At 31.3% G+C, this 121,896-nt stretch overlaps 15 protein-coding genes across 22 annotated transcripts; 6 read left to right on the top strand and 9 right to left on the bottom strand.

The window, feature by feature from the left end:
* Nucleotides 1-2,533: 2,533 nt before the first annotated feature.
* On the top strand, nt 2,534-6,296 carry LOC126846629 (protein numb homolog). The gene is made up of 5 exons (XM_050586320.1): nt 2,534-2,696; nt 5,095-5,258; nt 5,326-5,493; nt 5,906-6,049; nt 6,131-6,296. Exons 2-5 carry the CDS (start codon nt 5,109-5,111, stop codon nt 6,239-6,241), a joined length of 573 nt encoding a protein of 190 aa, XP_050442277.1. The 5' UTR covers nt 2,534-2,696; nt 5,095-5,108; the 3' UTR covers nt 6,242-6,296.
* Nucleotides 6,297-7,806: 1,510 nt separating this feature from the next.
* On the bottom strand, nt 7,807-13,951 carry LOC126846656 (ABC transporter G family member 23-like). The gene is made up of 15 exons (XM_050586361.1): nt 13,767-13,951; nt 13,385-13,517; nt 13,140-13,294; nt 12,598-12,705; nt 12,426-12,519; nt 11,668-11,793; nt 11,449-11,597; nt 11,143-11,365; nt 10,887-11,052; nt 10,343-10,452; nt 9,681-9,751; nt 9,098-9,186; nt 8,823-9,002; nt 8,253-8,339; nt 7,807-8,163 (listed from the first exon to the last, which is right to left on the bottom strand). The coding sequence occupies exons 1-15, from the start codon at nt 13,880-13,882 to the stop codon at nt 7,934-7,936; spliced, it is 2,037 nt and encodes a 678-aa protein (XP_050442318.1). The 5' UTR covers nt 13,883-13,951; the 3' UTR covers nt 7,807-7,933.
* A 2,924-nt stretch (nt 13,952-16,875) lies between these two features.
* LOC126846620 (serine/threonine-protein kinase Nek7-like) lies at nt 16,876-21,993 on the top strand. Its single transcript, XM_050586312.1, has 5 exons — nt 16,876-17,387; nt 18,459-18,696; nt 18,803-19,155; nt 20,321-20,437; nt 20,776-21,993. The coding sequence occupies exons 1-5, from the start codon at nt 17,082-17,084 to the stop codon at nt 21,235-21,237; spliced, it is 1,476 nt and encodes a 491-aa protein (XP_050442269.1). The 5' UTR covers nt 16,876-17,081; the 3' UTR covers nt 21,238-21,993.
* Nucleotides 21,994-22,187: 194 nt separating this feature from the next.
* On the bottom strand, nt 22,188-29,602 carry LOC126846619 (proton-coupled amino acid transporter-like protein CG1139). 3 transcript variants are annotated; one of them, XM_050586309.1, is made up of 11 exons: nt 29,315-29,602; nt 29,090-29,147; nt 28,955-29,029; nt 27,561-27,652; nt 26,465-26,617; nt 25,708-25,858; nt 25,278-25,484; nt 24,939-25,211; nt 24,686-24,867; nt 23,352-23,524; nt 22,188-23,287 (listed from the first exon to the last, which is right to left on the bottom strand). In XM_050586309.1, exons 2-11 carry the CDS (start codon nt 29,093-29,095, stop codon nt 23,040-23,042), a joined length of 1,560 nt encoding a protein of 519 aa, XP_050442266.1. In that variant the 5' UTR covers nt 29,096-29,147; nt 29,315-29,602; the 3' UTR covers nt 22,188-23,039. The 3 variants fall into 3 exon arrangements, with proteins under 3 accessions (XP_050442266.1, XP_050442267.1, XP_050442268.1); XM_050586310.1 differs by lacking the exons at nt 28,955-29,029; nt 29,090-29,147; nt 29,315-29,602 and adding an exon at nt 28,005-28,151; XM_050586311.1 differs by lacking the exons at nt 28,955-29,029; nt 29,090-29,147; nt 29,315-29,602 and adding an exon at nt 28,009-28,151.
* Nucleotides 29,603-35,600: 5,998 nt separating this feature from the next.
* LOC126847060 (T-complex protein 1 subunit delta) lies at nt 35,601-49,146 on the top strand. Its single transcript, XM_050587042.1, has 11 exons — nt 35,601-35,852; nt 36,385-36,437; nt 36,509-36,598; nt 36,667-37,014; nt 37,104-37,265; nt 47,681-47,917; nt 48,000-48,238; nt 48,303-48,537; nt 48,601-48,714; nt 48,853-48,905; nt 48,975-49,146. Exons 1-10 carry the CDS (start codon nt 35,747-35,749, stop codon nt 48,871-48,873), a joined length of 1,605 nt encoding a protein of 534 aa, XP_050442999.1. The 5' UTR covers nt 35,601-35,746; the 3' UTR covers nt 48,874-48,905; nt 48,975-49,146.
* Nucleotides 44,118-46,566, top strand: LOC126847059 (scavenger receptor class B member 1-like). The gene has a single exon (XM_050587041.1). It carries the CDS (start codon nt 44,584-44,586, stop codon nt 46,231-46,233), a length of 1,650 nt encoding a protein of 549 aa, XP_050442998.1. The 5' UTR covers nt 44,118-44,583; the 3' UTR covers nt 46,234-46,566.
* A 789-nt stretch (nt 49,147-49,935) lies between the features above and the next one.
* On the bottom strand, nt 49,936-52,969 carry LOC126847061 (uncharacterized). Its single transcript, XM_050587043.1, has 2 exons — nt 52,610-52,969; nt 49,936-51,640 (listed from the first exon to the last, which is right to left on the bottom strand). Exons 1-2 carry the CDS (start codon nt 52,655-52,657, stop codon nt 50,639-50,641), a joined length of 1,050 nt encoding a protein of 349 aa, XP_050443000.1. The 5' UTR covers nt 52,658-52,969; the 3' UTR covers nt 49,936-50,638.
* Nucleotides 52,970-54,603: 1,634 nt separating this feature from the next.
* LOC126846625 (rRNA-processing protein FCF1 homolog) lies at nt 54,604-56,453 on the bottom strand. The gene is made up of 7 exons (XM_050586317.1): nt 56,300-56,453; nt 56,110-56,192; nt 55,977-56,045; nt 55,753-55,901; nt 55,379-55,539; nt 54,842-54,936; nt 54,604-54,780 (listed from the first exon to the last, which is right to left on the bottom strand). The coding sequence occupies exons 1-7, from the start codon at nt 56,300-56,302 to the stop codon at nt 54,732-54,734; spliced, it is 609 nt and encodes a 202-aa protein (XP_050442274.1). The 5' UTR covers nt 56,303-56,453; the 3' UTR covers nt 54,604-54,731.
* A 1,147-nt stretch (nt 56,454-57,600) lies between these two features.
* Nucleotides 57,601-70,308, top strand: LOC126846439 (uncharacterized). Its single transcript, XM_050585830.1, has 4 exons — nt 57,601-57,971; nt 60,524-60,626; nt 61,861-62,453; nt 69,187-70,308. Exons 1-4 carry the CDS (start codon nt 57,900-57,902, stop codon nt 69,262-69,264), a joined length of 846 nt encoding a protein of 281 aa, XP_050441787.1. The 5' UTR covers nt 57,601-57,899; the 3' UTR covers nt 69,265-70,308.
* Nucleotides 70,309-73,254: 2,946 nt separating this feature from the next.
* Nucleotides 73,255-77,122, bottom strand: LOC126846591 (uncharacterized). Of its 2 annotated transcripts, XM_050586201.1 has the most exons (5): nt 76,994-77,062; nt 76,818-76,919; nt 74,472-74,725; nt 74,279-74,383; nt 73,255-73,726 (listed from the first exon to the last, which is right to left on the bottom strand). In XM_050586201.1, exons 3-5 carry the CDS (start codon nt 74,694-74,696, stop codon nt 73,412-73,414), a joined length of 645 nt encoding a protein of 214 aa, XP_050442158.1. In that variant the 5' UTR covers nt 74,697-74,725; nt 76,818-76,919; nt 76,994-77,062; the 3' UTR covers nt 73,255-73,411. The 2 variants fall into 2 exon arrangements, with proteins under 2 accessions (XP_050442158.1, XP_050442157.1); XM_050586200.1 differs by lacking the exon at nt 76,818-76,919 and having other exon boundaries at nt 76,994-77,122.
* Nucleotides 77,123-78,445: 1,323 nt separating this feature from the next.
* Nucleotides 78,446-81,796, bottom strand: LOC126846511 (coiled-coil domain-containing protein 97). The gene is made up of 5 exons (XM_050585985.1): nt 81,540-81,796; nt 80,656-80,981; nt 80,414-80,586; nt 79,283-79,630; nt 78,446-79,053 (listed from the first exon to the last, which is right to left on the bottom strand). Exons 2-5 carry the CDS (start codon nt 80,977-80,979, stop codon nt 78,849-78,851), a joined length of 1,050 nt encoding a protein of 349 aa, XP_050441942.1. The 5' UTR covers nt 80,980-80,981; nt 81,540-81,796; the 3' UTR covers nt 78,446-78,848.
* Nucleotides 81,797-84,664: 2,868 nt separating this feature from the next.
* Nucleotides 84,665-119,063, top strand: LOC126847237 (cilia- and flagella-associated protein 298-like). Of its 2 annotated transcripts, XM_050587396.1 has the most exons (6): nt 84,665-84,852; nt 85,327-85,472; nt 85,552-85,787; nt 85,869-86,039; nt 87,274-87,495; nt 118,263-119,030. In XM_050587396.1, exons 2-6 carry the CDS (start codon nt 85,334-85,336, stop codon nt 118,371-118,373), a joined length of 879 nt encoding a protein of 292 aa, XP_050443353.1. In that variant the 5' UTR covers nt 84,665-84,852; nt 85,327-85,333; the 3' UTR covers nt 118,374-119,030. The 2 variants fall into 2 exon arrangements, with proteins under 2 accessions (XP_050443353.1, XP_050443352.1); XM_050587395.1 differs by lacking the exons at nt 84,665-84,852; nt 85,327-85,472; nt 85,552-85,787; nt 85,869-86,039; nt 87,274-87,495 and adding exons at nt 111,976-112,063; nt 113,296-114,759 and having other exon boundaries at nt 118,263-119,063.
* Nucleotides 91,339-96,657, bottom strand: LOC126847234 (uncharacterized). 3 transcript variants are annotated; one of them, XM_050587391.1, is made up of 7 exons: nt 96,341-96,657; nt 94,314-94,403; nt 93,669-94,079; nt 92,936-93,138; nt 92,550-92,816; nt 92,159-92,453; nt 91,339-92,058 (listed from the first exon to the last, which is right to left on the bottom strand). In XM_050587391.1, the coding sequence occupies exons 3-7, from the start codon at nt 94,053-94,055 to the stop codon at nt 91,690-91,692; spliced, it is 1,521 nt and encodes a 506-aa protein (XP_050443348.1). In that variant the 5' UTR covers nt 94,056-94,079; nt 94,314-94,403; nt 96,341-96,657; the 3' UTR covers nt 91,339-91,689. The 3 variants fall into 3 exon arrangements, with proteins under 3 accessions (XP_050443348.1, XP_050443349.1, XP_050443347.1); XM_050587392.1 differs by lacking the exon at nt 94,314-94,403 and having other exon boundaries at nt 93,669-94,096; XM_050587390.1 differs by lacking the exon at nt 94,314-94,403.
* On the bottom strand, nt 98,446-104,393 carry LOC126847238 (uncharacterized). Of its 2 annotated transcripts, none has more exons than XM_050587398.1 (4): nt 104,303-104,393; nt 99,776-100,181; nt 99,029-99,501; nt 98,446-98,959 (listed from the first exon to the last, which is right to left on the bottom strand). In XM_050587398.1, exons 2-4 carry the CDS (start codon nt 100,169-100,171, stop codon nt 98,905-98,907), a joined length of 924 nt encoding a protein of 307 aa, XP_050443355.1. In that variant the 5' UTR covers nt 100,172-100,181; nt 104,303-104,393; the 3' UTR covers nt 98,446-98,904. The 2 variants fall into 2 exon arrangements, with proteins under 2 accessions (XP_050443355.1, XP_050443354.1); XM_050587397.1 differs by having other exon boundaries at nt 104,307-104,391.
* On the bottom strand, nt 101,326-103,858 carry LOC126847236 (uncharacterized). The gene is made up of 2 exons (XM_050587393.1): nt 102,199-103,858; nt 101,326-102,124 (listed from the first exon to the last, which is right to left on the bottom strand). The coding sequence occupies exon 1, from the start codon at nt 103,619-103,621 to the stop codon at nt 102,209-102,211; it is 1,413 nt and encodes a 470-aa protein (XP_050443350.1). The 5' UTR covers nt 103,622-103,858; the 3' UTR covers nt 101,326-102,124; nt 102,199-102,208.
* Nucleotides 119,064-121,896: the final 2,833 nt, after the last annotated feature.

Genomic DNA, 121,896 nt, shown 5'->3' with positions numbered 1-121,896 from the left:
AACTATAGAGTAAATTGTCTGTTTTTAGATTACTTGCGCAACAAATAGATTTTAGAGATCCGTATGAAAAAAATCGATGCTATACAAAAATCGTTTGATAACAATAAATCAATTTTATTGGAAATGCGCTTAATTTCGTTGAAAGATCTAAGCAAAATATTCCACAGAAGGCTGTGGAAACCACGACAAGAGATCATGTAAATCTCAACGGTATAATAAATTCCAAGTAAGTTGAAACGTTACTGAACAGTGTACATTGCAAATTAAATGCATAATATTGTTGTACAAAATTTGTGTACATATTTAAACAGTTTTACAAATAGTGTGTTGTAAAAAAATAGACTAAAGAGCATATTCAATTTTATCACTTTTTTTATAATAATTCCTCTAGACCTGTGACCTCTCCGTCCCCTCGTTGCTTTGATTCCATTATACCTATACTCTACTGTACTAGTCCTCTTGTATAAAATCACTTTCAAATAAACGCTTTGATGCTTATTTGTAAATACAGAACGTCAATTTAATACTTTCTAACTTTGCTGGTTTATACTGTGCTTGGTTTGGACTGTACTGGCTTGAAAATACTAACTATCGATTTGCATCGAAGCGTTTTTTCGAAAGTGATTTTATCACTTTCAGATTTAAAAATTCCTGTAAACCTGTGACCTCCCCGTCTCTACTATGCCCCGACCCCACTGTACTGTTTTTTTTGGGTCGGTGATTACGAATTTCATATCAGTTCTCAATTTAAATCATCATCCGGAAAGAACTTAAGTAAAAAAAAAAAAAGTTGAATTTGTGTAAACTTAAAGTCAAAAGTGGTAATTGGGCACAAAACTTAATAGTATCATTCTGCATAGATATACATAAAAGTGTTTTAATGATTTGATAAATTTTTTTTAAAGATTTTAGGTGTTTTTGTTAAAATATACGCAATCTGCGAAAACGCAGTTTCCCGGCAATTAAAAAAAAACTGTAGTGCCGAATTTTTCACCCGTTTAATATGTTATGGATACATATAAGTTCCAACTACTGGCAAATATTCAACCCAAAAGTTTTAAAATTACGGCTAAAAACCCCAAAAAACAAAAAAACTTGTACCCCCCCTAGGGGGGCGGGAAATGGGTATAGTTTAAATTTGACACAACTGTCGTGTGCAGGCATACCAAATAATTATTTCTTATACGTTTCAACTCGATCCGACTCTTTTTCTCGAAATTATAACCAATAAAAGTTCTAACTTAAAAACTCGTACGGTTTTTTTTTTGTTTTTTCAAATTTCGTCTGTGAAGACTTAAACTTTTTCAACTTTTACCCCCCCCCCCTCAAAGTACAAACTAGATAAAATTTGTGATTAATAGAATTGCTATTCGAAGGAATTGGTCTAGTATTAAAAAAGTTACAGTGTATACAGCGAAAAAAAAAGCCCACATCAGAGTAAAACCAATACCTTCTCGCTTTGCATCGAAGCTAAAATATGGCCTGATTAATTAGTATGTTAAATACAAGGGAGCAAAAATCTAAGGACTTGATTACTTTGGTGAAATTAAATTAAATTTTATTTAGAGTATCATCATTTTTCATTAGTTTTCAATCATATAAAACCATTGCTGTTAAGTCTTAATTAATATTTTTAATTATTACTCTTTTTTTTTTAAGTATTTTGAACCTCCCTTATTTTTATAAAAAGATGATAGCTTTTTTATTTTTATTTATTCAAAAGTATAATTTTAACAAAGTTCTTGTTTTTTTTTTTAGTTTTAAAAAGCAATATTGTTGGGCGGTCGCATTGATGAGTATAAGGATTTGTATTTTTTTTTATCTATTGTACTAAAATTAAAAATTACTATGTGCCAACAACGACGTGACATTTGATATCCCATTTATTTTTAAAGACTCGACAAATAATATAATAATTACACAAGGTAATGTATTACTACTAAAATTCCTTTGGAAAAATTGTGTTTCATTCATCTTAAACTATTTTTGCGTACCTTTTTTATGTATAACTTAATTGTTTTATAAAAACTAACAATCCCCTCTTACGACATATCTGGAAATCTTCTATTATATTTATTATTAACAAGATAAATAATTACATTTTTTTCCTATAGACAATATATGTTTATTAAAAAGTAAACGTAATTTTTTTTAGGTACTTTAATATATTGGATGTCGCGGTTGTCGTGCCATAATAGGTATTATTGATTCAAGCGATTTATTTATGACCCATTTTAAAAAATAAGTGGTCAAAAGAAAACGGCGGGTTCGCATTCGAAATATAGTTGGCGTTAATAATTATCGAGTTGTTATTATGAATTTGCCCGTCAGCGCAATGGTTAAGTAATCGCTTTCCATGCGAAGGTACACATAGTACATGCGGCATACCTACGGTTGAGAAACATTTACCTACCATAGCACACGAATCACGATGGTAAGTGGCCAGTTTGCATTATACTTAAGTGGGAGAAACCGGTTTTAGCGGATTTCACTCGAGAGTTTCAGCGTCCAGCACGCACAGACCACAGTTGGGATACGTTGTACCTAAGTGTTTGTACGTTTCTTAGTGTCTGTGTCCGAGGTCATCTAAGATCATCACGTGTATTCTATTCTGTTAAGTTGATGAATGTTCGAAATTACGTTTGTTGAAGTTTAAATTCGTCATTTCCGGTTTGTTTTTCAGATCATTTCTTTTGGTAATTACATTATGCTATTATTATCTTAAAAATATGTTTGGTTTTAAACTACACAACGATAACAATTAGAAAATAGATGCGTTCATTTTCATTATGTAAAGTGTTTATTTTCCACGACTCGATCATTTCGTTCAAAAGTAATAATAATGTAATTTAGGAGGTACGAATTTTATGGATGGAACGTATCAAATTGTATACTTGGTTTTATTCGCTTAAATATGATCAATTTCATTTAATTATACAAAATGAAAATCTATTTTCTCGTTAATACCTATTGTTAGAAAACAAATTCGATAATTTGTTTTAGCTCGCAAAAAAATAAATTATTTGAGGGCGTTATACCCGCTACTTATTAAGTAATTCGGTGAAGGCAATGTTTTGTACAATTTTAATTCAAAATGTTTGATCTATAATGTATAATTAGAACTGTTTGTTGACTGTTTTTGTCCGACTACCACAGCATCATCGACAGCGATTTAAAATATTTTTTTTGTCTAAACATTGTGGAAGATGACATTTTGGAGGACAATTCATGTCTTTTTTTCATTAAGTTAAGCATTGAACTTTATATTTAAAGTTGAGAAAAGTAAATTAAAACAGTAGGACATGCAATTTTCTAGGGCATATTTAAAAATAAAAGTTACCTTTGTTTTTGCTCTAAAACCATCATGGAACATGTAAAACGCATTCTGTGTAGACATGTTTTTACGATTTTAGCTAAGGGGTAGATATAACGTCCTACTGTCCATTTATTGGATTTAAATTTCATGTTTGATGTGAAAACTATTTGTCTCCCTTGTTTACAATTCTGGATTACCCCCTCATTTATACTTGCTCATTCAAAAAATACCAAAATTAAAACCTTGCCTAACATATACATACTTACCTACATGTCACTTCATTATAATATTATAATGAAATATACAAACATTAATCATTATGAATATTATGTCGAATAACTAAATACATTAACGAAAATATTGGGCTCAGAAAAATGTAACCGTCTAAATTTTCACTAGCTCAAATGGCCTACAAAAACATAATTTCAAAATTTGGTATTGAGAAATTTACCACGAACTTAAATATTTTTGCTATAATAAGTTTTTTTCTATTGTAAAAGATAGGTATTTAAGAGAAACTACCATATAAATATCGTAGACCTCATAATATTGTATTCAAATATTTAATGTCTTGACTATGCCTAACAATAATAATAATAGCTAAGAATTGACGAGGTCACATTGCGAGCACCAGGTCTTTAGCGGGTTGCCTTTGGGGTAACTTGGGGTCGGAGGTATTTTGTTACAAAACATGTACTTAGCTGTTAATGGTTGTAGCACGGGATATCTATTAGAGAACTTAAATTCTAACTAAATGGAACCGTTCTCGACCCTCTATTTTCTTATTTGTGACAGCCAGGTAATGCGGTCAGAATAGGTCATAGGGACAAGAGAATATAAAAATGTTTTATAATACCTTTGATGCGAAGCCTTCAAAGTAATGGTGTTAGCTACAAAATGTTTTTATTTTTTTTTTTTTTACGTCTAGCTTACAAAAAGGTTTTGTGTCCGTAGGGCGTAGACTGAAAATAATTGATGTTTTGATATTGGGTCAAGTGGAGTAAAAATAAGGCTGGCCTAAAAACAAAAAATAACACCGTATAATCCTAAAATTGTAATAAATACATACATATATTTTATAAAATACAAGCTGAATTATCCGGCGTTGCCCGGAAAAATAATTGCGATTGTTCAACTCTTTTTGGGTGTAACTCGCTGTGGAAGCAATGTCTTTTTAAGTGTAAATCACCCAATCAGCGTTTATCTAACATATAAAAACTCTTGAAAAATATCTATATCTATCTTCGATTTTTTTCTTCGAGCCCTTACAGGTCTGTTGTGTTTCTTAAAATGTAACAACACTAAATTAAAAATAATAGTGATTGACTACAGAGCTATAGAGCCACACGTCACGCGACATAGAGCCGTTTATATAAACACTTATTTTTATAAGCACTTATGTTAAACTTAAAACTACAATTTACAGTGCGTTATGATTTTATGATTTAAAAATAAATCTCTAGTTTTAAGTTTATCGAGGATAAATAAAACAAACCAGAAACTATCAACACTATTGTAATAGCAATGTTATTGCTTTTATAGTTATTTTACCGCTAAAGTTAAACATTTTTGATTCAATAGACAATTATCCGAGCGTTTTTTTAGAGTGGTGCTTTAACTTACACAATCAATTGTCGTAACAACTAATAATATACTTACATCCCAGAATGACCGCCCTGACTTCCTTATGTTTTGTCCCCCATTGTGGTGCTGCCACTTTAGTTTTTATTAACCATGGAAATCTTCCAATAAAACTTTTTTGTATCTTTTGAATTTAGGGACAGACGGATAAATGCAGACTACCATCGTCGTCCGTAAGAAGAGGACTCATCGAGATAGCGGACAAGCGTCAAATAATAATTATTTTCCCGACCATCCACAAGACTGTTGGCCTAGTGACGAAGAAGACATAAGATCAGGAAATTGTTCCTTCCACGTCGATGTACGGCATATTAGCGTTAAATTAATTTTGTGATACTTAAATGTTATTGTTATTTTCCTCTTGACAGTATTTGGGACGCGTTGAGCTAGATGCCTCCGAGACGAGGAATCCGAAAGCTTGTCGTGATTCTTTTGAAAAACTACACGAGGAATACACCAGAGGAGAATTGCACCCCCCCTCAGCTGTTTTATGGATAACCGGATACGAACTGAGGGTTGTCGAGAAGGAATCTAAGGTAAAATAAAAAGACTTTTCTCAGATCACGATATAGTATACTTAATGGGCAACCTAACGGTGCTTGAGCGCTCCCTCCGACCATGGCAACTTTTTTTTTTTCTAATTACATTATTTACATATGATAAATTACCTAACATATTATAAATGTCCTTTTATATATAATACAATTTAAAAAAAAAAAAATTAATTTTAACAAAAACTATAATAAAAAAAAAATAACCAATTTTATTTGAACAATGAAATCCAAATTATAATTTAAAATAAACTGTCACTATTGAACTCAAATATCTGTTTATGTAAATATACACATTGAAACCATACAAATTTAAAAATAGGAATTGGAAGTTTTAAGACTACTCTACACTACGTATGCCAAATATATATTAAGTTATTAATACAATTTTTTTTAGGACTTGATATTGGCCCAAATCATTGAAAACGTATATTTTTGCTCGTCGACAGTCGAACGTTCAAAGCAGTTTTTTTACACATCAAAAGATGTACATTGCGATAGGTGGTGGTGTCATTTATTTATCGCCAAAAACGATTGTTCGGTAGGTGTTGTTTAAGACATTACAGGTGTATAAAAAATATTCTTCTTTTTGATGTGTGCTAATCATTTACACGATTTTCAGGGTGATCGTTTGTGTCGTGCGGTAGGAATCGCGTTCAGAGAATGTCTCAGAAGGAAAATTTTGCGTCAAGGGCGATCTGCCGTTAGCCACATGAACAGATGTATAGGTTAAATGTGTTATTGTTGTTTATACGATTTCAAATATAAATAAAAAGTTGACTTTGGAAAAAAAAATGTTTGTTGTGTACATGATAACAATTTGTATTCTTCTTAACAAAGTTTTTCTTGTTATAGAAAACCCTGAAAGCGGTTTAAAGAGAGCCGAGAGGCAATATTGAGCTTTTCTCACTCGCACCGCAAAATATAAATTGAAAACAGTAGGTACTTAATGATGTTCAATAGGACGTTACAGTTACGTTTTAAACATATTTCAGATGAATACAACTATATATATATATATATATATATAATCAATCTGGAAATGGCCGTTAAAATACATAACAGCCGAATTCCAGTTTTTGATGTTTTCGCAAACCCCTTAATATATTAAAATACCCAACAAAAACCTAACAGTGAAAAAAAGGCCTAGTTCCAGACCCCCTCCCAAAAAAGTCAGCCTATCAGAGTAGTGATATCTATCTACATTGTAGCCAAGTCTGATATTTCTTCAGTTCATAACCTCACTTCACTCCTACTTTATGAGCAACACTGCTCATTTATTTGTATTGCTTAACACTTGGCCAGTTTCTGAACGAAACATGAATGAGGCATAAAACAGACATGGCCGCAACGTAGTTACCACTACTTTGATAGACTGACTTTATTGGAAGGAGGTCTGGAACTTGACCCTTTTTCACTGTTAGGTTTTTGTTGGAGATATCATTCCTTTTTGCCGGCTTCAGCATCGTGGCCGCCTCGAAGATTTTGCTCTAATACAATTTTGTTAGAAGAACGGCACTTGCTATTATTTTTTATACTTAGAACGAACGTAGATAGACTGAATTAAATAGTGTTATTATAATATTCTGTATTTGATGACCGATAAATGCAATAAAATACAACAAAATTACGAAAAGATTATGATTGATAAGTATTTACTGTCAATTACAAACAAATTGCCATATTGTAACACGGAAAGAGAACGTTTGTTTCGACGGCGTGGGAATCTGTGATTAAATTAATAAAAATCCGTGCTAATCTAATCAAGCAATATTCATGCGCGTCACATCATACATTTAGAACTACACGCCCTAAAGCGGCATTCATTTTAAGAAAATTGCAACTTTCAGAATTTTCCCTATAGTTACACCTACCTTTGTGTCATATTTCACGTTTCTACCTGAATACGGGAAGTGTTTTATAATTTTGATGATGTCAGTAACAAAAATGAAAACTTTGAAATTCTCCCCTTTTGAAAAGGCTTACTATTAAGGCCTCAATTCCTTACAGTAACCTAAGCTACTCGAGCTTAATCTACACTTAAAATTTCAAAAGCTTATCATAAGAGGAACCAGAGATATGTGGGTTAGAAAAACTGGATGAATCGGTTCGTGTAAAAATACACTGGCATTGGTGAAAATTGGCCTGGAGCATCTTACCTACATAGTATTGAATTATTAACTGAAAATATATATATATAACCTTATAAAATAAATGTGAACAAAATAATCGATTATTATACGATAAAAATAATAATTTATTTGAATGTAGGTTTCAGTTTTTTTTTAAATAATACATTTAGTTATTTTAACAGGAGCATGTGTACACTGTAACTCATAAACTTAAAATAAATAATAAACTGAATTGACATGTAACAATAATCAATATTTATACTACATTTATATAATATCATTTTAACATAAGTTCAATTGTGAATCCATGGATTTTTTTTAAAAAGCTTTAAACCCAAGAACCACAGTGTAATCAATAAAAAATTTGCCATGATTTTTATGAGAACGTTTATATGTGTTGGATTAATTAAAGACCAGCCTCTTAGAATTGCATTTGAAAGTACTGTCCCTAATAAGCTCATGGGTAGGTTTCTAGAAATGTTTTGCATAACTTCGGATTGAGCTTCAACTGGCCAGATAAGTCCTAAAAATACACAATTTAAAGTATGTTTTAGTATTAAAAGTACGATGAACAATTATTAAATTTAATAATAATAAAAAATTATGTAGTACCGCCCACAAACATCTGCACTGATCCCATTGCAAGTGTCATCTGCATAACTTCATTGCTGTTATTCGCTAAGGCAGCAACGAACACACCTATGTTATAATACAACAATAGTATAATAAAACAATGACAGGGAATAAAGTAGGTCGGTATACATTAATCATTTTCAATATAATCATATTCAATTTATACGCTTATGGTTATGTGTGTCTTTCTTGTATACTTCAGTGAAATGTTCTACCATAAAAAAAAACGCTTTTTCTACACTTACAGGAAATACGCTTAATGAATTAAAACTAAGCATGTGTACAAATTTCTTACAAATTATTATAACTTAAAATCACTACTATTTCGCATTTGTCTAAGTAGTATAAGCAAAATACGGCGGGGTTGAGGGTTGTAGCCTGTAGGAATCTTAGTGTGTACACGATAAAAACTGAATTTATACATCGTTGTCTTATTTAAACTTGCATTATAAAAATAAAAAATAAAATTTAGCTACTATAAGTTTTAAGAGTTAAATGATTATAAACATTCAGTAGTTATAAAATAGTTTTGCATAATTTAATTATTACCAAAAAAGAATCCAAGCCAACCTCCTAGGGTTTGGACAACAAATATTTCAAAATAGACGTCAGTTACCAACGGATATTGTAGAATGTAGAACGCGAGAAATGCCAACATAGCAGTCTGAACAATACCTGCCAATGTATGCAGCATTAAATATGCAGTGATAACTTCAAACATTGTAACGCCTGAGATAAATCATAATAAATAACGAAATTAAATAGTGGAATTATGTTTATACTTAAATTAATTATTTTAAAAATATTAATTAAATATTTGTCACCTGCTGTCATAGTTCTACTAAGCAGGCCATCCAGTTTTTCCTCGAGCATAAAACTTGCAGAACACACGCTTGTATAGTAAAATATACATCTAAAGATAATTCCATAGGCATGTTAGTATAGGTATAGGTAAATATAGTATAGGTTCTTTGTATAGGTAAATACATATTAGTAGTTAAAAAATTGAAATTGTACAGTTAAATGTATTTGTGAATAATTGTATACGGTATAAAGTATATTTGCCGTTTAAATGATTTAATATGAATTGTGTATTTGGTAAAAAAAAAAAGAAATATATTGCTGTGGACATTGACTGCACAATATCTTATGAGCAACTATTACTCACACAAAATTATTCCGCAATATTTTCTTCAAAATCTTTTTACAAATTGATACGTCATTTAACAATTTTAAAATTAAATCTTTTTGAAAAAATCTAAATTTTTTTTAAATCTAACCAGTTACTATGCATGATAGTATGTATTAAAACAAATGATAATAATTATTATTAAAAAAAAAAAATTACTAATTAATGAAATTTTAAATAATGGAATATTCATGTTGTATTTTTAATTCGTTACTCACATAACTAAAATCACTCCTAAGGCGGTATGCTTTTGAGAAGTAACGTTTGCTCCATACACGAACTTTGGTTCCTGTAATTATTTATGTAAATATGTATAACTTTTGAAATTAGGGGAAATATAATACATAGGTACTTGTAATTTAACTAATAGTTTGACGAACAATAATTGTGAGCATAATTATTCTAAACCATAACAAATTTTGCAAAAATATAACCTTTTCTTTGCGATAAATTGACTATATTTTCTCAACAAAATATATGCGCGTAGCGTCTTCTTAACGCTTTATACCACTGCGCCATACAATGGACAATATATTATCTTCATAAATTACTAGTGATGTTTTGAAAATAAAATCTAGCAAACAACTGCTGAGTGCTGGTAGACAATAAGGAGAGTAAAGTCTTCAAAACATAAAATAGTGTACCGAGGACCGGAGTATCCTACATAAGTATATACATTTGAATTTAACTTTGTTTTTGTTTAAAAGTCCAGTGTTCAAGTATTATTATAATACTATTAAGTATTTAAACAAAATAATTTTACAAGTTGAAAGTGATCCGTCTCTTAAATAGGATCAGATAATTGGTTAATAAAAAAAAAAACGTTGTAGCACAAACTCAATAGGTGCCTAATGAAAAAATACTGCTATACATCACTTACCCAGGGTGTCATAAATTTCGTACCGAACGAGCATCGAGCTATTTCATTTTTTATTGCGTTTATTGATGCATTAGTAATATGACCCTCAATTTGAGATTTTATTAACATATCTGTAACATTTGTATTGAAATGTATGTTAATATTGTATGTTAAAATTACATGCAACCGTCTAAATGCAAAAAAAAACTTCAAGTCTTATTTTTTAAATGTTTTCTAAGTCGTATCAGCTGGTACTTATATTATGCAATTTGTTTAACAGGTAACATACTTTTTTTCTAACACACTTTTACTTAACAAACTTTTTTTTTGCGAAGGACACCGGCTAACTAATATTACAACTCAATACATTAAAAACAATCAATATTTTAACTATATAGGTAAGGTAGGGTGGCAAAAAAGTAAGTAATTTTGAATTAAATGATTGTCCTATTCCCCTTTTAAGTTTTCTTTGTGGTATACAAAGCCTTTTGTAAACATTTAAGACAATTTTTAATTATTTACCCCAATAAACATATTTGTAAATTATAGTAAATATTTTACTCACTTGCTTTATCAATATACGAAAATAACTGAGAATTAACTGATATTTTATTATCACCATTGATAAATTGTTGAATCCCTTGTGTAAAATTTTTGGGAAAACTTATAAATGCATATATCTGTGCCTTATTGACAGCTTTTAGAGCAGTTTCTGTATCATTGAACTGTATCTAAATTTATAAATTATAATATTTAACACAATAGAAACGTTTTTTTTTTTACCTTTAAGTTCTTTCAGTGTAGCTTTAAATTTTACTCACAAAATCGTAATCGTGCGAATACAGGTAGTTAATCACCCTGCAACTCAATGTACTATTATAGTTGTCGTCAAAAATGCATCCACTGCTATTCATAGTTTTACAGCTAGACATATCGGTTTCCTTATTTTGCACTCCTAAAGTAATGTATTTAAAATTATTACCAACAGTTAAGTTCAGCAACAAACACAAAGACACCGGCAACGCAAACATAAAAAAGAAAAATCTAAAACAATTGAAATAAAAACATATTTTTTAATCATTATCCTAAATATCTACAAAGATCTGTAGAAAACAACCGTTACGTACATAAAATCTCTACTAATTGTAAGACAGTGTTTCTTGAATAACGTCAAGATTCTATGTTTGGAAATAGCAACATCTTTATTTTGAATTACATCGAATAATGTTGTACTTCTTCTTTCGGGACATAAGCTCGGTGATGGTTCTTCAATCACCTAATCACAGAATGATAAAACAAACAAAAACTTGTCATGACAAACATATTTAGTAGTAATTTTTTTTTACCAATGGTTTAGAAGATTCTGTTATAATTTGTAAAAACGCATCTTCCAACGAATCAGTATTATAATGAGACAGTATATTCTGAGGAGAACTTTCTTTTATTATCTTTCCTTGTCTCATAAAAGCTATCTGGAAACACATTAAGGTACAAAATATAAACAAATTAATATCATGTAATTATTATGATATTATATTTAATATTAATACTAGCAAAAGCTTAAGTATATAGTTATATTTTTAACAAAACGATTTTTTAATAACTAAAGATGAAACTTTGGTTTTATAAAAAACCAATCCGTGCTTTTATTTTTAAATATCTAAATAAAAATAATTTTTTTTAACTTAATATTTTTTTTTATTCGGTTTAGACTTTAAAAACTTTTTTAGGAAATATTTCAAATTGAGATACATAGACATGGTATGTTAAGATCTTATTTTTTATTTCTTTGAATTTTTGTGGTCCCACGCCTAACGAAAACTTTCTATGTTATTGTTACATGTAAACCTTGATTTTATGGTTTCCAGAGTTTCAGCATAGTTCTAGCCAGTTAAATGTTTTTTCAGGCCAAATCGGATCAGGCTGGATAGAACTGGGCTAAAACATTTGTTATAACTGTCCAGATTATTCAGATAATTCGGATATCCATTTATCTAGTTCTAATACACTTAAGTCTCGGTTCCTATTAAAATATAGATACGCTACTTTTTGGTAAACCGTTGAATAAGATGTGTTTAATGTTTTTTTATGTCAAAATACGTACAATGTTTGCTTTATTGGCTTCTTGGATGTAGTGAGTGGTAATTATTACAGTTTTATTTTCTCTTTTTACCAAACTTGCCAGATAATCCCAAATGCTAAATAACAAAAATAAGTAATTTTTCAATAGATTATAAAAATGTACACATTGTTTTGATAATTATATAATTTTTTACTTGGAACATAAAATAGGATCGAGACCTACTGTCGGTTCATCTAATATTAAGATTTTTGGATTGTGTAATAAACTAACTGCAAGGGACACTCTTCTACATTGTCCTCCACTGAAATAAAAATTGCTTTTTCATTGCTAATGTCTAATGAGTATAATTTGATATTATAACACTGTACAACGAAAGTTTTTTTTTTTTTTTGGAACGAGGACTAATACATTATTTCTAGCACAACTAGTTATTTTTTAAATTGCCCCTAAAGTTGTAAAACAATTACAGTTTTGTTTGATATTTTTAAAGCGTTCTGTCCATTTATATAATTGTTACACAAATAAATAAAAGAAAATTCAGTTTTTTGTTTTGTAAATTATTTAAAACTCTGGAACTGATTTAAAAATAACTAGACGTGCTAAAGAAAATCCAAGTTCAACCGTTTGACCCGACGATAAACGATAGATGTATTTTAATTTTTGTTCCAAGATCACATTGTACAGAGTGATTAAACATCGTAATTATTTTAACTTTCTTTCTACTATTTTATTTACCTTAGATCTTTGATAAGTGAATTAAAAAAATGAATGTCCAAACTCTCACCAAGTTCAGCCGTTTTTTGTAGTATCTTTTCTTCGGGCATATTATATAATGAACCATAATACATAAGTGTTTCGCGTACCGTGAGATATTTACTTAAGCAAATTCCCTGAAACATATGACAATTAAAAAATATCGATATTAATTATTATAAGATATGATTAAAATATGTATTGTAAAATAAATTGTATTTTTTTACCTGAGGCATATAGCCAATATCCATTTTAGATTCTATTTGTACATTTACAACACCTGAATTCAAAGTTTCTGTACCAATTATTAGATTTAATAATGTAGTTTTGCCACAACCACTTGGACCCAGGAGACCATAACTATTTAAAATTGAAAATTGTATTAAATTTTAAAAATTACACACATATGTATTATTTTGAGTTTTGTTTGTAGTTACTTATAAATTTAAAATTATTTTGAATTATTTTATATAACAACTATAAGTATAACTTTTTTTAACAATAATTGGCATTTTGATAATTTAAATAAGAAAGTGTTTTTTGAATCGCTAAAACGAAAAAAAAACTCATTTTATTTAATTTCAAAAATATACCATCTAAAATACATACATAGCTCCCGTTGGTACATCCATGTAAAGACCATTAAGTACATTTGAACCTTTGCCATAAGATTTAACCGCATTGATTATTCTTATCGCTGAATCATTTGATGAATATGTTTCCATTTTACTTAAATTTGCTTATGTTATTCCTCGTAGGCGAACCTCAGCTGTATCGTAGATAGACTACATACGGTTACACATAACAAATAAATGTAATATATTATTCTAAAGCAAGGTCAAAATCAAATTTCATTATAAAAACAAAAGAATTATAAATATAAATATTCATGACGAATAGGTAGTGTATTAATTTTCCGTAAATTAAAAAACTTAATTAAATATAAAATCTATTTTTTCTTTTTAATGCAATATAATATTACTGTAGGAATATCCATTGAAGTTAATTTGCACGTTATATTTAATGTACTAAATTCAATGTGATTTTTGTAGATTTTGGTAAATATTTCCGTTTACTGATAACTGATGACTGTCAGCAGGTAGGCCGAAACATTTATATTAAAAAACTGACGGCTTTAATATTTTGTAAAATATTTTAGATATTTTGAGACAACTAAAAACGGAAGCAACTCATAACAAGCTATTAAAGTTATTTCTTTGATGCTTAGTATGTATGTAGTGAAATTGTTTACAAAAAAATAGATTAGATATTTAAAACACAAATCAAACCAGTGAACAATTTTTTCCTACAAAAATTGTTTAAGAGTTCAATTTTGTTTTAAGGCCTTAAAGGCACTCTACATCTGCGTATTTTTGCCTTTTAGTTGAAAACAACTTATTCCAATTTTAACCGTACTCGCTGAAATTCGTAATCTTATCAGGAGACAAAAGAAAAGTTAAAAAATAAGAATAATTAATGTTAAATTGGGACTTAAGTTCAGTTCTAGTAAGACGTAGTAGATAATAAACGTAGGTATCTGTGTACTCCTACACTATTTAAAACCAAAGTGTCTTGGAATTATTTAAACATCACCAAATTTTCACAGGAACTAGAGGAAAACATTAACCGTGCTTGGGCGTTTTTTAATTTTTGAAAACTCAATCCACTAATTTTTAATAATTTATTAAAAAATACTAAAAACTATAAACTTTAGCATTAAAAAAAAAATCAATCTATAAAGAATTTCCACTCTTAAGCACATACAATATTTTCCTTTATTTTTCTATGAAAATTTGCTGTTTCTAGTATTATGACAGTCCCTACAGTATAGATTCGAGCAAACTGTTTTACATCACAAATTAAAGGTGGGTAGTGTCTTCTGAGGCGGTGAAAAACATAAATTGTATCTAGAAAAATTAGTTTGGAACATTTCATTTAAAAAAAAAACATGAAAACTTCTATTCTGCGCGATTTTCTTTTGTTTATCTTGTAAGCCTTTAGATATTGTGATCTAAATTTTGCACTTTTTCTCGTACATTTTGTTTAAATGTAACATTTGTATGTTATAAGTTATAACTAATCATATTATAATGTAGTAAATTTTAATTTATAAGTACAATAATGTTGATTTTTTATTTTGTGTGTAGTTTATTTATTTTAATTGAGTCATGAAAAGTATTATAGTTATAATATTAAAAGGTTTCTATATTTTTTTTAAACATATAGAATAGTTTTGTTTTCGTTAGTATAAAAAAAGAAATAAAGAGTTTTATAAAAAACCAGCCCTTGCCCTCCTCCTTGCATCATTTTAGTTAGAGTTTCCACTCAGACCACTCTTAGTAATATTCTAAACCAGGGATTGAACTTTTCCGATTTTCCTAGTCAAAATATACATTGTTATTCAAATTTAATTATTGTAAAATTGATAAACAAATATTAAAACTTCTAATTTTTGTAATAGGAATGCTATAAAAAATTCGAATGTTTTTCCAAAATTAAATCGAAATATTTTACGAACGTAGGTTAAAGGTAAAAACATATGATTTTGCGCATACTACATACTAGGGCCTGTATGCGTTACTACTTATTATGGTTAAAAAAATGTTTAATATAAATAAATTTAGAAAGCTCTCTGTTTTGCTAATCCTTAATAATATAAAGTTTACAATTGTTAGGGCAATATTAAGTTTTATTGAAAAATTGTCAATAAAATACGCCTTAAAAATGCTAGTGTAGAGGCGCCTTAAGTCGAAAACGTCAATGAAATATAATAATAGTACTTAAAAGAAGTACGATTTACTCGACCTTCTTATTCAACCGCATTTGACCTCAAGAAAAAATATTTGAATAAGTTAAAAAAAGCCTTCATAAAACAAGACAATACTACAATAATAATTTATAAATTAGATATTTTAATTAGGTTTATTGTGCAATTCAAACCTAATATGTTTTTACTCTCCGGACTCCGTGTATTGTATTATATTCCTTTTATACATATATTATAATATATAACGATAAAAAAATAGGTTTCAAGGCAAAAACTCAAAATACTTTTTACGACAATAGCCAAAATAACAAAAAAAAAATATTCAAACAAATTTAAGAACATTTTTTTCATTGTAACAGACATGCAGTGCAATTTTTAAAAAAAATCGGCGGGGGTCGCGTCGGTTCAAACGTTCGTATGGATATCAGCGTTTTGATCTATGTATGAGCCGGTGAGAATGAAAGTGACTTAAAATTTCGTTAGTTAATACAAAATTAGGGGCCTGTAAAAGCCAAGAAGAATACAAAATTATAGAAATACAAAACGCAAACCTTCTATTACACAAAACAACTTGGGACTTACGCCACTTTCATTTTCGCCGGCTTATATATACGCTTCAGTCTATACCTAATGGTGGTCATAATATTTAAAGGTGACACATTCAATTACAGATACCTATTTATTTTACTTAGAATAGTAACGACAAACTATAGACACAATTATTATAGTACAATAAAACGGCCCCGTTATCTAAAACAAAAGTGGCCTTTTGGGCGTTGGTTCAGCAACTGCCTCCAGCTCAGTCCGCGGTACGGCCGCGGTGGACTTTGTGATACCTGTCTTATTATTCGACGGCGCGCTTATCAGCGTGTATTAAATTTTGTATTATAATTTATAGCGTCGTAGTGTTACCGGCGATAAGCAGACGGGGCATGCTATGTATTCTGTGATATTAACACCAAACATTACAATATAAACACTAGGTATAGATTATAACATTATATTTGATAACACGATTCGTTTGACCGTTGCCACTTGTCGGTGAACGACATAGCACACTGTAGCGTGACAGCGGCGGTGAAGTTACCTTGTTCGGGCGACTGTGTAATAATATTACTGTCGTTGGTGAGTACGACCACTGTAAACGGTACCTAGCCATGGACAGCCGTGATCAGCGGGAAAGCGGTAAGTCAGCATCGAAAATCGACGGCAAGCAACCAGTGACGGTACGGGTCGATCGCGTGCTCGGTCGCGGCACGTTCAGTACAGTTTACCGGGCGCAGGTGGCACGGCGCGCGGATAACGGCCAAAGTCATTCGGAGTACGTGGCGCTCAAGGTGTTAAGGCTGAGACGAAGCGACCGCAACGATGAGAAAGCCAAATGTAACCAAGAGACGGCAAAATTCGGAGGCCGAGTCGACGCCGAGCACCGAGACTGCGTCAACGAGATCGTCAACCTCAAGGTATAGTGAAAATACTATGTTATCTTAGATTCGCCAAAGTGCACAATCCGAAGTTTGTAAACGTGTCACGTCAATAGTTCTTAAGTTCTAAACGCACTGCGCTGTATAAATACTGTATACTGACATACTTGCCGAAACTCGCAAAACTACTAGGCCGTAGTTTGTTAAATGATATTATTGTAATCATTCGACTTTGGCAAATAAAATGTAGTTTGTAGTAACTAGTAGAGCCGCGGCACGGTACAGTTGGCCACGGACGTATTGTAACCCGTGAAATGGGCTTTCCCGAATCCGCCAACAGTAAAATGTGTTAATAGCTTTAAAAAATAATCAGCTTTAGACAGCGCGCTGACCTAGTAGACCGGAACCCTCCCGGTCCAAGTCTGGTTTTTAAGGGTACCGAATTAGAGCTCAATCACATTAATAAACGTGTAAACATGTTTCTCTATAAAGGGTTTTATTTTCGGGGTGTGTTCGCTATTGTACCGACATTACCCGAAGTCGACCGTTACAAAATGCTTAAATACGATTGTTAATGTTGTTTTTTTACCGTAATTTATTTGCGTCAGAGCCTAGCCAGCTGCCCTACGAACTATACCTTTCCGTCGGCCATGATCACAAGAAAATTAATTTCAACCAAAACGACTATTTGTTGAAGTTCGAAACTTTTCACCGTTTTGAAAAGTCTCACGTAAAAATAACTATTTAGTAATATTTAGTAATTTAGTATTATTTATGTAATTTTCAAAAAACATTTGAATTTTTACTAAAAACGAGCACAGAGAATAGGGGACCGCATAACAGTCGTTCCGAGACATTCAGTGTTCCATTCGTGGACGTTAATATAGCTAATATAAATCATTAATTTTATTTTAAAAAAAAACTGTAGAACTCTTTTAAACAACTGCCATTTTTCCTTAGCACGTTGTTTATTGCCAAATTTTATAGGCTGTTTAATTTTTTTTTAACGCTTTCCACGTTTCACACAGGCATTCCACGTGCTATTTCGGTGTCGAATGTCGCTTTTTTGTTCAGTACACGCGGGTACAGTTATATATTTTGTTTGTGCAGAAACTTGACCATCCAAACATAGTAAGACTACTGTGGTGGGACTACGTGCCAGCCGAAGACGACGGGGCGGCCCTGTTGAAGATCGCCACCGAGTTGGCCACGGGCGGTGATCTCAGACGCATGGTGAGGGAACACTACGCGGCCGGTGCTCTTATCGCCGAGGCCACCGTGTGGTCGTGCACTGTCCAGTTATGCGCCGCTTTGAAACACATGCACGACGCAGGCATAATGCACCGAGGTAACTTTTTAATAATTATTATCCTATTTTTTTTTTTTTATATATTGTCGTTTACCGACGGCCTCAGAATCGTGTTTCTTATTTACTTTTCTTTACTCGCCAAAAGACATCAAGCCGGCCAATATATTCGTGTACAACGTATACGATTGTTGTGATGATGATGACGATGGAGATATCGATTGTCACGGCGAGCAAGACAATAGGTCGTTGCACCTCCGTTGGGCCCGGGCGACACTTAAGCTGGGCGATTTTGGTTTCAGCAAAGGATTCCGGTCGTGCAACGGTGCCGTCGACGGCCCAAACGGATTCGGCCTGCGTTCCGTCTTGGGCTCTCCGCTTTACATGAGCCCCGAACGGCTGCTGCTGGTGGACGGATGCAGTGGCGAAATCGACCACGAACACCTTGGCACTTACTACGCCGACAGTGACATATGGTCGGCCGCGTGTTGCGTGTACGAGGTGAGTGCTCCCCGTGAAAATCCACTCTGTTTTATTACTATTTCTGTTAATGTTTTAATCGAATTATTCCACCAATTTTGTCCACATGAACCATCCCGGTGACCGAGGTGTGGGGGGCAAAGAGTACATCGAAAGATCAAAATAATTTGATCCAACAAAATGTGTGATTGTTTTTGTAGTAAAAATATACCAGTACATAGTGGATAGAACATACTGAAAGTGATTAAATCGCTTAAAATACAAGTGTTTAGCCCAATAAAGTGTCTTTCGTGTATGATTTCTGATCTATAGACTTTTATATAAATAAATCGGTTTAAAAATAACCGTGGGTCCAGATAGAAAAATAAAATCACATAATTGTAAAAACAACAGCTCCGCATTGAAGCTAAAATCAAACGATTGAGAACGATTTTTTGTTCGAAGCTGACAAATTGTGTAACAATTTAAGAACATGATTACAAAAAGAAAAATAAGTTTTTAAACAAAACATATATTACATAATATTTACATTAAAATTTGTAAAAAATATTTGTTATTTAATGAAAACTTAAAGCAGGTAGACATCGTCTCATTATTATTGTCTCCCATGACGTTTCGTCGCTAACATGGAAAACTTGCAAATTTGTACTTCTAAACGCGGAAACAATTAATTTTATTAAATAGCAGAGGCGGATTTATACGATGGTCGAAAACAATTTTGCAGGCGATTACAATTGTACTTTCGTTATTTTATCGATACGGCAACTTTACATGAAAGTTAGGAGGTAATAACGTTTGCAACCGTGTTCAATCTACTTTCTAAAATATGAAATTGAAAGAGACATTTCTTCCATGTTTTCTTCATCTTTTAATTTGCAACAGTCATGGTCTCATAATATTGGAGGTTGTTAATCGGAATTGGGTGAAGTAAAACGACCGTTTCACGTAATAATAGGAGTGGGTAAAAAAAAAAACAGAGAAATAATGATATCATAGTCTAATAGGCATTGAAAGTTTGCCGGTTAATATTTAGATTTTGCTTTGTACAATAGTATGAGATTCGGAGCACTGAAGCACTCGGTATTATAAGTGTTGTAAATGAAACGGTTACAAAACTTTTAAAACAAACTCTACATACTACTGGGTTTATGTTTTTTTTTTTTAATTTGAAACTTTTGAACAACAGCTGGCCGCTCTACAGGCGCCGTTCCATTTAAAAGGCTCGCTCGATATGAACCTCATGATGAACCGAGTGACCAACGGGTTTTATCCGCCCATCCCATGTGACATGTACTCGCCACAGGTACACCTACTTTCATATATGACGACTTTATATTATAGTAATAAATATTTGAAGAGTGAAAGTGTCAAACGTTCCAAGTGCCAAAGTATAAAAATTTAACTTTATAATTTGATTTCTATTTCATTCATTACCGGTAACACTTTAATATATTTTTGAGTTTTAAATATGATTGTTTTTTTTTATAAATAACTATTCTTTACTTGAAAAATTTACAAAATTGTTTCCGGTAATGAATAAAATACAAATCAAATTATAAAGTACAACTTTTATACTTTGGCACTTGGAACGTTTGACACTTTCACTCTTTATTTGCACTCGCATCCATTTGTTTGACGTAGATGGCAGAGTTTATCGACGCTTGTATGGCCGTCAATCGACGGCTCCGGCCCACCGGTTCTTCAGCGCTACGCCGGGCCCGTGCTGGCCTGGTCGAATCGCTACGTCGCCGGCAGCGGCCCGCACGGTCCCGATCTCCGCGTGTTAAAGGATCGTCGCCGCGAACAGGACAGCTGGCCGTACCATCGCGATCAACTACTCTGTCGTCGCCACAAAAGGGAGGATTATTAGCTGTACCGTCGCGAACAACCACTCGGACGTCCGTGAGAACAGTTTTGCAAGATGTCCCACCGCGAACAATTTCAATACAGGTCCCCTCAATTCAACAGATCAACAAAAGTGGCCCCTGTCAAAGGCCTGCTGTTGAGCGCTTAACAGTTCCACAATGGTCACGCCGTCAAGCAACCACCGCTGTCGTCGGAGAAAATGGGAACCCCTCAACGCTGCCCGTGGTACTTAAGTAGTCTATAAAAAGTTTTGCCGCTTTCAAGATACTACTAGTGATTTACGGAAAATAACTTTTACAACATAACATTTTATAAGATATTTAATTGTTGTTTTGAAAAAACCCCTATGGTAATGGGGAAAAAAAATTAACGTCGATCATCAAAAAAAAAATACACAATGCCGCGGCAGTTTTTTAACCGATTGAGATATAATACATAGTCGTTTTTATTATATAACTTCTACTACGTTCTATTGAATTTAAAATTTTTATATGATATTTATTTAGTAACATTTTGTACACTTTTATACATTTTTTTATTATTGTTCATTTTTCTTAAATATTATAGAATAAAATATAATCAAAATATGCAAATTCTTCAAATTATTAACCTATCTTTATAGATAGAGTAATCGTGTATGTTTAGCAGTAGAATAAACTTTGTAATTCAAGAATATTTGAGGCTGTAATGCGAGGACAAAAATAAAATTAAAAAAAATAAACATTTTGGTTAATTGTATAATACATTAAGTACTAACATGAACAAAACAAGATTTTAACATTTTAATGAGCCATTTCATTTATGACCTTTTTGTTGTAGTCACTTTTTTTAAAAAGGGGTCCTATACAAAATTGTATCCACTCTATGCATTTTGTTTTGCTCATAATTTTCTTCCATATAGACGTTCTGCTTATGTTAATTAAATTGGTATGATCATTAACATGTTATAATCATTTTATTGTAATTGTCCCATAAAACCGGGGGACGCTAAACATTTCAAAATGTTTTACTATAATATGTGAAAAAAACCAATTATTGTCTTAATTCAAATTTTATTGTCATGGTTTTGAGTTATCTACAATAACACAATATAAAGATTAAAACAAACAAAATAGTATTAAAAAATAAACAAAAAACCAATTTGCTAGATTTAAATTAAATGTACAGCTTTAACAGTATAGGTATGAACATTAACGTAATTTTAATTTGTATTAAATTGTACAACAATTACTATTATAATAATACGCTAAAAGATATTTTAAAGAACAGATAAGATGTACTGTAACAGCATTTTGACATCGCGATTAAAGAAATATAACATAATGTTAATTTAATTTAATTGTGCTAATATTAAAACTTATTGTAAGTGCTTAGTAGGCCTTGTTATAAGTTTGTATAAACTATGCATTAAGGTAAAACTTATTTGTTTGCTTATTTTTTTTATTGCCTTTCTATACTTAATTTGGTTAACATGGTAATAATTACTAGGGTTTTCACTCATAATATTAGGAATGTATTTTTCCACGTCAATTGTATATATAGCCTACTTATATAATTCACAATAATGTCAATTAATAATAAAAACTACTAACATCTATTTGGTAATAATCACAATATTCATGGTTTATAAAACGATAATAATGTTATGGTATTTTTAGACGAAAAGAAAAATTACAATTATAAATTGAGTTAAATTAATATTTGATAAAAAAATTAAAAAAATTAAAATATGGAAGTTATTAAAGTCGGTAATATTATAATGTTTAGTACGTAAAAATAAATGACAATATTCTATTGATTTTTTTCCTTACAAATCTTTAGAAAATAAATAAGTAATTCTCAAAAAAAAAAAATAAAAATTAGCAGCTATAGTATCATTACAAATTAATTAAGCAAATAATTAACATAATTGTTACTAAATAGTTAAGGAAGAATATAATCATAATTAAAATAACTGATATAGGAAGACAAATCAATATTAAAGATCAATAGTTAAAATACTGGTGAGAATCGTTGTGCTATTCTGACCAACGTCAAAATTAAGCATTTAAGGGTTGGAAAATATTCCAAAAACTCGTGTAGGACCCAAATCCGAAGCCTAGCAAACCGATTATAATAATACTAACATCTTTAATAAACATAAGTGTAAACTCTTTGCCAGAGGTTTGTTCCCAAAATGTCATGAGTTCTATAATCGGAGGGAATATTAATGCTAGAGCTGAACTACTGAATGATCCAACTAGTGATATAATAGCTGACAAATTTGGAATGGCTGCTGCTAAAGCAACTGTAAAAAAAAAATGTATAATTAACTTCAGTATTAATGAACAAAAAGTAAATATTTTATTTACATGTAACAGTGACAAGAAAAACGCGGACACATAATTCTGCATTTTTTTGGCTAGCCTGAGAGTGAAAATATCCTTTAATAGCTGGCCAAATAACACCCATTGGAACATAGAACTGGAGACTGTAAGATAAAAAGATTGCAAGCGCCATTGCTAACCGTACACTTTGAGCCAATCTGAAAAGTATTATAATAATTAACAAAATGTATTTTAACCACAATGTACAAAAAATATTGTTTTTAATTTTGTACTTAGAAGTAGTATATAATAATTTGTCATCGACTAAAATTGTTATACAAAACTGTATTTACTTTTAATCATAAATGGGTATAAAATTATTATTCAATTATTTTAAGGGATTTCTAATGCTCGAAAAAACTTTGATGTACAATTTTATCAACACAGTTAAGTATCAAAGAATTAGACAAGAAAAAATGTATTGAAATTTTATCTAACGATTGTTATCGAGACATACATGTGAAATCTCAATAGAAATTATCAATTTCTTTATAAAATATCCATATACTGTTCTTAATAATTAAAAAAATAATAGCAGTCAATACAATAAATATTTATTATTCCTTATCTCTGTTTCAATATAATTGAAATATTCAGCTATACTAAAAAGCATTACTCCGCTAAATAGTAAATAGAAACAAAATAATTAAAATATAAATTGTTTTTTAGTTAGTCACATCTCAATTGTTTTATAGTAAAATTTGTATAAACTAAATAAAATCATACAAAGACTTGTTTTAAGTTTACTTACACAGTTTATTATTTATTTAGTTTAATATTATCACGTGATATTATATAAAAAAACTGTTAAAAATGAGTCGTGCGTCATCAAAAGATAACAAAAATGCAAACATCTACGTAATATTTTAATTAAACAAAATATATGAGAATATTTTAATTAATCAATGACCCGAGTTAGTAGTAATCAGGGTTTTTTCAAAAATCCCAAGCCAGTTAAGTTTTGGTGGGCCTAACAAAACCCTTATTTATAGGTAAATACCAAACATTTGTTGTGCCTAAGCCCCCCGTCACCCCGTGAGCTCTTTTGGGTTTAGATTTTCATTTTACATGCCAACTCTGCCATAAACATTACTTTAATAATTATGAAAAATATATATATCATTAAAAAAAAAAAGAATTAGTGTTGAGGTTTTTTTATATTAAATATATCATCAATGATCTAAACTTCATAAAATAAAAAAAAAAAAAGCCTTTTTGGCCCAAAAAAGTTATTTTTTGATAGCATAAACTACTTGTCTTATTAACAGAACTAAATAGAACTATATTTTTTAAAAATTTTAAATTAAGGTAATACTTACATATCTTGTGCGGGTAGATTTAAAGTAATACTTCCACATTTAACTTCGTCACCATATCTTAAATAACCAAAAAATCCAATGGAAGTATAGAGACAGGTTACTATAACCATACCTGTGTTTAACACACCTGTCCAACCTCCAAAAGCTTCTGGGTTTTTCATATTATTTTCTAATGGCAAAACCTATAGTGAAAATAAATCATTATATTATGTTTAATATTAATACTATTTGATAATAATAAAAACTATAATACCATTCCGATTCCTTCGAAAGCATACACTGCAGTACCAAAAAATAGAGGTAATTGATGCCAAGACGAGAATATTTTAACGGTTGTTGTTTTTGGGAGACCTTGGAGTAAGTAGAAAAACGTGATTCCTAATCCAACTGTTGTGAGGATCGTAGCAAGGAGAGATGCAGGAGTCAAGTATTTGAGACTTTTTACACAATTTAAAAGAATCATAGGCCCCAAGAGTAAAACTAAATAAGTATGCACTGGCATATAAAAGAAGTAGTGTGCAATAACCTGTAAAGAACAAATAACAACTCGGTTATTAATTTGTAAAATGTTATATCAAACTTGGTGTTTAACCTCCTGAAGGTTTGTGGCTACAAACAAGAAATACACGCAACAAAATCCCAATTGTGTTAATACTAAAAACGTATTAACTATTTTATTAGCAATTTTTGAATACTTCTGTAATTTAGAGGGTCCATATTCAAAAGCCATTTCTGCAGCATCAGGAAACGAAAGTGACGGAGTTTGTGTTCTAATGCATAACTCGTGGGAGCATCGTACCTAAAATTAAAAAAAAAAACAAATAAAATAAAATAGTGCTATAGCCAGGTGCAACAGAGGCACTATCCCTCCCCGGAATTTTGTTTTTATAATACATGGGGTGGGCATGAAAACTGTTCACTATTGTAAAGTATATACTATCCCTTAGGGTTTAAGAACCAGTGACCCTCCCTCAAAATAAATTTCTGGCTACAGTACTGCAATGAAATGTATGTATCCTTACCAACATGTGCATACAGTGTGTACAAATAGCTCCTAAAAGTGCAGTACAAACCAAACCCACGAGCCAACCAGAGTTCCTAAATGCATCAGGCATAGCTAAGATTCCTGTTCCAATATTGCCTTTTAATAAATGTATCATTGTATCTAAATTCCTAAAAAACAAAAGAAATTTAAATGTATACATAGCACATATTTACAGTAGGCATTACTTTTTGAAAAAAAAAATATTAAAATTAAGTAAGTCATTAATAATAATTAACAATAATTCTACTGATTTTTAAACAAATTACCATAGGTTATTAACCATCAATCATTTTTGCTATAAAAACTAATATATATAGTGGTACATATTATGCAACCTTTGAACCCGAAATATTATTCAATTGTTATCAAACCGTTAACAAACAATTTTAAATAATAAGTAGTTATGAATGATAATAAAAAGTATGAGAAATTAACAATATCACGTGAATAAAACGAGTCATTTTTAGAGATATAGAATATAAAACAATAAAGCTTAAACAATTGCCACATCTCTAAACATTAAACTGCATATCATAATAAGTGATAAAGAATTAATAACATAATAAACAATTATTAAAAACAAAATATTATGATCAATAAAAAGCAATTCCTTATTAAATTGTTTTTCGTTATTGAATTGTTTTTTAATGTATAGTAATTTAGAAATAGTTATTTATTTAGCATAAAATATTAGAAAAAAATGGTTAATAGTTATAATGAAAAATCTAACTTACGATGTTGGATTTTCTAACTGTCGATTTAACAATGGATTGTTATCTGATGTTATACCATTAAAACCTCCATCTTTTTCCGCGAACTCATTTTTTGAGTTACCAGGAAAATCCACCCCTGTAGTTGTTTTGGATGATGGAGAAAGAGAATTGTTTCTAAAAATATATAATTATATTACGCTATTGTATAAATATTTTTAGTAGTATTTTTTTTACATTATCAATAACACATATAGAATTAATTCCTAACTAAAAAATATTTTAAGTTATATTTTCTGTAATATTTATAATAATAAATGAAACATAATTTTAAATTCAAGTAATTAGTATTAAAACGTGTTTACTCCTTTTTTATTCTTGTTGTTGATAGAAAGGGTTGTATACAAGTTGAGAAAGAAAACAATATTATAAAATTATAAAATAGTATAATTATTTTATTTTTTAAATATTATAAAATCAATAAATCACTCGTACATCTAATGTTTAATAATTAGATTATACATTTATAATATTAGATTATTTTATGGTAACAACTGTTCTTTTATAAATCTAGATTTTTAAATATCCACCACTAATAACAAGTACTATTTTCTTAATTAAGATTTAACTCAAGAAAATCTTGTTTAGCACATATTGATCTTAAAAGCCCTTATTTTGATAGATCACATAAATTATCAAACAATAAACAAACCTAAAATTTGCAGCACAAGTTTAATTTTATGTAAGTGTGTTTTTAGGTTAATAAAACTTATATTAATATGTAAGAGTGTTGCATTTGAAATTTTGTAATAAACCTTAATTTAAGTTTTCTATTTATCAAGAAAGCTTTTACAAGTTCCCTTATCTAAAAATTCATATGAGTATTTTGAATAATATTATATATAAATAATAATTTATATATGTAAATTATTTTATAAGCTTTAACTTATATTATTAACTAGGTAAACACATTTGCAAGTTAACCTTTACCGTTATAAATAAAATTTGTTTTAGAAGCTTAAGTCACACTTGAATTGTACTAGGTATTTATTCGACATTTTACATTTAGGGTTAAAAAAAATTAGGAACACAGAAAATATTTAAAAAAGAATCAACTTACCCATTTTCATTATACATAATAGTCGAGCCTGTCAAAAGTGGTTTATCTTCATTTTTTCTTGGTGTTTGAACAGTCATTGTACTACATCCAGTCTAAAATATTAGAAAATACAAATCCATTAATAAATACAATAATGTATAAGTATAAATAAATACTATATATATAAATAAACAAATTACAAACTAATTAGTTATGAAATAGAAACATGTGTCAACATGTGGTAGGTGGTATAAGGTGTCAAACTTAGTAGTAAATAAATCAAACCCAATACAATTCCTACGACACTGCAAAACAAACATGTCTGCCTCACATAAGATCCACTTATTTAGGGGAGGGGGAGCTTTATAAACTAGAAGTAAATTATTTATAAATAAATAATAATTTGAGGGTATCTTTACTCCTTAAGCCCTCTAAAAAGGTATAAATCTAATTTAAAATACTTACTTACTTAAGTAATTCTGAAAGATATAATAAATAATTATATTAAAAAGATACCACCAATCATAAAAATGATAATTAGTTGTAAAAAATTTGAAAAGTACATTCACTTATAAATTACGTGTTCACAGTTTAAGCGTTGTAATGTGAATAAGGAATTCCATCAAATGTATGTTAGCTTTTATCTCTAACTTGTCAGATATAACATATATTTTTTTTATATATACCATCTCTCCTACTCATTTACATAATATGATAAAATATGACGCACAATATTATTACAAAAATAAATAAATAAAATCCTAATTTAAGTTCAGGGGCGTCTTATGCAAGAATAATGGTGGGCACCCTCAACTGATAAAACATTATTGTATACTTTTCAAGGAATCATTACAAACATGTAGAATGGAATTTATTTTTCTGTTATTTACACACATTTAATGCAATCAATACCTAGTACATACAAATACCATTGATTCAATTAATTGTTTGAATAATTATTTACCTCTTTTAGTAAAAAAAAAGCATTTAATGTTTATTTGATAGTTTTATCAATATTTGTGTAGGTGTGTAGATAAGATAATTATTAACTAAATCCAATACTCACTCAATACTATTGTACAAAAAATAAAATGAGTACACACAATATGTTTTATTACAAAATTGAAATTTCAAAAAGTCCTTACAATTTTGAAACCTTCATTGATAGCTTATTTACGAATTTAGTTATAATATTATATTATGTACTATTAAGAAAACCTATTACTCCTGATTAGATATAGGTAAACAAAATGTTTTTACCTATTTTAATTTTCTAAAACTAGGTAGGTTACTGACTACCAAAAACATAAATGAATTATACATTTTAAAGACCCCCCAATAGTATTGATTTCATCAGTAAATAATGTAATTTCCATTATTAGCCGAGCAATATTATAATCTTTAATTGAACTTACATTTATAACCGGTTCTCCGATTGTCTGGATTTTTGACTGACCATTGCTAATAGCGAATTCACCATTTATTTTGGCCTGTAATTTATAAATAAATTAAACAGTAATACAACATATTGTACTAACGAATATACTTACAGCCATGTTTGCAGTTCGTGCAAAATTTTCAAATGACAACAATTGAACAATCTAAAACCTTTTAATGATCAATGCTTGTTAAAATAAAAATCGTGTTTAGAAATCTTGCCTCTGACGACATTTTAATGGCGGGTTTAAAAAAGTTAACAATTAACGATGTGACAAAGGATTTATTCAGCTCAGCTTAGTATCTATAACCAAAACAATAACAATGTTACTACTTACTAGACCAGGACCATTTTTCCTCTCCAGTATTCAGTGTCGGTCCTCCACCGTACAGTTTTGAGTCATTGTCCTTATCATCTGTGATTGAACAGCTGTTTACAACCACTGCTAGATCCTTACGATAAAACAGCCTCCGTTTGCCGCCTGCGCTTTCCACAATCGTACTTATACTTTATACACAATAAATGTATTTTCCAAGTTGTAACGTTTGTGGGTTTAGTTAACAATCATATAGTTTACAATGACAGAACGGTACTCAACGCGGACACGTACTCAAATCACTTTATGACCTAGTAATATATTAGTCTGTACTTGTGAATTGTGACTATCTACATGATTCATCTCATCATAATGCCCACTTTCCAAGATCCGTTTCGGCCAATATAGAATTTGCGACGACATTCACGTTGATTAATAGTCTTTTCGTGATAAAAACAAAATATAAAGGTTCAACAATAGCTATTACTATGTATCATAATGTACCTAATCTTAGCCCTATAGAAAGTACTAATATTCTAATAGAACTTATGACATGTGTACAACAATTCTACATCAAATAATATCATTGAAACATTTCATGTATATAAATAATATAATACAATTGGTATTATACAAATATTGTATACATTTATAATATTAAATGTAGTTTTAGCATCAGTGCGTACCGCGCAGCTGAAAAGGTATTCTTCATACAATGAAGTGTTTTATTTTCTATTTCAGTGGCTAGACCACTCGACACTCATGTTGTAAACAGCTGGACCGTTTTCTTCATGTAGCAAATCTTTTTTTTTTTTTTTTCCACATGCACCCATAGAACACTGGGGGGGGACGCGCCCTGTGAGGAATTACTTCCCCCCAGTCTCCGATGCCATTTATTGGGTATACTAAACAATAAATACAATCATAAACTTAAAAACTAACACACCCACTTCGGGTGGTGGCCTAATAACAATATTCACATTAGGCCACAACGAAATTTAGTTACAAGTTTATTAGTCTATACAGGTTTATGTACAGTCGGTGGAATGTTTCCGGACCAGTGACTCGCGCACACGCCACCCTTGCACGCCGGGGCTCTCAATTGGCCGGCCGCTGTCTAGCCCTCTCTGCTTCCTCCTTCTCTTTGAGGACCAACTCGGCAAAGCGGGCGACCGCGTTCCACGCATCAGAACTTGCAATCATGTTGGCGACCAGTGTCTCCGGGACAACTTCGCCGACGACGTCCTGGAGGTCCCGCCTTTGGGACTCCCAGGCCGAACACTCCACTAGTGTGTGATAGGCACTGTCCACCATGCCTTCACAGTGTGAGCATGCTGGACTGGGTGCTTTGCCGATCCTGTGGATGAATTCGTTGAAGCACCCATGCCCAGACAGCAACTGGGTTAGGCGGTAGCCCATCATCCCGTGCTTCCGTCCAACCCATTTCCGGAGGTCAGTGACGAGAGTTCTCGTCCACTCACCTCCTGTTGCTGTTCGAAGTCTGTCCTCCCACTTGCCGAGGGTAGCAGTCCTTCATGTAGCAAATCTAGAGAACACAAATCTTCCTCAAACGGTACTTTAATAAGACAAAAAAAAAATAATATTCACTCTAAAATTGCCAAAAAACACCCAAAAATTTGTACATTTGAATTTAAAATTAGGATACCCTATAGCTTTTTTTAAAAAAAGTCGAATTACTTCAAAAGTCATAACTGGTGTATCCTATATATGAAGTACTACTAATATGCAGTGAACACTGAAAACCCAAGAAAATATAATTAACCCTTTCCTCTAAAAGAAGTAGAAACTGTAAATTTATTTCGAATTTGTAGGTGTAGTTTTAGGACTTGACTTAAAAATTAGACTGCATGTAGATCTAATATGGCCTAATAAATACAAACATTTTTCAACAAAATTTTGTTTTATGAACCAACAATTTTAACTAAAAAGAGTGCTATTCCAATAGGCGTAACTCGATCTCTGGCCTAGGCTACAGTCCCAGCTGTTTTTTACACTCAAATAATATGGACAATTATTGTGCATAAGGGGCTTTGCACCCCCCCTCCCTTTGTGCAACCTAGTATCAGACAATAACAATTTAAACATAATGTTAGATTGATTTATTAAATCTTTCATTTTTAAACCTTTAAATTAAAAAAAGATTAACCTATTATAAAACTAATATGGATCAATAGTCAAAACAATGAATAATGAAACACAAAAAATAATTGTATTATAGTTTAAACTATCGATCATTCTGTTTTAAACAAAACTGACTGTTACCTGTTTAATTGTGTTGTAATAATTGGTAATCGACAACCGTAAATCACTAATAATGGTTTTACAGAAAACCACAATACTTAACAATAAAAACAAAACAATTTTTGCACTTTTAATTTATTATATTAATTTGTACAGCCTTCGAACATTTGGGGGTTAAAATGGAGACTGAGGGGGAGGCTAAATCCCTATGCCTGTAGTTACGAGGTTATTTTAATAAAGTTTTACTATTAATTTTCAAACTCAAATATAATTTTTAAATAATTTGTTAGCTCCAGTTTTCCTTAAGGTACTTAGATATTAAATAATAATAATTAAGTATTGTGCGTGATAATATAAAAACATTAAATAATTTTAAACTTAAAATAAGTGATAACTATAGAACTTAAATTTGTTGTTACATTCGCCTATAAATTATTAATGATCATTAGTCATTGCGATTTTGGAGCAGCAATAGAACACCTTGTACCTCCGACGAAAAACATACTTTACCTACTGAATTGGACAGGTAGATAATATTGCAATTATATTAAATTATAATATACCATATTACCTACAAGGTCTATTGATCTTTGACTTATTATACATAAATGGTTATATAACTACAGTATTCCAATAATTTACTCAGAAAATAATGGCAAATTTATTGTTTTTTTTTTAAAACAATTTTTTGTTTATTATAATTACAGGATAGGTTAGTTTAGTCTTTAAGGCAAGCTATTTTTAATTTTTTCTTCTAGGAGTTGGGGGACGTTAGCCCCATCCAACGAAAAGTTTCAAAGGGAATCGAGTCGATCCTCAAATCCGGTAGGCGTTGGCAGTTGTTTTATTAGTTAAAGATTTACTAATTAAAAGCTTTAATGATTAAGAAAATGATATTGTTATTCAATACAATATTGATATTGCATAATTTATAATAATCAATAATAACGATAATAATAAAAATAATAAATTAACTAATAATACTGTAGCAGCGTACACTCGCGTTACCGACAAATGTATGGTGCGGCGGTGGGCGACTATTGTTTTACACGCGGAAGTATGCAAATTTCAAGAAGCTGTAACTTTGGAACTAGAAGACTTCAGTTTCGTAATTAAAGTAAAAAATACAACAAGATGGTAAAAAAAAAATCGCAAAAAAAAGGTGCCTGGTAAAGTGCATTTGTTCCTAATTATTAATAGGTAATTTTTACTAAACTTTTTCATGTTTTCACTTCCAGACAGGATTAGAGGGCAGTAATGTGTTATTTTTATTTGCACGTATGAATAAAAGCACACCTCGCTTAGAGTTTTGAACACAAATAACTCCCAAGACCCGATTTAGCGACGGGTTTAAACACTAACCAGCCAATTTTGGGTGGCTAATCACAATTAAATTCGGGCCTAATAGTAATTAAAAAACGAAAGAATGCTAATAAAAAGAATGTTTACCGATCAATCGAAATACTTACATCAAAAGCGTGATCTCGTGAATCAAGTTCAATTAACCGACTATAATTGATCAACAAAAGTTAAATGAGATCTGTAGTAAGAACCTTTGTTTCAATATAAGTTAGAACTTAAAACTGACCAATTTTTAAGGAACCACTCAAACTTAAGGACCCAGTCAAACTTCATCATTCAAGTCAATATAAGTCAATAGATCAAATTAAATCGATCAACTAAACTCGATTCAACGCGCTTTAATTTGTTCTCAATTAAAAAAAGTTCATTGAAAATATTTATGTTACTTTTTAAGTTTTAAAAATCGACAAAGCTCTGGAAATTACTAAAAAAAGAGAAATATTTGGAATTTGTTTTCAATATAGAAAATTAACACAATCAAAATAGTTCTAAAAGAAAATCTACAAAATTTTAATTATTTTCTAGGAAATGAACGGGTCCACTACATTGATTATCCTTTTTTGAGTGAAATTCTTTGTATTTTTATATTTTGATGGTGTAAGTGATTGGTCCTCATAATTATTAAATAATTTAGGCAGCTTCATTCTATTTTATGTAACGTTGTGCAAAATAAAAGATTACTATTGCCCAGGAATTTTGAAAATGGACGCCTTTTACTAAACACGTGTTTTTTAGGTTACATACTATTCATTATTATTTATACATATATTTATAACCTAATATATGAATGGTCCAAGTAGTTAAGTTATAATTGAACTAGATAGTTCGAAAACTTTTAATGAGCTAACTAATTAATTTTGTTGTTAAAACATTTAGATCAATGTGATAGCCTTCAGAGTTTATGACTTTAAATAGATAACATATAGTGTGCTATCATATTTTATTTAAAATAATTTATACAGGTAGAACAAATAAAATGTATACCTGTTATTATGTTATCATGATCCCGATCATGATTTAATAGTTATAAAAAAACGTTTTAATGATATCTTTATTACAACGGCATTTCTAGATAGACTAAAACGCTAAAACACTAAAACAAATGTTGCAGTGTATTGTTGACTAAAAAGAATAGATAATTATATAAGTCTCTTTAAAGAATATAAAAATTAAATTACCTTTTATTAAGAAATCTATTATGGGCTGAATAAAAAGTCGAAACCGTGATAATAATTATTAAAGTTGCTATTTTTAACGTTTTTATATTGTTACTTATAACATTAATTAAAAAAAACATCTATTGAGTAAAACATACTATCGACATGAGTAATATTTTCTATAGTTACCCTTAAAGTCATACGCATCTTTTGATATTTGAGAAATAAATAAACCATAACGTAAAATTCTTTACATTGATCATCGATAGGTGCAACTTAAGAGGTCAAGTCAATTTAATAATATCATTAGGCATTATTATAATATGCACAATAGAAAAACACACAAACACCATTTTTTTTATTATAAGAACAGTAACAAATTTATTTTTATTATATATTTAGATCATAATATAGTATGATACAGAAAAGGATTATGATTTACAATTTTATTTGATAACTACTCCTGTTAAAATATTTATAAATTCTTTAGGTGTTTCATGTATGGGCTACATTTTAATTATTTAAATAAAAATTCACACAAACAATTATCTAATTCAATCTATATTTACATTATCGATAAAGACGTTACAAATCGTGTTAAACAAAATTTATCACATTCCAAATAAAATGTTGTCATTACCTACATATTGTTGTCACTTCATATTGTTTTCTCTAAAATGCTAAGGTATTAGAAGATAACCTTTCAACCACGAACTTTTAATATTTTTGATAAAACACCGCACAGGAAATAAAGGTACAGATCTTTTTTCAAATTATAAAAGACTAGGAGTGCTGAAGCAGTAAGCACCCACTCCCAAATGTATTGTATTCCCTCAAGAATCTTCCTACCTAGGGGTAGCAGCAATGGCTCTACATAGACTGCTGAAGCTGTTTCCGACGTTTATTTCTACATTCACATAATATAATACTATAATACAATGGCTATCAGCATACAACTAAAATTCTATATCGAATTATAAGCACACTCTAGAATTTAAGGTTCATTCTTAATAACGTGTTAACACTAAGAACTAATTCGAAAATATTACAGTATCAAAGAAAAACAATTGTACTAATGGGTTTGATAGGTTTTTACGCAAATGCACGATGACCTATGTGTGAAGTCAATTCTGGCAATTAGGCATTACGCATGACGGCAGACGAGCAGATATTCTATACTTTTTAATTTTTAAATTATAATTTAAAAAGTATTATAATATTATGTTAATCTACTTCAGTTAGAGTACCGTAAATTGTAATAATTAGAGAGACTAGATAGACTAGACTTTACCTAGTATTTCTAGTCAAAACTATAGTATATAATAATGATACCTATATTAGTCTTGTGACTGTCTTGAGCAAGGTGGATTGATCAATCCACCTCGGTCTTAGGGTTTTATATTTAGCCTACTATCTAGTGGATAATTATCGAACTAACAATTGCAATTTCGTTGCTAGCTTCATAATTCATGTTTATTTTGATAAGCTTAGCCCGTTAAACGGCTTCTTACTTCAGACTGATCGTCAATCGTAGTTTTGCTATTGTTATTGCCAGTTGCTGATTCCAACCATCCTATAATTTATAATATCTATTTGTTTAAATTTTCAACGTTTTCGCGTATAAGATTTTTATCCATTTCGATCCGTTGAAGTAGATCACTAATATATCGTCATGGTTGTGTTTTCGGGATCAGGTGATTCCAAACAAGCAACAAATGCCTACAAAGATAAAAGCAAACCGGCCGAAGTCCGGAAAAGTAACATCGCCGCTGCTAAAGGTTCGAGATTTATTAAAACTAGTAATTAAAGTTCTAAGGTTGTGGTGATTCGATTAGACGATACTACTTATGTTGTATTGTGCCTATACTTAAAAACTCGGAACTTGTTTCTTTTTTTATTTTAAAATTATTCAGAATAAGTCAATATTTTCATGATTCAATAATTATTATACCTACATACAATTTTTACATCTTAAACGCTTTTCCAAAGTCTAGTCAGTAATAATAAACTAACAGTTTTATTATACTCTTTGACTAACAACGCCTTGAATACAATTCAATTTTAAAATTGTACTTTATTTAATGTATTGAATGCACAGATGGTCCACCAATCGTCAACTTGTTAACTACCTAATTTACTGATACAATTTTTTTTTATGAAAATGTAATTTATTCTTAGTCTATAAAATAAATAGATGGAGATTTATATGTGGTTGTGTATTTTTTCGAGATCAATTTACCTTAATTTTACATAACTAGATTATAATATGTTTTACAGCCTTAAATAAATCAAATCATTTACATTTTTCAGCTGTCGCTGATGCTATCCGAACAAGTTTGGGTCCAAAGGGAATGGATAAAATGGTAAGGGTTGAATAATTTTCTTTAAAAATAACGAGTTTGATGTTTTTTAAATGTTTGTATTTTATTTTTAGATTCAATCAGCTAATGGTGAGGTTGCAATTACTAATGATGGTGCTACAATTTTGAAACAAATGAATGTTATACATCCTGCAGCTAAAATGGTATGTAATGAAATTAATCATTAGGTATATAATAAAAATTGAATTTTTTGTGTAATCATTTTTTTCAGTTGGTTGAATTGTCAAATGCCCAAGACGTAGAAGCTGGTGATGGTACTACAAGTGTAGTGGTTGTAGCTGGTGCTCTTTTGGAAGCCTCAGAAAAACTTCTTCAAAAAGGTATTCATCCTACTGCTATATCAGATGGCTTTCAAAAAGCAGCTACAAAAGCAATTGAAATAATCAAAGATATGGCTACACCAATACAGCTAACCGATCGTGAAAGCTTGGTTAAGAGTGCTTCTACAGCATTAAATTCTAAGGTTGTATCTCAACAATCATCATTGTTAGCTCCTTTAGCTGTTGATGCTGTTCTTAAAGTTGTGGATCCTGCTAAAGACACAAATGTTGATCTTAAGGTATGAACCATTATTTTATCTTGATATTAAATTAGTTATTAGTCATTGAATAAAACCAAATAAATAACAAAATGTTAAATTTTGTATAGGATATTAAGGTTATTAAAAAGCTTGGTGGAACAGTTGAAGACACAAAACTTGTTGATGGTTTAGTTTTCACGCAGAAATCTTCAAATGTTAATGGCCCCAAGAAAATAGAAAAAGCTAAAATAGGACTCATTCAATTCTGTATATCACCTCCTAAAACAGATGTAAGTATTTGTTTATTAAAGTTATTATTATGAAAAATGGAAATTCAATTTTCGTTTTGTCCCCACAAAATATCAAAATGTTTACCAATAACTAGTACAGCTACCATTAAGTTTGGGTAAACCTTGTTAATTATCCAATTATTGGTTGCTTAGCCATATTTTGATGTACATTTTGTACTTAAAATACATAATAACTGTTTTACACTATTATTTATTAATTGAAAAGTAGTACTTGAATTTATTTTATAAAATTAATATTTTGCTTAGAACTTTTTTTCAAAAAAAAATACTTTTACAGGAAAAATACAAAAAGTAGTTTTCTTTTTACCACGCAATACAATATTTTTATTAAAATATTTGCTTTGACGTGATAGCTAAGAAGGTATTGGTTTGTGCAACATCAATAATTGCTATTATATTTTTTTGATCAATAAATAAAGAGAAAGACTTAGATAAAATTGCTGTACCCAAATTTAGTTATGATACATTTGAGTTATAGTAGGTACCAACTATATAATATTATGTGTAGGATCTCCACAAGTATAGATTCAGTAACTTGTAATAAGGACTTATGTTTTTTTTCATTTTAGTAGCGATCTGAAAAAATTAAAGCTAAATCGTTCAAAAGTTAGATTAGATAGGTTTTTGTTCAGGTTGTTTTTGAACCCATCACTTGTTGTCAAGTAGAATCAAGTTAAACTGGATGGATTATAATATTAATAATAATGTCTATCTTCAGTAATCAACAATTGTTTAATTAGATAGTAAAATTGTTGGTATTCAAGTCTAAATTTTGAAATAATGACATATTTTATTTAAGAATTTATGATGAACTAATATTAATTTAAAATCTATGATGAATTAAACTTAGGACACCTGTACGACACCGATACTTGGTGGTTGAGTTGATCAAAGTTTTTGAAACTACTTATATAATTTATATAATAAAACCCTCTAAGGAAATTAAAAAAACAACTATATATCATTTCTAAGATAAACATTTTATAGTGATGACAACAAGCCTTAGGACACCTAATTACGACTTAAGTGTCGAATGATTTGACTTGTGTTTCTGAATATTTTACACTTATATTAGTTAAGAGTCAAAGATGAATTAAACTTAGGACACCTGTACGATACCGATACTTGGTGGTTGAGTTGATCAAAGTTTCTGAAAAAAATAAATAAATTACTCTTTCCAAAATTGGTTTTCTTGTGAGAAAACCAATTTTGATGATGATTTAATAGCTAGATAGGGACATATGATTTTAAATTGATTAAAATAATTGTTATATTTATCTGATGTGATTTGAATTTATAGAATGTTATATCTTTATATACTTGAATGTAGATATTGCCTATTCTTAAGTATATACTATTTTACAATGATGACAATAAGCCTTAGGACACCTAATTACGACTTAAGTGTCGAATGATTTGACTTGTGTTTCTGAATATTTTGCACTTATATTAGTTAAGAATCAATGATGAATTAAACTTAGGACACCTGTACGACACCGATACTTGGTGGTTGAGTTGATCAAAGTTTCTGAAACTACTTATATAATTTATATAATAAAACCCTCTAAGGAAATTAAAAAAACAACTATATATCATTTTTAAGATAAACATTTTATAGTGATGACAATAAGCCTTAGGACACCTAATTACGACTTAAGTGTCGAATGATTTGACTTGTGTTTCTGAATATTTTGCACTTATATTAGTTAAGAGTCAATGATGAATTAAACTTAGGACACCTGTACGACACCGATACTTGGTGGTTGAGTTGATCAAAGTTTCTGAAATAATAAATTACTTTTTCCAAAATTGGTTTTATCACACATGATGATTTAATAGCTAGATAGGGACATATGATTTTGAATTGATTAAAACAATTGTTATATTGATCTGATGTGATTTGAATTTATAGAATGTTATATCTTTATATACTTGAATGTAGATATTGCCTATTCTTAAGTATATACTATTTTACGATGATGACAATAAGCCTTAGGACACCTAATTACGACTTAAGTGTCGAATGATTTGACTTGTGTTTCTGAATTTTTTGCACTTATATTAGTTAAGAGTCAATGATGAATTAAACTTAGGACACCTGTACGACACCGATACTTGGTGGTTGAGTTGATCAAAGTTTCTGAAACTACTTATATAATTTATATAATAAAACCCTCTAAGGAAATTAAAAAAACAACTATATATCATTTTTAAGATAAACATTTTATAGTGATGACAATAAGCCTTAGGACACCTAATTACGACTTAAGTGTCGAATGATTTGACTTGTGTTTCTGAATATTTTGCACTTATATTAGTTAAGAATCAATGATGAATTAAACTTAGGACACCTGTACGACACCGATACTTGGTGGTTGAGTTGATCAAAGTTTCTGAAATAATAAATTACTTTTTCCAAAATTGGTTTTATCACACATGATGATTTAATAGCTAGATAGGGACATATGATTTTGAATTGATTAAAACAATTGTTATATTGATCTGATGTGATTTGAATTTATAGAATGTTATATCTTTATATACTTGAATGTAGATATTGCCTATTCTTAAGTATATACTATTTTACGATGATGACAATAAGCCTTAGGACACCTAATTACGACTTAAGTGTCGAATGATTTGACTTGTGTTTCTGAATATTTTGCACTTATATTAGTTAAGAGTCAATGATGAATTAAACTTAGGACACCTGTACGACACCGATACTTGGTGGTTGAGTTGATCAAAGTTTCTGAAACTACTTATATAATTTATATAATAAAACCCTCTAAGGAAATTTAAAAAACAACTATATATCATTTCTTAAGATAAACATTTTATAGTGATGACAATAAGCCTTAGGACACCTAATTACGACTTAAGTGTCGAATGATTTGACTTGTGTTTCTGAATTTTTTGCACTTATATTAGTTAAGAGTCAATGATGAATTAAACTTAGGACACCTGTACGACACCGATACTTGGTGGTTGAGTTGATCAAAGTTTCTGAAACTACTTATATAATTTATATAATAAAACCCTCTAAGGAAATTAAAAAAACAACTATATATCATTTTTAAGATAAACATTTTATAGTGATGACAATAAGCCTTAGGACACCTAATTACGACTTAAGTGTCGAATGATTTGACTTGTGTTTCTGAATATTTTGCACTTATATTAGTTAAGAATCAATGATGAATTAAACTTAGGACACCTGTACGACACCGATACTTGGTGGTTGAGTTGATCAAAGTTTCTGAAATAATAAATTACTTTTTCCAAAATTGGTTTTATCACACATGATGATTTAATAGCTAGATAGGGACATATGATTTTGAATTGATTAAAACAATTGTTATATTTATCTGATGTGATTTGAATTTATAGAATGTTATATCTTTATATACTTGAATGTAGATATTGCCTATTCTTAAGTATATACTATTTTACAATGATGACAATAAGCCTTAGGACACCTAATTACGACTTAAGTGTCGAATGATTTGACTTGTGTTTCTGAATATTTTGCACTTATATTAGTTAAGAGTCAATGATGAATTAAACTTAGGACACCTGTACGACACCGATACTTGGTGGTTGAGTTGATCAAAGTTTCTGAAATCATAAATTACTTTTTTCAAAATTGGTTTTATCACACATGATGATTTAATAGCTAGATAGGGACATATGATTTTGAATTGATTAAAACAATTGTTATATTGATCTGATGTGATTTGAATTTATAGAATGTTATATCTTTATATACTTGAATGTAGATATTGCCTATTCTTAAGTATATACTATTTTACGATGATGACAATAAGCCTTAGGACACCTAATTACGACTTAAGTGTCGAATGATTTGACTTGTGTTTTTGAATTTTTTGCACTTATATTAGTTAAGAGTCAATGATGAATTAAACTTAGGACACCTGTACGACACCGATACTTGGTGGTTGAGTTGATCAAAGTTTCTGAAACTACTTATATAATTTATATAATAAAACCCTCTAAGGAAATTAAAAAAACAACTATATATCATTTTTAAGATAAACATTTTATAGTGATGACAATAAGCCTTAGGACACCTAATTACGACTTAAGTGTCGAATGATTTGACTTGTGTTTCTGAATATTTTGCACTTATATTAGTTAAGAATCAATGATGAATTAAACTTAGGACACCTGTACGACACCGATACTTGGTGGTTGAGTTGATCAAAGTTTCTGAAATAATAAATTACTTTTTCCAAAATTGGTTTTATCACACATGATGATTTAATAGCTAGATAGGGACATATGATTTTGAATTGATTAAAACAATTGTTATATTGATCTGATGTGATTTGAATTTATAGAATGTTATATCTTTATATACTTGAATGTAGATATTGCCTATTCTTAAGTATATACTATTTTACGATGATGACAATAAGCCTTAGGACACCTAATTACGACTTAAGTGTCGAATGATTTGACTTGTGTTTCTGAATTTTTTGCACTTATATTAGTTAAGAGTCAATGATGAATTAAACTTAGGACACCTGTACGACACCGATACTTGGTGGTTGAGTTGATCAAAGTTTTTGAAACTACTTATATAATTTATATAATAAAACCCTCTAAGGAAATTAAAAAAACAACTATATATCATTTCTAAGATAAACATTTTATAGTGATGACAACAAGCCTTAGGACACCTAATTACGACTTAAGTGTCGAATGATTTGACTTGTGTTTCTGAATATTTTACACTTATATTAGTTAAGAGTCAAAGATGAATTAAACTTAGGACACCTGTACGATACCGATACTTGGTGGTTGAGTTGATCAAAGTTTCTGAAAAAAATAAATAAATTACTCTTTCCAAAATTGGTTTTATCACACTTGATGATTTAATAGCTAGATAGGGACATATGATTTTGAATTGATTAAAATAATTGTTATATTGATCTGATGTGATTATTACTAAAAATAATAGTATTTATTATTTTAGACACTTCAATGTAGTACTGCATGTAACTTAGATAGAAATATTTTACAATTATGTGAAGAAACCTTAGGACACCTAAACGCGACTTAAGTGCTCAACTATTTAACTTTTATTTCTGAATATTTAATACACTAATTAAATTTAAGAATATTAATGGTATCTTTAATAACATTGTCCTAACATACATTTCATTTTTGGTTAGTTAGTAATGTTTATAACAGTACTATAGTATCCATTATAAATAACTTTTGTCATTAGTCGTTACCTTATTTTATTTTACTGTTATTATCGTAAAATAACGCGTGATGCTTCTTCATTATGAAGAAGCATCACGAGCTCTGAGTCACTTTTTGTGACATTTGCCCCTCCTTTTGTGAGATCAGTAGTATATTAATTTCAAATTATTTAAAAAACTGATAAAATTGTACTTATAGTACATTATCAAATTTATATTTACTCAAAAATATTCTTCCATTTATTCATTGTCCACAGCATGTGGTTATGGTTAATACGATTTCAATGTCATTTTTGTTTTGTTTTTTCGTTTGAAGTCAATCTCTTATGCTTCATTGTTATTCCAACACCTTGAATACATTAAATTAATAGTCTACAGTTAACTCGGTCGATTTATTGTTAACCACAATGCCTTGTGTATACTAATTGATCAACGTTTAAAACTACATTTACAAAATTACTTAATTATCGGTTAGTGCTATGTCGGCATAATGCCTCCCAATAAGAACACACCTGTATTGTTTTAATCTTGCTCCTTTGATCTAAATAAACCCTTAAACAACTATTCAGGCGACTGAGCCGGATTGGGCTTAATTTTGATGTGTAGTATATATTAGCCAGTAAATTTGTGTTTCATCCCGTCACCTTGGCGGTCATTGTGTAAAATATAATAATATTTGGCATATCTTGAACATGACTTATGTTTCGTTTTAAGCGATTGTTATTTATTGATTTTAAGAGAATCGGACGACGCTAGACGGAACTCTATGATCCTTGAGCACAGAGTTTTAGGGGCCTTTTAAGAAAACAAAAAAAAAAACGTAAATATGTAAATTGTATTATTCGGGGCACCATCAAGCTGGGGGCTCAAGGCTCGTGCCCCACGTGCCCTTAGGGTAAAGACGTCACTGGGTTTGGACTGAATTTGTAATAGAGGAATTAATAAGCTATGCGTTTGTTGGTACGATAATTAAAAAGTTGCCTTAATAACGTTTATTAAAGCCATTCGGCCTTCGTTGATTATTCTACGATAAAACCAGGTGATTCAAAGAAAAGTAATTGCAAGTAAAAAACAATATTCTTGTTCCTTAACCGGTAACAGTTCAATATTGAATTATTATTACATATTAATATTATTATGATGCTTGCTTATCGTTCAACGTCACGTGAACGTTCTATATTTGTTGAACACTGATTTTTGCTCTTATAGTTATGTGTATTGAGAAGGTAATCTAAAACTGTAATGGCGCTTTGTATTTTCATATACGCAATGATTATTAATAACCTCTAGTTATATACTCAAACAAACCGGTGACCAATCGGCCATTCGACCGAGTCAACTTGAAAACAATACGGACATAGTAGTGTTTAATTTTATTTGTATCATTATTCGTTTTCATAATATTCAAGTATTAATGATTTTCGTATATTGTAAAACAGTATGTTGCCGTATATGACATTAATTAATAACAATTTATTATTGTTCGACACAGACTGTTTTTTTGTTTGTTTAAAAACGGGTCAAATCCATCGAGATCTTTTTTTCGCGAAATTTAATTATATGCTGTATTTGTGTGAACGTTTACTGTGTAATAAATTATTATTTATTAACATACGGCTGATAACCTTTGACCCCGATGCAAAGATCTGTAACACAACACTCAATCTTTTGTTTCGTGCTCGACTGAATATTGTTATTTTCGTATGAAACGCTCTCGTTCGGGCAGAGACTATTAAGCCCAGCGGTCGTCATCTAGCCGATTAGTAAACGTTTTATCAAGTCCAATGTTCAACGTTCGGTTAGCGAAAACTCTATACGTGTGTGTAATGTGCTACAATCAGTATTTAATGAGCTGCGACGGGAAACGGTAACGATCGTAGGCGTGCTTTATCCTTTTGTGTAAAACCACGCAAAATAATAATGTCTACCGTGGTGTAAAACCCTCGTCGAGTGTTAAAGTTTAAGTTCGTCTATATCGCCTCGTGTTTATGTAAAACCATTTTTGAAATATTGTATTTTATTTCAAATTTCGGGTCGACGAAAGTGTGTTACGCATCGCGTCCGCCATGTTGCCAGGGACTTGCGACACGGAACTTACGTTGAGCGTGACCGGCGGTTGGTCGACTGTAAAGGTTCTGGAAAAGCTCAAGTTCTGCAATAGTGGTATATTGAAAATCAGCAGCTTGGAACGGAACGAGACGCTAACTAAAGGAAAGGAACTGCATGGCGAAACTACGGCAGCGGCGTCGGCGACTCTACCACCTGGATTTGTCTTGCTGGTGATACTGATCGGCATCAGCGGTATATTTACGATAATCATGTGGTTCACCGAGTTCTACATGTTCCACATACTGCAATTCGTCACCATCACGCAGGGAAGCGCATCCTACGACATGTGGATAAATCCGCCCGTCAAGCCGTACGTGTCCATATATCCGTTTAACTACACCAATATAGACGATGTGCTCAATAACGGAGCTACACCCGTTGTTCAAGAGTTAGGTCCGTTCGTTTACCGTGAGACGGTGGAACGCATAAACGTGGAGTTCAATAAGAACGGAACGGTCACTTACCAAGAACAACGGAGCAACGAGTTCATGCCGGACATGTCGCGAGGAAATCCTAAGCACATGACCATCATGGCACCCAACCTACCGTTGATAGGGGGCCTAGCCAAGGGTGCTAACGCATACCTCCCTAGACTAACCCAGCCTTTTATGCCGTTCATTCTTGACGGGCTCCAACAGAAGCCGTTCCTCGAGCTCAAAATTGACGATTATTTTTGGGGCTATGAAGACGACTTGTACACGCTGGCCCAGAATTTTGCGTCGATAGTGCACAAGGAAGCTCGCCGGTCCAAGTTCGGTATAGTGACCGGGCGAAGAGGCCTAAGCACCGATCGGATCACAGTACACAGCGGTGTGGGCAACTTGGACGAGCTAGGCATCATCACTCGGTACAACGGACAAAATTCGTTAAACGTTTGGAAAACGGATGAATGCAACAGACTGGACGGTAGTGACGGATCGCAATTTCCACCGACCACGCTTAATCGTAATTCCAAGCTGTACGTGTTCCACAAAGACCTCTGTCGGCGATTTCCGCTTGTCTACAAGGAGGAAGTGGAAGTGGTGCCCGGCGTCACCGCGCTCCGGTTCCAGGCACCGCGCAACGTGTTCGACACGCCGCTCACGAATCCAGAAAACGCTTGTTTCTACTCGGATGATGCGTGCCCGCCGTCGGGGGTGTTTAACTCGTCACCGTGTTCCGGGGTCCCGGTTATGATGTCGTTTCCGCACTTTTACTTGGGTGATCCCGAGTTGCGCAAAGACGTGTTGGGTTTATCGCCAGACCCGGAAAAGCATGAGACATTTGTAGACGTGCACGCTAAACTAGGCGTGTCACTAGCTGGTCGATCGCGGTTCCAGATAAACGTGATTCTCGGCTCGACTTCGGATGGCATGTCGTACTTCAAGAATCTTAAACCTGGTTTGATACTTCCCGTGGCCTGGATTGAGCTGAAGGTGGACAAATTGCCTGACGACATTAAACGCAACCTGCAGCAGATGTCCATCAGTATCAGTCTGGGCGAAATTCTGCTCAAATGGATATCTCTATTAACGCTCACCCTATCCATGATATTTTTAGTTAAGAAAATAATTTTGAAAGATTGTTTTATGGCTAACGAAAAACTAGTTTTACCTTTCAATAAATGATACTCCGTTTTTTGACACTACGTCTTAACGTATTTTATTGTTGTACAGTCAAACAATTATTACTTTTTATACATATAACTTAACTAATTACCTATTTATTATTTGCATTCTTTGTAGTTTTTTATTATTATGATTATAGCTGATTGTTTTTATGAACGATTTTTTTTACGTAGTACTTAGGCACAGCTACTGTTGTGATGTTTGTGATAATTACTACGTTTTGCTATTTGTAAATTTCTTTGTTATTAATATTGTAATTTATTTAAATGTTTCCTTTTTTTTTCGTTTTGTTTCTTGTTATTATATTAGCAAATATAGTTTTAATCAAACTGCTATTAGTTATCATTTCTTGTTTGTGGTCAAAATTCAAATATATATGTATGACAAAACGCCAAATATGAACGAACGTTTGAAGCACCCCCCGCGAATTATTTTGAAAATTACACTGCATGTCTGTTACGACGAAAAGAATATTCTCAAATTTTTTTTTCGATTATTTTGGCCATGGTCGTAAAAAGTATTTTTTAATTTTTTCTTGACGCTTCTTTTTATAGTATTTTCGGCCACAAAAAAAATTATTGAAAAATAGTTTCTTATGTAAAATAATCTCGGCTTTCTGAAAAAAATATTGATTTTTTTTCGTGTAACAGAAAGTTATTATTAAAAAATAGAGTATAATTTACTATACAAGTTGGTTTTTCTAATAGTTTTTTTAGAAAGCTGAGAAAATTTGACACAAAATGTGTAAATTTAAAACTGGGTTCTCTATAAAAAAAGCTTTGGAAAACAAAAAAAAAAGAAGTTAAAGTTCTTAGAAAAATAAAAAAAACGGGTGTTTATATTAAAAAAAAAAAAATTTGTAGTACAAAAAATATTTTTAAAAGTCACCAGGGATTCTTATCATGGATATTACAGAGTAATGTTAAGAGTTAGGACTGAGAGGAGTAGTATTAAATATTGTCATGTTTATGTTGACTGTGATATTTTTTTTTTTTTGTAATTAAGAGGAAGACTTAAATTCGAGTTCTCTAATAATTATTATTCCTTCAGTAAAAACGCATAAAAAACTATGATTATTTTAAAAATAGTTATTTATAAATACTCATTACTGATTTAAAACAAGTCACTTGGCTTAAATTTTTTTTACTAATAGGTACTTATCTAAATACCTTAATATTCATCTTCTCCAAAAAGTTAAGAAAATATTCTAATTATCAAATTAATAAATAATACAATTTTTATTCTGTGTATACTAGTCTGATGGCTGTATTTGAGTATCCCGATATTGTCCTCTATTAAAAAGATTTAGTTTTAGAGGCAATAAATTAACGAAATTTAAAAATGTATAAATATTTGATCTTTTTTAATTATGTTAAATAATGTATTTTTTGTTGTATCATTTAAAGTTTTATTTATTTTTATTAATTTGTGGCCATTTTTAATTTAGATGGATTACAATGTTGTTGTGTCAGATTATACAGCAATGGATCGCGTGTTGAGAGAAGAACGTGCCTACATTTTGAACATTGTTAAACAAATAAAAAAAGCTGGTTGTAACGTTTTGTTGATTCAAAAATCCATACTACGTGATGCTCTATCAGAACTAGCTATACATTTTTTGGACAAAATCAAGTGTATGGTCATCAACAATATTGAACGAGAAGATATTGATTACGTGTGCAAAGTAGGTTAAATAATTACTTGATAACAAAGATGCTAAGATGCTAAAAAAATATTTGTTTTATTTTGTTTATTGTTTACTACAGACACTGAATTGTAGACCCATTGCTAGTCTGGATCATTTTGTTGCCGAAAATCTTGTATCGGCTGACTTGGTAGAAGATGTTATGACTGGAAATAGTCATTTTGTGCAAATCACCGGTATTCAAAACCCAGGCAGAACAGTGAGCATTATTGTACGAGGTTCCAACAAATTAGTATTAGAAGAAGCGGAACGATCCATTCATGACGCTTTGTGCGTCATCCGCTGTTTGGTCAAACATAGGTATGTACATTTATTGGTAATAATTATTTACAGCATATAAAATTTTTTGGTTTGACTTGTTTAGAGCGTTATTGGCCGGTGGCGGAGCGCCTGAAATCGAAATAAGTATAAAACTTGCAGAATTAGCCAGGCTAGCATTAGGAGTTGATGCATACTGTTACAGAGCATTCGCACAAGCTCTTGAAGTGATACCCTTAACGTTATCGGAGAACGCTGGTCTTAATCCTATTACCACAGTGACAGAGTTGCGCAACCGTCATGCTCAAGGTGAAATCACAGCGGGAATCAATGTCAGAAAGGTAGTTTTTAACTTTTTACTTTTCCAAATTAATCGTTTGTTAACTACACGTTATATGTTTTAGGGAGCTATTACCAATATCCTCGAAGAAAATGTTGTACAGCCATTGCTAGTTTCCATTAGTGCTATAACATTAGCTTCAGAAACCGTACGCAGCATTTTGAAAATCGATGACATTGTAAGGATTTGTTTTGACGTTATTTATTATTTTTTACACATTTTCTCAATATAAAAAGAAGAAAAACTTTGAAAAACCTTTTTTTACCACCTGCATATTAACCTAAAAAAGTAAATTAATTTGTAATAATTTTTTTAGGTAAATACTAGAGGATACTAAGTAAACAAAAAAAAAAAACTGTATTTTCTCAGGTGAGTTAATTTGTATAATTTCTTTTAACTATTAGTTTTAACAAAAAAATTGTATGATTTCATTTTCAGGTCCAGTGGAAAGACTGCATACTTAAATTAATACAACTAACATCCAAATGGATCAAACAAATATTTTGGCTACATAGCCTTACTAATTTGCTTAAGCAATTTTTTTTTTTTTGTTAAACATATTTTTATACTTCTTTAATAACAATCTACACACTAAATGAAATTTGTTTAACATTTTGTGTTTATATCTTGTTTACCTTTTACCATTATTACTGTAGGCACGTATAAATGATTTATTTTACATATTATTTGGAAATTATTGATGCAATAATTTCATTTTTAAAAAAGTTTTATATAAAAAGAACAATTTTTTCAATAACTTTTATAAGTTGTAATATATTAATATATAATATAAATCTTTCAATTGCAACAAATTTAAAATTAAGAAGAGGTATACTTTAAACAAGTTGATTCTAACCAACATGAAATTAGGAAGCTACAATTACCCAACAGTTAGATTAAACTTATACTATAATTAAAATATTATATTTAAACACAATTTCCAAATGTTAACACTACATACACACAAAAAGTCAAGGAAGAAACATACACGAGATCAATGTGATGTATACTATGGTAAAACAAATTAAATAACAATATTTAGTTATTAGTAAAACCAAGTAACAAAAAATAAAACTAGTGTTAAAAATATTATAACTAATCGATCGGTTTATAAACTATTCGAGCTATTTTGTATTGTCACTATAACAGTTTAAAACTAATTACAATAATACCGTAGAGAAAAACAATTAACGAATATAAAATAATTTTAGGTATGTTGTGTACTATATTAAAACTTAATATTTTTTTTTTGTATAAGATACAATATGATAAAACACCTATAACACATTATCGTGTTAGAATTTAAAAGTAATAAGTATAAAACTTAATAGGATTTAAACTTTAAATTTTAACTTAATAGGAGTAAAAGAACGCATTGTCATTTATAGTTATATTTATATACAAAAGACCTGAACAATTTTAATTAAAATAACTTTTTTTTAGTACATCAATAATTGTGAATTAAAGTCAAATTTTTTTTTTTTTGAAACATCAAATGTTTTTATTGCTATAAATTATTTGAATTTTGCAAATAACTTATTTTCTACAATTCCACTTAATTAAAAATTCAATATTATTTGACAGATGAGTTTTATACACACAATTTTGTTTTTAATAAACAATTATTCATGTAATACTCAGGTCTGTCATGCAGTTGTTAATTATCATTTCGCGTCAACTTAGTTAAATTATATCACCGACTAGGATTACAACTGCATATAAACTTGAAGGCTACAGTACTTGACGTAAATTAATGGCTGCATGTAAAAACAGTATTTATATAAAAAGTATTCGTTTATCTTACCCACTAGGTAATTTCCTAATTTAGGTTTTTCATATTTATAAATATAGTATTAAAACGATGTTAAAAAAAAATTGAATAATTCTTAATGGTGGACCTTATTTACATATTATAAGTATTTAATGAGGGACATGAACTGTTATGACTATTATGTTGTTTGTTACACTTAAATTTACCCGTTTAAAATTAAAACACTTACATCATTACCATATTAAAGTAGCTTTGAAGGCCCTAGGCTGCTTAATCTAACCTACATTGCCATCATATGATGTTTTTTTCATGGATTATAAACATTTACAAATTAATAAAATTCTTTGTAACCACTATTGGCACCCAGATAAACATTTTTTAACTTGGTCAGAGCTCTAAACGATTGTGCTATTCCGTCGTCAGTGAAGTCCACTATAGAAGATTCACTTGAAAGAGATAGATTCCTTACATTCTTAAATTTTTCTGATATTTTAATGAAATGTTCATCCAACAGGCAATCGGCTCTTAATGTTAGGCTAATTAACGGCCAATCAGTTTCAAATATTGGGTCGAAAATAGACGGTTCATGATCGTAATGGATGGGATCGGCAAGAGTTAATCTAAATGCTGACAACTTCATATCCATAGTCGAAATTGAATGCATTAATTCAGGAGATGCATCGATATTCATAAGATCAAGAGTTTTCAGATGAGGTGCACAAAACTCAAATATGGTTATTAAATCACCGATAATGCTTTGGCTGCCCCACATGGACTTGAGTGAAAGGACTTGTAATTGTTTAGGTATAACCCCTAATAGTTTACCATTATTAATGTTATCTGTTAGAAAACAATCCAGCTTCAGTTCTCTAAGAGAATCTATTCTTTTCATTTTATAAAATTCCTCTGTATGACAATATTGAAGATTATGTATTTTTAACGTTCTTAACTGTTGTGTTACATTTAACATGGCAGGCAAAATATTATCAACAAATTCTACAGTATCGAAAAATTCTAATGATACAACTTTATTGGCTAATAGTGGCCAAACCGTATTTACCCAATGTTCATTACTGATAAAATGTGCATAATTCATGGCATCATCACTATATGAAATACCTAATCCACATATTTTAAATCTAAAAATTGACCGTTTACTCTTAGTAAAAATACTTAAAACATCTAAAATTTTATGATTTTTTAAATCTTTTAAGTATATATCTTCTTTATTCAAGAACATAGGGTGAATTGAAGCTTCGTACCATTTCCAGCATACCAATGATGCATTTTTTTTATCTGCCAGATTTAAAAATTGTAATATATGAGATATGACCTAAAACAAAAAAATTACAATAATTATGACAAATTATTCATGAATTATATTTTACTGAAGTTTATACAGACAGAGTTATTTAAAATCATATTAACTGTATAGTACATATATATGGTACGACAAAAAACAAATATAATTCAAATTTTTACTTCAAAATTATGTGATTGCATCTCTCATTTGAATACAAGTCAGAATTTCATGCACTAGTGATTTTATCTATAAACAATTTTTTTAGCTACAAAAATTTAGATTAAAAACTAAATAACAATACCTACGTAGTTTTAATAGTATTTAACAGTGAAATATTTCACAAAGCCGTGAAATATTGATTTGTTTTTTCGTTACTGGCTACGCTAACTGAGAACTAAAACTTACTACAAGGTATGTCACCAATTTATAAAAAAATTAAAATTTTTTCATTTTGTGAATTTGCGATTTACTGTTTTATACACCAACAGAAAACATCATAGAGAACTTCAGTAAACAAACAAAAAATTGTGTTGTTAGAATCAGTATAAAAATATAATGAAAGCACCCGAATGTCGACAGGAATGGACACCATTTCCTAGACAATTCTATCTAAATCAATTAAATTGTGCCTCAGAATTTTCAAGTCAACGTTCCCAATTTTTATGTTCTGTAGTTTTAATGGACATAAACACTTCATTCAAGTTTACTAAAAATTATAATTTAGTAAAATCAACTTTTTGCATAATAGATAGATTTAAATTTTTGAAAACAGAACCAACAAAGTACCTTGTACAACTAACTATTAACAAATTACACTAAGAATTAAGAAATTTAAAAGTTCAGACCAAGATTTCATGTCTAAGGGATCAATTACATGCAGTATAACTATACTAAGGCGCACTAGGCAAGGCATTTTTTTGCGCCCTAAATACATGTTAATGTGGGGCAGGTGCCCTAGCTTTATAATTTGTATATAAGCAAACTATAATACAGTCTTACCTCTGTCGGTAAGTAATTTATATCATCACTTTTTATATCACCGTCCATTTTATGATTAAACTCAGTATGAATAATGAAATAATTCAACTTTATACAAATTAATATATAATTTTATTAGGGATAATCCAATTAATAGCCACGGTTATAAATTTCACCCATTACATTTCGGCTTTTGCCAAATGGTGAACAATAACAACGTATCCTGAAACGATTGAACAAAAATAAAGACAAACTACTCAGTATCCACTACAGACTGCAGAGAGCCGACTACTGCTATTATCATTATAGATACTACAAATTTAATAATATAAACAACTCTCCTCGCAGTAATCAGTACACACTAGTCACTACTCACTACATAGTGCGCGGGCGTGAATCAATAACTTTGGTCTTTGATAAGCAAAATACAATTTACCATTTCACGAAATTAGAAAACTCATTAGTCATTAATAGGATGAAAAGGTTTTAGAATGACCCAACTCTAATGTTTCATGTTCATGACAAATTAGCAACACCAATTAGTACTAACTAATTAAATTATATATATGTATATAGAAATATACATTATATTATATATATGTAAATAGTTTGGTTAGCGATCGCCAATGTTTAGTTTTATGTATTTTGTTTTTTTTTTTTGACGATTTAAAATTTAAAACAATATTTTTTATTATACACCACGTTTTTAGAGTACAGGTAGATAAAAATATAGGGATGGACATCTCTGAATTTTTGAATATAGACCGATATAAATGTACATTTCTAAGACAACCCAGAAACCTCTCTGGCCTCCCTCCACAAGAGCTACTACTAACATAAATTACAATATCCGAATTTCATCAAATTCAACTTCTAGTTCTATTCCTAAAAGCTGTATTTTAACTTAGATCTAATAAAATGTGTAGGATTAGTTATACATATGTACTGTTTTTCGACGTAATCAGCTTTTGTATCCTCTCCTTGAAGGTCTTTTTCACAAACTCCCTTACTCAATTCCAAACAGCTTCTTTGATGTCTTCGTAAGTTGGGAAACATTTTCTAGTTAGAGCATTTTTGAATTTGGAGAAAAGGTGAAAATCACTTGGTCCATACCAAGTCATGACTGCAAGGTGGATGGTTCAGATGTTGAGAAGATCAGTTGCATGTTAGAATAAAAGAAGATGAATGTTGACCAGTTAACGGAAGTTGTTTTCTTTCATATGCCTGTTTTCACATCACTCACAGCTTACTCGTGAACAAATTATTTTCACATTTTCTCCAAATTGAATACAGAAGTCTCTCAGTAACCAGAGGACTGCCGAATTAACGAAAACGCCGGATTAGTGACGGATCATTATAAAACAAATTTTAAAATCTATGTATATGTTTATTTATATGTATTTATTATACAAAATATTACAAACTTTATTAACTTTTAAACATACTTTATTGGTCAGGTTTAAAAAAAATGTCATTTTTCTTTTTTTTTTTTGCTTGAAATAACAATTTCATTGCTTTTTCTTGAAGTTCTTGATGTATTTATTCTCTTTTTGGGGCCGGATTATTATATAGCTGGATTACTGAATCTACTGTATTGGCTATTGCTATAGTTGGGGAATGTTTTACATGAGATGAAAAGATTAAAGAAGCTGTTTGGAATAGGGAAAGGGAGTTGGTGGAAGAGACATTCTAGGAAGGGGATAGAAAAGAGGATCTCTAGGTATCAGAAATATACCTAGATATATCTAACGCTTTGGAGACTAGGTCAAAAAATTATTGTATGCATTTTATACAATAATCCTATATATTTTGTAGAAAATATTAACTCGATTTTTTAAAAAATAAACGCATTATTTTCCAAACGACCCTATATTTAAATATGAAATATATAATTAACTATTTATTTTTTATTTAAGTTATTTCAAATAAAAATGTATCTATTATTTTAGGTTTTGTTAAAATAATATCCAGGTTTTATTAACACCTATTATGAATACATTAACCATTAAAATCAGTTTTGTTTTTTATTTTCACAATATGTTACTTTTTATTTAATTAAATACATACAATATTTAAACGTTCAGAGCTTATACAAATAAGCAGTATCTACAGAAGGTAAGTCCGTTAAATTTTAACAAGTGTATTATGTTTTTGGAGCACCATAGGCATCTGGCATTCTTTCAATTGTATACCTATAAAAAAAAAGGTGTAGTTTAATAATAATAAAAGTAGTAATTTGAAAAATGTTAGTACCTTCTTTGCATAATATACATTATTGGTACTCCTGGAATTTTTCTTATCCGTCTTTTTAAATCTCTGTCACACGTAGCAACTATATAACATTTATGCTGAAAATAAAATGGTTCTATAAAAAACAAAATTTACCGACAAACGTACTTTTATGTTAAAATGTAATACCTATAAACAAGGTGTTAAGAATTTATTATGCATTTATTTGGTAAAAATATTTTATTACAGTATTAAATTTATACGATAATTACTTATTAAATTGTTTAATAGAAAAAAGCACTTGACAATTTTTGAAATAATAAATTCTGATTAAGGCATTTTCAGACATTATTAATTATATTTTTGACTATCTTAATTTTAGTATAGAAATTTTTTAAGGGGAATAGAAAGCGCCAAAAAGAGTTTAATCCTATCCTATCCTTATATTATGCAAAAAAAAGTAAAATGTGATACGCAGTGGCAATTAGTAGCGTGCACTTAATGGTCAAGTTAAAACTTAAAATTACCTCAAAAATTATTTATTTAAGAAATACTTGATACCTGTGTTACTCTTTGAACTATACAATCATCAGCATATGTTCCAGTATGCATGCATTGTATTCGTTGGAAACGAGGATCTTTAACAATTTTTAATGCTATCTTATATTTTTGGCCTAATTTCTCTAATTCGCCAACTACACAGTCAGTTACATATGGTATACCTGTAAAATAAAAACTCATTTTAAAGACTGAATAATAATGAAAGGTAGATAATTATGTTTTCAATAGTATTGTTGAATAATAAGCAGGACTTGAAAACATTATTTTGTAATGTTTTCTTTTGAAATGAATATTCTTTTTATATAATAAAATATGTTTAAGCTATGGAAAGAATAAATAAAGGATACAATCAACTTTAATTAAATAATACTTACATTTAGCATACAAACAATCCATCATATTTTGTACCACATCCATTTTATACTTAATGGAAAAGTTAACAAAGTTAGTATCAACTAAAATATGATATGGTGGTCCTAGTTGTGTATTAAATTGAAAGAATAGTGCTGAACTTGTTTGAGGCCTAAAAAATAACAATTGTAAGTAGTACATTAAAATATTAACTTATTAATTATAAATTGTTGTTCCAAAGTATTACACATGACGAACAGCAACAGTTTTATCATCGTTTTTCTTCTTTTTAATAATCGTTCGCTTTTCCTCTTTTCTGAAAAGCATAATTATAATTGTATATTTAGAATTTATAAATAAAACAGGAGATATCCATTTACATTCTTGAATCGGTAGGTTTTATCATCTTTTTCATACTAGCAAAGCGCTTATTGAGAATTTTTTTACTTTTCTTGGTCTTGGTCTATAAAAAATGTCAAAAATAACATTGTAAAAAAAATTATATACTAGATATATATATATATATATATATATATATATATATATGTATACAGATGTATAAATACAAACCATATTCACAATTTATAATTACACAATTATTAGCAATAATATTATAGTAATTAAAGTACAAGTAATTTTTACGTCGAATACTAAGTTGCTCTTACGAGACCTAAGTGTACACGAGTGCCAGACGCGAGTAGCGACTAGTACCAACAATATGCTATCAATAATAAGTTATAACACGTGCGATTTATCATTTCAACAAAATTACAGTACTACCAACGTTACAACGCTGATATTCCGAGTTTTTCATGAATGAATCCAAAAAAAGACATCAATGATCTTATGATAACGACTAGGGTAACGTTACTATAATACAGTATTTACTACACAAGCATTACAGCTGCTCACTAACTCATACGCTCTATTATAATGAAAATGAACACCGTTTTTTTATGTTTTTGAATATGGAATACTTGTATACCATTTTAAATTACACATTAGTTTCTTAAAATTAAAAACAATAAAACAAATAATGTCTGCAGTAATAAACGAGTCACAACGTACCAAATAAAACACAATTTATGACTGTTAACGAGTAACTGAGTAACATAATATGAAAACTCAAAACGATTAATCATAAATCCTAACTAACATGGGTTTAAAGTAAATTTAAAATTTCTTCTAATACGTGGAACATAAAGATTTAAATGTTTTATACAAAACAACATTAGATAAAACTTTCTCAAAAAACAATATTGGAATAATTATTTCAAATGTTTCATTTGGGTTTTACTTCATTTTTTGTGATGCATTATTATCTTAATTAGCCATAAGCGTCCATGCACGTGTATTTTTATAGAAACCTTTCGGCCTCCCCCATCAATTGTCTATTTCTACCATCCTACGCGTATCATTTGGTCGCAGTGATGGCACTTAAGCGACGAGATTATCAATGGGCCATGCGCCACCATCGCCGCCAGCTCGTTTAAGGACGGCAGGGCAATGGTACGTTCAAATGTATTGGGTTATAATGCGATGGCGGCGGCATTTCGACACTGCTATAGTCGTCGGACCCGTAACCGGGAAATTCGTGAAGACATCGTCAAGGTAGCACTCGTTCGATGGATTGTTCCATGCAAGCGTAGGTGGTCAGCTGGCCTTACGCGCGCGCACAGTACGCGGCCTGCGGTGTGGGGTAATCCCCGGGCGTAGTAAAATTTACACGACAACGGGATTTACTATAATTTCCTATGGGCCGCCGGAGGCATATTATACGCACCGGGCGTGCGCGAGTCCTTTGTGCGCACCATAGGCGGGCGGGTGGCTTGCCGTCTCACCGCGCACGATCCGCTGGTTTACTACACATCTCCGCGGCTGGCGGCAGTACGAGCACAGCGTTCGAATAGTTTGGGCCCACCTGACGTGCACCCGATACGTAACCGTAGCGAGGAATCGACGGCACGACAAGTGGTTTTTCGACTTGTTATTGTTACCGCATTCGTGTACTCTGTTCCATCGCCACGACTTGCTCGGCAACGAAACGATTGTTGTCAGCGATACATTGTTGGAAAAAGTCGCCACGGACGGAGCTATGCGGCGGTGAAGCGTTCACGACCGGAAGTGACCCTCCGAGGGTTGGTGGTGACTCGCGGTCGACCGGAGGCGAATGATGCTCAAATTTGTCACGCACAAACTAAAGACGCACAGCCTTGACGACCATCGGAGACCCTATTTAAAGGTACTGGTGAGCGACCGGGTAGTAGATACTTTTTAAAAAAGCGACAGTTTCTACCATGTAATGGAATTATCGTTATTTACGATAACACGACGACGAAAACGACCACCCCTTGCGGCACGCCACCTTATACCCCTCGTTGTTTGCCTTGCCTGTGTTCCGCGCTCCCCCCCCCCTGTGAGAACAAAGGAACGCGCGTCGCTACATTGTATGCGTGACATTTTCTCCTCCGTTAGCATGTGTACCTAATATGTGTGTGAGCGCGCGTTCGTCAGCTGATTATTCTAAGCGCGTTGTATCCGTACAGCTCGATCACAGACATCGCGCGTCTATTTTTAATCAAATACTACTACTACTACTACTACTATTATTGTACTACTACTGATGGTCGCGGACCGGTGTTGATAACGACCACCTCGACCATTACAGCTTTGGCGTTTTATCATTGTATTTGTGTACGGAGCACGGCTAGTTGTGATCGTGTCTCGATTTGCAGGCGGAATTCGATAATCAAATCACGTTTATTTTCCGAATACAATTTTTCCCTTTAACCGACCATCCATATTTTTGTCACCAAATATATTTCTCGCCGTCGTCGTTCGTCATTCCGTTCTCACCGGCGATCGAATTATCTATCATCATTATATCACTGCGTTCGAGTTAATCGTTGGCTATGTTATCTATCACTGTGGTTCAGCAGTTTTGCCGTCATGTGTAATATTGTTCTCACCTAATCTTTGACGGGACATCAGGTGAATATTGCTCGCTTTTACATTCCACCAAATAAATTTAAATGATAATATTTTTTTTTTTTAATTTTGTATATTGCTGTATAGGTTGCAAATATTGTACCATATACACTATACACATTAACTCATGTTTTTATGTATTTACAATTACCGTAAAAATTGACTGATAATAAATAGGTACAGTAAAACTAGTCGCTGTAAAACTGAATGTTATGCGATTAAAAACAAATGTGTCCATAATTAATCGATATCCGTTTTACAGAGCATCCGTATTATATAAATAGTTATCGGTGTCCGGTAAATTAAAGAGCTTACATTTTTTAATAAATAAATTATTATAATTATCATATTGGTTTTAAATAATTTATATAACATTTTATGGGGTTTGAGATAAATTTAAAGAATATAGGTTATTAAGACATAATAGATGCGGAATTCGGACTATAGGTACTGTGATTAAACACTGTTGTAGACTACGATTACACTATTTTTTTTTTTAATGTTGATATACACTATGCAAACCTTAATTTTTTTTTTAAATACTTATTAGAAACCAAAACTTGTATTATGTAAAGTGCCGTTAATTTTTTTTATTTAGAACAAATAAAATTATTTATTCTTGGAAACTATATTTACAGTATGTTTTGTCTTTTTTTATAACTAAATTATTTAGTTTATATTATTATTCTTAAAACCTAATTATAATTAAGCTATAGTGATGCATTTGTTTCAACAATGAATTTCATATTTTTTATGTTCAAATACACAAAAAAAAAAAGATACATTCCCTCTAATTATTTGTAGGTAACTATTAAACTTTTAAGGCTTAATTATTATTTAAAGATAATTGTTTGGATGGCTATTGTTATAAAAAATTCTGTATTTATTACAGTTGGTATTAGTTTTAGATATAATGTAATAACTAGACAGGTAGTACTTCTTAATTTTTTTCTTGCGGTTTATTTAGGTATTCTTTATTATAGATATCTATTACCTACCTAATGATAAATTCTTGCTTTAAATAAATAATCTGTTAAACATAAAATGTGTTGAACACTTTTTTTGTCTCTTGTTCTTTTTTAAAATAAATGCAAACAAATTTTTATTCCAATATTTTTGGGACAATGAATGTTTTAACGAGTAAATAAAAAAAAAACATTATAAATAGGTACCATAACCTTAAGTTAAAAATAATTTTACTAAGTTGTGTATTGGAGCTATGATGCATTAATGATTTACTTTTTTGATAACAATAATATGATTTTTAAACTTACATGAAATTAAAATTTGTGTTCAAATTAGGCAAGTACTGTATGTACATAGTATGTATTTTAATATTCAATTTTATTTTAAACTGTAGATTGTTTAGCCTAATACCGCTAAGCATTTTCATACTCTAAATTCAAGATTTAAGATCGTTGGTCTCTAAAACATTTAGTTTTCTTTTTACTGAAGTATACTGTACAGGATCTATGTATATACATGTGTGTAGTATTAATATTTTATAGTCGATTATACTTGGTCATTTAAATATTGATTGTCATTTCGACGTGTACAATAAAATCTGAAATCAATTTATATCTACCACTTTGACCTTTAATATATAAATATGTGTAGGTAACAATGCAATTAGAACAATATATATACTTGTAGGTGATTTAATGTAGTTTTATATTTTGTTAATGTTATGAAGTTTCTAATAAAATGTAAATAATATCAATAAAAAATAAGGATCTATTTATTTACCTGAAATAATTAAATTATTTACAACTATTTGTATTTTAATTTATTTTTAAAAAATTTCAGTCTAAATCTATTGATTGCGATTCTGGCACAGAGTCGGACGACGAACAAAGTCCGGATAGAAAATACAAAGTTTCAAAAGATAGTGTACCTGATTCTACCCCATGTAAGTTTTTATAGTTTATAATCACTACATTTGTTTTTAGTATGAGTTATGCAATAAATATCAATTTGATAAATACTTTACTTAAAAGACCATTTGGTGTAAATTATATTGTTCATAGTTTTCAGGAAAGTGAAAAATGTTTATCTCGTATTTTTATAATTTATTAATTTTTATGTTAGGGATACAAGAAAAATATTTTCTTTTTTTTGTATTTTTCTAATCCTAATAATTACACATTGTATTTCTATTTCTGTAGTTATTTTAATTTATTTTTGTTTACCCAAAATTACCTTTTAACTAAAATCTTAAGCTGTTAGGTTGGTAATTACACAATATTACTTAGAAAACATAGGTGTTCATAATTAAGGTTTTAAAAATATGTTATTAAGAGGATTGGATGTCCATTATTCCTGTCTCTGTCATCTCACGTGCAGCATAGTTATTAAGACACTTATTTTGTCCATTATACCGATCTACTGGTGCGATAAGGAATCTGAAAACAGATTTGAGTTCATTAAAAAGATTACTTAAAATCTGTTTCTTTTTATTTTTTTCAAAAAAAAAAAAAAATTTAACTCTAAATTGAATTTACTTTACTAAGTTATATTTCTGAACGCTATATTATGAGTTTGTATGTGACCAACTTCACAAGGTTTTTACTTATTTTTTTCTCTGTTTTTAGTAACTTACTTAAAAATCAAAGTCTAATGCACCCTCTTTCCAACAAAGAAAATTGTCGTCTTAATCAGAAATCTTATGGTCATGAGAGATTTTCCTGTAAATATTTTTATGACAAAAATATTTATTTTTTTCTTAAATAATGTCTATATTTTGCTTATATTAAATAGTTGCAAGCTGGTCCCTTAATTTACAATTAAAACTGGAGTTTAAATATATGTTATTTAATAAAATTTTCACCTATTAATAACTCATCATATTATTAAAATTTTATTCACACATTTGTCAGTTTTCACTGAGTCTGTATGCTGTAGACAACATCTTGATTTATTTGATTCAATGTGCTTGATAATAAACTGTATAAAATATGAAATAAGTAAATTAAAAAATTAGTAGTTGCTTGTGAGTGGCCATTCATTTATGATTCGTCAAATATATTTAGAGAGTAATGAATTGTCAAATCTTTGTAATGATTATCTCATTTCTTAAGTTTTATATTTACTAAAATTTGTATATACAGTTAGCTAGAACTAATTATTTTTATTACTATGAATAGTAATGGAGAACGTCGAAACTGAAGACATGGTCGGTGATATGGAACCAACTAGGTCTTCAAGTAGTGGCCGCAGTAGTGTTGCTACACCTGGGCCATCTCCTTATTTTCTTGATTCTGCTCTACCCAGCGATTGTGATCAACACAGTTCTGAAGAAGAGTTGGAAGTGATAAATAGCAATCCTGAAGCATTAATACAAGTGGAAGTACCTACCCCTGATCCAGACGAGGCAAATTCTTGTGGTGTGCCTGACAACTCCGCTGTTTCCATAGCTCGTAAACGTTGTCGGTCTGCCAGCGAAGCCGGCTGTGGTAATACTATTGCCGTAAGCTGGTCGGGTTCATCTGATGATGAAGTGCAGGGACTCATGTCGACAAGACCGACTCCATTAAAATTTTGTGCCTCGCCTCCATCTCATGTACACAAACCAGGACAATGTACCGTTTCCGCTTCCCCACCTTTAAAATTAGTACATCTGTCACCTAGGCACTCTGTGTCACTTCCTAACACATCACCACGCAAACGCCACAGGCAAAGGCACCATCCTACTCGCAACGTACAGAGGCCTTGCTTAGATTTCGAAAAAATGCAACAGGTAAGAGTACTAGTATTTAAAAAAAAAATACTTAATACTATTATGGATTTTTGTCTGCTGTTACTTGTCTATAATATTTATTTTTAAAGCGTTGGAGTCTATTATAGCAGTAAACAATATCAGGTTATGCCTACTCATATTTACTCGGGCGGGTCTAGTGATTAATTAGGGTGACTAAACAAATCTGACGACTGATATCGTGTTCCATCGGGACAGCAGGCTTTAGCTTATACAAATATATAATACATATATATATATATATATACTCGAGCACTTAAAATTTCACGGTTTAACTCACCTACGTGTTATACGTTATCAAGTAAAAATATGAAATATGTAGCCTATGTAGGTTATCGTCAAGATGACGTTGGAGATAAGATACATATCGTACCTGGTAAAATTATTAATTGACGCCTACCACCGCCGCGCCGTTGCATTAAAATATTTTCGTAAATACTCGCAATTAATAATTATATATTAAGTATGTATTTATAATAACAGATATTGTTGCGCTAACGCTTAAAAATACTCGCGCTAGATTGTGTTCACGAGCAGCAGCAGCACAGTATTTTATATTGTTGTTTGTCCATTTATAATTATTACGCCTCCTCTAGCCGACACTTGACTCTCGTCCCGGATCTACGGCAAACAGCTATTCTAATCTTATCTATGACAGTTGTAAAGTGGGCTGTGGGGAGATATTTTCTTCGTTTAAACCAAGGCTGTGAACCCAAATTATTTATTTGGGTACGGGTTTTGATAAAAAAATTGTATTCAAGTTAAGCGGTTTCGGTTTTTGGAGTTTATATGAGTTAATTCGGGTTCAAAGCCGCTCTGTGCCCTGATTAAAATCATAACGTATCTCAACAATAATCGCTTTCGTTTAGCTATGTATGACGCTGTTTTCGTAAATGATTACTGCCTACGCTCAAATTTTGTTTATTATTTACTGAAAAGTACGATTTGCGCCTATCCTATTTCAGTAACTTTTAATTTTTATTTTTGGCCAAGTACACGTTGCCCTTGAGACTAATCTAATTGTGTTTGTTTTGTGTGCGTACGGGAGGGGGGTTGGAAGTTCATTTCTTTACAGCTGATTTGTGTTTTATTATGTTTAGTCTGCGATCCTTCGGTAGTATATATAATAAATAAATAAGTAATAACGCTGTATGAACACGTTCCACATGGCTGCCACTGATTCTTTTTACCACGCGAATGGAATGCACATCGAGCAACTACAATAATCATACTACAGAACAGAGTACAGTGAAATGTGAATATGAGAACCTTGTAAAGACACGGCTGGTTCTCTACACAGACAAATGAGTATAGAAATAACATATCTCCGCATACGAGAAATCGATTAACACATTTGATTAAACTATTATTGGCCTCTACCTTTTATGGCCGTAAAATCTAATATTCAAACATCAATCTTGGCAACATTTATTATACTTCTTTTTTCAATTTGTTTTAACTAATTATTTTTAATATTGCAATAGATATAATAAATAATTAGTTTTTATTACACGGCTATCGCAAACATAATTATAATATACAGTATTGTTTTCTGTATTCGGCTAATTATTGCAAGCCTCTATCATATAATAAAAGTGCTCATAATATTTGATACAGCTATTACGAAAAACACTATTTTTAAGTTTCAATATTTAACAAAAATAACTTTTAGTAGAAATGAAAAAAACTTCAAATAAGTTACCTGATATTAAGAAGACTTTTAAAACATGATAGAATGTAGGCAACTAACGATTGTGAACATGGGTCATAAACGGAAATTGAAAAGAAAGAACTGTAAGCATATTTGATGTGGTACTGGAGGCGTATGGCGAAGATAAATTAGAGGAAAAAAAATAGAGGTACTAAAGTTGCTACAGAAAAACGTGTTACCATTAATGCGATTATACAATGGACGTTTAAAAATGGCCCCACATGCACTGAGAAATCCAGAAAAGTTACATAATCATATAATAGTTAAAGACATTGTGGAAGGAAATAGAAGAATAGCGGACGATCTCGTGTTCTTGTAAAGGGAAAATTAAAAAAGATGCCGAAAAAATGTTTAAGAAAATGTATTGGATTATGGGGGATGATAGTTGTGGTGGTAGTGGCCACGGCGACCGGCTGGTGATAAAGAGAAACCTAGCCTCTCGTTAATACCTGTTAAACGCACATCATACAATTGGAAAAAGTAAACATTTCTTAAAATTAAAAAAGTGTGATTACCATCGAGTGATTCTAAAAACCTAATTAAACTGGCGGTGTTTTATTTAGAATAAGACATTCCTCGACAAATGAGTCATCCTTGTTTTTATTAAACGCAAAAGGCAGGCAATAATGTTCTGTCTCGTGGATTTAACGTAAATGTTGTACGTCGTAGTGAAAAATGAGATATAATGGGATGAAAAAATGTGTTTTAGGTATGTGACCCACTACTAGAAGTCATTACCGCCGGGGTTGTTTGTATTGTCTTTTTAGGAATAATCGATAGTTGCCGCCATTGTAAGCACGACGCTTTTAGTCGTGTACGTTGTACGTTTTAACCATTGTTCTTTTTACAATTTTACCTCCTACGTTTTATCTAGTGTGAATCGTTAAATGCGCCCATACGTTTTGAATACTTGTACTAACACGATATGTATAATAACAAAACAGGTATATTCCTAAATGCAGTGTTTTGTCTGCCCATCTACTCTATTCACGGTTTGTTCTCACCGCGCCCTTCCCGGGACACATTTTATGGGTAGTACACTGTTGACTGTTTGTCTATGTGTAGAGTGAATCAGGCTGTGTGCTGAACGTATTTATATTATATGATTATAGTGATACTATGTTGGAAGTAAACAAGTCTCTATTTGAAGGTCACCTTTCCCGCTATTTTTACATACGATATTGTATATTATGTATAATTTTATGATGTTTGTTATTACTAAAAAAAAACCTCTGCTGCCGCCAATGCCGTGATACTCATATTATGCGTGTGGTCTGGGTCGTGGAATTTTCAGAGTTCGCCTCTGTAATACCGGACCGTACGACTCGGCGTCTTACGTCTTGTGCTCCTCCTTCCCACCCATTGCCGATATCTTGTATTTTGTTGCTTCTCCTCTCCCCGCGTGCCGTCTGCCCAGTGCCCACTTACACCCGCCGTCACCTTCATCGCATACATACACACACACTCGAACACATTCCTTTACTATTTTACTACCGCCCGCGGCCCGAGTCCCCGGGTACGATGACGGCGGCAACGACTACTACAACTACCCATTGCATTATTTGTAACACCACCGCCGTCATGGTTACCAACCGTTCATTCAATAATATTCCAAACTACGGCGCTTGTGTAATGTTTTTTTTCCACGCCACCAACACCGTCTACTACGCAGCAGAAAGTAAAAGCATTGTTTGGACCTCCTTCGTGTGTAGCGTTATTTGTTGCCGGTTGGCCATTAACTTAATCGAATCTTTGCGAAGAAAATATTATGAAGTTGTACGAAAGCATCTCCGGTCTCTCAAATTCGCACATAACAAAAAAAATAGAACCCATTCGTTAATTCGTACGAATTATAGTTGCAAAGCAGTCATCAGTCATACATTTCAAGTGGGCGAATTCGCGTTGAATATCACCAAGATTATGCCTGGTTGCAATTTTATTTCTATGTATATATATTTTATATGTATATTATTTTATTTGACATTTTTTTGCGCGCTTTCAAGGACAAACACTTAGGTCTACATAACTTATCACCGTTAGATTACATTGCATAGTGAACATACATCTATTATCTATTAGTTCATTTGATAAATATATAATATATATATTCTTGTTCGATAATGAATAAGACGACAATAGGCGAAAAAATATATTATCGTTATTGCAAAAGTTTTTTTAAATTAGACGCATTGATTAAACAATCATATTAGGATAAATCTATGGTACATGAAGTAATATTTTGTAAATCATCGGGACATGATTTCTCTTGTGAAAGATATAATGAGTGTTTTTTCTAGTATTAAGTATATTTGTGCAGCTTAAGCTAAAAGTAAGCCATCGTAAGTCATTGTAAGGTATAATGTTTACGTATTTATTTTTTATTTTTAATGGCGGATAGTATGTTTTTGCAATAACAAAATCATGAGACTGAAATAGTGAGATTGTTGTTAGTTTTCATTTGTATATTATATAGTTTTAATTAACGTTTTAGCTTTGATGAAAAACTGAGAAGGTATTCATTTTTGTTTATTATTGATGTAAGTATGTTGATTGGGACGGTCGTGAAAAGATAATAAACGTGGACGGTGGAAATATCCATGACAACCATTACCTCGCTTTCAGTTTAGTACTTTTTTAATTCAAAATGTTTTAATTAATAAATCATGTCATTAATTATACGTACTATGTTTTATGATTAATGCACCTTGGTTATTAAGACTACTGACGAGTGGAAAGATACACAAATATTGGAAAATGTGTGAAATATTTTGAATTTTATTTAAGTTGACAACCTAATAAAAATGTCGCATTCATCTAACATCTTGTAAAATTATTTCATGATGATATTATCAACGTATTATAGTAATACGTGTAAATTTAAAAACTGTAAGGGAGAGGGTATCGTGGTGAACAAGTTGAAAAGATATACCCGCTTCTATACAGACATAACTTAACTTAATTTACCAAACGGCATAACGCAAGTGTAATGATACTTAATTTTCGTGGAATAGCGTTAGACAATAACAGTTTGTATACGCATACTATAATAGTATACGAACTAAGTTCTATATTTTGTAGAAATATAGAACTCAAGTTTACTACGACCGTGTGCAATCATTATTGCATAGATTGATAGAATATGCACACATGTGGTGTGACCTCTTGACTAACAAACAAAATAATATCGGCATAAATGTACATCCGGCCAATGGCATAGATGTATATATTTGTATATAGGGTGAAGGAAGATATTTTCGTGGCATAAGCAATTTCGTGATATAATTTGTTAATCGTATCGCGTAATTTCCTATTAGAAAATTGTCTTGAAAATCACACTGATTGTTAAAACAACTGTGTTTTAAGAAGCAGTGTGATTTTCAAAACAATTTTCTAATAGGGAATTACGCGATACGATCAACAAATTATATCACGAAATTGCTTATGCCACGAAAATACCTTCCTTCACCCTACTTCGAAACTTAACACGATATTCGTTTATGAATTCTAAATATCTTTTTAGCGCCTCGTTTTGCACTGATGACTAAATAGATTACTAAAAAAAACAGTCGATTACAAACAAATTAAACATTATACAGTTATTATATAATTGGACTAATAAAAGATTCTCAGTATTTTAGTCATACGGCGTTTAGTATGAATGTAGGTATTTATATATCTTTTTGTTTTTATAATAAAAACTATTCTGCTATACTATAAATGTTGTTTGCAGCTAGATGTACAGTTATATGTATAATCATATTTGATGTAGGTTTAAGGTTCATAAATGTATTCTAAAAAACAAATAATTAGTAAACCGTTTTGGCTAACCAAAAGGTGAACGATCGTTAAGTTATTGCCAAGAGCTTGTCTTTTATGGTTGTCTCGTTTAAAAGTATTGATAAATAATATTCAAAATAAACAAATAATTTTGTTATTTTGTTTTAACTTTCTTAGACGTCATAGAGCATAATATTTTCAACCAGTCTAACCTGTTTCTATAATAATTAGTAAGGTTTCATTTTGTACAGATATATTATAGATTTAATATTTTAATTTAAAAACTTGCGGTATCATGTAACAATACGATCTTCAGCTTAGATTTATACTCTGGAATAAACTTGAGCAACACTTCAGGTTATAAATAGTAAAGAATAAAATACCACTAACAACGCAAGCATAGTATGTTGTGCGCTTTGATGATAGCATTGCTACCAAAGTACGATTATATAGTATAGGTATACGTATACGTATATACAGTGCTAAAGTATATAATTTTTTGTGATTGAGGATTTTTAAATATTTTACTATTTTATTCTGGGACATGTAATTTTTTATTTAGTGTACATACTCCCATGGATTACGCTTCAAATTCATTGCATGCTTTATATTAATATTTTATTATTAATTATCATTAATATAGGTAGACTAATTCCAATTGAAAACTATAAAATTATTTTTCATTTAAATTTTAAAATACAGAGTCGGTAAATTATAAATTATACGTCGTCAATTAAATGGTCATTATTACCATAATTATACCATGTAAACATAATAGATTATTTACATCACTAAGACTCGAAATTTATAGTTATGACCTTGCCACGACAGATGGACTCTCATACTACTAATTTTTAACAAAAACAACGATTTTTTGTAAAGTAATATAATATTACCAAAGTTCTGTTCGTAACTGTCATTTGTTCCTTAGAGCTTACAGCTAGAAGTATTTTATGTTTAAGCTTAAACATAAAATACGATATAAAAAATGTATGTGTCTATTTATTTGTATTTTTTCAAAAAACCTTTTAATTTTACTTTTTTAAATAAAAAAAAAACTTAAAAGTAAGACTCCAATAATTTGTACGGTAGGCTACAGCATTACGCGCCAAGTGTTAAAGGCCAGATGTTCATTGTTTGATGATTAGTCATAAAAAATAATTATATATCTAAGTAATCTTTGATTTTTCAATTTATTTCTAACAGAAAACTTATATTGTGTTACAGCTCAAAGCATTATCTGCGACGACGTGGAGGCACACTAGTAAAGACCACAGTGGAGAACTTTCAGTGTTTTGTTGGTGATTCCATTAAAAATGTTTCATTTGTGTATTTTTCTTCTTATTAATTTTTATTATTTGTATCTAGAAAGGCTGTATCAAAAACTCTTAGATCCGTTAGTTTGAAAAAACTTACTGTTCTTGGCCAATTTTTGTTTTGAATATATTTTTTTATCTTGTTTGTTTTTTTGGTCTTGTGCCACATGTTTACAATATTATTATACTGCACTCGTAATGTGGTAGAGCGGGTCTTACAGGCCTTGTACAACACGATGAATGTAAATAATAACTGAGCCAGTTTATGATGATATTTTATTAATGTTTTTATTATTATTATTATTATTTATATCATTATTATTATTTATATTATTATTATCATGAACTATGATTATGTTTATTAATGTTTTAGCTTCGCGCTTTGCTAGTCTGTAACATTCACATAAAAAAGGAAATTAATTCTTACGTGTTTGTATTTATATTCCTCAAACAATTTTTTGTCTCATTAAATTAAATAAAACTATTTTTTAATGTATTTAGTCATTTAGTACCTAAAACTCATGTGTTATTAAATTTATATGTATGGTTATATTTAATTTAGGCAATGCCTTATTTAGATTTTTAAGTAACAATTATTCGAGTGTCATGTCATACATATTTTTAAGTTCTAATTCGTATTGTTAGAAATATTTAAAAACAAATTATATCAATTTTATTGTTTTTTTTTTAATACAGCTTGGGTCTCATAATATTATAACGTAAGGTTATTATTTATTTACTAATATGTTATTTAGCAGAAGTTGTATAGTAGTTTCCTTGTACTATCTATGTATCTTATATTTGTTTTTATTAACATTATAGTTGTGTTTAACACGAATTGGACGGATATCGACATCAAAATGAGGGAAAGAGAGATAATATGTTATAATAAACATAATTTTATTTTCAGTAAAATGGTATCAAAATATGTATTATATTGATGGTTAATATAAAACTGAATAATTTAAAGATTATTATATTTGTGTATGAATTTCGCGTATTTTTATGAAAATATAGAAACAAGTGTTCTTGATGTTTTAATTTATTAAGCGTGTGAAATCAAACATCAAAATGAGTGTACAACTTGATAATTATAACTATTTACATTTGGTGGAAGTGTGGTAAATAATAAAATAGTAGAAATTGAATCAATTTTATCAATACAAACAATATTTATGCATAGTTATAATAATATAACGATTTATACAAATGTTATTTGTACAGTATTCCTATTACATATGCGTATAAATTGTAGTATGAGGCTTCGTATATTATGTTATTAGGCTAATGACTAATGAGCTATATGATAATACATTTATTTATTTCTTACTACGGATATAACATCCATTTACGTTTTAGAATGTTTATTTAAATTTTTACACACTAAATGTTCTATAGATCACATCTATAAGTAGGTATAGATTAGGTAATAGTTTCGACTTTTGACTCCAATCGGACCTCGATCCAGAAAAAATACAGCCCATTGTGGTTTCCGTTTTTGTAGTAGACCACCGACCAAAATATATTCATCAGCCTCAGGTCAAGGTTGGATAACTTTATATTGAAAAATTAATTTAAATAAACAACCGAAATTGCATATCAAACAGAAGTAGAAATTGACATTGTACACATATCAGTTTCAAAAAGGTCGGGTTAGATATTATTTCTAGATTTTTAAGATTTGAGAAGAGTATTGTTTTGCATCAGTAGACGACTTATTTTGTTTGTAATGACTAATGGGCTTGCACTCGGTACAATGTATAATCAATTTATTGATTCTCCTACCTATACATTAACGAAATTTTCCAAGCATAAAATTGCTAAGAAACGTTCATAGCATTACATGTATTATAGTTTTGGTTAAACAGAGCGTTAATCATTATCATATGATAGTTGATACGTTTACTCTGACGGTTGAAATTGAGTCGCTAATAAAATGATAAAAAACATTTTCTGACTAGATAATTTTTTTTAGAAGTGTTTAGTCATATCATATAAACTGTTAAAACTATGATCTTTAGCATAAAGGACATGCGAAGTACTCGATGATTTTTAAAAAAATAGATGCACAATGTCTCAAAGATGAAACAAACATAATATTTATTCCCAATTTTAGAACGACCTCGCATACTTATTTTTTTAAATTTATGTGTTTTTAGTTTGATTGTTGTTAAAATACAATTATTATTTTTAGATCTCCTGGCAAAAATTCACAATATGCTGCTAGGTGCAGTATTGAGCTTTGGTCTTTGGCCAAACGTATACTATATTAATTTAATCTTAGCTACATCGTGGATTTTAAATTTTGGTGTTTAATCTAAAGCACATAATTTAAGAGATTTAAAAATAAATCCTAAGCGTGTTTATTTATGTAATAGCAGCTGTGCTCAATATTAAAATATACCTACTTATACTATTTTATTTAGTTTAAAATCAAAATGCCATATAATTCTGGGCACATTTAAGCTTTATTGTGTAAAGTAAGTTTTGTTTTGCACTTGGCTATTTCAAAAAGAACAACGTTATATCTAAGTCCAATCTAAAATATAGCCGTCGCGATATATTGATAAACATTAGCATGTTTCTATGGTAAAATAATTTCGCTCCAGTTTAATAATTCATATTTATTTCCTATTTTACATTTTCGTTATCTGATTTAAAATAACATAGGTAACATAGTATAACCTTAGTTTACCAAGGCAACGGGCTACCTACTTGAAATTCCTTTTTTGTGTTATTTCTCGAATAACCAATACAACGTTTTGCTATCGTACAATTTTTTTTCAACAATGCAATAATTTCACATTTGGACGAGAGAAATGCGATTGAACGCATTTGTTCATGATCGTTGACCCTTTTTTATAGATACAATAATAATAAACGAAAACATAAATTACAATAAATTTTCTTAGGGCGTCGTCGAGAGTTGGAACAAGTCAAAGATTTCTGAAATAATATACAGAGATCGAGGAATCAGCAATACATTAATACCTACGACCAGTAGGCAGTATAGACATGTACCTAACGCAGTCCACAGAACAGATTACATAAAATTCAGTTATCCTGTACCCATGCGTTAACTGTGTGCCTACATATTACACCGCAAATGAAAATTAAAACAGATCAAACACATTGAATAATATAGTCTTTTCACGTAGTAATATTGACCAAAATATAGATTTTACATGATAATAACATTAATAGATGGAACCGTCTATTTTCGCGACTAAGGTATAAACACAGTTTACATAGGAAAATCTACCTTTTTTATTAACTACAAAATTGTTATCGTTCTTTCGTAGTAATTAATGAATTCACTTCTGTTAGTTATTTTTAATGAAATGTATTAATACTTTTAGGACGACCGATGTACATACTCTTTAGGCAAGAGTCGTACCATCCAACCGTCTAAAGTTATTTTCGTTTTAGGCGTGACCCAACATTTCGTTAACTAATTCTCCTTTCAAGTTTTGAATTTGAATCACATCACGTAATTAATTTTATCCTAAATATACATTAAAATAAGGTGTCTTCTTGCAGAGGATCCGTATCATTCAAATCCAATTGTTTCATTTCAAGTACAAGTTACAACCAAGATAATCACATTTTTTATAGAAACTCTGACATCTCCCAGCCCTCATTGCCCTGGAATTGAACTTATGGGTTATTGGATAAATTAAAAACAAAACGTTCCTATCACGACTTTTTTTTTGTATATTGTTCTTTAAAGTGATAAAGAACAGAATATTTAAAAACATTTGTTTAAAAAAGTTCAAATTTGTTCGTAAAAATACAATACCTACTGAGTGACCACTTTTCGTGAAATAACCCGTTACATAAAGAAAATCTGCCTAGTATTTAAAAAGTTATACTTGGTTCAGACAAAAAATTAAAAATATTGGTTTTCAGCTCGGCATCGAAGCTAAATTAACCTGAAAAATAGCACAACTTGATCGATTTTTCAATGGTTTTTATATAATTTCATGTGAAAATAGTTTTATTTGTAACAATAAATGGTATTGTAGTTTGCACGGTCGTATTTTTTTATATCCCTTTAATAACATTTAAATTGTATATTTATTGTTTAAACTAAGTATTTTTTTTTTTATAAATTACATTCGCCCCTGCAAATTGTTTTATTCGGATATGACTTCCTCTACTTCTGATTGTTCATCGTCGACATCCAATTCTGCATTTTCATTGCCGTCAAGCGCAGTCAAAGCGTCAATAAGACTGAGATGATAAATGGCTTCTGGTCTTTTAGGGTACACTTTTTTTTCTTCATCGGTCATTGTTTGTAAAACTCTCAGCAAGTTTTCACGACCGTCGTCCATTACGATTGTGGCGGGATTCACGTGTTCACAGTAAACGTCTATCGCATCAGTTAACGAGTTGATTGCAGGGTTGTTTTGAACGTGATCCACTACATGCTTTTGCGCTGCAGATACTACCTGTCGTAAAATACAATTATTTACGTTTTAACGTTCATGCTTATGCGGCAAATCCGTCTGAAGCTAATAATCAATGTTAACTTACTACTTCAGCCTACTGTAATACTAAAAATACCTATAACCCAGAATTTTTTTGGGGGGAGGGGGTGGAAAATTCCATTTAGAGTCCAAAGGAGAGGAGGTTTTGGGTATTTAGAAAAAGTGTCAAACACTCCGACATTTTGTTATAAGTAATAATTATGGCGCTATTGGCTGTAGTGTCAATTTTTTGACATTGTATCTTAAAATGTAGTACGTCTACTAATTAGAAGTTAACAATATGAGAAATTCAGGATAAAAAAACATTAAAATTATGTTCTTTTATGTTTCTACTATGATGTTATACATAAATATATAAATATACTCTGGCCACTTTAAGATACCAGCGCAGAGACTGAAACGCGCCACACCTGGCTTGAGCATTTTTTTCTCACCCAAATATATATACCGATTTCCATTACATTTCCTCTGTTTAACTTGTGTTAACTATACGTTATAAACATACTACTCAACTTTTTCATGATTGTTTAGCGTTTTGATGATATTTTCGTTGGGCATAACGTGTTCCGGTGGTACGGTTGACTCTGTAACTATATGTATATCTGTACCCAGCCCTAACTAAAAAAAAAAATTACTTTAAAAATTGCATTATTATAATTTATCAATTTGTTATTTATATATATAACGAATAATGAGAGTACTTAACTCGTTTTTTATACTGAAAGCCCATTTCTTCCAAGAACGTTTTGGCTTCCTCGTCTGGTACCCCAGGTACCTCGACAGCCCACTCATTTACATAGTGATGTACATTTCGAGTGACAGTAGGGTGAATACAATCCGTGTCGTGATAATCACTACAAACGTCTACGCCGTACACCATTTCAGAGGTGAGAATAAATGCAGTCAATGCCAAAAGTTCGGTTGCGGTCATCTTCAGACTTCAAGGTATTAGATCACAGTCTACAGATATATTAATTATTATTTTTATACTAGTACAGTAGAACAAATTATAATTTATACATATAATATATTTTAGCTAAACAAATTTCAAATTAAATCATTATTTTTAATGATCAAGTTATATTTATTATTTAAGTTTAAAATATTATTTTAAGGGGTGATATTGCATTTTAAGCGGTGACTTTTAAAAGTCAAATAGCAACTTATAGTTTAGTTTACCCATCAAAAATTGTTTTTTTTACTCGTCGGACGCATCCATTGTAGAAAGCGTACGTTTGTACTGTCTTGCGATTCATTTGTAATACTTGGAGTAAAAATTGCATTAGATCTACAATTTGAGCGAGATATTGATTACATTTTGCAACTATACCAACGCCCCTCTCAGCTATGTCATTAATCACTTTTATTTAAGAAATAATTGTATTAATTAAGAAAAATTATAATTACAAAATATTGTCTTATCTTTCACGTAATCGATATTATTTGACCATAATCCATTATCAATATCAAAAAATTCACATTTCAAAGTAACTTTTTCAAGGCAAATTCGCTGTGGTCTGTGGACAACGTTTTAACCTTCTTTTCAAAATCCAAAGATGATGGTTATTTTCAAATTTTTGAAAGGAAACGCAATAAAGCAAATTTGTTCATTTTCATTTTGTGTAGTAATTACTAGGTGTAGGTATACTATTAAAAATATTGTTTATTTGTTTGTAAGTTTATAAAAAATGTAGTTACGGTATATGGGATTGAAATAATTTAAAAAAACAATACTTATTAAAATTTGCTTATTATTTTTTTTTCTGTATTCCATGGATTCAACTATGTTTCGAACTATAAGTACAGTGTCGTATAGTGATTGGAAGGTAGATATAGAGGTTTATCTCATCACACTTAAAATTATTTTTTATCATTAAATATACTAAGGATTTTATAAGAAACTCTTTTTAGCTTACATTATTATTTTAATGAAAAAGCTAGTACAGTGGGTTGGTAGCTTAGTGTGGACGAAGCATATTGGGAATGGGGAGGTCACAGGTATGTATGAGTTATTACAACTGAAAATGTCAAAATCACTTTCAAATAAACATTTCGATGCGAATCTAGTATCTACTATGGTAGAAATACAAATATCAAAAGCATTGAACTTAAGAACAATGGCTTAATTTGCTTAACATTTTTTTAGTTTTAGGGTGTATACGATTAGGGTTGTTCGTTTATATATAATAATTAATTGCCATTGTTACTCATATATCGTACCTAATTAACAATCTAATGAAAATATTTTTAAATGCGGAATACCTGTTGACTCTTGATTCACTCACACATATCATAACCTAGACATAATTGATAACGGTCAAAGTGTAAATAAAAAAAAATTTGACAACAAATTTTTGAAAAAATTTTATATGTTATAACCCCATTCTAGATTTACCTTCGGTCGAATTTCTAAACCTGAAGCCCTAAAACTTCACTTAAAAAAGCGAAATAAAGAAAAAGCGTCCACCTATTTTACGGGAAAGGGTTTATAATATTTTTTTTTGGTTTGTCAACGTTTATCGGTAGTACTATGTCTAAAAAATATTCCATAGTTATTGGGAACTAATTAGACTATTTTTAAAAAAGTTTTAGAGCACCGTCATTTCAAGTTGAAAAATATGTACATTTTTTTGGTGTTATTCTCCATTTTGAAAGTAGAAGGAGTGAATTTTTAAAAAATGTTTGATTCTTTAAAAGACCTTTCAAGTACGCTTTATAATTTATAAAAATGCTACTCGAAGAAATTGGTTCAGTGGTTTAAAATATATCGTGGGTGCAGACACAGACAAATTAATAAGAACACATTATTGTAAAAGCAATCTTCTCAGCTTCGCTCAAAAAAACTGTTACATAGCATTTCGATAACCCAGTATAGTAGTAATATCAAAATTCAAAGATTTAAATAAATATGAAGTTATGTAAGTTATGATATTATAAACGTTACATACTTTATATATCATAGTTATTACTTAATAATTTTATAATTCCGTTTACAGTCAAATTAAATAATTAATTTTTTTAACTAACTATTATAAATGATTTTAGTACTTACTCTACTTTTTCTCTATACTAAATAAATAATGTGGAATGTTTAAATGAGGTATAACTATAATATTTATTTTATAGTTCAACAATTTTTCACACAATCATTTAACTATAGAAATAAAAAAAATCGATGGACGATGATACTAGTAAATTAATATATTATGTACGAGCACAGCAACTTACTGTAATAAGTTCCAATTTAAAAATTGCACAATTTAATATACGTCAATGGTGAACATTAACTAGTGTATTTTTCGTGCCTTGTATTTTTTTATCCCTAAAATAAATTTATACATGCATCGTTTATTGTCAGAGAAAAACAATAAAACGGTAATTATACACTTGATCGATTTTCCACTTCTTTACAAAGCAAAATGGGAAATTACATGAATAATTAATCCGAGAATGACATCATCTAAATGTTATGATATTATGCATGGCGCACACATCTGTTTTTTGCACGCGATTATAGTAGTATACAAATGCAGGCCTAATATAGGCAGAGGTAATTAGATGGTTCTCAATGTAAAATTATTCGAATTTTTATTGGTTGGTTACAACGAATTCAAAATGTTTGTTTATTTGTTATTTTTTATGTTGTTCAAATTAATAAAACTATATTTTTTGCACTACCTATTTTCTTCCTTTTTTTAAATTTGTCTTTTATATAATACAATTTATTTAAACATTATGTTTCGGAAATTTTTAACTTCTTATATAAAAGTTAAAATAATAATAATATTCTGTTCAAATTTCAATTGTTCAACAACTATTTTACACATGGAAAAAGTTGTTGTTTAAACTTAATAATTTATAAAAATAAACATTTTTTTTTATATTTTGTTTTAACTTAGGTGGTTTGATTAAACAAATATATCCAAAACCACCCTATGAAGTATGTTCCCGATTGTAATTAACCGCCTATAGTGTTATCAACATGAAACCTGCACAGTTAAAATTCTAATGAAGTGTACACTAGTCATATTTTGAAAACATTTTATTTTTTAATTTGGACATTTTTTTAAATTTTTGGGCTAAAAAAAAAAAATATTTTGTTTATTACTGTCATTATTAATTTAGATGCGCTTAATCTAAAATATTGTATTTTTACACAGCTATATTATAGAATAAATTTAATTTAGTTGCATAAATTGTGTATATTTCCAATAAGTGTAAATTGGAAAATTTGAACCCTTACTACTGGTGTTAAAAATTAAAATAATTTCTCCATCATCAAACTTTTACCAAATGTTTCACTAACATAAGTAAGTATTACATAAATTAAGAAAATGTTCGTTCAGTTACATATGTGTTGTGGGTCATTAAAATTGGCAGTTTTTAGGAAACCGTCCATGTTTGGAACCTATAATGAATAGCAAAAAAAACCAAAGTGTCTCAAAGATAATTTGGGTCATAAGAACATAATTTAAATTTTATAAAAGAAAAATTTTTTTTTAAATTTTTGTAAAAATTGTTTTATTAAATTTCTTTTAGTAGTTATTTATAACATTGTATTTAATCAATGATTTAACTTACTATATAAATGCTAGAATTGATTATCAATTATAAAATGTATATATTAAATGTTAATAGAATATTATACACAATTGCCATTGGTCACACAATTCACAAAAACAAATGTTTAATTAATATAATATAGATTTTGTTAACACTTAATTAAGAGAGAAACTTTTGTTGAAATTATTGATTAAAGTGTTAGTATTAAAATTGTAGAAATTATAACATATAAAGTTTAATTAGGAATTGAAATGTATCAACTATCTTTGAATCACTAATGGCAACATATAATAACGCCAATCACAGTTGAATGTGATGTACTTAATTTTCCTAATTAACCTTTGATCAGACAACCAGGCTAAAAATTTACCCTAATCATAAAATAGAGTTGTGACCGACGAAAAGTTTACTTAATTTGTGTGACTGAAAACCATGCAATTGACAGAAGGGTGTAGGAATATAGTTATATAAAACTTAATATTTTATTTTATTTAATATTAATTTAACTACATGAATAGGTTTACAAATTTTTAAATTTATCTGTAACACCATCAGCCATTTCATTTTTTTGCAGCATTTTCATATAGATATCTAATTCATCATCATTATCACTATCATCGATGGGCATAGGTGATGTTTCAGGACTTTCTGAATCAAAATATTTTTCCTCTTCGTCAATTCCTTGAATAGCTAAATTATCATATGCAGGATTATCATCCACTTTGCTAAATATACAAATAAAAAAAAACAACAACAATGAATTGGCCAAACAATATCATTATAAAGATAACATAAACGTTATAATATAGTCGTAATAGGCTTATCTGGATTTGAAATAAATTAAATTCCAGATCTTCGTAAAATTAAAAACTCCAGATTTTCAGATTTTAGTCCCATTCCTAACACACACATATATATATATATACACACACACATATAGGTTTTAGGTCTTACCTGTAATCAAAGTCTTCTTCTTGACCACTAAGGAATTTATGGAACATATGTGAACGAAATTCGTTTAATAATAGAAACCGTTCGTTTTTACTTAGTTCTTTGGTGTTGTATGGTTTTTCATTTAGAGGATGACTTTCTTTCCAACGAATTTTTGCAATTTTAACTGTTTTTTGTTTGGCTTGGCTATACTCACCCCAAAGTGATTGTGTTTTAGTAACTTCAGTAACCATAGATTCTTCATCTGAGCTAATGTCCTCTTCAAGTTTTTTGGCTTCATTACTCTCTTGTATTTGCTTTAAATTATCTCTACTGTCACGATCAATTTGCTCTAATAGGATACCAGTTAACCTATAATAAATAACTATAAATCTTAGAGAGCCGTAATTTTTTTTTTAAATAAAGGAATAAAAAAAAACATTTTTAAGTATTAAGAAAAGTTCTGGAAATAAGCGTTAGAGAAATTTTAATCAGGTCTCTACTCAAATGACTCAAAATAAATTTAAAAAAAAAACATCCTACAAATTCAAATATTAATTTTAAAGTTATTATGTATATTAATTTTAATGTGACAGCTACATGTAATTAAAATTATGATTTCTTTGCTACCTTCACAGTTGAGTCAAAAGTACACTGCTAGTGGCTACAAGTACAAGTTTAACCAATTTGGGAAACCATTAAAATGTCTATGTAATATTTATTTTTTAATAGTTTAAATAGTTTTAATAGTTTATGTAATATTTTTGCTATAACACAGTCTGTCCCAAAAGTCCCAGGAATGAATTTACTAACATGGTACCAGTGGCTTTGTTTTCAGTGAACTTTGTAAGCTAATACTAGCATGTCTTAACAGTGTACATACCAAGTTCAAGGTTATACAAGCATGAGCTGCAGTTTGCGTAGGTACAGTACGATAATAGTACAGTTCGGTTACTCATGAAAATTAATAGTATCATTGAACAAAGTGTGGACATTAAAATTTGCTTTAAATCTGGTTTCTCAGCAAAAATAGCATTGGAAATGTTACAAATTGCATATAGTGAGTCGTATCTACACAAAACAGCAGACCCGGGAACTTTCGGTACGGACTGTGTATATATATATATATACATATATAAGTGTATATCCATTTACGTGTTTTGTTCAGTATCTAAATGATCAAAATTTAGTTTTTCTTCAGGGCTTAGATACTGTCCAACCAGCTGTTCCCAAAGAAGCGGTTCTCGGTTGCGCATTTCACTGTCATTAAAATAATCACCTTTAACCATTTCAAGAAGGGCTTGATATCGTCGATTTTTACAGATTACCTATAAAAGAAATTATAGTTGTACATTTATGTATTATGGATGAACATAAAATTAATTAAAAATGCATACTTTTCTTGATCGTAATGATCGACTTAATCTATGCAAATGAAAATTAACATCATGATCGGTTTCATTTAGAGTTTTAAAGTATTTAAAATGTGTTTCAAGTAAGTAATCGCCAAATTTATAAAGAAATTTTGAATGACTCCTATTTAGAATTTCTTCAGCAATTTTTCTCCTTTCATCAGCGGATATATCAGGCTCATCTATTTGTTGACTTTTGAAAACACTGTCTGATGCTTCTTTGGTAATATGATCAAGAATACTTTGTTTTAAAACTTCTGTAGATGGATCAGCTACAGACGTGTAGGTATTTTCTTCTTGATCTGCCATTTCTATTACAACACAAGTTTATACTACTATGACAATATATAAATTTAGGGTATAAGTATAATATATAGATATGAGAATACAATTGAAATAACTTTTTAAAAAAACAAGTTGATTTATAGATAATAATTTTTTTTAAATTATCTGCAAGAGAAAGAAACTGCCACTGACCAAGAGTTAAATACATAATAATTTGTAACTCTGCTAAGTTATACCACTCAAGAAAATGTATATTTTAAATGCAATTGTGAATTTATTTTATTTATACTTGGAATTTATATTTTATTTTACATTATGATACGTTGTAATGTCTGAAAAATATAATTAATAACATTTGACATCTGGAAACCGCTCATAATATAAAAAGTTATAATTTACTGGTAATATGTAACAATTAAAATATTTTAAAACTAAAACGTTTTGAAATATTAAGTTTAGAATAATGTATTAAAACCTTTTAATCGCTTAATACAAACATAGTTACTAATGGGCTTAGTATTACTATTTTCTGTATCCTTTATATTACTTAAACTTATAGTTATTTAATTTTAAATTCTACGTACTGCTTTTACTTCTTCAATATTTTAATCAAGAAAATATTCTTCTAATAAAGTCATATTATTATATATATTAATTGGTATATTTGTACGCCATCAGGCCATTAGATAATAATTTACTTGACATGAAAAACAAAACAAAATTAAAAGTATGAATGATATAAATTTAATTGAAGAGTAAAAGATAAAATTAAAAAGTTAATTAATAATTATTATTTACTAATATTCAAAAAAAAGTAAGACGACGGGGGGCAGCTGAGTGTTGACACTTCTTCTAAAAATTGATAAGAGATAATAGTTCTTCCGAATGATAACACAAATTTTTATTTTATCAGCATGACCAGGCTCCAAAACACTAAAATATAATACTACAGTCTATCAGTATGCCAATCCACAAAAATTACAAGTAACTAAAATCTAACTAATATTTATCAGAGTTCTCTGTTATCTATAAAACCGGGTCCCGGCGAACGGCATAATTCAAATAATAAAAGAATCAGCTTAAAATATTGAAAATATTTATATTTTCTTAAATAGTTATCAGAATCAGAGTATTAATTAAGTCTATAAATTTTTATGATAGATGTAAGAAAGATTGAAGTGGGTTATTTATTTATAAGCACGTATTGCTCTCCTGCACATCACCTCCAGACCTTAGTTTTACACTTTAACAATTTAAAAAGCAGTTTTTAAAAATTTTAAGCAACTGTTTATTGATCACTTAAATTTTTTTAACATTTTCAATTAGTTCCAAAAGTTGATAGAGCACTGGAAAACTAAAAATGGAAGTATTTTGTTAATTTCAAAATATTGTAAAATAACGTGGGCAAATTTTTTTCAAAAATAGCAACTATAAAATTTCAATTATTTTAACAGTTGTTGAGTGTTTTACTCTGAATATATATGATTACAACAAAAATACGATATTATTTCAATGATATAATTTTATTGTCAAATAATGTAATTACAGTTTTTACACTAACTAATTATTAGTTAATAATTAATAAATTTATACTTAACACATGTGCGCGTTTAACCATCGACTGGTGACCCAATGTGCAACGTAGCTGGCCCCCTATCAAATAAACAAAAGTTAAACTAGGTATATATATTTAACAATCACAGTGTAATTTTACAGTTTTGTACATTTAAAAACTTAATGAATTATTAATTATTTCATAGAAAGTATTACTGTAAAGTGAATTGTTGAAAAGTATAATATTATAAATTATAATTTATAATATAAGCTATCCAAGTATTGATTAAAACACTAAAAGTTTCAGTATTTAGTTATAATAATTTTATATTTAAACAAAGTGATAAATAAAGAATTATCTTTTATACAATTATTAGAAACTGTCCGTTCTTTTTACGGAATAAAAATTATCAAAATATATCACAAATTATGATTTTGTGGGAAGCTAATAAATAATTTGTTAAGTTTACTAATAATATGTGCTTAGTTCAGATTTTTTAAATAAAATATTGTATACCTAATTCATTTAAAAACTTGTGATTTAAATAAACAAATTGTGCAAGATTTTTAATGAAGTTTACTGTTTTAGCAGTTTCAATATGTATTTTAGACTGCTATAGGAATTTAATATTCGTCAAGGAAAATATATTACATTTTTAATAAAAAACCGCGGTTACAAAATATAAACAATGATTTTTTGTACGTTGTACCTAAATAATTTGTACATGTTGTCTTATTTGCAACCTTTTATTTGTTTTTTGACTTTTTATACCTACTAAAATGAAAAACATTGTAAATAAGTACGCATAATATTTTATCACGTGAAAAGAAAGTGCTTGTTGCAAAAAAAAGTTCTATAATATTATACAAAAATCGGGTTTTGGTAATTTTTAAAGGACTTCTAACACATTTTACACTTAATCAAATATTTAAAATTCACAAAAAATGAATCGTAATTCAATAGTAATAACTAATAACTATAATAAAAACGACGGGCTGGGGAAAGTAGACCCGTCAGCAGCGCAGGTCCACCGCAGACGTCCACCGCTGGGCGCACGCGTATGTAGATTGCTGGGATCTTAAAAATATGTCTATAATTCCCAAACTAAGTATGTCTGGCAAATTTTTTTGAAGATTCGTAATCAGAATTAAAAATTCTATCGATTAAAAAAAAACCAAAAAAAAGGGTGCCCGATAAACTAGGTTTATACCCTGAGCTGATTAAAAAGTTTAATTAACAGTGGCTATTTTTAAATTGTTATTTTGGAGGATATTATATTATGACTTAAAAGAATACTAAGAATATTTGAGCATATTGGAACGGGGGAGGTTACAGGTTTAGAGGAATTATGAATAAGAATAAGAAAGGGTAAACTTCTTAAATTTTCCTTTTATCTTTTATTCAATGTCCAACCTTCATTTCCGTAAACTATGTCTAGCCTTATTTTAGTTTTAAAAAGGTAATAGAAATTCTGTAATTTTTAGTGGTAATTAAATTAATTGCACTAGAGGGAAATTCTTAAATTCTCTTCTTTCCAACGATTTACCCAATAATTATTAATTTTATTTATTACCTACTACTGGTTAGTTTACACAGAACATATATAATTTATATACTGTATTAAACCTAATATAGTCGGTTTTATAAACTGTTAATGGTGTTGTATTGTTCAAAAATATTTAACAGATTTCAACAAAATATACATTGGTAGATTTTATTTTGATACACATTTATAATAATAAATAATAGCATTACCTAATTGGTATGTCATAACATACACATTATATTATAATTGATATACGACTTAGCAGTGTGTCCAAACTATTATTCGTATTCAGTATTAGCATTAAATTCATTGAATGTTATTTTATAAATTAAAAATGGACTAAATGATTGGTTAATGATTTGTGTAATATCTCAAAATAAACATTATACAGTGATAATTGTTTTGTTTTTGCAATTGATAATTCACCATTTGTAGTAATTTGACCTAAACATTTAAAAGTGCTAACTGCTACCCGGTCCCCGGAGCGAGCTGCATTCTGATATCATTTCCTTCCAGGCACCACCCTTACTACCCCACTATGTATTGCCTAGTGCCTACACTTATCACTTTAAATGGTTGCCATGGTATCCGTTCAGTTGATATATTGATAATATTTCGATGTTTATGTTTGTTAAACAGGAGAACAAAGGAATACGCGAATTCTATTAGAACATTTTGGCTTTTGTAGTTCAAATTTGTGTTATTCAGCTTCTGTTAATTCTGTAGAGCACATTTAAACATTGATTAATTGTCTGGATATTTCTTTTTGCTACTCAATTTCCCAAAAGTTGACTCGGTAAGAACCAAGATGACATTATTATTATTGTTTATTTGATGCTTGAAGTAAAACATGATCAACTTAGTAAAAAAGGCATTACTAGTGAATATGTTATTGATGTTTTATCAGTAAGGACGCTTATAATGTAATTGTTTTGAAGTTTATGGGGTAAATTAATAATTTCTTCTGTGACTAAATGTATGTTAAAAAACAACTTTTAAATTATTAACCATAGATTAATACTAATTTATTTAAATAATTTAAACCACCAGAAAAACAAGGACATAAATGTTAATTTTATAAATAATATAGCAGCGAAGGTTTCAAAACATTCATAATTTAAACATGTTGCATTTATATAAAAATGTAATCTACAATTTTCTTTTAACTATAAAATATAGTTAAATATATAAGCATTATAAGTTAATAAAGATTAAATATTTACTACACATTACACAATTATAACACAAACTTTCCAATTTGTTTTTTCAGTTTAAAAATGGTTTTGATTCATGTTAAGCATGGTGATGAAAGTCAGTTTTTATATGATGCATCTTTAGAAACTCTTGTTGATGATTGTACTTTAAATATCACAACAATTTATAATGGACGTTTAAAGATATCTAGAATATGTAGTGGTATGTAATTATTTGTTATTTAATTTAACGGTTAAATTATATAAATTATGAAACTTTATTGGTGATTATTTTCATCAAGAACTGGAAGAACTTAAAAAACATGGCACACTATTACCACCAGAAATAATGGGTTTGACCGATGAACAAGTTACTGAACTGAAGTTAGTCGATAACTGGGGTGAAAAATGTATACCAAGTGGTGGCTTTACATACAATAAAGATCCAATAGGACGAAGAAATGGTAAACAGCCTAATGAGCAAATGCAAAATTTGTTGACAAAAACAATCGAAGAAGCTAAGGCTTGTGTTTCTAAAGTATAAAAACTTATTATTATAAAGTTAACTGAAAATCATAATTTTGTACATCATTCATAATGATATCCTTTTGTGTCATAGAAGTTGGTTCAGTCACAAATAACTTTAACTCAGAAAAAGGTTCAAGAAGCGTTGGACATGCTTAGAGGGGTTGTCATGATAGTTTATCCGATGAATCTTCCTCCTCATGATAATATTAGACTTGAATTAGAAAACAATGAAGATCTGACTGGAACGCATGCGTCTCTAGAGGTTAGTAAAGCTATAAAAAGCTTAAATTATTAAAACTTGTTAATGCTTTGATCACTAAAAATAAGAATTTCAATAACACTACAATTGCTAGTAAATATTAATATGTAGAAAAATATATTTTATACATTTTACATAAATATTACATTAATATTTAATTTTCCGATTTTATTTAATGGTTTAATATTTCTTAATTTATTGTTTATTTATTTTAAATAGCTTAAATAATGGTATAGCTACAGTCTAAAGCATCCAGGTATAAGTTATTTTCTAGTGCCTTATGTATATTGTATACATATTATAGGTATAATATTTGTACTATATAGCACAAAAGCGTTTGAATGTAGTAGTGCTACAAGGGTAGCTGCCATACAATAGCAACACTACTGTTTAAACTTAGATGATAATATAAAGTATTGTTATATGCAAGCATATATATGTATTATAATGGAAAATTGTCTAAAATAATGTACACGTGATAAAACCCTGTATCCTAATAAGAATGTACGCAATACCATAGCTATATGTAAAACCTGAACGATTTCTAAAAGATGTATAAAACTATAATAAAATTGAAATACTTTGTATTGGCCAAAAGATCAACAGGATAATAAAAAATGTAAAAACCAATTAAAATATTTGCATAAATTTAATGTACACATATGTAAAAACAACAATTTCCAATATATTTGTAAAATAGTCACGTTGCCAACGACTCATGCGGATGGCGTCATCTCCAGCAAGCAAAGAACATCGTCGAGGCCACACCTAGACAGGGAATTGCAAAACAAGTTGTTAGGTCATCCACGTGCGAACTCATCTTCCACCTCCAGCTAAACGAATCGGGGTGGCCAACAGCGTAAATACCAGCCGATTTGCCAATGGAACTTCAGAGGTGTTCAGCCAGTCTTACCACGTACATCTGGAAATAAACATTGCATTTATCTGTGTATCAATTATTGTTACCATTGTCAAAGATTATAACTTACTTTATAACTATTTTTGAATGTATCTATTCTTTATTTTAAACACAACACCAATTTTCCACTTCAACATCTTCGTGTTCAATTACCAAAGGTCGGCAGATACAACATTATTATATAATTATATAATATTGTCCGCTCTCACTAGTTCATTTTAAATATGAAGTTTAGTCTAACTGTACTAAAATTATAAGCTTAACTGTCAAAATTGGTCATAAAGGATATAATTAAAAAAAACATTATTTTTTTTTTAGGTAATTGAACCTAGTGCAGCTCAGCTTTGGTTTTCTGGTCGGGAGTTATTACGAGATTCTGACAAAAAGATGAGAGATTTTTTGGGCCGTAATGAAAAAACAAAAGTTGTATTAAAGTTGACAAAGACTGGTTCAGGGCCACCAGCTCGGGAACCACCGTTAAGTGAACAAGACAGAAAATTGTTAATGGCTCATGCATATAAAAAACAAGAAGAGCTAAAGGTAAGGTAGTTATGTAAATGTTGGCACTGTTTATACACATAGATCTATACTTTTTTTATAATGATTGTTTTATAATCATAAAATGTTCTTTATATTAATATTTTATGAGTAGGGTAAATACTTAACATGTGTTTATAAAGTAAGATGATTAATTTTTTAATACTTTTAATTGCTTTATGGTAAACTGTGTCCTATCTATTCTTTTGATTTTGATGTATTTATTCCTTTGACATTAAATTAAGTAAGATTACCTACGTATTTTGTATGTACCTATGTATCTGTATATATCTATACAGATGATTGTAAATTTTTTCCTTATTTTGATATATATATTCTTAGTTGCTAACTTAAAATTATTTTATGAGCAGCCATCAAACTTTTAAATAATTCAGTAAATTTAAAAACAAGAAGCATTATATTTTGTGTGATGTTAGTATGTTATGTTTTATACAAATATAAAATGAATCGCTCTTCATCTCTTCTTGATCATTTATTTTATGTTACCATGTTAAATTTTTGTTATAGTTGTAAGAATTATATATTATTATATGTATAAAAATACAATTTGCGAACAAAGTGAACTGACAAGATTTCTATTACATTCTATTCCATCTAAAATTTAAATTTGTTTTATGTTATATATACCATACAGTATATTTATTAAGTATGCACACATGCACATAATATATGTACATTATGTATCTTTTATATAACATATGATATGTAAACACAGGTTACAGAGTAATCAACTGAAGTGATCCACTCTTTTTTTTTTTTTGAAAATATTTAAATTACATTTGTTTCTTTCTAACTATACTATAAAAATTCCAAAAATATACCGTTTTTAAAAGTATTTTCTAGATGTGAGAGCTCAATAGACTTTTGAAACTTAAATGTAAGTACTAGATTGTCTAAAAAAAATTTTTTTACAAGAACTTGCTATAGGCATAATAATTATTTTTGTTGATAAAAATAAAAATATATAGCCCCATTATATATACAATATTTTATACTATTTGATATACATTTATATATATATCTCTTTCAGCTTATGGCTGATTGGCATTCTCTTAATGATCTAATTTTTGTTTGCGGCCGTGATGTAGGTGCAAGTTCTTTTACATATATTTACAGCTGTAAAATTATATTTGTTATTTGGTGTACTACACTTGTATCATTTAAAATTGAATAGTATAAGTATGATGAAAATAGTACTTGTTTGATTATAGATCTGTAACGGCTGTAAATAAGTGTTTAAGTCGAATTTTGGTCAAAATTGACTAAGTACGCCAGGATGTAGTCCAAGGCGTCTAGTACACCTAATGTCTAACTCGTTAAACCAACAAGAAAACCTTGAGAGAGATGTGAGTTATTGGCTAAGTAGGGATTTATGGAAGCTGGTAAAAGTTTAAAATCGCTCCCCTGTAAAATCACTGAAATTGAATTACACACTTATCCATAGTTGTTACAGAGTTATCTTATTAGTATGACACTTATAAGTTGTAGAATGAAAAAAGTTACATAAAACATAAAAAAAAATTCTAACCTAGAATATTTATATATTTACTCTCTTTTTCCACCACTCCGGATTCTAGAAGAATATATTTTTATCTATTAGGATAACGGCACCAGTGATTGGTATTACACCAAGTGTTGGAAATGTAGTGTATTTTTTTTTATCATTTAGCATTTTATTATTAAGATGTTTAATACTTTTGAGATAAATTTCTTATACAAAATTCATTGGAAAAAAATATAAAATATGTAAAAAATTGTATCTGATATAAAAAACACTGTATTGCCAAAGACCGTTACTCTACGAGTTAATTTATGGAATGCATAGCTTGGAATCCCCTGGACCATCTTTTAATATAATTATTATAGTAACATTTAAAACTTAATTTTTATAAATATATTAAGGTATATGAATTAGGGTGGTCTCTTATAGGGTTTGTGAGAATTTTTGTTCACATCAATTTTAAATAAATAAGTAATTTGATTAGAGATTTTTATATGAATCCATTAAACACTTCATGTTTGAGAAAGAAATTCGGCACAAATGTAGTTATGAGCCAAACGATTTTTTCCTTCAAATATTATTTACGATGTTTAAAACAATGGTTAAGTCAGATTTAGTTGATAAACTTTCTTTTGAAGTCAACTTTGTGTTTTGTTTTGTAAATAACATATACTTCATTTAGGTACTTAATTTTTAAAAAAACTCGTAAAAATAAAGTTTTATTTTATACTTGGTTTTAAAATTATGAACTAAATTTAAAATTAAAATTTTTTTATGGTAAACTTGTCTAGAATGTCACAAGTTTTTATTTTCCCAACTTCCATTTTAGCTACCATAACTTAATATAACGAAAGCACCTAGACATGCAATATGTCTGTGTAATACCTATTTTTAAACATATGAGTAAAATTACATCTAAATTGAGAAAACGGTAGCGTATAAACTTCTGCAATACAACCACCGAAATGTAATTATTTTTTTCTTCGCTCAAACAGGGAATTAGATTATCATAAAAAAGTTTTTTTTTTTACTTTATTATTTAAATACTAAAAACTGTAATTTTATGTTATAATGTCGTAAAATGATATTATATTAGAATTATCCATGATTGCAATTCAGCGAGGTCCTAATTTAGATGAAACAATAAATGAACATGAATAAAATCCTCATAGATTAGCTTTCTGACTACTGTGTGGTGGTGTAATTAGAAACGTCACGACGCCTGTCTCGCACACTATTACCATAGTTGCGCCTATTCTGTGTTTCTTTCTGTCAGACCGCCGGAAAATTACATTAATGTCAGGTTGCAAACTTGTCATAATGGTGTTATACTTATACACAATGTCGTGTGTAGATCAACGGGAAAATATTGTGTTCAATTTATGTCGTTTGCGGGCTATTGAAGGATTGGAAAAAGGGTCGCGTGACGCCAAACGGTATTACTACAGTAATATAATTCATTACCGTCGGCATTCGGGGTCGAAATTATTATTATTGTTGTCTCGGGGTCGTACGCGGTTAATTCGAGTTTATCGGTTTTTTCTAGATTCCCTGTTTGACCGGTCTCGCACTAGCATATTATTTATTTTTTTATATTAATTGTTTCAAGCGATTCTCCGCTGTTCGCTCGTTTCTTGTTCGTGCAAAATAATACTGGTGCGCGTGCAAACTGCAATGCAAATAATTGTAACTGTATTATAAATAAATAGTGAGAACTTCGTTCGTCTTTGGTGTAGCTATCCAGTTTTTTCTGACTGTATTGATTTTGTCTTTTAATAAGACTTAATGTATTCGTGTGTGCGCTAACTATAGATTTTGTATGTATTTTGAACATTCAGCACCGCCCAGTCAGGGCGCTATTTTAATGCGTTCGCTGGGTTTACAATAAAACGTCAATCTGTCAAGTTTTAAGCTACGAATAGCCGTTAATGGCGTTAAAGAAAGCAAAAAATATATGTCGATATAATTCGGCGGCGGCGACGGTAGCAGTGGTGGTGGTGGCTGTGTTTATTATGGAAAGCACGAGTTTTTGTAAGCTTATAATATCGAACCGACGATTTCGCCCCGCCTCGTAAGTCGTTCTTGTTGGCCAAGTGCTTGTCGACTAAGTATGCTTAAAAAACAATAAAGAAAAGCAATATTCATTAAAATAAATTTTAGTTTTAATTCAGCATGTGATTGACGTTTAAAAAAAAACGTTTTAGGTATGCGTAGTATTTAATGTAATTGCATTATGATAATAAAAGTATTCAAATAACGATAATAACAATTTTGTTCTTAAAAAAAAGAAAATACATATTCTTACTAGTTGGACTTAAAAGAAATAATAAAACATTTAGGCTAAGCTTAAATGTTAAGTTAACTGGTGAGAACGGCCATAAGTATATTAATAAAAAAAATTAACAGTGTCAATCGAGTTTAATATGCAAATTCGATTGAGTTAGATCGACGCACTTTAAGATGATTGATAAAAAATAACATAGTTTCGGTGAAAATAGCACGGAGTATATATAAACGCATTTTTTTAGCAGAAGCTTGATTTTAAAATTTGTCAGTAAAATTAAAAAAAAAAAATGTGTTAACAATTCAATTAATAAAATATAAATTCTGTTTTTAAGGCGGCGACAGCGGTGTCCGTTATTATATGATATATATGACGTCGTGGAGTGACGTCGCTAAACGTCTAGACGCTGGCGGTCGGGTGACAAAGGTGGACGGCCGACAGCCATGTCGGCTATGTCAGCCGTTTGGGCCACGAGTGTTTCGATGACGCTTAATTCTTGCATATCTCCGTCTCGTTTTTTCGATTTGCGTTCTTTTGACGACGGTTTGGTAACAAACGGTTCGTTAAGGTTGCCGTCGTCTCCGTCCGCACACCACTGACACGTCATCCTAGCGTCGTCACCCACTTTGACCGTCTGATGGACGATCAGCAACGTCAGGAAGGAGACTGCGAACAGCACACCGGGCACGGTGACGCCGACCATCAGTTCCCACCACGTTTTGTTTAAATCGAATCGAGCCAACGCAGAAGACGAATCGTTCTAACGTAGTAAAAAAAACCAAAATTAGTCAGCGAACAGGGTAAAATCGATCATGTCTCGTGTAGCTTCATTGCATATTATTGTGGACATATCGACTCACTTTGGTATAAAAACACGGAAATCGGCTCTGGGCCGTGTGGTTTTCGCCGGCGCGACCGTGAGTGTTGCTGAAGTCTTTGCACTCATTTCGTAACGTGTTCACGCACCCTTGTTGATTAATGTACAACTTACTAGAGTTGTACACCGTCAACGAAGACTGTACGGGCACATACGTGTTTGTCTCATCCAGAGCTCTATCGCTGTTTTCGTAAATCGTCCAAAACGTAGTGAAGTTAATAAACGGCTGCGGCATTAACGACTCGTCTAGCACTGTTCCGTTTATACAGTCGGCCGCCCTATAATATAACAGCATTTATTAAGTTATTATTTCCATAACTTCAAAAAACATTATTATCTTCCTACTGCAATCAATGAAAATTAGAGGTACTGACCTCAAGGAGTTACTGCTGTCTCGGAAGATTCCGTTGCAGCTAGCCATGAATATGCCAATAGTGGAATTCTCGTCAGTCCATATCTCCATGGGTTCGGACAGCGATTCACCGTGGATCGCATTGCCTTTGGCCTTGTTGTAGGCGACTACTCGCTGACAGTCGCCAGTGTGCACGGTGTCGCCCAGTCTTAGGAATACGTTCACGCCAGTCGTGGTGATTTTGTTGCAATACCGGTCGCAAGCGAACGGCCACGTGATTGCGCTACAACTAAGTACGGCAAACGCATGCACTACGTTAATAACGGCCAGAAAAACTGACGAATTACTTAACACAATATGATATTGTATATTAACCATTAAGTACATTGTAATGTTCGTTTTGTTTACCTGCCGTTGTCGCAGTGGAAGTACCCGTTGAGGTTAAGGTTGTCTCGGTCGCTGTCGATCGTGGACCCGTTGACCGTATAATAGCACTGGTACAGTTCCGACATATTAGAACAGTGTCCCAGCCTGCAGGACATGATGCCGGTCAAGCCCAGACATTCCTTGTTATTGTTGCAATTGTACCGTTTCAGTGTATCTGGATTGGCCTGTATCAGTAGCAGGGCGGTTAAGTTAACACGCTTGTACGAAGTAAAAAAAAAAAATATGGTATTAAGCATGCTGTACGTGACTCAGTCTTGTCAAAGAGTGTGCCTCGCATACAAACCGTTGTTTTTTCATATATACTAGTCAAATACATACTCTTCAGCTCAAAAATTACAACTACGGAGTAAAGTTTCCTTTTACTTCGTGCCTAAGTGCATTCATTGTCGAGTTCAAAATTACAATTGGCTGCGCGTTATCGATCGCGTAGGGTTTTGCCGCAGTGTTGTGTTTTATTACTTGCATGGCCAGTTTCTATAATATATTATTTAAATTTCTTCTCCCTTGCCATTCGCGTGACGTACATGCATGTGTTAAATATCAACAATTACTTATGCCATGCATTATTTAATATACTAGAAAAAAAAATACCTATAATACCAGCGCACAGATTTATTTGCAGAAAACTACGTTTAGCCACCCTTCCTAACGCTGGGGAAATATGTGGAGGGAGGGTTAAGTTAATCTAACTTGCCTGTGGACAAGAAACGCTGGTCAGTCGCGTGCAGTTTTCCACGCCAATGTCAGTGCCGTTCTGGCGCACGGTGACCATAAACTGCGGACAACTGCCAGACGCTTTGGTCAGACACCATTCGCCGCACGACGCCCATTCGCAGTTATTAGATACGGTCGAGTTGATCGTCTGGCACATGATCGGTACCGTCTCTATGGCTGCGTTGAACGCTCTATAACCCGGCATGTAGATAGCCACCGACAAATACACCAGTGAAACGGAGCTCAACACGAACGTTAGTTGGCACACGCAGATCAGCCCGCATATATGTCGGTCCTGTTCGGGTATAGGTTTCGGTGGCGGTTCGTTCTTTTTCTTCTTGTCGCCTCCTCGGTCTTTGGCCGCCATCCGTCTTTGTTAGCCTGTACAAACCTGAAACGCAATCGCACCTAATATGTATTTATTTCACATTGAAGAACTATAATTTTTAGTTGATGTAAAATAACCCTGACAGTTCTCAATTTCGGATTAAAATATGACTTCGAGAAACTTAATTATTTCAAACAAAATTAGGCACGTTGAGATCTCGTTGTTTTGATAAGTTTAAATAAAAATTTGTATGTGCATTTGTCAAAACAGTGTTAAAACGGCAAAAGTAATAAATACCTATCGAGTAGCACCCGTTAAATGGTTTGCATATCACTTTTGATCATTATGTGTAGTGTGTACTATTCCGATTTGTACTGTAAATTGAGTCTGAAGCAAATACAAACTATAAGTATAATATAATATGTATACAAAATACATTTAAAATAAACATCATGAGTCATGATGACTATAAGGGGCTGATAAAGGAAATCGCTACTAATCTAGTAATCTAAAATACTGCAATGTATAGAAGAATATTATAAAGTTTCTTATATCATAACCACTCGTCACAATTTAAAACTCTGAATACTCTGACTCATTAGGTAGTAAATAAAACTCAAGTTTTATTGATGTTTTTCTAAATCTAATTATTTAGTTACTAGTTAAAGTATAGAGCGGTAAATAAAAAGGGATACTTGCTATTAAACTTAATCAAGCATACAAAAATATGTACGAAAAAGCTTATGGTTAATTATTAATTAATTATTGTAAAAGTAAGTATATATAAATACTTAAATAAATATCCTAAAAATTAGCAATAGTTGTTGAGTTGTACACTCTTTTTGTCGAGTATAATATGTATAATGAATATATTATGTAATATATACATTGAACACTATATATATTATGAGATATGGAAAGCGAAAAGGGGACCTCTTGTCGGTAAGTTGATTTCGAGAAAAATTCTAAAATATTCGCCAAGCAATTCTAAAATCTCAAACTATTTCTATTTTATAAAAACTTTTTTAGCTACAAAGATGTACCGAGTCTCAAATGTAGAAGTTAGAACGTGGGATTGTTATACGTCCTAAACCCTAATAGCACAAAAAATATTGAAGTTTCCAAAGGCCTCTGATTGTCGTATTTCCGACCTTTTTTAAAAGGGTCCGAACACGGACATTCGGAAACCTATAGATCTTTCCAGACCGTCATGAGAATTCGACGAGTACTTCCATTTTCTTGGTTCTGATAAGGCAGTTCCGTCTCTTATTTTATCTGTCTCACTTATCTTTAATCTTAATTATTTTTACTTTTTCTTACTCTCTATTATTTATTTATTTATATATTTTTTTTCTCCACTATCTCATTAACTAAATAGTTAATGTTCTTTGTTTTGTCTTCTTTGCTTTGAACAGTATTCAAAACGGGTACGTAAAGAAACAAATATTTAGTTTAAATATTTTGCTAGAAGTTCTATTCGTGTATTTGTCAAGTTAGTATAAGACAAAGCTACTTTTTTATTTTAGTCTTTTAACGAATAGTAAGAGGGTCATTCTCACATTTCTTCCCCTAGGTTAAAATTACTACTAAAATTGTTAATACGAATAAATAGGTCATATTATTATATTTTTTTTTATAACTTTTATTACTGTAACTTATTTTTTTTTTCGGCATAGTGCTTTCAACTAAAGATTATTTAAATAACACGAAATACTTATAAAAATAATATGAATAGATATTTTCGTTTATTAAACTTGACTGTCGTGACTAGTAATTTAAAATTGTATTTTAAATAATGGTTTGGTAATTATTTCCTCTATATTTCATGTTTATACTAAGCTCTATATCAAATTAAATGTGAAATGTCATTAGGATGGTTATTTTTTTGTTCTATGAGCAGCGTTTTGTAGATTTGCATGTCATCACGCTTTCCGTGTCTTCGTGCAATTTTTTGTATTGACTATTGTGTGTTTATTATGACGTGTATGTATCATATAAATATTACAAAGAGAACATAACATTTGTTTAATGACTGCTCATTACATATTTACACGCATGGATTCAAATACATAGGCTTTAGTCTATATTGTTGTTAGCAATGAAATTATTGACAGCCATCGAAATGATGAAAAATGAAACCAACGACAATAGCATTTATAAAATTTAAACTTAACTAGTAATTATGTGTATTAGTATACACATAATAATTGCTGCTCTGTTAACCGCTGTATCATTTGTAAATTGAAATTTAATAATACTAATACTAAAATACACTGAACCATATTGCATTTTAATTCGTTTAACGTATTCAAACATGTACTCACGGTTTGATATTTTGATTCTTCGTCAGCAGTGCTTCGGCGAGGAGCATATCAATTGTTATCCGATTATTATTATATTAAGATGTTTCGCATTTATTTTTCGTTTGTTTCTATACTTTGTTCGTGGCTCGGTGGTGCTTGCCGGTGAACTGTTGTTGTGCAGCTATAATTATTTTATGACGAATTTAATGCTGAAACGCGCGTGTCTCTTAGGGGTTTGCCGCCGAATTAAGCACACACCGTTAGTAATGCCGACGGGCGTCTAATCGGAAACTGTTGCACCACCGCCAAAGCATACCTACTCGAACGATATGCGCGATTTCCATACAGTGACAGCCCCCTGTGCACTGCCCGCTGCTGTAGATAGTGTGTCGGAAAAGGGGTTTCCCTCGCGCAGCACAACCAACGACGAACCCTGGCGGGATAGTTTTCATTCCTGAAGCACGCTGCCCTCTCCGGGCTTAGGGTAGTGATCGTTTGCCGCCCTTCTGCTGTCTATTCGTGTTCTCGTTGTTACACTGGGTCAAATCGATTGTATTTAAGATGATTTCCGTCCATTACCGCTCAGCCCGGGTTCTTTTGTACTGTGTCCAAACGAATTAACCCCGAGCTACTGACGCCCGTTGCCAACAATTTAAAAACCATAGCGATTAATTATTTAATTACCTAGAACCGACATTAGGTTGTCCGATTGCTGCGACCAACGATAGTAAAAAAGAAACAGTTTTTGCCCGAATCTCATGAATTGTCCATTAACGGATACAACATGAATAGGGCGTGGCTAGATTAAAACTATAAGAATTAATTAGTGATGCGAATCCGAAAATCCAGATTTTCACAAAAAAAACGTTATTTAAGCCACTTGAAAACCTTATAAGTATTACAATATAAAACTGTGGACCTAAGTAAAATATTTTAATTAAAATATAAAAAAAAACACAACAACAAAAAGATTAATTGCTTTTGGATTACGGATTTGTTGTAATCCAAAAGCAATTTATAGTCAAAGTTGAGCGTTTTTTTAAAAAATTTCATCAGAACATTTTACTTAGTTACACAGCTAAAATAATAAATAATATTAGTAAGACTTTTAAATGACTTAAATAGTGTTTTTTTTTAAATCTGGATATTCATATTGCCATTACTGATAGGAATACGGAACAAAAAAAAATAAGAGAGTTTGTTTTTTATGACGATGACGAGTAACCTTGTACTTTTTATAATTTTAAATACGTGTATTACTTATTAATATAATACATATAATTACATAAACTATCAAATACTTAGATATAATTTATACGAGGGGGTTTCGAATGGAAAAGACATGCTTTGAGCGACCTGAATAGTATCCGATTAAGTTAAATTAATTAAAGATTTTTTGGGTAAACAAAACAATTTTTTTGCATTTATATATAACCCAATTCTGTTATAATTATTTACTTATGATAGATCATGAATGGCAATTTTGACAACATATTCGTATCGAAACAATAGTGATATTTTTAAAAACGTTAATACTAATGATACACTGATAGAGAACAACACAAATAAACGTTTACACTGTTTTACATTACTGATTACACTAAGTATACTTATACATTTTATACTTTTGTTCTCCTTATTATTGTCCTACATTGTCTTCTATTAGGAATCTCCTTCGGTTCCAGTTAATTTCACTAGGCTACACTTTCTTTGACTTCTTTCTTTTCCGTAATTCTCGTTCCCTTCTTAACTATTTCTTGTATTATTAAAGCTGGTTTGAAATTTTTTATTTTTTTGTTCATCACTATTGCTATATTTTTTTATTTTGAATAATTCCTTAAGAAAGAAAAAACTATTTTATATAAAAAATCTATCTAACAAAAATCTAACGCTGTATTTTACTAATTGGGGGCTTCACTGATCTATAATAATGTGAGGCCTGGGTACATGATAGTTTATGTTCAATATCACATAAAACCGGTAAATTCTGTTCTAAATATACGCAACATTTAGTTTATAATCAAGTCAGTATATTAGACTCCAGCACTACTAGTTCTGTTTGACAAAATTAGAAAAAACAGGAAGTAAAAACAACCGATTCTTTATTGTATAAAAAAAACGTTTATTAATTTGTTGTGTGAATAATCAATACACTGTGATGATTCGAAACGGGCGACATACAATATTATGTAAAGTATCTAATAAAATTGTATAAAAAAAAATATAACAAAAATTAAGCAATTTTATAATATTGGTTTGCGCATATTATGAGAATTCGATAAAGCTCTTAGTTTTGATTCCTATAGTAATATATATCGTATTAAAACAATGCTTGGCTATCGGAAAACACATAATATTAATCGTAATACACGCGTCGTTTATGATACTACCAATCGAGTCTCCTGCGATTTTTTAGAAACGTTCAAAACGAATTGGATCAGATTGTTCGACATGTACAACGTGTTAAATGTTTGATAATGTAGAAATTATTTGATTATCGCTTGAAACGGTTTTGAATTGGACCAAAAGCTTATCCAGCACTGAATTTCGCGCGAAAATACTCGATGTTGCAATATAAACAGCATTCAATAATCGTCGTCTTCCTCGTCTGTACTGAATGGTCGTGTTGACAATTTGCGCCTGGAAAAAAAGTAAATGATAAAAAATGCTTTAAGATGGTAACGTTTGGTCTACTCTGTTTCGACTCACCTGATGACCAGTTGCGGGTTTTCTGTTTTCACTTTCCGCTTTCTTTGCATCATGAACTCTTTTTTCAACGCCGGACAGTACCAACAGCAGAGCACCGCACACGATACGATAAACAGCGTCCATGGTATAGCAACTGCGGCCACTAGCGTTTTCACTGTGTGATACCAATCGTATTCGGCCACTACCTTGTCCGGATACGCTCGGCTGTAGTAGCAAGGGAACACTTTAATGTCGTTCCGCATGGGTAGGTCGTTGTGTAGGACAATCGTGGTGTTGCCGTGCCGGTAGAGTACTATGGTCGACGATTGATTGATGCTGACAAACATGGAGTAATATGAATCAGAACCGATGTAACCGTATTTCCGGGCAAATTTGGTGCAGTTAATAAACGGAGGGTAACCGCACCCCTCGGTGTTCACTAGGAACTGCACAGCCGTGCCGGCCCATTGTAACGACTCGGGTGCCATCGATTCCTGTGGAAAATCAATTTGAAATCGGTCAACGAATACAATAATTCATTAGTTACTATTTTATTTAAATAGGTTCAAATGTTTTTCGATAGAAAGTGTAGGAAGTGATATAAAGTTATAAAAGAAAAACTGTGTTTGCCATCATGACTATAGGCTGTAACAACACATTCAAGCAAGCTATTGTAATGGGTTAATGTGTAAATCTAATCAATCGTTGTTTTCGGATTGAACTTGCAAACAATTTGAGTCTCCTAATTATGTTTAAATGAGTTCATGCCTGGGTGTATTGCTGGTATGGCGTAATGGAATAGTTGACGGTAATTTGATGACAACGGGTCGAGGCCGACGTGCAACCTTCTTTGCATGAAGACCACGTACATCGGCTGAGTCCTGTAGAGAACACATGTTCTTGAAGTGCGCACGTTCCTGGCTCTGGTGAATACCGGGCGATCAGCCTGGACACGGCCGGATCAACGACGAATGGTACCAGGAACAAGAACATCATGAATGACAGCGCCGCCGTGGTACCCAAGCAAAGGCTCACCTTGGGCTTTATCCGCTGGCAAAATCCATCGCTATACGGTTCGCCCAACAACCTGGAACCTTCGTCCTGACTGACTGACCGGGAACGAACCCCCTTATCTTTATCGCCATCGGGTACCATGTCTGCCATATTATATTATCTGGAATTGGAAGTAATAGTTTTCGTTTAATTGATTGCAATTGGATATTTGTAATTTAATGTGTAGTAAAATAATTTAAAGCTTTTAAATGGAAGTATGTATTATTTATCATTTGTACACAGAAAAAAATTGACAGCCAACATTTTTATTGTAAAAACGATACCTTCTCAGTATCGGAGCTATTAGTAGTTTTTGTTAAAAATTTAGTTGAGGCCAATTATAAAGTGTTTGGTTGTCTAGTACAACAAACTACACTATTAAATTTTGTAGTTTCAATCAAATTTGTTTTCCCGTTTACAAATGTTTATTAAAAAAATTTAAGTTTATGAATCGATGAAAATGTATTGATTTTACACTTTTAATTATATATACCAAACACTCATAAAGATATTATGTTAGAATTTCCAATCATCTCTTACTATATTATTATATAAGTCTAAATTAAATTGTGTGCGCCACTAACAGATGACACAAATATGGATAATTCTAAAATTCTTGTTTTAAAAAAAAAATGTAATTTGAATTCAAATTATTAAGGTTTTACTGTTTTAGTAAGCATTATTTATTAAAACATATACTTTAGTTAACAACGCAAACATTATGCGGAAATCATCTAGACTTTGGCCAGGTGTTTAGTTTAAATTTGAACAATTGTCCTATGAATAACAAACAAATTGGTAATAATAAATTATCATAGTACTTATGAAAATGTGTCATAGGGAACTTTTTGGTAGGATAATTAGCTTTGCTCCCTGCGTTAAGATTTTTATTTTATATAAACAGATTGTTTATATTGCTACTTAATTTTTAAAATGTGTTATTTATTTATTTTAATTTTATAACTAAAATCAATTTTTTACATTTTATATGTCAATGAACTGTTCGAATAATTCATAATTAAACTAAATTAATTTGTATTGCAAGTATTTAATTTGCCTAATGTTTGGTTGGACATTTAGTTTTGATTTTCCAAAACGATACATTTTCTATAATTAATCTAATATTTGTCAATGTTCGACAATTGGTTAAAAAGATATTAAATACAACTGAATTCAATTAAGTAATGTTAATTTATTGATCACACTTTAAGCAATTTTACTCTTTACAAACAGTATAAACATTAAGTAATTTTTTAAACTGTAACATATATTCTAAGTTCTAATGCGGACATTATAAAAATTCAAAAGTTAATCGATTGGGCAAAATTAGTACAAATGTTGTTAATTAGATTATTTTGGCCATATTCCCTAGTAAGCTAAATAGCCATATATTGACATTGTGTATCAGAATTTATACAAAAATAGTTTTTAGTACATTATTTAATCTACAGCTTTCATTAAAAAACACATCATCATAATATCTATGATTGTATACCTACTGCCAAAAAAACATATTATAAACAGATTTTTATTTTTGTTTATTGTTAATTTTATTAAAACACGTTTAGCCTTTAAAGGGCTTATATTTTTGTTAAGTGCGTTTATAAATTGTTTTTTCCTAACAATATACATATCAGAGAATATGTCAATGTGTTTTTTGATACACCCTTCATATAAAGAGTACAATAAAAAAAGTTTATAACAAAAAATGACGGTATGCTTGTAATGTGTTAACATTAATTTAAATACTTATTACATAGCAGGACCATATAAACAACTTTTCAACTGCATCTTATAAATATTTAGTTCCTACACGTCAACTCTGGTGTATAACAAAAAACCGAAAATATAGAAACGCGCAGTATAACACTTAGACGGTTTTTTACTTAAGCTAATGTGCTAAACACTTAATTATTATGTTTTAACAACAATCACGCGTTCCCCTCGTCAATCCGGGCTTTGGTTGTAGGTCGGCCGGATCGATTTTTACCACAAAGCTTTAGTAGTCCGGCAACGAATACATCTGTTGCTGCCGGGTAGGGCTGTCTTGTAGTAGGGGAATGCCTGTAAAACAAGAAAAAAATTTGACAATTAGATTAGGTCAAGGTAAAGTACTTGTTTTCCAGATAAATACTAACGTAGCGAATCTCAGAGTGACGTGTTGTCCAAATCTACGGTGGGTGACCTGTGCCCTGCGATGCTGTCCAACTCGCAGTCGTGCAGCGGGAATAGCGTTTTCATGCTTTTCCGTTTAAATCTCATTTTGGCGTCGTCGCCTACCTCGACGGTTTTCTGGCACAGCAACAGTGTTAGACAAGATATAATGAGCATGACGACTGGCACGACGGACGCCACCAGAAATTCTTTGTACGTGCGCTCCAAGTTGAACCGGACGACGGCCAATTTGAGATTATTGGTGCCGTAGTAGCATCGGAATCGAGCCCGGGCATTGTGATCGGACCCGTCTTTGCCATACCGTCGGACAAACGCATCGCACTCGCCTCGCAGCGTGTTGACGCATCCCTGCAGATTAATGTGCAAGTGACTGTCCTTGGCGATAAGCAGCTTGTGTTCCCTGGGCGCCACCGAATCGTCGGGCACTAGCGGTCGATCGTTGTACGCGTTTAGGTTGGCCAGCATTGAAAAGTTGGCGAAGTCAGATAGGGCGTCCTTGCGCAGCAGTGATCCGTTCACGCAGTCAGTAGCCAATATTTCTTCGGGCCCGTTCGGCACGATGTTCATGCATGACGTCAACAGAACCTGGTCCTGTTCTTCGGACCACACCTGTTTGCGCAGACTGTGCGATGAGCCAGCGGGCGGAACCGGATCGCCGTCCGCGTAACCCGGTATATGTGCGGCAGTATCGCATCGGGACAGGAACGTCCGGTCACCGTTCAAAACGATCACGTTTTTGTTTCTGGTCGGTATGTCCACGCACCGTCTGTCACAGTTATACGGTTCTAGTATACGACTGCACTCGCCTCGCACGCAGTTGTTCAGCCCGGATATACCCATACAGTTGATCTTACCTCGGTGCAAGTTGCACTTGAGAGGCGGCGTCTCGGTGTTGCGGAACTCGCAACGGAACGCGTCCGTAATGTTTATACACACGCCGTCCGTGCAGTTGAACGTACCCGTTAGCGTTTTGCACTCGTCCCGGATGCACGTGTACTTCTTGGCGTTTTCTGGGTCGATGCCGAAGCAAGTCTTGTTGACGATGTGAGAACAGTTCTGGAACAGCACCGCCGAACCGTTGTTCCGGATGTTCACGTAGATCTGCGCACATCCGCCGGACGGCTTACTTAGGCACCATTCGCTGCACGAGCTCCAGTCGCACTTCTGCGACGACACGTTCCTGGTAGTTGTGCATATTACCGGGTTCTCCGATATGCCCGACTGGAACTCGCGCATAGTGGGCATGTATATGGCCACGGTCAGGTACACGATGGCCACGCTGCTCAGCACGGCCGTCATCTGGCAAACGCATATCGTGCCGCATATTCGGGTGTCTTGCGGCGGCACCACCAACTCGTCCACCGGAATCGGTTTCTTTTTACCCATAATGGCCGTATATTTTCACAGTGGTCGTATGCGTGAACACGAATGTTAAGAAAGCGGCGAGACCACGAGTGAGCGCAAATATTTTTGATTTTTTTTTTACACAGGCGCCTTGCACTAGTTACTTTCAGGCGGCGCGAATCAATAAAATCTAGACCGACGTCGCCGCCACCGCCGAACAGATAACCTCAAACAGGCGACGGCGCAAAGCTTCGAAGCTTTTATCGTACTCCATCGGTTTTTTTTTTTAGCTGATAAGGCACTCAACAAACGTTTATCATAGGTATTTGATATAATTTATAACACTTAAATTTTTCAGAAAAAATAATAATAACACAAAAAACTCAAAAAGGTCACCGGACCCGCTGTTTATCTAAAAAGTTACATAGGAATTTTTAAACAGTTACACATTTTTAACGCAAATTAAACAAAACCATTCAACAGTTAACGCGTAGCTTATATAATGGTAAAATTCCGTTTTTCGCACCAACAACGAGACGTCACTAGTAATAAATTATATATTATGTGTAAAGTGTAAAAGTTAGTACATCAAGGATACATTCGAAAATTACATTTTTCAACAAAAAAATAGTATTATTGCGTTAATCATTGCGATATTCTCGGTGTTGGTTCTACAAGATATTAAAAGCCCTGGAAAATATAACTTATCGTTAAAATATTTACCTACTCCATGTTTTAGTGGTGTCATCAGCGCGCACGTGTCATCTGTCCTACAGGAAAGGTCAACGCTGTCCTTGTTGGTACCAACAGTCTAATGGACTGACTGCTAGGGAGGTACCCTCGGCGAATCGATAACCAAAGCCATCTCAAACGCCATCTAGACCTCTGAATTTTATTTAGTCCAAACACTAGGTTAGCGAATTAGATGACGCCACAAGTCTAGAAAATATTGTTTTAATTTTAATACATACATGTCCAGAACTAATTAACCTTTGAAATGTCGTCTCAATGATTTTATCGTTAAAAGTTCAAAAATATATTAACCGTGTTAAACTGCTAAAATTATATCTATATTTTATAACGTTTGTATGTATAATACAAAAAATATTTAAGCAGATTAGTTAGGATTTGTGTCAAATTAGTTACATTGTTTGGTTTTATTAATCTTATAACATATTTCAAAACAGATTTGATGTTTTAATAAAAACAAGATAATAATTATACTTTTAAACGTGCAATTCATAAATAAGCCGGATAGCGCGAGAAAATCTTAACCCATAAATAATTGAATTTCGTTTTATTATTTAAGAATTTTAGAATAATATAGTATTTTAAAACCAAATTGATCCACTAAAACTTATTTTTTTTTGTAATTAGGATTTAAATAATGAAATTTAAAATATTATAATTGTCTTTTTTTGGAAATAATGATAAGTAAGGTATAATAATAAGCTTCTCTGGCGATATTCGTACTTCAAATAAGTCAATATTTATCACTTTCATACAATCAAAACAATAATTATCATTTTTAAAATATATTTTTGTTTTATTTTTATACATCATTATGTTAATACATCACAACCGATCAAATTTGAGTGCTACGTTTATTGCTACTTGTACCCGGAGGGGGTACCGTGCGTTCTTATAATGAATTAAGCAAATATTTAATTATTAAGATATAATAATAGTGTAGAACCGAATAAACTTGATAGAACAATTTTTAATTAAAAAAAATCTATTATTTAAAATGACGTATCTAAAAGTATTGTTAAACCAACAAGGAATCCATTGGTTAAATCAACAATGTTTTATTTTTTAAATCAATAAATATTTTATTAGAAGTATGACGAATATTTCATTTAATCAACCGCGTTTTCAATTAAATGGTAAGGTAAGGTTTTAGTTTCAGTGTAGTGGTAATCAAAAAATAGCAAAATGGGAAATTACATTCAGACATAAATAATAACTTTAGAAACTTTATATGCTGTACACACTATAATCTAATCATGAGGTTCATTGTTAATTGTTAATTTTCTCGCACGACTGAAATTAAATTTAGCTGTTCTACGTACATTTGTAATTAGGCACGGGCTTAAGTTAATTATTGTACAGACCCCACGCAACTTCGAGTTAAATGCGAAAAGCGCTAAGCATTGATTTTGGGTAGACGTAACTATCTTCCAAGAGTTTTAGAACTTGATGTGGGTTTAGTCGGCTAGGTTTAATAAATTTATAGTTTATTTTCTCTCTCTACTGTTTTTATTACTTACAAGAATTATTTTGCAAGCATTTCTTTTGGTTTATGTAATCTACATTTTTTATTACTTTCGGAATAAGATTTCTCTGGATACCGTCCTGTAACGTGGTATTTTGTAATTTTATTAGAGTTTACTTTGCATTCCACCATCCACGTCGTTCAGTTAGTTGTGTATTTTGTATAACATGATTGTTATTATATTTACATTGTTTTTTAAGCCACGAGCAGGGAAAATGAGTTTAAACTTTGATGTTTTTTGTCGTTTAACCTCTTAACTAACACATAAACTTTTGAAATCCTAAAGACAAAACTTTGATATCAACACGTTAAGTGTATTATGGACCATTTAAAACATACTTTTAATCAAACTACAAAATATCTTTTTTTGAGAATATGGATTCAATACAACTAAAACAAACCGAACAGTGTTACGACAGTTAACATAAAAAATACGTGTACAATTTTGTTTTTTTTTTAAATCTAATTTGTGTTACATAGTTAGAAAGCTCTAAAGTTTGAATCGCTAGGGAACTTAAATTACTTTAGTAAATGTATAATAGTTTTATGTATCAGTTGAGATAGTTTTTTTTATTAGTATAACCCTCGGTAGTAAAGTCCGTTGGGAACGACTTATTTTTTTACAATTTCCTTAAATAATTACAATTTAACATTATTGGACATAATTTAGTGTGGAGAGAGGTTTAGACTCATGACAAATTAGGTTTTAAATTGTACTGTTTAAGTTTGTTTCAATGATGAATTTGACCGTGGATTCTATGTACATTGGATTCAGACTCTGACATTATTTCCGATATGTTGTGTTTCTGTCTTAGTTCTCTATATATGCTCTGCACTCAGTCAGAATATGTTTCGTTGTGATTTTGTGACAAATATGATACAAATAGGAGGAGGGGAGGGGGTTCCTTGGTTCCTTTTAGCTGTTTAGTCTCCGCCAGGCCATTTTCTGCGATTTTTGAATGCCCAGGTATTCAGCATAATTGTATGTTGTATATTTTTTTACTTGCGAGCTATATCTGATTTTTTATTTGTATAATAATGCTGTTTGGACTGTGCGTGTTTTTTATGACGCCGAGAGAGTCTGTGAAAATTGTAGTTCTTTGGTATTTTTGATTCTGTAATTATTAGGTTTACTGCTTTTGAGTATCGTGAAAGATCTTGCGGTATAAACACAGCATGCGTCAGGATGTTTGTACATGGTGGTGTTTTTTTTGGCTGTTCCATACTAGAGCAGCTTCTATACACGTCTGTACTTTTGATGTGTCAGAATACATTTTACTCGATTTCTAACACATTGTACACCGGCCTAGCTATAAGAGTAGGTATTACATGAAAAAATCACAAAAATAACTGCTGACCTTCGGATAAAATGTGCATGTTGTTTCGCATTAGCATTTTCGGTGGACCAATATTTTGTTTCAGGAATGTATATAGTCGTGACGCATGTAGGAAAACTAAAAGTTAATCCGCTTCCCGCTTGCCCTTGCTGGGCATCACTGAGGTGTGGTGCATATGAATATTGATTTAAAGCGTGGGATCCGAAACTAATTTACATAGAATCAACGGCTGTCACAGAATACATATTGTAGTTTCGGGGATGAAACCGAAAAGTGGGCTAGATACCCCCTTATATTGTGCAGACGCCGTCGACGGCGGAGGTGTTTAAACAAAGGAAATCCAATGACAAATTCGTGTGACAGAGGTGAAACTACAAAATATGAACCTCTGCTGTTGGTTCGCCAGTAAATGTGTGTAACCTCGTAGCGCTTAATTATAATAATAATAGTTGTTGTACGAATAACAACAACGGTACAACGCATTAGCAGCAATGGCTTAATGGAAATATTATGTGCTTGCCGGACGATAGAGAAACCGAGTAGAAAGATCTGATATACAACCCCGTTTTCCGTGAAATGTCACGTCCTGAAATGCAATGAAGGGGGGGGGGAGAGGTCTGATTTTATATTATTATTACTATATCATCGGAACGCCATTAGCGTAAGTGCACTTGTATTGTTAGTGCACTAGCTAACGTTTGAAAACAGCACGAGCGTTTCCGGTTTCGGCACAGGTGATCCATTTACCGCGCATTAATTGTAAGTTCGTATAGTGTAATGGAAATGGCGGTGGAGAAAGAAGTCAAGTTTTGGTGCACCTGTCAAACGTATTCGTTAATAACGGCGTCTGGTTGTTTATTCGCTTTTCGGGGTTGAACCGAATTAATAATTTCATTTAACACCTTTGTCATCTGCTACTACGATCAATTCTCGAAGGTGCGGTGTACCTATCCTGCAGGGTACGGTGTACCTATAACCATTTTTTGCCTCTTCTGTGCGTTTGCATTTTGTTTGAAACTTAAATCGAAACATTTATTTTTTCGTTACCCTCGATTCTGAAGACTAATTTGTTGCGACGATCCTGAGGTCTTTTTTGTAAAATTTATCACTGTGTACAATATATTGTTCACTGATACTGTCGTAGACGGATATCCTCGAATGTCCGCCGTATATGTGGTAAGATAGATGCGGGAAGGGACAATGTATTTCAGAAGCGACCATAAATAGAGCTATAATTTATTCGGTTCTCTCTTACAACCGTTACAGATATCTAAATATAAATCTCGAGTCTCGACAGTCAAAGCCGCGATGACAGCATACGTTGCTTTTAAATCATTACCGTGTATTATCGTCGAGTTGACGCGTAGTTTTACCTTAGGCCTGTATTTATCTTGAATTTTTTAGGTAAACAAAAAAAAAATATGTGCAAAAAAACGAGTACATCTGTCCGCATCAGTTGACTTAACGAGTTTTTTTGCCTTTGGTACTCGAGCGCTAACGGTAAGCGTTATTCTATTTCCCCAGAACATCTACTTGTACCAAATTCCAACTAGTATTTCGGGCACGTCTGCGTTACTTCCAATGGATATAATTTCAGAATTACGTGGGTTGAGTGGTTACGAAATCTTGTTTTATGGGTACATCGTTTAAATAAGGTCCAAATTCCCTCCATGCTCTATTTTTATTCATTGTAGTTTTCTTTTTGTGTCAGCCAATACGCTTTTGTCTAACGAGAAAAATATTTTATATTATTGCCCCCATTTTTACACAACGGTACGTGTGTACCAATCCTCACACGGAGAGATATTTTTAATCAATAAATATATATTATTTTTGTTTAATATAATTAATTATTCATTACATGAGTTTATGAAATTCGTTTATGTATATTTAACGTGACGTGTAGTTTTAACACTATTATAAATATACTATTAAGTAAAGTTCTACATTGTAAATGACCAATTAAAAGTTTTACATTTAGTTTATCATTGTTGTATGATTGTGGTAGCTATTTTAGTTAAACTATACTCTCTTGTCTGAGTTCATGATGTTCCAGTAAATTTTGTTGAAATAATAACGGTATTTAATATATTTTATAGTTGTAATATTATATTTTATACTAACTATTATATTAACTCTAATTTTGCAAACATGCATATGAATGATGAGAGACACAGTGTCACAGCATAAATATAGTCAAACATAAATCATAGAAAAAAACTTAACGTTATGTATACGCAACTCATTAGTTACATAGCTTATATAGCTCTGGTTTTATTTCTTCCCATAAGTAATAAATCATCTGTATTGTAAACAAGATTTAAGATAATAGTGCTGGAAACAGTCCAGAGCAATGACGGTGGTTTTATAATAGACTATGAAGTATTGTAATAGCATTGTTGTAATCTAATCACTTTATGGATATTTAGCATTAAATCCATCGGTTCTGAAAATATAGAGTTTTGCGTTAGTTCTAAATTATTCTAAGCTAATCGGAAGTTAATTTTCTTTAACTTTTAGTTAGTTTTTGTTAAAATTAATTAAGCATTTAAAAAAAAAACTGAAACATTTTATTATTTTGAAAAAAGTTGACGGAATTTTAAAACAGTAGCATCATATCCAAAAAACATAAAATACTCTCTCTCGTGCTGGCAAATGTATTCTCTTTAAATTATAAGTATTTAGTAATCATAGATTTGCATTGAATATTTTTCTTGGCAGCAATTTTATAATTTTTTAGTTTACATGATTTCACGCAAATACTAAACTTTATTGTACATTTTAATTTTTTTTTAAAAATGTCTTCTGACGTGTACCTCTCAGTTACAGATTTTTGTATATATTTTTCAATTTAGGATTAGGATCGCGGTATGGATATACGTGCAAATACGACTCTTCGTGGTTATCGGCGATTCTAATATATGCAACTTTGTTCCAGAGATTATTATATTATTGTATATTGTGTATTGTATATTATTATACGCTGGCCAATAACCGTTCTCTGTGTGACATTTAGGCCGTTCAATCGGTGACAACACACATTTTTAGCAGTGTGAAGCTTAATAAATTATAACTTTACACGGCGTACAGGATAGGCAATTTAGGGGCATATATGTGTTTGTAATATGTTTAGCGTTTACTCGACACGTCGTGGTCATATTAAATAGAATTACATTTTGTTTGTATTATATCTAGTTTCATATTATATTATTATAAAACACAAGACATTTTTTTAAATTTAACATTAAGACAGTCTGTTGGTGGTATTCTTTAACATTTTTTTAGGTCTATATAATCGCGTTTAATTATCGAATATACGTTGACAAAACTTATTGGTATTTTGCAATTTATTTAGATTTTGAGTGAAGCGAGGATGTTAGTTTTGCAGATTGTCTCGGCGCAGGATGACAAATATTGTAGTAATTCGTTCTCTGCAGGCGTCTCGACGGGGAAACGTTTTGATATGATCAAATCGTTCTGATTGTTTCCCCTGTGGTGTATTCCGAGACATCTTTTTTAACGTGTACGCGTGGCGCTCAGATAAAATCTGAATGATAATCGTGGTAATAAGAGACGACCGGAGTTTTTGGACCAGATCCGTTTAAGATTCGACTCGGAGATGGGAAATCTTACGTAAAACAACTGCGGTAGTTAAACATGGGCACGAGGTTAGAATGGCCGGGTAACATTTTTGCCGGCCGCCGCCGGCGCGTCAACTGACTCAAATGTCGTTGAGTTATGTGGCAAAGCACGCGATCGGTCACCGAGCCAAGTACACGCACGGGGTATGGATAACATGCATGATATTATCTTGTTACCCTGGGAAACGGCGAAAATTCAATTCAAATTATTCCCAATACTCGTGAGCGCGTGTACGGGCTAAAATTATTCAGTATGTCGCAATTTTTTAAATTGCTAGTCCATATAACGACTCGGTAACGTAGAATAATTATCGAGCATACGTTTTATTTGTAACCTTCTCCGCGAGAAGGAGCGTTTGTAACAAACGCGAAAGACGTTCGTTCGGAGGTCGTAAACAAGCGAACCGTGCCCTTTCCGACGACGTTAGTATCTAGGTCTTTATCTGGGCGCTTATAAAGTATTCACGTCAAGCCGACTCGTGACGTCGACTTCTTGCCTTCTGCCTTCCTTCCCCATACCTAACGTGGCACACAGGTGGCGACGAAGTGTTCGTTACCCATAGATAGTAAGGCAGTCGCGGTGAATCCTATATCGATTGACCCGAACCGTACCCATTACGACCTCCGCTCCCTTACCTATGCTTACGTCTTCCACTCGGCTCCCGTCACCCCGCCCGACGTTAGAGATGCCTTATTTTCCCACCAAAAGGTATATATTTTCTTTTCGGCTATCGACTTACTGGAATCTATTATAATATATGCTCAAAACGAACACCGCGAAAGGACCGCACGTTGTTTGTCATCCAGGTATCGCGGTTACCTTTTGTCGCGTTCGAAACGACCACCCATTACGGTCAGACGAGCCTCACAAAAGCCTTACCTGTCTGCCGTCGTTTGTTATGCGGCCATAAAACATCCTATAAAAAAGCGGTCAGCAACGGCGGCAGTAGGCGTCTTGTACTTACATATATTTCGGGGTGTACATAGTATGTATGTGTGTATATAGCGTATAAAACGGCCTGCCAGCTCGTAGACTGGGTCCGCTAGACGGCGCCCGGCCCCCTTTCTCTGCCGCCTTTGCCGCCGTGCTGCGCGATCCCGATCAATCCCCGGCCGTTGCCGTATCAGCACAGCTCAGTAGCACGTTAACCGCCGCGGCTTTTGCAGTCGATTATAACCGCGTGACGCGTACGCCGTCGTGGTCGTGGTTCACGTCGTTGAAATCACACCGGTATGTTTTGTCTTGCTAATGTTTTTTTAAGAACAAAAATATATGTTATGTTATGTTTGTTTTCAACCCAGTTCGTTTTCTCGGCCAGCGTACAACTAATTTGTACTGTTTGTAATGTTTAATTTGTGTGTTTACTGCCTGAAATATACTACAGCTATAAGTAATCCGTACCCGGGCTCCGAGAATCGTTATCATATCGCAATAGTTATCCGAACCTTAATCGTTTAAAAATGTGTCGATCGAATAAATAAGACCACCCACTAGAGTATGTAATCCGTTTTAAGTACTGTAGGTATTTTCGACGTGCACATATTATATCAGTATAACCGTTGGGATTCGACTTTGACCTTTGTGTGGGTTACACAAACTACATAATCTAGACTAATCGAAATTTCGATCACTCAGTTTTTCTATTTAATATTTAAATTCTACCAAACCTTTAATTTTTGGCTGTTCGAAAAGTGGTAGAACTATTGATGAGTGATTGAATGAGTTTGTTTTGTATACTTATGAACAAAATTCAATTATATATGTACAATAATCGTTTTAAAATAATATTTTTTTAAAATGCTTTCCACATGGAAAGGATGTATTCAACTTTTCGCATTATAAATATATGGGTAGTATTTCTGGGAGATAACCATTGTAAGTAAAAACTCATAATCATGTTATGTAATGTATAATAAAGAATTGTACATGGCTCATACGAGCTTCGATAGAACGTATATAAAATAAAAGCGATTTCATAAAATATTCCGAAGACCGTAAAAGCACTTAGTGTGACGTAACTTTTATTTAGTATCCCGTTCAATTCAACAGTATCAAACTTTTTTTATGTATGAACTTCAGCTGTTATTAATTCAATTCTGTTTTGAAACTCAATTAGTCTGTACGAGACAATTGACATAAAATGTTATCCATTTAATTATTGATTTTGAACTAGAATTCAATTTGTAAAAACTTTTTTTCGATGGTCTTTATCATAATATGGTTTATTGGTTTTTATAATAGGCAAAAACCACGAACACACCCAAAATTTTTATTTTAGTACAACATAAAATCGTCTTATTTTTGCTATACACACTTTAATTTGTATTATACAATACAAGTATACATATATAATGTATTTAAATTACGAGCTGCTTACTTTAATATTATTCCACATGTCCGATCGAGAAAACGAATAGTATTGTCTTGATAAAATTATGTGCTGAACGTTTTACGTTTTTTAGGAAATGTGAATCGACCTGTTACGAAAATATAATTTATGAAAAAATGAGAAACATTAAAATACTGACCAGACTATCCATAGATGTTATAATTGATACAAAATACTCGGTGAAATGTATGCTCAATGTTGCTGTGAATTATTCAGGATAATCGTCAATTGGGACATAATATTCTAAAATTAAATTACTTAGACATATTGAAAGAGATAAGGAAAACAAATATGAACTATTGGTTACCAAAATATTCTGTCTCGCTGACATACAAAGCGTTCGCGAGTTGTTAGTGTGTCGTGCTCCGTTATCGTTCTGGAGCGCCGGAACTATTGGTTAAGATGAGCTGATGGATGAAGAGCCAGTGGTCACCGATGAGGAGAAAAAAGAAGCGGAGAGAAAAAGGTTGGAAGCGTTGCGCCAAAAAATACTATTTTACTTGACAGCGTTTTTCATATTGCTCGGCGTGTGCAGTCTATTCGTATTTTTGTTCCTGGTGCCGTTCATCATCGAGCCGGCTATTTCCACGTTACTCATGGACTTCGACGAAACGCCGGCTTCATGCGTGACCACCGACTCGATAATGCGAGAAGGCGCGTCCAACTGTTCGCTGCCCGGCGGCTGGGCCTCGTGCCGGGAAGGCTGCACTAAGGAGATTTACCAATGCGCCCAGATTTTCGTCAACTATACTGTGCGTGGAGACCGGGCCAGGGCCATGGTTTCGAGGCACCATCGTCGATCGCTGCTACTGCACCAGCAGGCCATCGACCCCGAGCCCGCCGTGTGGACGTATTCCAACGCCCGAATATTCCCTAACGTTAAGGGCTGCGGGTATCCGCCTCATCTCAATTGCTCCGCGTTTCACCAAAAGTACTTCGAGGTGGGTTCCGTATACCCGTGCTACTACAGTCGTGAAGAACCGTCGGTTGTAATCACCGAGCTTGACTTAGCCAAAAGCGTCAAGCATCTCATCTACTCTATAGTGTTCCCTATCCCTTGCTTCGTCACGTCTATCGTGTACGTAGCTCTCGCCTACTTTTGGGTGTACGCCGGCCAAAGCCAGAAACCGAAGACCAAACGACGGGTGGTTCGGAGGATGGTAGGGGGCTCCGGCGGGACGGGTTGCGTCGGTGGCACGGCATCGGCGTCCAGGCACAAAAGCGGTTCCGAAGCCACGCCGCTGACGACCGACGACGGTGCGCCGCCGGCCATAAGCGAAGACGGTACGGTCTCGCCGGCCAACGGGTATTACCGGGACGACGACGACGCGTCCATTTACGGCGAACAGCTTAGGTCCACGTTGGCCGTAGACAACTCGTCCGCCGACTACGTCCATGCGCTAAACCTGTCCGAACACACGCTCAGACAATCAGATTGCTCGAACGAACCGTCCAGGGAATGGTCCGAGGACGCCATCAGCATATGCGGCAGCCTCGAACGGTCCATCGCCAAATCTGCGTTCGTCAATTCTACAGGGTAACCCGACTGTTATTTACATAGCCTTGCTTAATATTTTGCATGCTCGAGATTGGTTTAGCAATTAAGTAGAACACCTATTTTGTGTCTGTAAAACGAGAATAGTTGTCCTGATAATATGCATGTCCATTTATCTCTTTACTGTTAGTTGCTGAATAAAAATGAAATCTTCAATTATTACTCGTACAACCGAACATAGTACAACGTTAAGATATATACTGGCAGTAAGAGACGATACGGGATGTATCATTTAACTAGCGGAGTTTAAATGGTCTAATTATAAAATGCGAAATTAACCGAGTAAAATATAACGCGTCAAGTTCCGTTTATATTTTTTCAGTCGCGGTAGCAGACGGTTAAGTGTACAGCATAATTTATGTATAGCAATATACAACACATTCAATAATAATAATAACATTCATATAATGTATTTTATATATATACATACACTACACTCCCTTACAATAATTGATTCAGCGCACTATTTTATCGCTCAGCGTTGACGTTGTTATTTGCAGGCCTGGCATTCATCAATCTGACAACCCAACGGGGTTTTTTAAAAACAAAATCGAATAAAAAAAAATATATATATTGACATTCGTTCTGTAATTTTTATCCTGGGATAAACGGGTGATTTGTATTTGTTCACCGTTGTTTTATAATTATTTTTTGTTGTGGGTTTTTCGAATGAATTACCTTTTTTTTTACTCGAAAGTGGTATTTTCAGTGTAAATCGGGTGTTTATAAAATTGTATAAGGCTCCGTGACAAACGTTCGTGTTAAAAGGAAATAAGATTGAAAAAGTAATTTGAAAAATGTATTTCATTTCTGAATGTCCGCCCGTACAGTACGTACAACTGGGTAAAATATTCAATTAAAATATTTCTGCTCTGAAAACTGGGCAAACGTAGTCTCTTTGTAGTTTAATGATAAATTCCTAAGATAATACAAGATTCTTTGTTGTCTCCCATGTTTCATTCTTGACAGCGAGCAATGCGATGCAAATAGTGATTCAAGAAAAGTATTCGTCATACGGTCAGTATATTAATGAAAAACCTTATCTTTTCGCGCCCGAATGTCTATGTAAGCTAAGCATAACCAGTCAGGAAATATAAAAATAGGGCGTTAATTGGTTTTTAAGCAGTTTGATCGTTTTAACTCTTAAATACCGAGAAAAAGTTATTAAAAAGTCAAAACTGAATAAGAAAATCTATACTATTCAAAAATCCTACCTTTAAATTAAGTCTCCGAAGTTCCGAAGTGTTATCTTGTTTTTTTTTTTACTCGAATTATAAACTTTATTACTCGACCCATCCGGCTCTCAGGCGTACCCATACATTACATTTCTGGATGATAAATCGATTGGCCGCTTGTCCCCGAGGTATTCGGTCGTTGTTATTCTACACTCAGTTGTGCATGATGTACCTCGTTAGGTATTTCAGTCACATCTTCGTCGGGTTCGCGCGTTCATTAGCGAAACATCATAAATCCAAAAGCAGCCCATTATCCTAGTCCATTGACTGTTTTTCTCTCGAAACTCCCTATGGTCGCCCAAAGAGATAAGACAATATTACGTTTCGGTAACTAAGGATGTGACGGGTCGGTGGCGGACCATTAAATTAATTCCCGCAAAGGTGAGCCGGTGAGCGCATGATCTTTTTTTAACCGACACCTCGCCTGATATGACCCGATGACCCACTGACCCAGACATTTTGTAACGGTATAGGTTCTATAATTCCCTGTGACTGCGGCCAAGTAAACCACATTGATTAACGTGAGCGGATTGACAAAAACAAAACAAAAAGTAAACGTTTACCGGATCACCGTTGTCGACTGTCTGTTGGCATAACATTGGTCAATCTACTTTTTATCGTTATAATCGCGATATCGTTTTTTATGACTTAATAATACTGAGACCAGATCGGTGTAAAAAAAAAAAATAATTATTTTTTCGGAATCTCCAAACCGACAAAGGTGGTGAAACACCCTGTTGTCGCGCTGTTAAAGCGTGCCATCGTTGTAATTGGTTTTTCCGTGATTTTCAACGTCTCCCCTCATTCCCCCGGGACTTGGCAAGACGAACGACCGCAATGAAAGAGTGAAGTGACTTATATAATACTTATTTTTTATTATTATTGCCAGCCGCCTCGCCGCGCCGGTGTACAGCTGCTCGAGAAGGATGTGTGTCTTCGTGCCCACAATTGTCGGTACTATTACTCACAATCAGCAGCTCGCACGGCATGCGGCTGACATAATATAACGCACGTTGGCGTGCAGTATAAACGTTTTCGCGCAAACCGTATTTATAATATTGTACTCTATTCACTACCGAATTTTAACAAAAGCAACGAGATTGGATAAGTCTATGTGTGTGTGTGTGTGTATGTGAGCAAATACGTTTGATAAATATGTTTGTAAGCACGCGGAAGACTAATGATGACTGTTTGAAATTATGCGTTGACAGCGTAAAGTCGCAAGTGTGCCCATAGTATAGAAAATCTCACTGGGTTTTAGTGGCTTTGTCCAAATGATTAATCGTTTTTGGATAATGATTTTAGTAAATTAAAGTTTAACTGCTCTTTTGAACAACAAAAAAAAAAAAAAAATACTCGCCTTCCGAATAATAATTTCAGTCAAAATTGGTCAGTCAGTTGAAGTGGAAAATGGTATAAATGAACAAATATATAACATACCTATATTTCTATGTACTTATAGTCAAACGAAAAATGTTGGTATCCATCTCGTTTTATAATTATATTTTCATAAAAATTTAACAATTCAAGTTAAAATAAATATTCTTTTGTTTAGTTTTTGACTTTACATAAAGTATGTGTACAGTATGCATTTAATATCGTCTCGTAATAAAACGAAAATGTGTATTTTTATTTTACTATATATATTTCGCATACAAGTCAACTGATCAAAGACGTTTCCATATTTTAAAAATCAAGTTTCGATAAAATTTTGGTGTACACATTTGGCTCCGCCTTTTTCCTTTGTTTGCGCTCTTGTTTAGTCTTTTGAAGAAGAGGGAAATATAATGGAGAGGGTCGCGTGGCAGTCCTAGATATTTGTTTATCTAGAAACCCTATTGAACCAGGATACTGAAGCGTCTTGTCGTTTGTACTCGTGCCAAAACGATAACGGATATGTATAATATCACCAGTGACTGGGGAAAATTCTGCATGGCTTCTTATTCGCAAAATGTCGATGTTTAGTAAAACAATTAAATGAAAAAAAAAACATTTGTTTTCAATTTAAACTTAATTGTAATAAAAAAATAATATTTTTACATCTAACGTTTGTATTAAATATGTAAAATTATAAGCATTTTTTTTGTGATACAAAGTCATCATTGGTAACATTGGTGCTATAATTTTAGATGAATCTATACATACAAATATTTTTATAATCTATAATTGCAGGGATAGTAATTTTAAGAAAGTATCAAAATTAAAATTGTTTGCCTAACAAATGCGTGATTGTGTTTTTTTTTGTTTCAGAAACTTAACCAAGACGATGACGACGTGTATCTTAACTCCCCCTGGGCCGACGGCGGAAGTTTGAAAAGAAGTCTACATCAAGTTGGTGACATTTCCTGGAGGCCTAAATAATCCATTCGTGGTTTTCTCTTTTGTTTTCACTTATTTTGTAAATTTTTTTGTTTTCATTACATTGTTCGACAATTCACTAAAGCTAATTGTGTTTTTCGCTGCAACTTTTTTGTTTTTTTTAATTTCAACAATCACGTCTACAATATTAGAAATATTGTTCACTTTTATAATCATAGTATATAAATTTCATATATAATATAGAATGCGTAACTAAAATGTCAGTATTTTAAATTTATAATAACAAGCCATTTTTTAATAATCAATATAGTTAGACGTTAATAGCACAGTAAAGCACGAGATAGTAATAAGAACCATTATTTTTAAATAGAAATGTTAGGCAAATTCCAAATTGGGCATTATATTTTCTAGTGTATAATCAGTCAACTTTAAAGCTAAGGAAAATTTTAATTCAATATTGAATATCTTATAAATTCGTTATTTTAGTAATTATTTGTTACACTTGGAATTAAAAATATACACGAACGAACGAAATACATTTATTTTATAGGATTTTTCTCACTATTCTGAAGTAGCTCCTATTAATTATAGTTTTTTTCCATATTTTCTTAGTAGATGTTTAAAAAAATATTCATTATTTTTTTAAAATTAATATGCCCAAAGTTGTTTTACTGTTCATATCTTACTTAAATTAGTATGTTAATTTATATTTAACGATGAAGAAAATATAATTTTTATTTCAATTATGAGAAAATAATGAATTATTATTATTATATATAATAATATTATAGCTATGCCTGTAAAATTAATGTATTTTGGTTCATGTCATTAAAAAGGGTAATATTTTGTTTTATTACAGTTGAATTATTTTAGAGACACCCTTAAATAAAAACGTTAAATCAAATCAATTCCGTTTAACTATACATAGTTCTTACTCTTGCGTTATTTCATGTCCACAAAAATCGACACTAAACAAGCGTTACTAAAGTCGGTTTGTTTGATTTATTGATTTGATTTTTGTTATTTTCCGGACATATATATATATTTGTTTACTCGTGAAATTGTTGTTTGTTTTGTTACGTGTGTTTGTAGACCCTTGTTGATTCACACATTTAATATATTGCACAATATTTACAAAGATTTTTTTTGAAAATAAAATCAAACAATATTGGCCTATAAAAAAACACTAAAATCCATGAGTCTTAACAAATGTTGATACCGAACATGTATAATATGTCTTACCATTCTTCATGACGAAATTCATCTACCGTTTATGCATTGGATAGCTTATTTTATTAGCACTGGAGGCCTGAACAACACAGTAGGAATTTACAGGCGTGCCCAAAGATAGACTAATTTTTTCCTAACATTTAAATTTATTTCCGATTAGTGGTGTTCGTATAATGATTATTACATATCAACTCTTCAGTGCCCATTTTGTAGTAAAAATGTAACACATTTATCACATAAATGTATTTTGTTAGAAAAAATACATTTAATTTATGTGGCACTCTATAGTTAATTAAATAAATTGCTATCTACCAGATGTTAAAATGTTAAATTTTTTCTAAATTCCTGATGTTTTAACTTATAAAGAAAAAAAAATTGGGCATTGAAGTGTTAAATTGTGTGTAATTGATATTTGTATTGACATTTCTCAATTTAAACTTTCGGTTAATTATAACTGTTCCGAATTAGCCTTAGCTTTAGAAACTTATTTCGATACTCGCGTTGTACAAACAAAAGTATTTTTGTTTATTCTTAGTAAATACAGCCTTTCAAATTATATTCCGTATAACTTTAAGTAGTACCTATTTTTAGGTAGGAATGACGAGCGTATGCTTTAGCATGTGAAAATATTTATCGCAATATTAATCCTTAACAAATTTGTTTTTTAATCTATACTTTATTCGATTTTTTATTATCTCATACAAACGTTTATAATGTATACTTAAATTAATATATCATTTTTCATAAGACTGATACGTGCTATTCGTTGTAGATGATGAGATTTTTAATATGTAGTCAAAAGATCTCAATTATTAATTATTATTTTTAAAATATTATTTAAAACAAATTCTAATCGGGTTTTCAATCCTCTGTATATATCTATATTGTACAATTGTTTTAAACTTGTTTAATTATTAAGTTTTAGGCATTCATAAATAATACAACCTAATCTTAAAAAGAGTTAGTTATTTTATTAAATTATAAATTTATACAAATATAGTTGTTCATGGTAATGATGTAGACTCGAAATCTAATTTAAAAATTACTTATTTGTAATTAGATTATCAGTTAAGATTCCTCATTCATAAACAGCTGTTAAATTAAATTTTTTTCGTCGCATTTCGATGTTTATGTTATAATATGTACCGACTACTATTGATATATTTGTTCTATAGACCAAGACAATTACTTTTTTAGGTAATTTTTTAAAGAACTTTTTATTTTTTGATACTAACTTTTAAGAAAATATACCATACTTACAAAAGAGTATATTTTTTATTGTTCTATTCTATATTATACATTTTTAGTGTTTCGTTTTTTCCGAGTCTATTTTTTTTGCACTTTAATGGTTCACTTTTATTAACAATTTTTCAATTTTTATTAAATTATTAGTATTGTTATATTTGTAATATTTTCTGTCATTTTTTGCTTGCGTTGTATGTTATTTGAGTGAACGTTTAGAGTGAGTGATCGAGCGTGCGATGGTCACTATTGTAACTTGTGTAAATGTGCTCTAAATAAATACTTTAATTTCTTATTATATATAAATTATCAGTTTTAAATAATACAAATAAATAAAATAATACAATTTGAAGAAATTGGCTTAATTAAAATGTCTTTTTTATAATAGTTGAAGGTTTAGTTCAGTCCGAATAACAAAACCCTTTAACGGTTCTCGTTTGTGCTATGAACCAGTTTGAATTTATTTTAAGAATAATAACACTTCCCGGAATGTTCTTATCGCACATAATCATCGTTCAAGAAGCGTGGAGACCTATCAAACCCTTTGGTAACAGTTTTGTTTTTATTTGATAGTGTAAAGTTTAGGGATTGGTTCTTAGCACGTTGTTAGGGTCGAATCTTCAATTACTTTACTGTCAAAATTTACATTTTTTTACATAATATGCGTGTATTATATTTGTATTCAAAGATTGGTATATCGTGTCAATTTATACAAATCTTGTTTATTACTTATTAAAATAATTTCTTCTGGTCCTGACAGAATCAAAAAAATATCAAATTGGATCTTTGGTACTTCTATCATTCGAAAACGCGTAAACTGGGCACTAAAATAGGTAAGGGCTGAAAAATATGAGGACAAAGAATCAAGGTTGTAAGGTTTTTACTATTAGATGTGCATCATATATATGATTATAGAAACTATTGCTAAGTTACCATTGCAAAAACAATTCTTCTCATTTCCGCACCGAAATTAAACGATTTAAAACAAATCATACATTGTATGGTTAGGCTTTGATACACGAGTATTAAACTTATGAAATAGATTTACCCGTGATATTTTGTTGTGCCTTCACGCACTATGTCTGCAGTTCTA

This window comes from Adelges cooleyi, unplaced genomic scaffold, assembly GCF_023614345.1.
Source record: "Adelges cooleyi isolate 19-005CV unplaced genomic scaffold, UGA_ACOO_1.1 ACOO_flye_CR_arks_rails_tigmint_CR_PRNA_9, whole genome shotgun sequence".
Taxonomy (NCBI): domain Eukaryota; kingdom Metazoa; phylum Arthropoda; class Insecta; order Hemiptera; family Adelgidae; genus Adelges; species Adelges cooleyi.
Note: the sequence above shows the minus strand (reverse complement) of the source record. Positions and strands in the feature narration are given on the sequence as shown.

Excerpts from the sequence above, each read along its gene's own strand:
- LOC126846439 (XM_050585830.1), top strand. The coding sequence starts at position 57,900 with ATGATGCTCAAATTTGTCACGCACAAACTAAAGACGCACAGCCTTGAC. Across the intron at positions 57,972-60,523 it reads ATCGGAGACCCTATTTAAAG|TCTAAATCTATTGATTGCGA; the intron begins GTACTGGTGAGC and ends AAAAAATTTCAG. Across the intron at positions 60,627-61,860 it reads TGTACCTGATTCTACCCCAT|TAATGGAGAACGTCGAAACT; the intron begins GTAAGTTTTTAT and ends TACTATGAATAG.
- LOC126846629 (XM_050586320.1), top strand. The coding sequence starts at position 5,109 with ATGCAGACTACCATCGTCGTCCGTAAGAAGAGGACTCATCGAGATAGC. Across the intron at positions 5,494-5,905 it reads TTGTCGAGAAGGAATCTAAG|GACTTGATATTGGCCCAAAT; the intron begins GTAAAATAAAAA and ends AATTTTTTTTAG. Across the intron at positions 6,050-6,130 it reads TCGCCAAAAACGATTGTTCG|GGTGATCGTTTGTGTCGTGC; the intron begins GTAGGTGTTGTT and ends CACGATTTTCAG.
- LOC126847238 (XM_050587398.1), bottom strand. The coding sequence starts at position 100,171 with ATGGCAGACATGGTACCCGATGGCGATAAAGATAAGGGGGTTCGTTCC. Across the intron at positions 99,502-99,775 it reads CATACCAGCAATACACCCAG|GAATCGATGGCACCCGAGTC; the intron begins GCATGAACTCAT and ends GATTTTCCACAG. Across the intron at positions 98,960-99,028 it reads AACCCGCAACTGGTCATCAG|GCGCAAATTGTCAACACGAC; the intron begins GTGAGTCGAAAC and ends CTTTTTTTCCAG.
- LOC126846656 (XM_050586361.1), bottom strand. The coding sequence starts at position 13,882 with ATGGAAACATATTCATCAAATGATTCAGCGATAAGAATAATCAATGCG. Across the intron at positions 11,794-12,425 it reads AAGCCAATAAAGCAAACATT|ATAGCTTTTATGAGACAAGG; the intron begins GTACGTATTTTG and ends ATGTGTTTCCAG. Across the intron at positions 11,366-11,448 it reads ACAATTAGTAGAGATTTTAT|ATTTTTCTTTTTTATGTTTG; the intron begins GTACGTAACGGT and ends CAATTGTTTTAG.
- LOC126847060 (XM_050587042.1), top strand. The coding sequence starts at position 35,747 with ATGGTTGTGTTTTCGGGATCAGGTGATTCCAAACAAGCAACAAATGCC. Across the intron at positions 48,239-48,302 it reads CGCTGTTTGGTCAAACATAG|AGCGTTATTGGCCGGTGGCG; the intron begins GTATGTACATTT and ends TGACTTGTTTAG. Across the intron at positions 48,538-48,600 it reads CGGGAATCAATGTCAGAAAG|GGAGCTATTACCAATATCCT; the intron begins GTAGTTTTTAAC and ends TATATGTTTTAG.
- LOC126846625 (XM_050586317.1), bottom strand. Across the intron at positions 54,937-55,378 it reads TAGTTCAAAGAGTAACACAG|CATAAATGTTATATAGTTGC; the intron begins GTATCAAGTATT and ends TTTTATTTTCAG. Across the intron at positions 54,781-54,841 it reads ATGTATATTATGCAAAGAAG|GTATACAATTGAAAGAATGC; the intron begins GTACTAACATTT and ends TTTTTTTTATAG.
- LOC126846591 (XM_050586200.1), bottom strand. The coding sequence starts at position 74,696 with ATGACCGCAACCGAACTTTTGGCATTGACTGCATTTATTCTCACCTCT. Across the intron at positions 74,384-74,471 it reads GCTTTCAGTATAAAAAACGA|TTAGGGCTGGGTACAGATAT; the intron begins GTTAAGTACTCT and ends TTTTTTTTTTAG. Across the intron at positions 73,727-74,278 it reads CGCTAAACAATCATGAAAAA|GTAGTATCTGCAGCGCAAAA; the intron begins GTTGAGTAGTAT and ends ATTTTACGACAG.
- LOC126847234 (XM_050587391.1), bottom strand. The coding sequence starts at position 94,055 with ATGGCGGCCAAAGACCGAGGAGGCGACAAGAAGAAAAAGAACGAACCG. Across the intron at positions 92,454-92,549 it reads GACAGCAGTAACTCCTTGAG|GGCGGCCGACTGTATAAACG; the intron begins GTCAGTACCTCT and ends GTTATATTATAG. Across the intron at positions 92,059-92,158 it reads TTCCGTGTTTTTATACCAAA|AACGATTCGTCTTCTGCGTT; the intron begins GTGAGTCGATAT and ends TTACTACGTTAG.
- LOC126847236 (XM_050587393.1), bottom strand. The coding sequence starts at position 103,621 with ATGGGTAAAAAGAAACCGATTCCGGTGGACGAGTTGGTGGTGCCGCCG.
- LOC126846511 (XM_050585985.1), bottom strand. The coding sequence starts at position 80,979 with ATGGCAGATCAAGAAGAAAATACCTACACGTCTGTAGCTGATCCATCT. Across the intron at positions 80,587-80,655 it reads GATCATTACGATCAAGAAAA|GTAATCTGTAAAAATCGACG; the intron begins GTATGCATTTTT and ends TTTCTTTTATAG. Across the intron at positions 79,054-79,282 it reads GAAGAAGACTTTGATTACAG|CAAAGTGGATGATAATCCTG; the intron begins GTAAGACCTAAA and ends TTGTATATTTAG.
- LOC126847061 (XM_050587043.1), bottom strand. The coding sequence starts at position 52,657 with ATGGACGGTGATATAAAAAGTGATGATATAAATTACTTACCGACAGAG. Across the intron at positions 51,641-52,609 it reads TAAATTACTTACCGACAGAG|GTCATATCTCATATATTACA; the intron begins GTAAGACTGTAT and ends TTTTTGTTTTAG.
- LOC126846620 (XM_050586312.1), top strand. The coding sequence starts at position 17,082 with ATGGACAGCCGTGATCAGCGGGAAAGCGGTAAGTCAGCATCGAAAATC. Across the intron at positions 17,388-18,458 it reads ACGAGATCGTCAACCTCAAG|AAACTTGACCATCCAAACAT; the intron begins GTATAGTGAAAA and ends TTGTTTGTGCAG. Across the intron at positions 18,697-18,802 it reads CGCAGGCATAATGCACCGAG|ACATCAAGCCGGCCAATATA; the intron begins GTAACTTTTTAA and ends ACTCGCCAAAAG.
- LOC126846619 (XM_050586309.1), bottom strand. Across the intron at positions 26,618-27,560 it reads ATTATGTATAATGAAAATGG|AAACAATTCTCTTTCTCCAT; the intron begins GTAAGTTGATTC and ends ATATATTTTTAG. Across the intron at positions 25,859-26,464 it reads CAGTTAGAAAATCCAACATC|GAATTTAGATACAATGATAC; the intron begins GTAAGTTAGATT and ends TTTGTTTTTTAG.
- LOC126847059 (XM_050587041.1), top strand. The coding sequence starts at position 44,584 with ATGTTGCCAGGGACTTGCGACACGGAACTTACGTTGAGCGTGACCGGC.
- LOC126847237 (XM_050587395.1), top strand. The coding sequence starts at position 113,633 with ATGGATGAAGAGCCAGTGGTCACCGATGAGGAGAAAAAAGAAGCGGAG. Across the intron at positions 114,760-118,262 it reads GCGTTCGTCAATTCTACAGG|AAACTTAACCAAGACGATGA; the intron begins GTAACCCGACTG and ends TTTTTGTTTCAG.